Genomic DNA, 144,179 nt, shown 5'->3' on the forward strand with positions numbered 1-144,179 from the left:
GTACTAAATGATCCTGAAATCATATAAGCATACGCTTGCTTTCTCTTGCAGTCTTTCTCACAATAACCTGAAAAATTATAACCATACTAAACAGATTTCCTCCAAAATTCAAGTTAATTCAAAATAAATGAGTCTAAATAATAACTCGATATTAACTCAATATGTTCAACCCAGATGGCTCTACCTGTGCAGCAGTCCAGGAAGTTCAGGAATATGCAAACCCTGCGTTGCTTATGCCGTGAAATATACTTAATGGCCTTGGCTAAATGCTGGAGTTGTGTAGTAGCCTGAGGAAAAGAAGCCTTTTGAATTGTTTTTAATGAGTTAGCTCCACAGATCTGTAGGAGGAGGCCGTGCCACCCTGGACTGAAGAGGCCCGAGTTTCCCTAGTCTTACTAAACGACTGTTTGTTTTCTTTCTAGATTGCAGCCTATGGAGAAGTGCACATAAGAATAGGATAAATATGGCTTTTAAGGGCGAGGACCACTTAGATTCCCTTCCATTACCTGTTCAGCGGTAAGTGGTGCACTTTGTCATCCAGGCTTGAGTGATTAAATGCCTCTAAGGCTGCAGCTGCACTTCCCTTTGAGGATCCAAAGATGCTTAAAAACTCATTTTTAAACTCAGTTTTAGGTAATGTTCATGCAAAATGTTGAGAATTAATGTGGAAATCTGGGGTGCATTTCTCAAGGTATTTGCAAATTTGTATACCTGCAATTTGGTAAATCATTACAGTGAATATGCAGTCATCATTTTAAATGAATGAACATGTTTGCAGTAGAGATGTGACTGTATTTACTGGACCAGTTCTTTGGCATGATGGAAATCACCGGAACACTCTGCACTCTCTGAAGACTGCTGAAAACTATGAATATAAATTTCTTTAACCTGTTTGACTTTCGTCAGTTGTAGCTATGGTAATAATATGAAGGTTGTAGTTTCAAAATAACTAACAAGATTCAAGGATTATTTGTTCTTTATTGTTCCTGTAACCAACCCTAAGTTGTATGCCTCTCTCAGGATTCCAATTCATGCTCCTGCTTTCGTGAAAGGGACTTGAATTAACTTAAAGGCTTGCACTGTTTTGTCCTGTCACAGGGAAAAGATAACACAGATCCAACTGAGGTTAGTCCTGTGTAGCACCACAACCATGCCTTGCTTCATGTTTAAGTCAGAATCTTTCAGAAGTAAAAGCAGATACATGCTGAAGCAATAATATCTGTCTCCACAGGAAAAGTGTACCATACACATAAAAACTGATTCTAAGCGTTTCCACAGCAGCCATTAAAGTCAACAGTTATCTTGGGTGTATAAGGAATTTAGAACTGGGACTTTAAACCAAGTCTCTGTGTTGTGTGAATTGTTGTTTACACTCTTATCTCTCCTCAGATTTTGTGGGAAATCACAGCTTGTATTGAAAAGTCTCTGGAGTACTGAGTCACTATGCTAGTGGTTTTCTAACATACCGTCAGACCTACTTTCTCTAATTGACATCTAGACTGCTATGGGTACAGTATTTAAAACTATACAGTGTTGTGAGAAAAAAAATCAAGTTATTGCTACAGAAACTTTATTTGCTGTTTCAGTGACTTAGGAACTTACAATTAGTGATAGCTTTGTCTCTTAGGAGAGAAAACAATTGGAAATAGATCACTTTTATAAAGAACTGATCTAGCTACTCTCCAAAAACTGTCAGTAGTCCTACGTAAATCACTTTACAGGACCATAAAAAAAAATTATAAAATCTCTTGCCATCAGTGATGGCCAGTTCATTATAGCATGTGAAGTGTGTATATATTCCTTAGAGATGCATATAACCCCATACTTCTGTAGAGTTATGTTAGTATAGCTTTTGAAAAATGTTGTGATCCTTCCCTCACATCTTTCTATTGGTATTGTTTTTCCATATATATTGCTGGTGAGTTTTTGCAGATGGGAAAGCCAATGTAAACGAACCTGCCTTTCTCTTCTGTCCCTGCCCTGCCTCCTGTGTAATGAAAGTTCATTGGCCTTTTTGTTTTCTTTATGTTAAAATGGTAATTTACACAGGTTTGGTTTTTTTTTTTTTTCATTTTAGTCATGGTTTCTTGTACTTTCCATACTGGATAGTAAACCAAACTTATTTGGAGTGCAGAATCTGAAGTTATTCAGCTAAAGAAAGAGTACTCATAATAAAAAGTGAAATAGAACACCATTTTGGCTTCTCGGATTACATGTTCAGTGTTGCAATTGTGAGGAATACAGTATGATTAGCCATATTTTTAAAAAAGGAATAGAGGAAGGTCTTGTATGGAAATTAGATAAAAAACTACCACCACTGCCATCACCAAAAATACTCCCAAACAAAATCAATGAAAACAAACAAACAAACCCCAAAAAACCCAAGCCAAAAAACCAAAACCCCTTCATCTTGCTGAAAGATGTTGAAAGTTGGGCTATATAGCTTGGAGGTACTCTTGAAAATGAAGTGGGGGTGGGGGCAGAGAGAATTTGTCTTCCTGATCTTCAGAAATGCAATATTGCTGGACTGTCTGATAAACATTGTCTGAAGTTCCTTACAGCTTCAAATATGAAAGATAATTCTGGAGATTATGATTTCAATTCACATACAAACAAAGGGCAATGCTGATTATTTAAAGGAGAAACCATTGTTTGTTTATAAAAGATCAATACTTTGAGTATGCGGACCAGGAAGATAAACCTGATAGGTGCCTATATTTAGTTTCTTTTTCCTGGTTTTAATACTATCTTGTTTTCTGGTGGAAGTTTACATCATCATTGGGATATAGATGAGAATTTTTATCACTGCTTCAGGCAAAGGAGGTGAGTCAGAGAAAGTAGACAAGGCTTCCAAATCTCTAGGTACTTGTGGTTAAGTACTTTGTAGCATTTAATCTCTCAAAATCACTTGGTTTGATACCCCAAAGCTGGAGAAGTTTGCCATAAGGGACTTCTGTAGCAGAGCCAAAAATAGAACCCAAGTTTCCTGTCTCCCAGTTCTTAACCGAAAGACAGTCCTTCCTCCTTTTGTTACTTTCTTCCTTTTTTTGTTGAACTAAAGATCTGAGACCTATGAAAGAACAATATGACTGAGGTCATGCCATGCATAACTATAGCCTTGCATTGCTCTTTAAAGTGTGCTATATATTTGCAGGTGTTTTGGTTTCTCTAGAGGATCTGCTTAGGTATCCTGTTATATACATTAAGATTAACATGCCCTCTATCATTAAGAATATCAGTGTTAGAGTATCTATCAGCTCTTAAGAAATGTGAGTTTCTTCCAGTATGCCTTTTAGGGTTTTTTTAGCCTACTTTTCGTTTGTCTTAAGTTTTTTGTTTCTTGCGGTGCTATTTTTGTATGTCTGCATGGTAGGTAACGTGGTAGCTGGAGATCTGTTCCCTGTGCATGCACACTTCCTCTGGTAAAAGGAACTGTACAACCTGTAGTGACTACATCTGATCTGTACGCTATGTAAGATGGAAATTACTGAAGGAAGGAGATTCATAAAAGGACTTAAAAAAAAATCCTGGTATAGGCACAACTTTACAATGGAAACAAGAACGTGGTTAATGTAAGAAAAGTATGCCTTTTAAGTCCAGGTAGAATCGTAATCACCTTGCCCCAAACTCAAGTTTACTGAAATAAATGGAGTAGTTTTAAAAAAAAAAACCCACCAAAATTTGGGAGTAGGTATTTTCCAGTGTCATACACAAAAATCAGTGTGTTCTTTAAGTTCCAATTTGAAACCTTTTCTAAAGTAATAATTTGTGCTGAGAAATGTTCTTCTCTAACATGCAGCAAGAGTAGGGCTTTAGAAGGGTCTGTGTGAGAAGCCTCCACATAGCTGAGACAGCAACAAAGCAACAGACCTATTGCAAGGTCCACAACATGATGGCCCTTGAATTAACAGTAGTTTAAGGTATAGAGAGATAAAGTGGAGGAGACACTGAATTTCATAGTATAAAAATTTGAGGTCAGCTTTTTCTTGTCTATGAGAAAAAATATTGTTCTGCCTCTGTGTTTCCTTGTCTGATTACGTATAAAAGCAGATGAAATTGATATTTGGAGATTTATAATGTGTTTGTCCCCTTAGATCCAGAGGGATGACTTGGGCAAGGGGGAGCAGGGGGCGTTAAAGAGTGAGGACTTGCAGTAAAAGAATAATTTATTGAATAGGTTCAAAATCCAAGGAAAATACTGAAGGATTTAATGAATCCACAGTGAGAGAGAACCCAAAACTTTATTTTCACAGCAGGTGATGTCAACTGGAATACCACCTCATTGCAGACTACAAGGAACTCTGAATGAATTGTCATCCAGAGGGACCTTGACAGGCTAGAGAGATGAGTCCATGTGACCATCATGAATCATGAAGTACAACAAAGTCAAGCGCAAGGTCCTGCACCTGGGTCAGGGCAGTCCCAAACATGGATACAGGCTGGGCGATGAATGGGTTGAGTAGCCCTACAGAGAAGGATTTAGGGGTATTGGTGGATGAAAAACTGAATATGAGCTGGCAAAGTGTGCTCACAGCCCATAAAACCAACAGTATCCTGGGCTGCATCAAAAGAAACGTGTCCAGCAGGTCAAGGGAGGTGATTCTGACCCTCTACTCCACTCTGGTGAGACCCCCCACCTGGAGTGCTGCGTCCAGCTCTGGAGTCCTTAGTACAAGAAAGACATAGACCTATTGGAACAGGTCCAGAGGAGGGCAACAAAGATGATCCCTACCTGCCCTATTGGGACTGAGAGAGCTGGGGTTGTTTAGCCTAAAGATATATAAAAAAATCTTTGTAAATTAAGACGCGTTTCTGCCTGTCCAGGAACTGAATTATTTCAAGGACTATTCACATCATATTGTACACCTAGAGCTTCATGTAGCCTCTGTACAGCTGAGAGAAGGTGTTTTGAGAACATTGGGTTTGAGGTATAAGACATGTTAAGAGCCTTTCAACATGTTTAATATTGTGTTTAGATGTTCTTTATTAAGAAATAGAACCCCAAACAGGGCTGTCAGGAAAAGAATGGAACCACCTATTGGGTTTCTGTCTCTGTCTAAAATTTCACAAATACTGGTTGATTTAGTCCTCAGAGTTGAAGGCAGGGAAATTATGTTATCCAGTCATAAAAAGCGAGTCTTGGACAAAATTGCATAGGTATGTTCCTTTTTATTTAGCTAGGCAATGATCTCTTTCCCATTGTAGGGTGATGTGAATCTGTAGCTATTGATGTCATCTGTTCATCTGGCCTTAGGTTCAGGTTAAGTTCTGGTTTTGAATGAATTTTGGTTGCATGTGAGTTCATTTGGTTGCATGTGAATTCATTGAAACATTTCCTGTTTGGTTGTCTACCTATTTTCTTAGATATGAATCCCTCGAATGATTCCTAAGGATGTGACTTCTGTGAATTAAACTGAATAAAGTTTATTACCTTTTATCTCATTCTGGTCTATTCTTTTTTTTAACCATCTCAGTTCTTGTTACCTTTCTACTTCACATCTGCATAGTTTCTGCACCTTGTTACCACTTCTGTTATTAGTGCCAGTCCTCACAAGATTTGCCTTTTTCATTTTTTTCATAGCACCTTGACTCTTCAAGAATGAGCAATCCATTTGTAAGCATGCACAACTCTGACTGTGCTCAAGTTCAAAATTAATCATAAAATCACATTTAAGTACAACTGCTTTAAATGTTTTGTCCAATCAGTGATTGTGTATGTCCTTACACTTTTTAGACATCCTCTATAAGTGCAGAATTCTTTCTATTTCATGTTTTCTTACAGTGTGTGCTGCTGATAATCAAGGGATTGTTCTGTGTCTCTTGCTTTTCCCACCTATGTCTGCAAATTGAACTTCCTGTCTGACAAGTACTCCATGCAAAGTAGAAAACAACATTTGTATTTCCTGTTTGTATTTTACAGGCTACTTACTGTGCATAGATCTTGCCCTGATAACTTGAATCCTACATTCCCTATAATCAATTTTATTTGGATATTGTCAGGAACCTGTATGTTGTGGCTATTTTAAAGCGTTCTGATAAAAACTGTAAGAAACTCTAAAGAAGAAATGCATGTTTTCTGTAATACTAGAGCCAGAGCTGAAGATTTTCAGAGTTCAAAGTTCAGTGTGCTTATATGGGTCTATGAATTGCTGCTCTATGAATTTTTAAAAACCATTCAAGTATGGAATGCTTGCTGGGGAATTGAAAACGTTTTTTGAAAAACCTCCTTTTTCAGTAATCTGTATGAATAGAATACTACAGAAGAAAAGATGGTGCTGTGCCAATAATGCAATAAAGTTACCTTCTGGTGACAAGGAATAAATTCAGTTATTGCATAGCTCAAGGCACTAATGCTGCCTCATTTAATGACCTTGTATTCTTTTCATTTCAATCGGTTACCCTGTAACAATTCAGCAAAGAATTCTATAGCTTCATAAAGGGAGTTTACCTTACTATGAATTATTTCGGATTTTAGTGATTTATATTCCACCTGTAACCAAACTGAAAGCTGGGTTGTTTGTGGGAGTTTTCATGGTGGCTGTTAAAACAGATTTGTGTATCCCTGTGGTCCTTCTGGGAAGGTTTTTCAGATATGGTAGTTGACTGGATCCAAAGGATGATGTTAGTAAAGTAGCAATTATTGATTTGCCATCATTTGGTGGCATTCATGAGGAATATGAACTCAACAGATTTTTATTTTTTTCTTTGAGTCCCTGGGTAAAATATCTCTGTTCCTATATTCAGGATGTTAAAATGTAGGTCAGCAGTTTAGCTCACAGGCAGTAAAAATAATTGCTGCATTTTTGGGGTGTGCAAGTCTGCCAGAATGCAAGATTTTCTTCCGAACTTTTTCATTCTGATAGTTTTATCACTATATCTTTATATTCAGTTGTATAACATGCTGTAGAAATGTATTATATTACTTCCCAGAGCTATGCTGTAAAATATTTTATGTTGAACTGTGGAAGTCACAAAAGAATTTTGGCTTTTAACCTGAGGGAAATTTGAGTTTGTCCATTATAATGATTATGAAGTTATGGATACTTTAAATTGTGAACAAATTCATAGAATCATAGGGTTGGAAGGGACCTCTGGAGATTATCTAGTCCAACCCCCCTGCCAGAGCAGGGTCACACAGAGCAGGTTACACAGGAACGCGTCCAGGAGTGTTTTGAATGTCTCCAGAGGTGGAGACTCCACCACCTCCTTGGGCAGCCTGTTCCAGTGCTCTGCCACCTTCAAAGTACAGAAGTTCCTCCTCATTGATGAATTTAAAACAGTCTGTTCAACTGTCCTCACTAGACATTTCATTAAAGTTAGTGTTTCAAATTTGTGTCTTGCTGTTAGTTGGGAACTTTTTTAAATGATCAAGCACCTTCTTTCCTCCTTAAAGACAATTAAGAATTTATCCTGAATCCCTCTTGTCAGGGTCAGTAGCATGTTTTGTAGTATGTGGCACATAAGCACTGTAAAGAGGTCAAGCTAGTGCTGGTATAGCCTTTATCATAGAAGAATTTCAGCTGATTATTTTCAGAATGCATATTTTGAAATGTGGGATTCTACAGAAAATACTCTTCTTTTTTTGTGTACTAGAGAAATAGCAGTGCCCATCTGCCCGATGAATATCTTGTGTTTGGGACTTGGTATCCTTTTCAGAAAGGACCCTCAAATTTATGTCTTTGAAATAATAGCGACAGAACTAGCCTGAATGTTAGGTTACCTTATCTGCCAGACATAAATGATGCTTTCTGTCTGTATCTTCACAACTATTGAATTAAATTGTTATTGTGACATTAAATTCTGTCAACTTTACACCCTGTAGCTAGCTCTTCTAGCTATTGTTTTATGGCTTTGACTCCATGGTTTGTGCTTCTCTGCACATTTTCCCTGGTACTAGCAATACCTTTTCACAGAATTCATATGCTGTTTGTGGTCAGTTATGTTTACTTGCATTCAGATCTTCATTATATTTCTTTTTTTTCTGCAGTATATTTTAGATGAGATGCTGATCAGGTTTTACGCATATTCTATGACTCCTGTTGGATGTCTGTGCTTTGTTTTCAGAAGACAGTCTTGCTGTTTATGTCTGTGTTTAAGGTTTTATCTTGCACCTGGGAGTCTTCTTCCTTGTTTGTGAATCTAACATTGTGAAGGATGCATTAATTGACACAAATGCTTTGATTTTTTTTTTATTTTTAGTCTACGGAGTGTTTTTACTGCAGTTTAATAATTGTCTGCTTCGCGTCGTCTTCTAGTAATGTAGATGGATTCTTGGAAGTTTGGCATATATAGCTGTACCATGAGAAGCAGATGAAATTTTTTTAATTGTAAAGTAATTTTATTTATATTGTCATCTTAGTTCTTAAACTCAGAATTTTATTTTGGTATTGTCTGCCTGTTATTATAATGATTGACACTTTATACCTGTTTTAGCATTAACAGTCTTCCCTCTTAGCTCACAGATGGTGCCCCGTATCTCCCACATCCCCCCAGAAAAAGGATAAAAATCAGCCTGCAACTGTTTACTTTTGATAAAATCTTAAGTAAAGCATCCAGACATCTTATTTATTTACCATGTCTTGTTTATTTGCCGCAAAGGCTTAGGAAAAACCTTCTAAAACCTACCGTAAAAGTTAAATAGCTCTTTTGAGTTGTTGTTGTGCAATAATGCTGTGTTGTTGTGTAACAATGTTTCAGCCGTGGGTAGCTGGTAGGAGCCACATTCTTGCCTTCTGTATTGTCTATGTGAGCTTCCTGGCATCAAAGAATACTAAGCCTGAACCACAAGCGCACTCTTTTTGAACCCAGTGTATTAGCTGTGGGGAAGGGATGTGTGGAAGGAACTTCTCCCACCAACTGTATGGCTAAGAATGAAAGAGAAAGAGTAAGAAACAGTAGAGGATGACAGGGTGAGACCATCATGATAATTTGGTAAGTCTTGTGACATGCAAGATAAGGAAGAGTGAAACTTGCACTTAAGAGGGGAGGAACTCAGAGGACTGTGTCTCACAGAACTCAAGCTTGTGCCTTGCGATCGTGTCTCATGTGGTTACAGAGCAGTGCTATGTGCCTGGCAGTGATGCTGTGCTCAAGGGGTTGAGGCTACTCTCAGACACTGTCTACTGGGTGTAAGAAGCAGTGAACAAAAAATGGTAAAGTTGGCATCAGTAGGTCATCCTGAAACTAACTTCATCCTCGTTCCTATTCTGCTCCACAAGAGCACAAGAGTGCCTCAAACCCTGCCTGGGAACTGTACAGACACCTTTTTTTGCTGCACTGTCTGCGGTTTTTGGTGTGAATCTTAGAAAATTTTATTTTGGATTTGTTAGCAAGTTTGGTCATGCATGGAAGAGATTGCAAGTTATAAGGAGTCTTCAGGAAGACAAAGTTAAGTAGAATTTGTTGTAAATGGTACAGCTTACAAGGAAAACATAGAGCCTGCAGTGTCTTATTTTTGACTTGATTACTTTCCAGGTGTTTCTGAACTTTGAGAAATTACAGTAAGGACTGTGTCTTTGTTTTTCCATTTACAATGTAAGGTTAGTAGTAATCTGTTTTGCAAAACTATTGTGAGACCTTGACTTTCTATGCAGTTTTATGTGTATCAAGCAATCTGAATTTAATGTTCTACTGGCAAGAATAAAGATCCATACTTTAGTCTCATTTTAGCAGCTAGCCCGTGTTGTTGTTGTTATCATGTAAGTAATGTAGCTGGAATTATTCTTGTTAGTCCTGGAAGGCAATTAAGGATGAAATCCTGTCTGTGGACTTCAGTATATCCAAAGTATCTTTCCTGTATAAAATGCAAGCGTTGTTGAAGCGTTCCAGGGACATTCACCTTCACTGTGCTAACCAAGAGGGAAAAGACCCAAGTGGTCCTTCTTAACAGGAATACTGCTTCATGCAACTCAAGGTCAAAATAATGAAGGGATCCTAATGCTCAAGAAAGAAGATTCATTTAATTTGTTACTGTCTTATTGTGAAAAAAGGCAGTGTTGCCATCTGTCTTCAAAAGGGCAGTAAGGTTTGTTGAAATTTTAGTTTCGACTTGAGCATTATTCATCATTCCTCCTGATTCTACCCTGGTTTTACTGCTGATTAATCTTACTTTAGGCAAACCACTCTATCTTTGTGTGTCTTTCCTTCCTTCACCTCACCTGGGGAAGCGCAATAGAAGTCCTTATTAGCCTATCTCCACAAGTTGCTATTTTAATGATACTTATATAGTACTCAGTATGTTATGACCTCATATGCCTGATATGTGTGTATCATCATAATGCACTGCTGCATGTTTGTAATGTTGAATTACTACCTAGCAGCTTCTTTTAGTAAATGCAAAGAGTATGTTTCTGTTCACAAAATCTAACTTGTTCCTTCCATGTGTTGTATTTTACTGTCATTTTCACAGTGGTGTTGCCTGGCAAGAGAGTTCACTGAACTCTCTTTACAACCATGGCTATAAGAGAGGATGATGATTAATAACCCATATCTTGTTATTTCTGAGATGTTTTCCCACAATCTGATTTTAAAAAATAAATCACTTCATTAAGGATATTTTAATGATCTTACTATGACTTGTCTTCTCAGATATTTATTAGAAATACTAGTACCATATTGTGTTAAATAGAATATTTGTCACTTCAGTTCACATTTCCTGGGAAGTTCTTCCTTACTTAATTGCCTGGTATCTCTTAATCTGGTTCACTGCTGCCTGGGGATGGTGGGAGGATCTTGTCATCAGTTGTTCAGTAACCTGTAATGAGCAAATTTAAGAAAGCTAGCAGAACAATGCTACAACTTTGTAAATGGTTTTTTGCCTTTTTCCCCTTTTTGACAAATAATATCATGATCTTAAGAAATGTGCTGGCCTGACCCCATTTCTAGTCTCATTAAATTTGCTAGCGTCTGTTAGTGGTTGGATTTCTGAACTCTTATTAACCCTGAGGGATTTGGAGTGATGCAGTGAAATGCATACAGGAGTTTAATATTAAACTGAAATGTGTCTGTTAGCAGTGCTAGTTGATTTTTTTGTTTCTTACGGTATTTTAGAGAATGTGATGAAGTGTGTGTACATATATATATCTCATAGAATCATAGAGCGGTTTAGGTTGGAAAGGGCCTTAAAGATCATCTAGTTCCAACCCCCTTGCTGTTTGCTAGACCAGGCTGCTCAACGCCTCATCCAGCCTGGCTTTGAACATTTCCAGGGATGGGGCATCCACAACTTCTCTGGGCAACCAGTGCCAGTGTCTCACCACCCTCATAGTGAAAAATTTCTTCCTGATATCTAATCTAAATCTACCCTCTTCCAGTTTGAAGCCAATACTCCTCATCCAATCACTACATGCCCTTGTAAAAAGTCCTTCTCTAGCTTTCCTCTAGGCCTCCTTCAGATACTGGAAGGCCACTATAAGGTCTCCCCAGAGCCTTTTCTTCTCCAGGCTGAACAACCCCAACTTTCTCAGCCTGTTCTCATAGCAGAGGTGCTCCAGCCTTCTCATTATCTTCATGGCCCTCCTCTGGACTAGCTCCAACAGGTCCACGTCCTTCTGGTGCTGAGGGCTCCAAAGCAGGACACAGTGCCCTAGGCGGGATCTCACCAGAATGGAGTAGAGGGGCAGAATCTACTTTTATTTTTATATATATGTGTGTATATATATATGTTATTTTATTTAGGCCAATATGCCTAAAGGACTATAGATATGTAATCTTTCACTTGTTTTTAAAGAAAAAACTTTTTATTGTCTTGCAGGTATAGACTATGCTTCAGGTATTTGAATTTTTTATCTTGCCTTTTATGGGTACTTCATTGTTGAAGTTATTCCAGGGGTACAATGGAAATATAGAAAACATCAACATCACAAACATAATATTCTGTCCAGCTAAAGTTAATAGAAATATTTTTCCATTGTCTTAAGCGGCAGCAAGACAGAGCTCAGAATAAAGATTAGACAGGAGTAAAATGGGGAAAAGCTGAAAAAATAAAGGAAAAAGGGAAGAACGAGGAAATGGTATCAAAGTAGACTGAGGTTATTCAATAGATGGCAAGATAGTTGAAAGCAACCTTTTGGGGAGTGCTACAGAGCAAAAATGTCTTGTTCAGTATCAGCTGTGCACACACACATGTTTGATTTTAGAATTTACCTACTTTGCATTTTGAAATTAACTTTGTAGATTCAGTTTGAAATACATGATGCAGGAAGTAAGTTACTTTGCTACAGCAATGAAAAATTATTTTTTATAGTATTTATTCAAGAAGGGTAAATTAATTTGGCTCATCTGTAGTTTTAAATAAATAAATTGAAAAGTAAAGGACATCGCATGATTATGAATCTATGGTTTCTAACTAGCTAGGGAGCAAATATTCACGGTGCGATATTCCATCAAATTTTTCATTTTAAAAAATATTCTGATGAGTTCAGAGCAGAAAGTGTACTACTAACTGAGAGAACTAAATGGTAACTTTTAACCATGTCTGTTGTCTCCCAACACCAAGGTCTGCCAGTGAAGTCACTACACTGGCAATGAACAGGGTGGTCTATGACTTCTTTGAGATTACCACCAGCTGATGGTCAGAGAGAATCAGATATTCTTGTCACAGAAGGTTTCTACCTTCTCTGCCCTTGTAGCATAGTTAAGAAGCTTTGAAAAAGTAGCCATAATGTTACCCTTTTTTTGGTGCAATTTTTTTTTTTTAAATCATGTGAATATCATTAGAAATAGATTTTTATTAGATTGCAATTAGAATTGTATCATCTTCATCGAGGGGAAGCAATTTATATATGAAAAGTGTGATCTTTATTCAGTGTATGAAATTACCGTTACTGTTCACTATTTCACATTTGATTTCCAAGATTTAAATAAATCATAGCATTGAGGAATAATTTGTTTTGGAAAGAATTTAATGAAATATAGTTACATCTGCTTGCACAGGCTACCTCTTTCTCTTTCTTCCTTCTTATTTTTTTTTATGTTGATACTTTTCATATATTTGTAGACTGGTTTTCCAGACTTTGGTCAAATTGACTTTGATGTATTATGTGTTAGCCAATTTGCTTCAGGGATAAATGTGTGTGTGTGTAAATAAAAAGCAAAAGATTACTGGAATCTGGAAGCAGTAAAATCAGCTAATGATGCCTATTCAGATTGTTATTCTTATTTGTCAGGATCCCAAAGTAAGGGAACCATAGTTGTCTGCAGACTGACTTATAGGCCAGGCTTGAATTCTGGGCCAGTGGCTTCAGAATCCAAGATCAGAGATTTCTATGTTTTGTGCCATTGATGCAAAATGTCATTTTTTCCTTTATTTTGTGAACTTTTTTTTTTAAAAAAGCCACTTTCAAAACTAATTCACTTAAGTCCAATTATTAAGGCTAAAATTTTCAGTATAAAATCTGGCATGCTGGCCTGTCTTCAAGGCTTAAAGGATGAGACCTTGGCAGTGACCTAGTGAATCTTACAAGCATCCAGCCTGCAGCAGCCAAGAGTCCTTTATTCACAGGTGTTTAAGTTCAATTCCCAATCTTGAGAATATCATCAAAGTCCTTAGGTTTCCAGATTTCAAGTAATAATATTTGTATGCTACTATTGTAACACTTTCTTATAGTCAAGCACACCCAGTGGGAAGTCAGGATGGAGAAATATGGCAAAGCAATGTCTCTTCATAAATATTTTTTTTTATGTTCTTTTGACAGAAACTTCTCTCAGTAACAGTTCAGGCATAAAGCTAATTTTCCCATCTCATTTAAAAGGAAGCAAACTTTTCTTAAGCCTGTCAGAACTTCCTGTGGCACAGCCCTGATGTGGAGGGGTAAGGGCTGTGTTTATGTTGTGAGAATGAATCAGGAAGTGATTAGATCGGAACACTCCTGGTTTTGCTGGGTAGAGAGTCTAACCCCATATTGCTCTTGGCTGAAGTACCAGGAACAACCTGGAAAGAAATGAGTGTGCTAATGCCAGCAGAAAATCAGATAATTTTTTTTTTTTTTCCTCCCAAGCATTTTGTTCTGTTCCAGAGGGCTGTAATTGCACTGAACGTTCTCTGTGGTTCAACTGCTGGGTGAGAGGTTCACCTCAGTACTTTTGAAAAAGTATCTTTTTCTCAGTAAAGTGTAAAGACAGTTCAACTGAGTAAACTGCTACACAGCTGTCCTGGTGTAGAAGAGGGGAGAATTTCAAAGTGTGCATTGTTCTACTGTAGTTCCAGTTCCTGCAAATGCAAGGCGCTCAGTAAATGCTCAAATTGAGCATTTTTTTTACTATTTAAATGGACACCTCAATATCGATGTACACACCTCTTCAACTGATCCCACAACCAAAAAAACTGAATTTGGATTTTTAATTTAAATGTCTGCTGTGACATGAGAAGCAGGGACCTTGCTCATCATTTGCTCCAGCAACCCATCGTTTGGGTTGCATGAACCAACCCTCCACAGCCCGCCTACTGAACAGCTTCCCACACAAAGGGCCTTTAAGCCAGCAGAACACCAGCCTTGCAGGACTGTAAAGTGCTGCACTGTAGCATCCAAGAGTAGATGTACTAGAAGACCAAGTGTGGAGGACGTTTGCAGGCACACAGCACCACCAGTGCTTTGTGTGTTCTATAAGGACTATGGTGACAGAGGTGAAAGCTAAAGCAAACTGACATTTGCTATGTCTGCGGTAGGGTCAGTGCTATCCTGCAGTTGCATCCACTCTCAGGCTTTTCTAGTGCCAGCTAGGATGAATCAGGCCCCATGTCTTCATGAGGTGAGAAACTGGAGTAATAAAGTTTTATTACTGTCTTTATAACAATAGACAAGAGTTTAAGCCATTTCGCCTGTTATCTCTGTGAACTTCCCAGCACTTAAAAATGATACTTCTCTCTGTTTAAATTAAATTTCAGTGTGTGTATGTGTGTGCTGGTGGGAGAAATAGCAAAGGTCTTTGGACAGTTCTGATGTTCTTTTTCGATTAAAATTTAGGACAGGATTTGGCTTTTTAACTCGACACAACATAGGGATCTGTATGATACGCATTCAGTACACACTCTATTCATAGTACAATGGCACAGAAAACTCGATTTCAGTTTATTCTTCTAACGAATTTGTACAGGATCTCGTGCCTCTACACAGCAGCTTAAACTGCATTTGGAAGAAATGAAAAGGGCTCCATATGTTTCAAAAACTTAATGCAATTCTCTGTCTATCCTCTCTTCTTCTATCTTTTGAGTGCATTTTTTTGAGTGATCCATTCTCTTTGAGAGTTACAGTTTATTTTGTACATATTACTATTTCTCCTGCTGTCCCCCCACTGTGTCTCAAAGAATGCTTTTGCATCGTTGCTCTTTCCATTTTGTTATGCATGATGCTTTTGACAGCAATGCTTGAGCTGACATTTTCTTAAATTGCTTACAAAGACAGGTGACAAGGAAAACCAAAACTGTGCGGGGAGGTTGTCCCTCCATTTGTATTGCCTTTGTACATATTTGGTACTGCGTCATTATCTTTCTCCTCCTATTCAGCATTTCATCTGGACCCTTCAGTTCCTCAATATGTCTTTGTACAGGGACACATGCCCATGTTTTAAAGTATGCTTACACAGAGGCCCATATGAAGAACACGTAAAGCCACCCTTAACACTTTTCATATGCTTCTCCACTGGTTGCCTGTTTCATACTCCAAAGAAACACCTTTAGCAAAAAATTATCACCTAGGAATTAAATCAGGAAAGATAAAACTGATAAGCTGGAACATGTATAATATTTCACAAACATAATACAGGAATCATTACATGCTTTCTGAAGGTATATTAACTTTAGTTTTATTTGAACTTATATATAGCCTCCAACCATTCTTACGCTGGAGTGCAGCATCACTGCTTCCCAAATTAGGTCCTTAAGTCATCTTTAACCAGAAGTGAGCTTAGTTATCTTTTATATCTCAAAGAGCTTTAACAGTGAAAACAGCCCATTATCATTAGAGGTCTGTATACATCCCTGCAGCTTGTTAGGACAAGTTTTCCCTACTTCAAGCAGATAAATGTGGTACAGATTAGCTAATTTATTATGGTTACATAAAAGAAGACTGTTAGGATTTCAGGCATTCTTTTATGTCAGAAATAGTCCAATGTTTTGCTAATAGGCAGCAAAAAGCTGCTGATATTTGCCTTAAGACCATTTTCCAAGCTTTTGTTTCTTGGAGCCTGTGAAGCTGTGGTCCCCAGAATGCTGTAACTATTAGGCACCTGTGGAAGGGGTAGGCAAACGGTAGACCAAGCTGTTTACAGGTGAAGAGGTGGTCAAAAGGTACCCTAACCTAATAGTAGTGTGACCCAGAGATTATTTAGCATGTCCCAGAGAATTCCTTTGAGAACCTCTTTTCTGTAGTTTTCTCAAGAAATATGAAAGTAGAAAGTTGAATGAATCTTGTATGCAGGTGTAAGATGGTTATTTCACAACTGCATATGTCTGTGAATAAAATGAAGGGAAATAAGGTGTTGTAGGATTGTTTATCAAGTCTTTGCATTGTTGTACACCAAATTAACAGGAATTCTGAGTACAGTTAGCTGAGAAATGGTTCTTCTGTTTGAATATTTCAAATGTATTTTTTTTTACCTCTGCATAAAGATAGTGTTTCTTATCTATTCCGCTCAAGTATATTAACCAGCAGAGGAAAATCTTCCCTTCTCCCACACAGCTTCTATTTCCCCCCCCAAAAACCCTTGAAATGGGGACTTGAATCCAAGCTCAATATAAATGCCCTAATATTTTTCTGGATAAACATGTATATATGTACTGATAGGCAAATGGTTCCAGCAGAATCTATTGCATGAGACTAACATTAGAACAGCAAACAGCTAGTGGATGGACTATGAAGTTAAAATGTGTTAAAGGAACCACTTTGTGGCCTGAATCAGGAAATATTTGGCCTGTTATTAACCCACAGGTACTGAGTTTTTGACTAGCAAGGTTTGCATATATGTGCACTGTTCATTGTTACTGCAAGTTTTCTGGTACATAAAAACTGGTCTGACAAAAAAAAAATAAAAAGGGGGGGGAAGGAAACAAAAAAATTGCTCAGAAAATAGTCATCCACTGCCAGGTTTGATGTATTAAAAAGCATTTTGATATTTGGTCTGTAGTCTAATTGATCTAGCAATTACTTTTTTTTTTCATATGAATTGTTATGGTATTTAATTTAAACTGTGTGTGTTTCTACAAGTTGAGCATATGCATACAATATGGACAAAAGTAAGATAATTTGACTGGCATATGCCCTGTCATAGTTTCACTCCTGTTATCGCCAGCCATCATTCCAGGCAGCTGTGAAGTACAGGAAAGACTAGTTCCAGTAAGGTTATGCTCGATGGAAAATCCAATCACATATTTCACAGAATCATAGAATGGTAGGGGTTGGAAGGGACCTCTGGAGATCATCTACTCCAACCCCCCTGCCAGAGCAGGGTCACCTAGAGCAGGTTGCAGAGGAACACATCCAGGTGGGTTTTGAATGTCTCCAGAGTCGGAGACTCCACCACCTCCTTGGGCAGCCTGTTCCAGGGCTCTGCCACCCCCAAAGTAAAGAAGTTCCTTCTCATGTTTAGGTGGAACTTCCTATGCTCAAGTTTGCGCCTGTTACCTCTTGTCCTGTCCCCGGGCACCACTGAAAAGAGCCTGGCCCCATCCTCCTGGCACCCACCCTTGAAGTATTTATAAGTGTTGATAAGATCCCCCCTCAGCCGTCTCTTTTCCAGACTAAACTCAAAGAGAGTGTTCCAGTCCTCTAATAATCTAGTCCTCTAATCTAATAAACCAAGGGTGCAGTGAGACAAAGGTGATATTCCCTGAATACAGGAAGAGGATATTGTCCCATTCCTCCCCAGCCTCAGTAAGACCCATGACACTTCTATCAGTATAGCTCTTCAAACTCTCACTGTCACACTTTAACTGGAGTAGCACAGTCTGGAGTATCTCAAGTCTTCAAAACTTCTGAGTTCAGGTCAGATGTCTGGAGGATTGAGGTGGTGGGAAAAAGGTGGGGAGGGAAGAGAAAAGCAAAGAAATATGCACAAAACCTTTCCTCAAACCAGAACAGTTGTCAGTATGCAACTGGCAAAATATAGACAGAAGATATTTAATGTTGTTTTCACTGATTTAATTACAGGAATAAGTTTGTGCCATGTAGCATTAAGAGATTTTATTTTTTTTTACTACTTCTGTGTAGAGAATTGAATGTAATTTAAAGGAGGGAAATCATGGTAAGCTATTACTGTTTTGTTTGCACCTTCTATATCATGCTGTTTCTAATGCCTGTTTTTTGACCAGTCTTAAGTAGGTTCATTGGCATTTCTTTTCTGCAGTGTACTGGAAATGGGTTATCTTCAGCTTTTGTGCACAGCAGTAGTGAGAAGCAGGAAAGCATGGGCACTTTCTTGTTTAGTTTGTTGTGTGTGTGTGGTTTTTAATGCATGTTTTATTGGTTAACAGAGAACAGAGGTACCTGTCAGTGCCTTTTAAAGAGCAATTTAAATTATTAATTTTTGGAATATATTGAAGAGAAATGCCCTATCTTTCCCAAAATGGGAATTGCATAATTGGTTCTTGTCTCCTGATTTCAGGAGGAGGATTCAGTTACTTTTTATGGTTAATCTCCAGTCTAATAAGGAATTTAGTTAAATGAAACTTTTGGGGGAGAGGGACATGGAGAGAGAAACTCTATCTCTCTTCAAGTTAAAGATGGCCCAAAATCAACAGTTCAAATGCTTTGAATGTTTTCAGATTTAGGATCTGGGTTTGAGGGCGTTGTTTGAGTCCTTCCAGAAACAGGTGTGAGGTGAGAGATGGAATCTGAACTGTGCAGCCTTTTGCTTGCAGTCACTGTGCCATGTTAGAGCTGAGATTCCTGCCTGATTTTTTTTTGTATCAATGGCAGTTATAGAAAAGTACATTCTACTTGAGAACTGATAGACTTTTAGAAACTATTGAGCATGTCCTTTAAAAATTTTATGAAGTGATGAAAATCCTTTAATAAAGCTATATTGATTTATTCTTGCACTCTGTAAAACAGTAGAACATAGAAATCACATAGAAAACTGAATATACTTGCATTTGCTTCTCTGTACGGTGAAGTCAGTTATCTTATTTTCTGGTTATATGATGGCAGCAGGAAAGGATTATTGATCAGACATTTGACAAACACACAGAGAGCTTTTTTCCTTTCGCTGAAGACTTTGCTCTCATAATAGAGACTGACAAAGGGAAAGTAAAAGCGAATATTCCATGAATAAGCCATTTCTTTTTGTGTATCACACACATATTTCCCATTTGTAAGGAAGTTCTGTTACTCCACAGTAATTTATATGAAACAAATTTCTTTAGCTAAGGCTGGCGACTATAACAGACTTTATATTATGGAATATTTCCTTTCTTCCATTTCTGATAACACTTTCACATCCAATTTGCTTGCTCTACTGTGAGGTATCATGAAGCATTACAGCAGGACAAAAACCTAGTTCCACTTATGCTTTAATTGTTTTTTTAATGCAAAATATTGTACTCACATAAAATACGCATTTATTTGTATTTGGTGCCAGAGGCTAATTCATTGAACCTGGGATGTATTATTGCGAAACAATGGTGTTCACTACACTTTTTCTCTCCCGTTAGCTGTTTCCCAGGTTCCTTTCATGGCCAATAAGAGTTTATTAATGCTAAATAAATAATTAAGAAGGGATAATTGACTTATTTTTGTGCAATCATACCGGAATGATGCTTTTTTCTGGAAAACATCATTGTTCTGTTTTTAATGCACTGCAGAATGTGGAGCCTGCATACCCTTATGAATCATGGATAACTCATTTGTGCCAGAGATTCAGTGACAGTGACCCAAACCCTGCTCTCACTAAATGAAGAGGAATAAATAGATATGCTGTTTCATCCTACTCACTAAGAAGGGGGAAAAAGAAGAGATCTTTTTTCTGTCTTCTCTTCTTGTCATCATTTGGAATATTCTCTCAGTCCCTGTAAAAGCCACCTGGTTCTATCCTCCATGGTATGTAATTCTTTTCACCTGCTCCCTTCTGAAGATGTAGATTGACACCTGTGCAAAGGGGCTCTTGTCAGAAGGATTTGCTCTCTCCCTTGCTCCTCTTTTACATCTGAGATTACCAGAGTTGCTGTGAACAGTAGTAAGGTGAAAAGTCCTCGCTAATGAATTATTTCCAAGGAATGAGCAATCTGTGGGACTCCTAACCCACTCATCTTTACTTTCACCAGGCTATGGTTGTTTCCTCACCTCATTCAGCATTTTGAAGAACCCTCCTGAACTCTTGTCTTTTTCAGGTCTTGAAATCCAATTGCTTTGGATTTTCTATTTTAATGAGACTGTTCTAGCTCGGGTATTCTTCACACTTCAGCTGTTGTCCCTCATCCAAAAGCAACTTTATGGTAGTAAAAATAACCCTCATTTCCTTTGTCCTTTTGCTATTTAGCCTTCAGAACTCCTCTCAGGATTGCTTTGAAAAACTTAGATTTTTTGCCTTTCTCCACAACATGTTTTATGGTAGAATTTGGAAACTCCAGTGAAGATCGAACATTGTGCACAATGCTCAGTGTAGAAGCAAGAAAGTGTCACTTTTTCATACACTAAGCAGAGGAGAGAGACATAGTCTAGCAGGAGAGAAGGATGGCAGGAGGTGAAAAAAACCTGTCAGAATATTAGTGAGAAAGCAAAGAGTGGATCCCAATGGTTTGAATTTCTGCTCAAGGAGTCTGTCCTCTAGATCACTCCGCTGCTCTGAGTAAATTTATTGTGTCTGGAGGGCCACACAACCTTTAAGTAATTCAGAAAATACAAGTCTGGTTGCGTACAGCAAATGGAGTGCAAGTATCTCCTGCTTCTGCTTGGCTCAGGGGTCTCTCTCTGGCAACTGAGCAGTGGATACGTAAGTAGAAAGAATAAAATAGTAGTATCAGCAGAAGGAGGGGAAGGGAGGAGAAATCAGAATTTTGAAGTACATTCAAAAGGCAGGAGTGAGACAGGGTTAGACATAATCTGTTTTTTTGGGAGGGACGTAGTGTGTAAAGAAGGGAAATGTCATACGCATATGTCTGCATGTACACACACACACAGAGTAATTGGTGTTACTGTACCCTAATCTGGAGCATAAGGAAGATTCCAGGTGGGGAGACTAACACAGCAGGTCTGTGTTTATTAGATGACCTTTTAATATGTTATTTGACTATCTAGACCTCTAGTCTAGTATATACTATCAGTTACACTTTTTCCAATTATACTTTTTTTCAGGAAAGCAATATAATATATAAATACTATCTGAATTCAATAACTGCAGATTAAAAAACAAGGCAAGAAGTACTTACTTGATGTAATTAGTAAGGAGTAGATATTAAATGACTGAAAAAAGACTTAATTTTTAGTGCAGACAGGAACATTAACCATCGAGTTTAGACTTATCAAGTGTATGGAAAGGGAAAGAAACATATCTGAGAAGAAGCAAAACACAACTCAATCTGCAAAAGGCAGAGAAATGATTATTTAGGCTGCTGAACTCAATAGCAAAATTTTGTAGTGACTCCAAGTGGAAAGTAGCAAAGCATAATGCTTGTATCTAAGGAGTGAGAGAGGATGGAATAAGAGATAACTGGAAAGGAAAAGGAGGACAGGAGAAATTCAGAAAAAAATCTAGTAAAGAGTAGCTAAAGGTTTGGGATTAAATGGGAAATGGGATGCCAAAACATGAACCTGCCAAAGATGCACTGTACCAAATAACCTGCTATCGTTCTCTGAGAAGGTAAATTTATTTTCCTTATTTTCCCTTTTAAAAAAGGAAATTCAGTGGAGATTATACATGTTGTTATTTATTAGTAGATACTGCAAACAATAGCTATTAGACAAAGGGTAATGGCAAGGGTTATTTTTGAAAGCAGAGAATCAGAAGTAGACTTCAAGTATTGAAGAAAAAGAATGAGTGACGGAAATCACAAGGTTATGCATTTAGGGCTGAGAACAAGAAAGTCTGCAACAATTTGGAGTTCATTTGATGGGGAGGAGAGGGAAGAGAAGGACCTATGTATACTAGTTGATAATGAGATGACTGTGACTGTATTTGCCAGTAAGATGTGGTGATGAAGGCAACAAGATCAGTCCTGGACTGTATGAAGTGAGGTATTTCTGAATGGAGACAAGGGTGTGCTAATGTCATTGGGCAAATTACTGTGATATGCTATCAAGTATGATAGCAAGTTTTTACGTAAAAAAAATGAATTATACAGAAGCTACAGATCTACTGGGCTGTTTAGGGCAAGGGGAGTGGAAAGTGATGTAGTTTCATAAAAGGTACCTAAAAAATTTTGCTTGTTAAGTCTTGCAAAACAGAAGCTGAGCGCATGTGTTTGCTTTACAGAAATGCATTGGAAGATAAATTCTTATTTAAAAGGAAAGATGAAACATGGGAATGAACTGGCTCTTAAGAAATTTAGATCAGAAAGAAGAAATTTCTAACCATCAGAGTAGTGCAAGTAGTGCAAGTCCAGCATAGCTAGTTAATAGAACACTTTTGACCCCACAATAAATTACTTTCAGAGTTGATTTTTAAGCCATTTATGAACAAATTATCTGATTCAGTTGCTTCTGATATCAGAAGAGTGGATTTGAAGACATAAGAGTTCATTTTCAGTCCTCTGCCTTCTACAAAAGTATACAAGCAAGTGCTTAAATATTGAATTTGATTAGAAGCTGCTTTCTTATTTGAATGAGACTACCTTAAGGTATTTTTACCGACTCATTCTGATATTTGTGATACTGTGTTGCTAGTTTTCGTCTTTTTAACTTGTCTGTTGAGGGGTTAATGCTCTAATGTGAACCTTAGAAAAGCCAACACCAGGCTGTCCTTTTCTTGCCCCTTTTTTGACAGTTTTAGCTAGACCTGCTATGCAATAAATGTGCCTGAGGGTTCCCACATTTCTGTAGTTTCATGAGTGATACTGATCTCATAACTCCCTGTAAAATGGTTGTTGCTTCCTTCATTAAGTAATCCAGGCTTTACTTAATCAGTAGAGTTAGGACCTTAAATGAGTAAATAGTAAAAGGTGAAAGGCTAATGGTGGTGCTCATAATGCATGTCATAACTCCTTTGAAAAAGGCACAGAGAGATGTACTGTTTGTTATTAAACTACAAATTAAGGCAGATTTGGAGGAAGGAAAAAAAAAACATTCAATGAGGGAGTGGCACTATTTTCATGGACTCTCATTTTAGTTTCTAAATTAGTCCTTGCTTTTGATTGTGTCTGAGCATTTTCACGGTCTATGGCCCCAAATTATTTCCAGTGGTTTTTTTCTCCTTCTCTCTTTCATTCCTATTTCTCCCTCCCTGCTATGTGTTTATAAGGAGTTCTCTCTTACAGCGTATTGTTCTTATAAACCTATGAGGAATATTGCCCTCTGCAATTTCAAGTGTAGCCTGAGCATCAGGAAGCAGTGAGCTGCGATGAACTCTGGTTAATATCTTGTGCACATTCTTTCCTGCTGATGGCCTCATTGACTTTTCTGTTACACAATTCAGGAAACATGCCCAGCTATCTATGGGAGGGAGAACTTTGTGTGTACTCAGTAATTAGCAATTTAAATGTATGCTGATGACCACATCCCTTCAAGATTATCAATTTACCTCAGTCACCAAGTTGGACTTAAAGTCCTGAAAGAAGCTGTAAAAATGTTCTGAGTAGATCTGCCTTGTGATGTTCCATCAAGCTATGCTGTTCTGCTTACATTGGTCTTAATACAGTCCAAAGTCATGGCTTCTGTCATTGTGCACAAAACTAAGACGTCTCAGATCTGGTACCTCATTTTTCAGAAAAACTGTAACTGTTTCGTGTTTTTGCAAGACCCAGGCTGTCATTTGCAAGGAGAACAAGACTGATGGGATCTTGCCTCTTCAGCACTGCTTTTGTTTGTGCATCAGAGAATAGTTTCTTGTTTCAGGACTTAACCTCAGATGGAGGGAATGGCTACTTTTTCTAGCTTATCAAAGAGCAATTTGCCTAAGGAACAATGGGAATCTGCTTATTCACTGCAGAACAAATGATTAAGTTACATGCTGAACAAAGAAACCAGTACCTTTCCCAAAGCTTGGTCAGTGGATTTTATTATTATTATTATTATTATTATTATTATTATTATTATTATTATTATTATTATTATTATTATTATTATTATTATTATTTTAATTTGTGTATAACTCTTCTGTCTATCTCACACTGATATCCTGTAAATATCATTAAAAATGAACAGGAGCTCATCCAAGAGAGAATTAATTGGATGGCCTTATCCTATTTTTTTTTTTTTTTGTGCAGAGCAAAAAATGCCGTATGGTTTTGCAGGTTTAGTTAAGTGAGAACTCTCAGCCCAGAGAACCAGGGCCAGTGGGAGAGCATTTTTTCCCAAATCTACCAGATTGTCTGAATTGTAGAGTGGCTAAAAGTGCCTGCGTCTAAGTCTGGTGGATTTCTCAAGTTGGATCAAAGTCCCTCAAGTCTGATCTGAGTCCATAACAGTTTACTAAGTCTGAATATGCCAATACCACAGGGTTGACCAGGCTAATTGGTTTTGGAAATTTTAGTCAGTTTAGTAGTTTATAATGACACTACAAATGCAATAGTATTCATTGCAAGTATGAATTAATAATATTAAACAAATAAAAATTCAACAGACATATTTTAGTTGGTGATCATTCTGACAATTTTAGCATACTGTTTGTTTAGCTTTGCCTGGAAGCAGACCAATTAGCAGCCTTATACTGTCATTAACTTGCTGATAGCAGGGTTTATCTACGATTTTCCTCCTTTCTGTCAGGAAATTATATTCTTTTTTACTGCTGTCTTTACTTTCTGTGAACCCAGTGGCTTGTTTGCTTGTTGAAACGCCTACTGTTTTAGCAATTTAATGTACCCAGCACAAAGTAAAAATCCACAAAACCAGTCTGAACTAGTCCTTTTGCCTCCTGACTATACCTTCAGTTGACAGAGGCCGGAAAGGACTTGGCCCCACTGAAACTCTAACCATGTAAAGAAAATTAATATATGATAAGTTTATCCTAGAATTTATGCAACCCAGTCGGCAAGCTGAATTGGTCTGTGATTTTATATTGTGTCTTCCTTATGTTCTATAGTGTGCCAGTAATTCTGGGATGGTATAATATTTCAAGACATTTTTAGAGGGACAACTTACAGTGAGGATTTCTCAGAAAAACATAAAGATCTGAGAAGAACATTGGTGCAGCACTTAACACTAAATGATCTATGTGGCCTTTTAAATAGGTGTGATGAAGCTATAGTTAATTTACACATCATACCTTATATATTAAAAATGTTTATAGTGTTTTTACTTTCCTTATAGACATATTGGTGAATGCATTAGATTTCACAAAATGCAGTAGCCAGACCACAAATATTTAGTGTTAAGTTTCACAGGCTGGTCTTCATTTGATCTCCCTGCAGAAGCTTGATGGATGCTTAACAAGGCACAAACTGTTTGTGGTTTGAACATATTTTCTCTGTGGTAGCACTGATTTTGAGGGGGCTGGTGGTTTGAGTAACTCCATTATCCCACAGTGCAGATGATAAACTGAATTTGGTGGTACTGAAGTTTCAGTAGATGGCAAGGAGGGGGACCATTGTTGGTTTCAGGTCAGGCAAAGAGACTCATAGATATCAGTTATTCGAAAAGTAGCAGAGGGTGTTAGTCTCTTCTCCCATGTAACGAGCAGTAGGAGAAGAAATGGCCTTAATTTGCACTGGGGAAGTTTAGATTGGATATTAGGGAAATGTTAACTGAGAGGGTTGTCAAGCACTGCAACAGGCTGCCCAGGGAAGTGTTTAAGTCACTATCCCAGAGGTATTTAAAAGATGTGTAGATGTGGTGCTTAGGGACATGGTTTAGTGGTGGACTTTGGAGTGCTAGGTTAATGGTTGGACTCGATGATCTTACAGGTCTTTTCCAGCCTAAATGATTCTATGATTGAGGTGTCCCTGGTCAATGAAACAGTTAACTTACTACTTCAAGTGTAATACATTTGTATTTTACTTGTGATCTTTGAGTAATTCTGGATTTTTTATGAATATTTGTTTATTCTGCCCATTGCCATGCTTCTTCCCAAAACTAGTGGTAATGCCTCTATTACTGCTGCTGCATTTCTTTGTGGTTTAAACCTACCCCTAAATTAAATGGCAATGTTAAAGCACAGAAGGGTGATCGATGCTGGCTAACAGTTCTGCTTTCCACAATACACTTCAGGATATCTGGCTGACTACGGCTTGCCATTCCTTAAGTTGATTTGTTTTGAGAAATGTTTCAGGGCTGCACTGTCTTCATTTGTTACTGGTTGTACTGTTACTGACTTCATTTGGGGAAATTGTTAGACTTTAGTAACTGTAACAATTGAGTAATCATTGAAGCAAATTAAAATACTATTTTAATATAGCCTGTTAAGTTTTTTGAAAGCTAGGAACTAACTTGCTTTTATCAGTGTCTTCTAAATGTTTAAATAATTCATACTAAACTCATCTTTTATCCTAGTGAAGTAGTAAAGAAGAACACCGTGCAAGTCATCTGGCTAATCTTTTAGCTTGCCACATCAATTACAAACACCAAATATTCATAGACCTCTATTACCTTAGGAATGATCTACAAAGCAAGTGTGTTCACTTAAAAATCAGGAATCTAATCCTCAGCTACCTTAAAGCTGTTCTGTATCTTCTAAGCTAGCTCCCTAACTGCCTTTATAAATTTTTTGTAAAATCAGTGCAAATACAATATCGTAGATCTACAAGGCTCTTTAATGCAATTAATATTGTGTAAAGCACCTTGAGGATAAATAAGAGCCATCTCTATGGCTCTGCACTAAATCTTTCTGCTGAGACTTGAACTCTGCTGTCCATTCTATTGATGTAGAAACTGGCCCTGGGTGTACTGGGTACCTATGAATAATTTTGAAAAGATAAATTAGAAAAAAATTAGAGATGATTTATGTTCAAAGAGTGGGCTAAATCCATTCAAGAAGTTGTTTGTTGCCAATTTCTAATTAGAATAATAAATTTGAGCGCAGTTGGAAGACTTGGCATTGACTTTCACCGTAGGCTTATCTGGAAACTGTATTAAATGCTATCATTAGGATTGGTAATAAATCTATCATAATAGGTGAAAATGGATAAAAAGGCCTCAAAGAAGCCTCAAAAACATAATTCGACTGAGCAGAAATCTTTAGACTTTATAAATATGACCACTGGAATTATTCACGTGAATTGATCAGCTCAGACTTCAACACAATGTTATAAAACATGAGACTTCTGCACTTTGAAACTCAGTGCTAAAATGCAGGTATAACTCTTTTTCATTATAACATTTGCAATTTAAAAAAGAAGCGTATGTGCTGCCAGTAAAATTGTAGTAGAGAGCTCCAAGCTGGAAGTTTTAAACAAATGATCTAGTTATTAATTCTTCACTTTTGTATGCATGTAGCACCAACATGAGATAGAGCAACCCTTTAGATGTCAATCCATCTTGTGTATCCTAAAGATCTTGTGATTCACCAGTTAACAAACTCCTTATTAGATGATAGAAAATAGCAAGAAAGAAGTGCTGCTAATAGAACTCTGAATATGGTACACGTCTTTTTAGAAATTTAAAATGGGATTTTTTTTTCTATGACTTTCTCTAGGATGAAATTTGCCTGCAGTGTGTTATACAATGCAGAAACGTGTATGAAACAAGCCCTGAGTGTCATTTTAAACAATATACTTTTAACATGCTGTTGTTCTAAGTGGGTCTCCTCCAGTGACACCAAATGATTTTGTCAAAATAAAACAATTTTTAAAAGACTCTGGTTTTTGGCAAACACACTAGAGTTCAGACTAATCAAATTGCTAGTTATTAAAGTTCAGTTGAGTGCTCTTGAAAACTTCAAGTATTTTACAACTTCAATTAAAATTGAATGACTTTGAAGAAATGCTGGAGACTTTCTTTTGAATTTTTATTTTGCACTGAATTATTTTTACTGCTATTTTTACATGAAATGCTGCTTTTATAGTGTAGAGTCTAGATAAATTGCTTTTTTGTCAATATGCCATGACATACTAAATTCAGAAATTCTAACTGGTGGGGAACTACTGTCTATATACATCAGATCTCTGCCAGTTACCCAGCTACTGTTGCTCAGTTAAACAGAACTGGGGAAAATCACATCTGTAAGGTCCCTTATGCTTGAATCAATCTTGCTGAATGTATTTAACTACTTTAAAAATAGTTATAATAGCAGGACAACACTTCCTGCTGATGTAAAACTGTTTGGGTCAATTTAAAATGAAGTGCGAACACAAAAAGTCTCATAATACTGAGTCACTGAAATGTAAAATGCCACAAGAAATTATATGTTAACATAAAGTAGTGCATGTGAGGAGGGGCAGGGAACTGAAGAACAATCTCTTTCACCCTACATGTAGAATAGCAAACTCTAAATTATGTGTTATCATGTGTGGAAAAGATCCTGAAATCAAAATAAGTAGGTTTTCTGGAAGGTAAAAATGAAACAGCTCTCTGGAAAGCAGGTAAAGGAGAAATTTAATTTTGGGAATTCTTGGAAAATATTGGCAGTGCAGAAAATTTAATTCATATGTATAAATCCATAATTTACCTGAATCTTGGCTATTGTGTGCTCTTCTTGCTATCACATCTTAGGACATAGGAAAAGTAGAAAAGGCTTTCTGAAAAGGACTAGATAGAGTTTCTCTACCTTGGAAATGAGATAACTGAGAGAAGATAGGGCACAGCAAGTAAAATAATTAATTACATGAAGAGGGTGAATGTGGAACTATCATTTCAGTATCTTTTAGCAAACAAGAACTAAAGAGCTTGTGTTAATATCTCTAGGCAGCAAGTTTAAAACAAACAAACAAGAAACACTTTTTCATACAGAAAATAATCAATGTGAGACGCTGCCCCTAGATGTTGTAAAGGCCAAAAGTTTAACTGAGTTCAAAAAGGGATTAATGGCTACTTTTGTTTCATGAATTGTAAAAACATCCTGTTCAGACACAACTTCTGGCTTAGGAACTTCCTAAACCACTAATTGACAGAAGATGGGAAGGAGGGATTGCTCAGCTCTTGCCATGCCTCTTACAATCTTTCCTTATGCATCTCCTAATGGCCGTGTTGGGAGCAGGATAATGGGCTAGACAGATTTTTTTGGTCTGACCTATTATGACTGATTTTATTTTGTAGGCGTAGAGGTTTTTTTCAGTAATGGGGAGACAAAATGGAAATTTTCAACTTGTTTTTGGAGTTCAGTAAATGCTGTCTGGAATATGATTCTTAATAGCTAATTAGGAATAATCACACTTTTTGCTTTCCTTATTTTAAAAAATTAGTCTACAAATTCATCTGCTGAATGCTTAGGAAGACTTTCTCTAAATACAGGGAGAGGTGGATGGAAGTGAATAATTTACATATTTCACCTGAGTAATCATGATAAATGTGTATTTTTAAAGAATATTGTGTCAGAAAAGCTGACACAGTGAGCAGGGGGAGTTTTCTGTGGGTCTTCTGTCTGAAAGAAGGTGAATGGTGTTATTTTTGCCATTGTTGTGAGTTAAGGAATACTGAGTTTCAATGACAGAACACCCTAAATTCTACAGTTGTACTTCTGACAATTAGTAGGAACAGAGGCAAACAAGGAGAGTTTCCTTAATGTCTTTACCTTTCTTGTACAACTCTATCATCTTTTTTTCTCCTCAGAATGAAGATTGGCTTTTGGGGTTAAAGAAAATATGAACCTTTTTATTTTTTTTCTGACTAACCTTCTATTCTAGGTTTTTTCATGTGAATTTATAATGTAGGAGTTTATTCGTGTTTACTAAACAGAGATTTCATCAATTATCATAATGCACTTTACAAATGAAAAATACATTACTCTGTGTCAAATGAATTTATCCTGTATTGCATGCAAACTATGCACGTTGTTATAAATCATGGTCTCAAACTTCTAAAGTTGTTATTTTTGTTTATTAGGAAACCTTGCTTCAGATCCAAAAAGGCAATAAGGAGACTACACACATAGCATGAAGAAAGTGAGCCACAATCGATCATGAAATGGCAATTACACAATATTCAAAGCTGAGTGAAATAAAGACCTTAAATAGCAGTAGCCTGTAAAGTTTAAAATTAAAAGTAGTTACATTGTATATGGTGAAAAGGGGGACTGGATCAATGAAACTGATCTCTTGTACCTTGTTTGCTGTTGATTTATATGAAATTATTTATGTGAATATACATATCCTTTTCATGTGTATGTTAGAAAATTTTGATCATTTGTGGAATGTTACTTCAGTGGTCTGGAAGGACATTTCTTGAGTTCAGCTGGTGCTCAGTGTATAAATGGAAGCACAAGAATTAAAAAGGTCTTCCACCTGGTCATCCTTAGCTTGGCTAATGTAATTGCAGTTTTCGTTCTAACAGTAAGGCTTTATATAACAGCACAGAGTATTACTGCTGTGATGCTGAGATGCAATAAAGCAGTATCTGGATTAAAAGAATGGGGGCTATAATACAAACTTTCTTTTTGTCCTTTATGGTATAGCATCTTATAAACCTGTAGCATATATCCAGAAGGTAGACAACAACCCACAGTACTGTCAGATTAGCTATAGGACACCACCAGAAGTTTGAAAAAAATAATTAAGCCCAGTTTCTTGTGCTTTCACTTTATTTCATTTTGTCTTTACCCTTCATCTTCACTTCTTCAGAATCCTTTATTATGATTCCATCTTTCACTGGAGGATAGGATACTAAAATACTAAAAAGTATTTTGTGTTAAGAAGACTTGCCAAAAAATTAAGACTGAGTCTTCAGCTGATGAAAGCTGTCAGAAAAATTCTTTTATTCATTGTAGATCTGAAATCTGAAATTCTTGCTGAGTGAAGTGTCCCTTTTGGGGACACTTGGGTGTTTTGTATGTGAATATGACATTTCTTCGTCGTGCTTGTGTCTATAAATTCCGCAGAAACTGTTTTAGACATAAAAATCAAAATCTCCTATGCCATGGAGACTTGCAGTGATTCTTTGAACTCCTGGCCTCCTGCTTTGCTTTATTACCAAGTGAATGGTGTTGTGTTGAGAGGGGATATAATAGGCCTAGTGGGGCACCGATATTGATAAAGTCAGTCTTTACCATTGCAACCATGGTTAATTTCAGCAACTGTCACAGAGAATCTTTTAAACTTTTGCATAAAGATAAGGAAAATTTAAGTAATTTGAAAATACATTATGGCTTTCTTTTTAATAATAATTCTTGTCTTTTCCCCTTAGCTCTGTGTAACTGTCCTTTAGATTTATATATATATATTTATATATATACTTATTATATATCTGCTATCAATATGAGTAATGTTTTTTATGTATGTATTTATGCATATATTTGCCAGAGGAACTGGTCTCTTATGAGGATCGGGGAGGGGAAATGTAAAGTGAAATAATCTGGACCTACTGTTAAGTCCAAAAAAATTTTAGATGGATGATTTCTGGAGGTGGACAGTGTCTGTTTTACCCTTGGTTTGGAAGCAAGGGTCAGATGGGACCCCTTGGCAGAGGCGATGCTCCTTCCTTGGGGAGCTCCCTCCTGCAAAGGGAAACAGAGGTCCAACCTCAGGTGTGGTAGGTAAGAGCCTGAATTTTGTGCAGAGGGTCTGATAGACTGCAGGAGACAGCAATGGGCCAGGGAGGCCTCAGAGAGAGGGAGCAAGTTTCCAGGGACACAAAGGGTCATGTGTACAGTGAAACAATATGGTTGGCGTGACGATTAAGATTTTTTTTTTATTAGGATCTGGGCACCTCACTGTAAGAAAAAATTCTAGGCAACTCTACCTCAAGGCTCTGGGGAACTCGGGATCCTTCACAAAGATGAGCTCAGAACAGCTCAGTATGGCTGCTGTCTCGGGTACCACACTGTACTGCCTTAAAATGCAGGCCCATTGCCCTTGTGTCACAGTATACTCATCAAGGAGCTCCTTTCAGCCTCATTGGTTCACGGCATGCTTGCTATAGTACAAAAATGTGTTTGGGAAGTCAGATGTGCAAATTGTACAGAGAGGAGTGAGAAATAAGGGGGAAGGTAAAGGACTGGTCAGGAAGTAGAATCCATCTGAGGTTTAAGGGACTATGATATGGCAGGAACAGATAATGCTGGTTTGGCTGTATCAGTGAGGGTGGAAGAGCTTTGGATTTATGCTGCAAGGTAAAACTTTTTCTGTTAAGCCTCCAATAGGCAAAGTGTCTATAAAAAGCTGACAGTACAGTCCCATAAACAACAATCAAACACACCCATAAATCTGCTCCTTTATCATATTAAACTCCGAATGTACAAGAAACATTTCCCCAAAAAAGTATAGTCTAAACTTCTCTTTACTTATCTTTAATCTCTGCTGATTTTTCACAAATAATTTTATAGCAGGGTACGTGGTGTAAAGGTGGTTAGAAAACCAAAACCTGTGTTTGAAATGGAAAGCTAAGCATATCACTGTGTTACTACAAGCAAAGTTTGCTCAATTAGTTGCCTTTTGTCAACCAATTGCAATCTGGTAGGTGGATGCAACAGTATGGTATTGCTTGTGGCTTGTTCTAAGGTTGTCTTGCTTTAACCCGTTATTCCCTCTCTTCCTCTGCCTTCTAGGATGCACTTAATTCAGGTGGACTCTGTTCAGCGATGGATGGAAGATTTGAAGTTGATGACAGACTGTGAATGTATGTGTATTCTCCAGTCCAAGCCAATCAGCATTGAGAAGGATGAACAAAATGAACTTATCCTTTCCTCCCAATATAGCACTTGTGATAACTTGCAACTGCTATTAAAAAGAGCTTGGATCATAAGCACAGAGTTGACCAGGATTGCTCAAAAGCTGGAAAAGAATAGATGGCAGAGAGTCCACAGCATGACAGTAAGAGTCAACTGTCATGTGCGTTCAATGATAAATGAATACAATACATTCACCAGGAATTCTTCAGAAGAAATGCACCAGGTAGGATGCCTTACCTCACATCATGTTTGTCTTCCTTAATTTTTTTTTTGTGGTAATAATTAAAACTTACTCTAAACTGTAAAATCTGTAAAAAATCCTTACATACTGGTATTGGCACCTGGTTTAAGATTTTTCTTATCCCTTTTCAGCAATGGAAACATTCTTGACCCATTTTGGATCCTATTTTATCATAGGACTGATTCTGAATGTTAATAATGTTGACAAATTATGTTGAAAAAAGTTTTACTTTTGAGGACTACTGGACTAAAGTAATTAGACGCCCCATCTGTGAGTTCCTTTGCATTTACAGTGTAGAAAATACTCCTTTTTTGTTAACTTGAGTTTTATCTCCACTTGTTTTATTCATAAAAGTAGAAAAAGGGTGCCAATATGAAATATTATGTTTCTGGAGGGTTTTCACCTAATTATCACAAACAAGCATTATTTATTTTTAAAAATTGTGTGTATGGATATTGCTTTAAAACCACTTTATCTTTCTCTCTCCGCAGTTTGAAAAACTTTTAATAGACAAGTGTTCAGAATTTACAGCATTCACTGAAAGGTAATTTAAATTTTCTAGTTGAAATATTCATTTTGCAGTTTCATTAAGTTGTAGAATTTCTAATGAGAAGTACAAATCCACTAACACCCTCAAATGTTTTAACGAGGCCCCCACAGCTCTGAAAGGGTTTCTAAATGTCAGCCTCTGGTGGGTGAAGTGAGTTGCTTTTATCTAAACTGCATCCTAATGATAGATGGGATTTGCTGTTGCTTAAAGAGCCTGGCATAGACACAAAGCTGTGTGCAAGTGGATTTTTCAGGGCTTTTAGACATCAAGGGAGAAAGTCTGGCTCTAATGATATCAATGACAAAGTTCCCTTCAAGTTCTGCAGAGCCCAGATTTCAGCTGGTGTGAAAACTTACATTCCGAGACTGTTGTACTACATGTTCCTGTACGCACGTATCCATCTTAGTATCCATCTGCGTTAGTAAATCAAACCAAAATAAATACACATTCCTTTAAATTGCAGTTGTAGGTTTACTTAGCTCCGTGCACTCCAGAATGCTGAGACTGGAAAATAAGAATGTTTTTATAATTCTTCTCATGGTATTTCCCCTGTCTAACATAAGTTATCCTGTTTCCTCCAACACAGTTCAATTGGTCTTTTTCAATTTACTTTAAACACTGTGCAACAATCTGCTCAGGGGATCATTGGGGAAAAAGACACCATCTAATTATCAGGAAAGAACATTTTTTGAGCACTATTGCTTTTTGCCAAACCCACACAGCTTAGACTTTACTTTTATATTCTACTGTGAGACACGCTGATTTAATGAGAGTTCTGATCTCATAGTGTCTGCCCTAAATCAGCCCTCTCCCTCCTTGTCTGTTTGACAAAAGGTTGATATACGTGGCTGAAAGACAGGTAAAGCTGAAAAGGGGGCCTGCTGTGTAGGTGGAGACACTGATCAACCAAACTCTATCTCCCATTAGAGTGACCTGCCTGGGTGGAATATGTTTTGGCAATTCAAATGAATGCATTTCTGTGAGGAAGTATTAGATGTTTAATTTGGATTGTAGACATTTTTCCATCTTTATCTCATTTCTTTAGTTACAGCCAAATATCACTGGTTATAGAATAGTTATACTAACTCTGCTACTGTATGCAATCTTTCTGCATACAAGGCCAAATACTTTTGAGTACGCTGTTTAAATTTAAATGAACTTTACTCATCTGAACACACGTTCATTTTGGGTCCTTATCCTGCTATTGTTAAACTACGGCAAAGAAGGTAATGAAATGAAAATTACTGAATGCACTTCTTTGGCCATGAAATATGGATGGATATACGCAGCTGCAGTTGAAATGCAGGCATCTTAGTGACTGTAGCTATTAGCATAAGTGGAAAATAGCAGAGTTACACTGGTATAAACACACAGACTTTGCAGCAAAATTTGTTTTGCAGTCTGTGAAGCAAATTGTGAACCCAAAATGATTCATTAATGTCTGCTGTTGTCATTTGATGGTATTACTTACTATGTGTAGACAAAGCTTCGATTGAAGTCTAGTATGATGCTAATGGCACAAAGTCAGCGTCCTCATGTGAACAGTTGAATTTACATTATATCCCCGCTATTAACACAGAGCTTACCTGTGACAACCAGCTTAATAAAACAATAGTTGTCTGTTGCATCTTTTCTCCTTCATCTCTTTCCTTTCTCTGTCTTTCCAGGTGCATACAAACCGAAGATGAACAGATACTGAAATCCATGAAATCTTGTATTAATGAAACACTCACTACCATTGCTCAGTATTTTGGCCAGTTGATAGAGCTGGTTTTAACACACGAGGCACAGGTTAGTTTATAGTTTAAGAAAAAAAAAATGTCTTTCAAAATTATTGAATCTTGAGGGAGAGAATCCATTAAAAGGAGGATTAGAATTACAACTCTCAATTTTCAGCAAACTTACGATCTGTAATTCAAAAATTTTGCAAAAAGATTTAAGTGTTTGTATTCTCAAATTCTCCAGTAACCTCAAATCTCTAATGAAACAATCTTGTGGCTCACTATGTTACTTACTTTTCCTGATGTGCCTCCTTCATTGCAAGGCACCTAATTTTTGGACAATGTCTTGTTAATAAGACCTTCAGACACGTTTTCTCTTCCTTTCATACAGGCACTGCTTTTCTTTTAGAAACCTTGGAAAAAGTCTTTCCTGCTGTCAGTGATTCTCATTAAAAGCTAAACTTTTAAAAAGATGTAAATATAGCAGGTATAGTCTTATAGCACATGTTTTAACTAGTGCATGTCTTAGACTCTAGGAAGTAGTGATGAAATAAAGTGTTGTGTACAGGTTATATGTGTATGTGCGACCTTCTAGAAACATTGCAGGCATGATGTATAGTTTCCAGTGGTGATTAAATGAACACAAATATACTGAGAAATTAGGCTGAGAGTATAAATGCATTACACTTTTTCTATTAGACCATTGTTGAAATAGTAGCAACTTGCAAATCTAACCAATCTCTCTTGATTTACACTAGTTTCTTTATTGAGATCTCATTAGAAATCCCTTTGCACCCTCTAATCTTTCTCAAATAAAAAACCCCAAATGTAATTATGCTCAACTAATTTGTCTGTATTCTAGAGCTGATGTTATGCTGAAATTTTGTGTTGTCCCTGCAGAAAAAGACAAAATGAGAGGCTTAGTGAACAGGAAATAGTTAAATAGTATTTACTATGGTGCTAAAACAAAATTAATGCATGGTATTGGTGAAATTCTAACATATATTGATGCATTAAGATAGCAAAAAAAGTTGTGGCTCTTTCAGAAACATCCCTTATAGTTTTAAAAGATTATTACTAGGAGTTGAGAATCTCCAGACTACATTTGCAGAATTACAGTCAAACTAACAAGCTACTTGCTCCTGCGCATTTTGGTTACGATTTATGAGAACTACACGAAATGCCACATAAGAGTTGTACTGTGTAAACAATTTTGCATATTGCCAATTCAATGAGTAGGTTCTGGTTCTTCTGATGCTTATTCTTTTTAACGTGAAGAGCAGTTCTTCATTGCTAATATTTCTATCTTTGGGCACGTTGACACCTCTTGATACACCTGAAATCCTAGCCCCTTTTTCTTTTAAGGCAGCTGAATTAATTAGTCTGCATCATCTTGTGTGTATCTGTGTGACTGAAGACTCGGATGAGATGTCATTAATAAAAACACACGTAAGAACAGTTTTTTGAGACATTCAGTCAGGCCGTGTGCCCACTTCTGCCATACAACTGGATTGCCTGGGGGTAGTTTGCTACTCTGGAACACGCAGTGTCTGTGTGAAAGGCCATAACTCTCAGCTTAAATTACATACTCAAGAGCTTTCTTTTCTAATCTTCCATGAAATAGTGGAAGAGTTCTTTATTGAACCTTCTCACATACAAAGCTGTTCTCTTACTCTACTCATATTTATTTTGAAATATTACCATTCTTGGTTATGTCTATTCAAATACAATGATAAATATGTTAGTGTTATCAGTCTGACTCCTGACCATATTTTTTTCTGCAAGATGATATGGATTAAACGTACTAGACTTTCCACGCCATCTTATCTTGAAATATAATACTAATGTTTTTCATTGGAAGTAAATGATGTTTATTATCTTACGTCACACAGAACCTGCTGAGACAAATAGAATTGTCGGATAGCGTGTACGTCACTGAGTCAGCGATTAGTAGTTTATTCAGCCTTACCCAGGAAGGTGCTCATCTGTGCCGTATCATAGCTAAGGTAAGGGGATATATGGATTAATCTGAAGTAAACTAGTAATACAAGTGAGTTATTTTACTTAACACAGTAGTAGTTGCAAGTTTTGAAATGTATAATACAAGATGAAACTCTGTATTTCAGGAATTTCTGTATTTACTCTGAGAAAGTATTTTTTTTCTTGTTTTGCTGCTTTTGCAAGCCTTACTCTGCAGAGTTTATTACCACAATTATCCCACCAGATTAAAAAAAAATAAGGCTGCAACCCCTCAGATCTGTAATTTAATAAAGCTCAATACCTGTGCAAGCAACTGCAGTAGGATGGTACGCTCCTGCAGGCTTCTGAGCATTGATTCAACCGCAGTTGTCTTTGTGCCGCCATTCCCTTCATCATCCTGGGCACCTTTTTAGTGTCTCTCCTGACAGTACTTCTTGAGTACCAACCACGTAATTAGAATCGGCCATGCATATGGCTGACTGCAGAGAAACGGCAAGATCTCTTCAGCTATGTATACAGAGGAGATTAGAGATATTATTAAAGATGTAATTTTAGAAATACTTTGCATCCATTATTTTCCTTTTACAGAGGAACGTCATCACAGTTACTTCTGGCAGTCTGTGTTCTGTTTACTGAGTAGTTGTTGCTAACTTTTGGTATAAACGAATCATTCTGCCAAGATCAATGATACTGGCAATCCTTTCAGAGTTTGCACCTTTGACAGACACTTGGATCTTGAAAAAGTGAGAAAGGCAGGGCATTGTGTGACGTTGAGAATAAAATAATCACAATCACAGTGCACATAGAAAGAAGAAAACCTCCTTTCCTAAGCTTCTGCTTATGGAGTAGTGTGCCAATCCCTTGTCCTGCTCAGAGATTAGGTTTAACAGTAGCATTTAAGTAATTTTACTTCTGATCTGCTGTTAGATGGGTGTTTGCACCATAAGAGGTACTGCTGTATTCTGAAGGCTGGGAATGAGGTAGACTCAGAAACGTGTAGTGGATCCTGGCAACAGCTTGAGAGGTTTAATTTTTTCTAAATTGGTATTTGAGCTCCACTCAGTGGTATCCGAAAAACAATGTTAAAATACTGAGCATTGAGGGAAGTGCAGAACTAAAAAATTGAGGAAAATTGGTCTTGTGCTTTTTATCATTGTGTGAATTCCATGACAGTTTGATTTAGCAGAAGTGAAGTTTAACCTTCCCTAAATCACTAAATTAATTTATTGCTAAAAGCTAGGTGTGTCACAGGTTTACAAGTGAGGAAATGCATCCATTTACGAAAAGACCTGTAAGTGGTGTTTGGTTACAGCAGTGATGTATCACCTGTCCTGTGTGTCTGCAAGGTGGCGGAGGAATCATAACCAGATTTTGGTTTCAAACAGTTTGAATCTGAAAAACCAGAATTTTGAATTCAGTCACTTGAGTAGCCAGCTGTGACAATGAAAGGGCAGGGTGACTGTGGAGGGGGGAGTATGGCTGGGGGCGGGGGGTGGTGTGGTGTGGTGTAAAAATTCTGGAACTGCACACACTCATGAAGAGGGTAAGAATGGACTCAATTTTTGCAAAGATCTCAAAGCCTCACAGAGATACAGAAGTTCCCTTGAGAATTGTCATATTATCTTTGGTAAAAACTAGCCAGAGAAGTGGAATATTTGTTTACAGTGAAAGCAAAACTCAACAAATTTTTTCATGTAACCTTGAAGTCTTACTCTCCATGACAATGTGTGATCTTGTGGAACGCTGTTTTTAGCTTTTTTCCTGTCCCAAGCTATAAATTACAACTCTAAAGCACACTGAGATCTCAAACATGCAAACAAAGAACTTTGATAATATTGTAGAGCTGCAATATTATAGGAACTGGCTTCTCACTTTACGTTTTGGTAAGAGTTTCAGTCTTTTCTCTTCCTCCCTCTCCTCCCCTGCCAATATTTTAACAAAATTTAAAAAGGCTTTGAAACGCTAACCCCTCATGCTGAAGTGTCACCTATAATTTTATTCCACCTGGAGGCATTCTTTGACTTTTTTTTTCTTTTTTTTTTTTTTAAGCATGTAACTTTGTAATCTGCTGTGAAAGAGTCATGTTGCTGACTCATCCTGGCAGCCAGTTAGTCATTCTCACTAGCTGTCAGAAGTATAAAGACTCAGATCTCTAACACAAATGAGTAGTAGCAAGGGCAAGATAAGAAACAAGGGAGAAAACCTAAATAATAATAATAAATCCTTGCATTCTGAGCTAATAGAATAACCAACATTAAGCAGGGAGTTTCGAACTGTAATATGTAGTGTTCATCTAGAAGTAACTACGTTGGTGTCAGCGTAATGGAAACTTCACCAGTTTAGATAATTTTAAAAGCAAAAAGAAAATGAGGAAAGGAAGACCCAAACAGAGCATTTGTGGCAACTACTAGGAAAAAATTTTAGTCAAGTTTCTGTCTGCAGATCAGTTTCCTACCTGTGAAACCAAATGTTACTAAAATACTCCTCTGTCAATTCTTATGACACATAAGCATCAAACAATGTGACTAACTTGCTGTATCATTTTCTGGGGTTGCATTGCAGGGATGTATTCTCAAAAGTCTTTTTTATTACATTATATCTATTAGGTTATGACCTTGGAATCTTTCATATCAAAAATTATAAATTAGTCTTAGTTGTTAAAACTCTACCTTCCTGTTCTGAGAGCATAAGGTGACACTAAAACCCAGAAATTATAAATTTTGGGTGGACTTGAGCAACTGTCAAAAATTAGCATCACTTGAAGTATACTGGTTCTAAATTGATTTGGCTTCATATCAACCAGAAGAATTAGTAAAAATCAGTTCTAGAGTTATAATAAACAAATGCTGTGACATAGAGTGATAAAGAAAGTCTTGGTAAATAAATCCATTTCACTGATGATAATTAGAGTCTAATAGCAACTATATTGAACTGGATGCTACTAATAATAGAGAGATGCAAAAATGAAGATAATGAGGATAGCCATACCTGCTTATCATACCCTTCTTTGGAGAATGCTTGACTATTTGAGTTCCATATGGATGTACAGCAGATTACTTGCTCCGAGAAGCTTCTAATAGATCTTGGCCTTACCTTCTTTGTATGTCAGTTCCTTTTCTAGTAAGTATTTACTTTGAAGATTTCTTTGGAGATCATCTTTCAACCTAATTATAAATGTTGTCCTCCATCGTGAATAAAGGCTTGGTGAGAATTCACTGCATTTTGAGTCATTTCAGGCTGAAACTGCAAAATATTACACCTTAGAATTGGATGCTTTTTCTCTCCCCTCTTTATTCACTCAACTCACTACGCACAGTGGGGCTTTTTATACTCATGACCTCCTTCACATACTCTTTGTGATTGTATTTCAGGTGATTTTGTTATCTACTGTTAGCCCTTCTGAACAGCATCTCAGGGATGTCTCCACGAAATTGAATTCCTGTTAATCCAATATAGGAGAGAAGTAGGTCATCAAGCGGTAAAGGAAGTTCTCCTCTCTTTCAGATACTGATTCACAGAGTGAGTGTAGCTTGTCCCAGATGAAACTTAAATTACAGCAAGAGCAGCATTTCATGTGTTATTTGGTCAAAAACTGGAAATGCCAAAAAGTCTGCAAAGGATAAATAAAATCATGCTTAGACATATCGTGATCTTTAGGAAAGGTGCAAGTTAATCTCCAAAGCAAGCAAAGCTCAGTGTTCTTATGTTTCTTTGAATGGTACTGGTTACCCATTTGACCAATTTAGGTGCACCTCTGTCAGATGGGATAGTTTTGTCATCACTGCAAAAGATACAGGGGACAAATCTTGAAAAAGGAGAATAAATCTTGAGGAATGCTGAGATCCTAGTGCAGGGAGTGTTTTTGACAAGCCATAGAATCAGGTTCAGTACTTCCTACCTATGCCATATTTCACTTGCAGCTCTCCAGGTTCATTGCTTGTGATCAATATTTTACAGCTTGGTAATGGCACACAGGGCACAAAATAAACAGTGTAGATCTCCTCCTGACAAATGCAGTGATAAATCACTTCCTGTCCATCAGAGGCAAAAGCAGGCACCAATTTGTCACACAGAAAGCTTGAAGCAAATGTGCCAACATCACTTGAGCCTTAGTAGTGTTGTCCACAAACTTCTGCTTATTATGGCCAAAGCAGAGAATCAGATGATCTCTGATTTCACTGAACTGTGGGGACTTTAAAACTGATAATAATTTATTTTTTTTTTAAATCCCATTTACCTTAGGTTTGGGGACAACACTGTAATAGTTTTTTTTCTATATTTTTCATAGATAATTTAATTATTTCTTGGGTGAAATATCAAAATCCTTTTGTGGAAAGAAAAATATGACTGAAACTTTTTTTTTGTTAGTGTACTGCCTCTTTTTTATTTTAAAGGCTCAGAGATGTTCTTTTGCAGTAGGACAATTGTCAAATAGGCTATATATAGCAGTACTAGATATAAAATAACTCATACAGACACGTGCACACTTCTTACAATTCCAGAAATATATTTTATTCTTAGCAAACCTCAGTAATCCTCCTGTTTTCACTGATCTCACAGAAATTGCATATACATTTACAAAAGACATAATTTAAAACTTCTATCTTGAAAATATATCGAGGTGTTATTTTTGCCTAATTCTAATTTTCTTATAAATCAGTATATATTTTTGTTAGACTGAACAGCTAGCTTTGCTTGTTCTATTACTTTCTATTCTATTCTAGCAGAACTAGGACAAAAACGTAGAATTCTGAAAATGAGTGAAGTCTGAATTGTAGTCCGGAGGTTTTATGTCAGTACAACCTGTTGAGCTTTCAAATAACACAAATGGCTGAGAAGAAAAAGATTATTGCTGTGAATCTGAAAGAAGTTTTTATATAAAGGCTACTGAAACTGGCTTAAAAAGAAAGGTGTATATATTACACTTAGTCCATGATTCCAAATATTTTTAATTTACTACTGTAATCTGACTACTTTAGTCTGAGATCTTTCATCTGTCATTAATATTTTACATGCTTTCCTCTTCATTGTATGTCTGCTCTTACATAATATAAGGCATCTGTAGTCTACCTCATGGCATAACATTTTGAAATGAAGATGAATACAAAAACACACCACCACGTGAAGTGTATATATTATGTCTATTTATACCTTTCCATTTATTATGTGAACTTTGCTAACATGTATGTTTACAAGCTGTGTTGGAAATGACTAAGGATAGCTACTGTAAGGATGTATATATACTCAAATCATTGTCATTATTGCCATACTTAAAGAATGTAGTAATGCAAATTTTATGTATTAGAGGATGAAGATATGGATTGTAACTGTATAGAACTTGACACCTATTTCCACATTATTTTCAGTCAATTTTCAAGCATATGACCTTCTCTTTCATATTTTAGCATTAAGTAAATATTTTATGGAGCTCAGAAATGTAGACGAATGGGAAATATATGCTAACAAAAATCTGTTTTAAACTATCACTTAAATGTCACTCCAATTGCCGCCTATTGATAATTCTTCGTAATTTTCACACGAATGTCAAGTTTAATTTAAATTGTGCTTGTAATTGGTAAAAGTCAATCACTTAAGCACACCTCCCACTGAGGCTATATTACTTTTTCATCACTTAGTGTATAAGCATTAATCAACTTGAGTTCTCTGTGTGAGCTTAACATCTTTGTTGGTGTTGTGATGATAGTTAATTCAGATAAATTACTAAAGGAATTTGCCCCCCCATCACAATGGGAATACTAGGGAAACATTCAGTTCTACTTTTCTGATTTTTCCTTTTCCCCTGCAGGAAGGAGGTGTAGTTGTTCTCTTTAAGATTTGTCGCCAGGATTGTTTCAGGTGCCTTTATCCTCAGACGCTGCGAACTTTGGCATCCATTTGCTGTGTAGAGGAAGGCATGCACCAGCTGGAAAAGGTAGGCACTTCAGCATTATTGACTGTGTCATAAAACAGAGAAATCCTACTTTAATCTCTTCTAGGAATTGATAACTTGGTGATGTTTGATGCTGTGCTCCATACTACGCTCAGTTTTTCTGTGCTGAACACATCTTCAGTTTTTACAAAATTAGTTCCAGCAATAACATTATCCTATCCAGTTGCTTGCATAAATAAGCTTCTTAAGTTGGGATAATTTTAATAAAACAGGTAAACATGTTAGTGACTACATCAAAAAAATAGGGAAATTATAATCTCTGGCCTCTCTGAAGTGTTTATTTAGAAACTCCAATATTTCAAATAACCCTTAAAACACAGAAAGCTTTATACCTCTCTAAATCTTTTTCTGACGCTCAGGTAGGGCACCTATTTGTGGTACTGCAATAACTTATAAGAGTTGTAATTGCACAGAAAGAACTGGGACAGATATAACAGCTAGCCAATAGAAAAATGTGTCTGATAATCAGCAAGAAGTTTCATAAAAGCCAATTTTAACTGAGATGGCAAATATCAAAACATTATCCAGATAAAATTATATCAACTGCTTAGGGTCCATTCCTTTCTCACTCTTACTACATGCTGCTGTGTTTTGGAAAATGAACACTTCTGGTCGCTAAATCATGATCTCATCCTTTGTATTTCATAAAACAGTCATCTTCCACAGCTGAATAATGGCCTCTTCAAGTTAATGATAAATGATTTCACTGCCACTTTACATTGGCGTATCTTGTAATTTACTGTCCAGAATTCAAGCAAACCATGACAGAACATCTGCAGCAAAAAGCAAGTCTCTGAGCTTACAGTAAATGAAGATGACTTAAATTTTTTTTGACATAATGCTGCTTCAGACTGACACCAGAATCAGTCTAAAAGGATCTTTCATTATGTCCACTATAACAGTGGAATTAATAGAGTTAAAAATGGAAAAGATTGATTCAACTCACCTGGTCCAATTCCTGGCAGTGTCAACATGCATTAAACGTGGCCCATATCAAAGCTGATGAAACAGGAGTCCTAGAAAAAGTGATAACTCTCAAGCTCATATGTCTTTGATCTACTTTAATCTTGGCCACAAGTGAAATTGCTCAGGGTAAATTTTGTCACAGTCGGGTTGGAGTAGGGTTTAAAGGATTTTTAACAGAAATCCCTACCGCTGCTTTCAGTAGTTTGTTTTTTCAGCTGTGCCTTCAATTCTTAAATCACATCTTGGCAAAACCTAAGTCTGCAACATGAGGGGCTGGACATTAATTCTACTCACGTGACTGAACAGACAGGTTTATGACAGGAGCATTTGGTTATCACTTCGTCAACTTCTTTACCTAAAATTGTGTTGTCAAGGATCCATACATTTTATCAGCCCAGTACATGCTTGGGTTTCTGGTGGGGGAGAATGGGATATTTCATGTATCAAAAGAAACAAAGAAAGTTTCTCTGTGATGAGATTTATGTCCCTCCAAGTGCTATTGGAGGTCAATCAACACAGGCCAGTACAATGCTATGTCATCTGTAAATAACGTATCAGTTAGTAACAGCCCAGGTTTACTAGTTTGTAGAGCTGAGGAAGGGTAGTAAACAAGAAAGTTTCCCCGCTCTTTGTAGTCTCTTTTCACCCTTCTTGTACACCTATTCAGAAGCAACAAGATATTCTGACCATAGAGAATCAATGGAAAGTGCATGGATCAGATGACCAGTATTTTGAAGTGAACAGTACTCCACACAGGTTTTTTTATATTGTTTTCTTTAAATAAGAATGTTTCTTTCTTTTAAAATTCAAAGTGCTCTCACAAAGAACAAAAAAGAGGGTTAACAATATTAGCATTCCTATCATTACAGAAATTACTATAGGACTTCACATCTGGCAGAAATGGCAGCTTCTCTTATCCAACTAAGTACCTGGGTGGTGGTAAAGCATTTAATTTGCTCTAATGTGAATATCATTATGCCACCTAGTGCATTAAAACATCAGTGCAATTTGAACTTGATTTTTAATGACAGAAACTTCATTCAAACAAATAAAGCTTGGTGTCCAAACAATTCAGATTAGGTAATTCAAGATTAAAAAAAAAATAATTAAAAACCCCCCACAAAACCCAAACAAACCCCACCCCCTCTATTTTTCAATTAGATTTCACAACCATTGAAGTGTTTAAAAGACCACTTGAAAGCAGCAAGAGCTATCATTTCTAATGAAACGTTTGTCTGGGAAGTGAACTAAAAGGGGATGGTATACTTCCTACAGTAATTGCAGTGCTTAATTACTAAAGATATTAGGAATATTGTTTATTTATCCAATGCTTTTTGATCTTGCCAATTCAGTAGCTATGCAAGAAACGTAAGAAGAACGCCTGTGTTAATGCAGATGGTTATTTAGAAAGCAAGCAAGGAAGTCAGTAGTTCACAGGAGGCAATCCAAGCAAGACAGTATGTTAACAATTTTCTTGGGCTTTAAGATACTTGAATACTTTCTTTATATTTAGTGCAAATTTAACATGAACGATGCTATACTGGGTTTAAACCATTTGTCTTTAGTGAGTTTTTGGATTGCAATGTGAAAATACTGTCCTCATTTACCAGTGAAGGAAAGTAACAATTGAGCATTTATTTCTGTAGATGTAGAAAATTGCTATTTTAAGCAAAAGTATTTTCCTCAATTTTTTAAAATATAATTCTTGTTCTTCCCAGTCACGTGTCTTTAAATATATATCTACACTATTATCTTAACGGCATGCTTGAAAAAGCCATTACCTTTTCCTCACCTTGATAAACAAGATGATCTTTGCTGTAATTACAATGAGCAAGTAGTTGTTGCAATGCCTAGCTTTTACTCTTTTTGGTGAATCTAGTTGTCTGTATGTACAATAATGTAAAATCAATTAGTTAAAATGCCAGTTTAGAATAGTTATTATTTCACTGGCAAGTTCTTTACTGACTTTTGATAAGGTACTGTTATTTTCTCGCACATTGAACTACAGAGGTCCAGGAACTCAACAGTAACAAATTAGGCAATTAAAGTAGAAAGACAGTGAAGAAATAGCCTTATTTTGTGAGTGAGGAGTTGTGTGTAAATAAATGTTGTTCTATGTAAACTGTGTTCCACAAGTGGTAATTTTGGTGCTTCAAGCTGCTTATCCGGTTGTTTGGTACACTTTAACTTCATAATCCACTGTGACACCAGCAGGTTTGAGATCATTCTTTGATCTCAGCTGCCCGACCACTCCCACTTCAGAGAGAAGTGGAGAGACCCTGGAAAAGCAATCAGAATTTTCCTCCTTTGCATTATTGCTGTAGCTGCCTGTCCTTGTACCCAAGAGAGCTTTGTCATCTGCGTCTTGTGGCATTTGAGCATGCAAAGTTTTTAGGAGAAAGCTCACTGCATTAGAAAGGATCGTTATTCTTGGTCTAGAATTTATGCAGAGACAAAATAAAATACAGGTAATAGATAATACAGAAAATACCTAAAACTTGTAAAACTAGAAACAAAAAGGAGGCTGGAGGAGGTGAGCATGACTGGAAACTGAAGAACGATGTCAGTGCTGCACATGCAGACCTGGTCTTACATCTAGCCCCGAGGTTTGGGACAGAAATACAGTGATGTAGTGGGAGATTGGTTCTCAACATAGACATTCGGTGAGGGTCCTAGATGAAAGAATATCTGAAACTTCATGAGTGTGCTTTGAAAACTTGATTCACCTCAAGTGTTCCCATGTAGGAAGGACTGTTAAAGGCACAGATTTGGGATAGATTAACACATGCGTTTCATGAAACTTAAGGTAGAAAAAAAATAATAAAAAAAATTGTGATCTTAATTGTCTGGTAATGTACATCCTGCAAATTACATTCAGAATCAGGTATTTCAAATACCATTTTCATTGTCAATCACACATAAAATCTAACAGGTATTGTCTTCAACACAAAGCAAACTTGCCTGGAAAAAGGGTCTGTATTTGAAAACAATTGTACATCTTCAGCACACCGTTTGCCTAAAGCGGTTTTTCAGCCCTTTCCTTCCCTGAGGCTGCATTAGGTCCTTGTTCTGCAGAGTGCTCTGAACAAAGTGTCTCCTATGTATATGCTGACATGCGGCCTCATTAAAGCCTAAAGACTCTGGCAATTTCTCTGCTTCAGGTCTGTCCATACAAGGCGTGTTGTTGACTGGTGCTAGAAGGCATGGCTTTCCAATTTTTGCCCTATGCTGAAGCTCAGTTTTGTGACTTTCACAGAGGTAAACTTCCTGCTGCAATAAAAGAACTGCAGAGTTAGTTCAGAAATAAATAGCAAACAGATAGTGCAGTGTACTGCAATTTTTACTGTGCATGTGAAACATTATTACATTAAAAAGCTGCAACTCAGCTGGGACCAAGATCAAGCCTCAGCTGCCACAATAACATAATGATTTATACAAATAGTCATTCAAGCAGCTGCCTAAATATTAACACTGTGCAGTGTATGTTTACTTACACTATTTAAACTACTGGTGACAACAGTTCTTACTTTCATTAATAAAACCTTCTTTTTAACAAATGACACAGCTTTTATCACTGTGCTTTAAGCAAAATTGCCTAGGTATAGATTATAAATTGCTTTGAATCCTCCATTTAAAGCACATTATTTCAAATTACTTACCTCCAGAAAACGAACATGAAGAAGGGGGAAGCAAGTACAAAGTGTATTTAATGAAGACTTCTTAAACATGAGTGACCTAAAATCTGTTGCTCACTGTGAACCCAGTCTGATTTTTGAGAACAACCATAATCACCTACAGAATAATACTTGCTGCATGATGGGGATGTAGTCTGACAATATATATATGAGAAACAAGGGTTGGTGGGAATTAAGTAAAATGTTTATTACAGAACCTGCAACTACAATTTATTCCCAGCTTTTGGGTCAATGTGAGTTGATTATTTCATTCAGCTCCAACACCTTGAACTTTCAGTTTCAACCATTAACCTCAGTCAAGTCCAGGGAGTAACTTTGTTTTAGATGAAGTATGTGTGTTACGTTAAATCTCAGCTGCTAAAACCATTAAGGTTTTTGTAGCTGTAGGGTGAGACAGAAGTGAGAATTATGGAGAGGGCGTTGATTATAAGGGCTTGGATGAGCTGGTAAGAGGGGTACACTCACCACTTCTAAAATCTGAACACAAGAATTGGCTGGTGGCCCATGGATTTCACTGTCACATCATGTGAATGCTCCACAATCATGAATGTTTTCATTTTTGTAGTACCTGGTATATGAAGAAAATAACTTTGCACCATAAAAAAGATCGCAAATTTGCCTGATCTGAAAGAATGATATAGCTGTCTTCATATTTGAATATTCCAAATGCAAAATGCTAGGGGACGTGAAGCATTAGTAATGGTTTCCTAGAAAAGGTGTGTGACAGAGAGACCCATTGATGGGTCTACATATAGAAGGGTGTCTGCAGGTGGCTTGCTTCTTTTAAGAAGTGCAGAGTAGTGTTCAGCTTGCTGAGAAGTAGTGAAATGTTGATTTTTATTATTGCAAGTAGCAGCTTATTCACAGGACTTCCAGAAATCAGAAGATCTTAGGAAGTGCAGAGGTCTGCCTCAGACTGGTACCCTCCCTTACTCCTCAGAGAACAACTTTGTTAGAATTTCTTTTTTTTTCCTTTCCCACAAAAACAGGTAACACGCAAAGTTATAATCCTTTCCAAGTTTTTCATGGGTCATGTTAACAAACACATTCTCCATAGTGTTTTGTGAAGTGGATTATCATTCTTGTTTTTCCCCAAAATAGTACTTGTGAAGCTTCATGGGTGGGAAGAGACTGGAAACTTTCTATGTGCTTAAAACCACAGAACACTGGCTGGTGTGCTAAGAGCATGCGAAATGATTTGGATGGAAAGAGTTCAAATGATGCGTTCCTTTTACAACCCTTTGGCTGAAGAGTCATCTCTTCTGATTTGCATAATGGCATTTTTTTCCCTCTGAGAACATTGTTTTGGCTCATCTTCCATGGCCGTTTGCAGCCAGGCTTTGAAATCACGCTTGTGAAGTTACAAACAGTAAGCAGGAATGGATAAAAAGATTTCTGTTGTTCTGAATTTTGAGAGAAGGGGATAACTTTCTAAAGACTAATTCAGGCAACTTTTGACATGCAGTGCAAAGCACACTGAAACTTGGTGTCATTGATAGCTGGAGCTGGGAACTATGTCTCACTGTTCTTGCTGGGCAATTGTGTAGGTCAGAGGAGAATGAAGAGCTACAGTGAGACAGAAATATAAGTCAACTTTAAGGAACAGTGTGGGGAACAACATTTTCAAAAGCTGCTTTTCACATAGCCTTTTTGATAACCAGGCAAATCTATTTCAGTAGCTAAGTTTGTGGTACAATTAGATAATGTAAAGTTCTAGGCTTGCAGCTCTTTAATTTACTGGACACTTCTTCTCAGTAAGGCTGTTTAATTAATTGGCAGTGAAAAATGTGCTGGGTTTGGCAAATTACATTTCTGTCAAAGCCCCTGCAAGATTCATTAAATCATATCCGAGAGTGCAGGAACTGCCCTTCCTCAACTGCTGGCTTCGTATATATTAGACGGTGTTTCAAGTTTTACCTCCTGATTACACATCTATGTATACACATTAGTAAAAGCAGCTTCTTTCAGCACAATCCCAGGAGAGTGCAGCAAGACTTTTTAGGTTGTTGCAGAATCTGACCATCTTCAGATGCAACAGGCTGCAGCTCTAGGGCAAAATGCTTTGGAAGTCATGGAAGGGACATGTTTCTGAATACTGAAAACCAATGTGAAAACATGCTTAAAAAAAACCCCCAAAAACCAAAACCCAAGCCCCCATCCTCCCTAAAAAAAACCCCACAAACAAACAACTAAACACAACAGCAACAACAACAACAACAAAACCCCCCAAACCAACTGGCAGCTAATCTCTGCAGTATCATTTGGTCTGTTGGAAACCTTCTGCCAGTTACACAGCAGATTAAAATTTGTTTGCTTTACGGTAGTACCTACTTTAGCATGCAAAGAAAAAAGCAAGGTTTTTTTGATGGATTTATTATTCAAGAGACATGGAATTGAATAAAGACAGACATGTTAGTGCAGGATTATGGGGCATTGCCAGATCTCTGTAGGAAAAAAGTATAGACAAAATGCTTTGGCTGAGGTCACTGCCATTATTCCAATTCTGTTAAAATGACTAATTAAATTATAGTGGTTGTGTTGTTGTAGCCCTGATGGTCTAAGGAGATATGTATCAGTTGCTCTAATAAAAGGTATTACCTCTCCTTACAAACCTTGCTTCACTTTAATCATATTATAGATTTTAGAAGAGGGAGAAAGGAGCCAGCAAACCTAGCACTAAAGATAAACATTCTGATAATACTGGTAAAGTAGGACAATGTGAGACTTAGCTAAGGAGTTGGTGAATAGCCACCATTTGGAGGACACAGATTCTGTTGTTTATCAGTAGATCCTCATTTAGATATCAGGCCTGGCCCAGACTCTGCAAACCTATGCATGTGCACTTAGCCTTAAGCGTGTGAGTAATTTCAAATAAAAAGAAAAGAACCACTACCAGTTAGAAATGTCAACAGAGATGCACATCTGTTGGTCTGTTCATGATTGAGGTTTCAAACTGCAATAAATTTCACAGAGTAAATATTCATTTGGTGATCACTGAACGCATAGTGCTGTAGAACAAAGTAAAACTTTCAGTCAGATCAAACAGGTACAAGACCTCTTTGACAAACCTTGTCTGTCTTTTCAATAAGAGTCACAGCAGGCAGTCTATGAATTGATGTATAAATCTATGTATAAATTGATAACAAAAGCACGAGCTGTCTTCTAAACCAACAATGAACACTTTAAGTCTTTTGCCTTCCATGTCACCCACAGATTTAAGCTTTGCTTCTCTTTGCCCTGTGCTTAAAGTGGCATATTGCTTAAGCATGGCTCTGTGATAACATGTCCACATGCAAAAATTTCGTAACAGTCAAAGCAGCCCTAGTTTATTCAGGTTTTGCCATGTTTCAGTAAGACCTGGTCAGAGCAGGCATTGCTGTTGCATTCAGGTATTACCAATGATGCATCAAGAGTAATTGCCACTGCTGTGTTGTATTTTTTTCCTGGCTCCAAAGCAGTGTTCATGCAGAGTGAGAGCTGACAGAATTAAGTGTACTTTGGCATTTGGTTCCCCTATATGATGCAGTCACTGTAGGACTGCATCACTCTCTTCCCATCTACCCCTTAGCTCTGTTTTTTTATACACCTCTATTTTTTTTAGCTGAGGTGCAGAAGAGAGAGTGTCTTCAGATTTTTTCTTCTTGTTTTAAAAAGATAAGTTTCATTGAAATAGATTTAGAAAGCTGAAAAGGAAGTCCTCAGCCTATGCCAGGTTACTGGGGTTTACACTTCAATGTGCAAAATGGAATTGGAGTACTGCCTGCAGATTGCTATTCCCTCCAACTTCATTTTGAAAATTTGAGCTGGTGCCAGCTTACCACTCTGCACTTGTTTGGCTCCCATATAATTTACACATGGTTTTTGCAGTCAGTTATGTTGGTATTTTATGCTATCTATTGATTTTATACTTCACTAAGTATTTTATTTAAAGCACTCCAAATAGCTCTAGATTTATGTTTCAAAAGTCAGGATGTTAAAAGAATTTTGTAAATGAAAAATAATTTGGAAATCACCAGATGATGATTTTTCTGTAACGATTTAAAATATTGCTTAAAGCAATGACAATGATCAGGGCAGCAAATGATCCACGAATGACGTCTGAAGGAAGAGAAGCCAACACATCAAATGACAGGTGGGTTTTCCCTACCTAATAATAATAATAATAATCTATCAAGCAAATTTAATTTTAAGATGAAAGAAGCAGCTTACTCAGCTCCTAAACTGAAGGCAGAGATTAATGAGAATCAATTGAAGCATTTAAAAAGAGTGCAGGGAAAGAGCTATTTTGGACCTCAGATATTCCTCCTGTCCCTGATGGAGGCAGAAAAGAAACTGGAAAGACATGGCCTTACAGAAAGACACATCAGATGAGTAGCTTTCATAATTCTTCTTTTCTTCTCACTCAGCGGGAAACCGTTGCATCACATATCTGCACTTGTAGCTCTATGTAAACACGCATACTGAATGTGCTTACGTTGTATGTATTAAATAGCTGTAGCCACAATAAAGTGTGAAGAGAGATAGGGGTGAAAATACTTATTAAATGAGACAGACACATTAGCTCCCCTCTCACAAAATCTCTGTTGAAATTAGATACATTAGTCTGACTGACCCATCCTGCTGCTGACTTCATGACTCAGTATTGATGATTTTTGTGACTCATTAGAAAAGTCCAAAGAGTTTACTGCTCAGAGGCTCCATTTCTTATTTGGCTGACCTTTGAGCTTGCCTAAAACCCCACTGATTTCAGAGACCTCTGCAGGAAGAAAAGCGTACCTACATAGACTTGGTTACACAACAGGGATTTAAATGCCTTTGGAGCCTGAGAATTCAGTGCTAACATTATTTTCCCTTTTAAGCTTCTGCCACATTTATTTTCCTGCCTGAATTAACTGTGACTCTCAGAGTTTTCTAGTGCTCTATGTGGTTTCTTGTACATCTATTCTTGCTTGTATAACATTGACTTTCAAAATTTTTAAACAAACTTATTTTTGAAGGACTGAACTCTCACAGATGCATGTTACTAAAAAGCAAAAGGAGAAAATCATTCATCTAACTGCAGCTATGGAATTCTTCACTAGTATAAAACTACACTTAGAGAAGTACTGAATGACCAAACCTCTCAAAAATAAAAAATAATTTCCCCTGGTTCCAGGTGATTTATATTTTTTTTTTTTTCCTTTGGGGCATGCCAGTTGGAAACAGATAGTTCTGCATGTTCCATCTGCTGGAGCTTTTAAACTCATCCATAAATGAGCTGATCTCAGTCATACCTGAGGATAACATGATGGAGGCTGCTAGACAAGTGATGGCTTACTTTGATCTGGTAATGAATATTGGTTGTCTGTTGGGGTGAGAGTCAGGACTTGAGAGCACTGCAGAAAATTGTTTTCCCTCAAAAGAGCATCCGTACTCTGAGTAGGCTTCTCAGCTTGACCACTTCCTTTGGGTTGTTTTTTAGTAGTAGTTCAAACTAGCAAAATACATAAACCTCAGCTTACGCTCAGCTTAGACCTTGGCTCTTTTCCAAAACCACTTTTGTGATTCTTGTACTCCCATGAGTGTTACTGCCCTTCCATGGTTCAACATGGCGGTTAACAAGCTTCTCGCATCACAGCACTTATCAGTGTTCATAACTTGCTTAGGCAGTGAGGCTGTAACGGTCCTGCTGTGACACAGGGTTCAGTGCAGGTGTAAGCTAGGAACCTTTACAAATCAGGTCCCAGCAGTGCTCTCAAAACACGCAAGCTCTAGATATTGTTACTGAGAGAGAAATTCACCAGTTTGTATTTTGCAAAATAATCTAATTTTATACATAGTTTCTTATGTTTTTGTTTGTTTTCACCCAATGTTTGCCAAACTTGTGTTCAAAACACATAGTCCAAAACCTCTTCTCTCTTTTATCTTTCCTCCTCTCCAGTAGCTGCAACAAAGTGAGAAAATGCTTTTCAAAACAGGGAAAACATATATGAAACGTTTTTTTATGATAACAGCTTCAACTAGTTCTAGCACTGGCCACTATTGCTTAAACTTTCTACCAGCTTGCTTGGTTTAAGTGAGTGCTTAGCAGTTTAACTTTCTCACCCAAACAGCATTATATAAACACAAAACTAGCTCAGGGTTTCCTGTCAGTATTGGTATATTCTGACTCTGGCGCGTGGGCCAAATGCTAACTCTTGCTGCAGCTGAGGTTTTTTCCCCCAGAGCTAGTTGTAACAAAGGAACAGGGGAAATCAAACCCACTGTGAGCTAATTGACCGATCAGCTGAAACTTAGTGTCCTCTCCTTGTGACATGCATTTTAAATCAGGGCTGGAAGTATTGAATTACTCAGGTAAATTATCCTGCGTGTGCTTCTAGCAAAACCAAAGGAAGTTAATTGTATAAGTTTCTTCTTATCTCACATTTGTAACAAGCTAAGAGCTGCCATGTGGCTTAGCTGAAGCTCACCCATGATAGGTATGAGTCTCCCCGTATTTCTTTAAAAAGTGAAGGTTAAATAATAATTAATGGCAGGTGATGTAGAAGCATGTTTGTGCATCAGTATAATTATTTTTTTGCTTAGGCTTGTTTGCAGGAAACCACTTAGATCTGGCACTCTGCCTGATTTATACTAAAACTTTCATGTTTCATAAAGCATCTTTGAAAACACTTAAAAGAGCTGTTGGAAAAACAATCTCATCTGTTTAAGATAATAATCCTGCTTTTGAAAAACTAAACGTCTAACAGCTTTGCTCATATATTTACTGTATCTTATTATCTTGCCTATTATTAAGGTCCCGGACAATACCTCTTTCACTGACTGTTCCTTCTCTTGCCAGTACTCTCTAGAGCTCTTCCTTTTCAGAGGGCTTTCAGTTTGTTCATTTGCCACCCCTGGGAATGGACAAGCAAGCTTTTGTATGGATCAGGACATACTGATATGTAAAATCAGTCTCAATTTTCAGAGATGCTTTGCTGCATGTCATAGAATGGCAGGCTTCCCCTCCAGCTTGTGTTTTGATTCATAGGTGAAGTCCACAGAATAATCAGGGCTGACATAAACCTCAGTTGGAAACTTACGCTGGGTGTTTAGTGTTATTCTTTAATTTGGAAGTAATCCAGAGACCTGAAGATTGTCTTAGGCCTCGTTGTGCATAGATGGTTTTAACTCCAATAGCTTTTAGACTATAAGTAAAAGTTTGATCTGACAAGGATCTTCAGCTGAGATAAGGTCTTGCAGAAGGAATTCCCATCGGACCAGCATGTGGAATTAAGAAGGCAGAAGTTCTTCCAGTTTTATAAGAGCTCATCTTTGTCATTTTGTTCTCACAAAGAAGGTGTGGGAAAGGTTCCCCAATAGCTTGGCTTCGCCAAGGGCATATCTTGCCTGACGAACCTAGTGGCTTTCTATGATGGACTGACTACCTTAGTGGACAAGGGAAGAGCTACAGATGTCATCTGTCTGGACTTCTGTGACGCCTTGAACACAATCTCCTAATACTGAAAATCCTGCCATATTGGGCATGTATGTGTGCCCCCTTTATACTCTGTTTATAGTCTCCAGATGACCTTATTTTCCTGTCACCGACTACAAGATTTTTTATTTGAAATAAACTGTTAGTTTCAAGAAAAGAATGTTATGCTTTTAAGATATTATCAAAATTAACAAAATTCCATTATTTCTCTTTTTTTTTATACAGGTTTTACAGTAACCCACTGTAAGAGGTTTGTTTCCTATAGACTTTGTCTCTTAGGAAAACTCCCTGTGTGATTTGCTAATTCTTGTGCAGGGTCAGTTACCCAGTATTATCGCTTAAAACACGGGCAATTATTAGCAACGATTTGTTTTTCTAAATGCCCTGTTTAGTTGTAGTAATGACATCACAGAATTCAATGGCACATTTAATAGAAAAGGTCAACTGTTTCATTTATAGACATTTTAGATCCCCCTTTGAATGTGAACATAGGATACACATAAGAGCAAAATTTGGCCTCCCTTCCAAATCCACTTTCCAAAGTAATCCTGCCAATATTGCCCAATTTTTGAGATCTGGGTAAGCCCACTTTTAAACAAAGACAGACCAGAAGACATTAGGATTTTTGTAGCGACACACAAATGTGGCATTATGCAGACAGCAGAAGTTAGAAAGGAACTTTCAGTTACACCAACAGGCTTTAGATTAGGCCCTAAATAGAAATAAATGGGTAAAAATGTCATCATGAAGAACATAAATCAAGCTGTTTAGGAGAGAAAAAAATGGTATGGGCAGAGTTTTTCCCAATATAGTGCAACGTAAGCAGTGACCATCACAGTTTATCAATGAATACCGAAATCCATTACTTGCCCGAAGTGATGCCAAAGAGCGTGGTGAATTCACCAGCAAGAAACCACCCTACTGTCACTCCCCAGCACAAGCTACGGCCTTGCCTGCACGCTGGAGTTCCTCCACATCTGGGACCGGAGCTTGTCTGTGCTTTTGTTTGGTTTTCTGTAACTGCTCTCCTTGGATCGGATGTTCCTTTTTCTGGCCTTCGGCCTCAATGTAGTGCAAGTACAATTGACAAAAATGTTATCTTCTCACATGCAATGCAAACACATGAAAAGTTCAAATAACTTAAAAGAGCCACAGGTCCCATTTTTTGCCTTCAGGAGGAGCTCTTTCTTCAGTATTAGGAGAGCTGTATCTTAAAGGCTCCGGTTCTGCAGTTATTTCACTAAGCTTCCATGCACGTCTTTGCAGCAGTGTCCTCTGACTGGTGACAAGCACCCAGGGTGGGAAACAGCACACGGGGAACCACGTGAACTGTTACACAGCAGGGTGACCGTGAGCATGTAATAATTGCATTGCTTAGTGATAAACCCAACCGTAATAAACCTGGTGTGGGTGTTTTTCTTACATGGTGCCTGCTTGCGTGAATGCTAAGAGGGGCTCTCATCCTCCAGATCCAGGCAGATATCAAGGAAGAAGAAAAAGAGAAAGGAAGATTACTGTCTGAGAAACAAGCACATCTCTGATGGGCACTGTAAAAGTAAACCTAGTTATACTGGCATCATTTACACCATGCTCCTCGCATCAAGCTCTGCCATGCTAGTAAAGCAGTTGCTTTCGGCATACAGCCCCCAGATCCCTGGCATCCTCAAAATCCAAAGAAGAAAGCGCACTGTTATTGGGAAGCTTAAATTCATCGTACAGGTGTCAATGAATCAGAGAGGGATGAAAACCCTCCTGTCTATGATAATTCCAATTGCTTCAAGCGCAAACAGGACACAATCCTTGTAGATTACCCTGACCTTAGCCAGCCCTCTGCAGAAGAGCTGGCAGAAAGAATGGAGGACATGGAAGATGAGGACCATCTGTGCAATGAAACCCTGCTAACTGAGCTCACCACGGGAAGGGGCGGTAATGCTTTAATGCAGAAAAAGGATGAGGTCCAGTGAAGAGGAGAGGGGCCTTCATCGCAGCCAAAGCATTGAGGAGTGCTGCTGCTGTTACGACGACGATGATCATAGCCGAGATGTCATAGCGGAGAACGCTGGATTCCACACTGACAGCTGCAGTGAGCAGAAGAGTCAACCCATGAGGATCTGTCTGTGGAATCAGAAAATGAAAATGCAGCACTGAAAAAGCAAAACGCCTGTGATTCAGATGAAACAGGCACACTGAGAAAGCGCAACATGAAAGGACTTGAATAAGAGGGACAATACTGGATGTTATCTAGATGGTGAAGGTAGAGGTCATAAACTGTCATTTGTGTGGTTTTTGTTCCCAATGAAGACTTCTCTGTGTTCATCTCTTTCTACAAATTTCATTCCTGTGGTAGCAATCAGTCATATCATCAACCTGAACTGGAAGCCAATGCCCTCTTTCATGTAGTCTTGCCATGGCTTACTACTGCCTTGTCGACCATGCTTTGTCTGTGCTTTTTGGAGACTGGTATCTTGGAGCACATTATTCCATTCAGATTTTTGATTCTTTCAGATTCTGAACAAACAGTCCTTATCTTTCCTGTTGTCATCCCAGAGTTAAACAAACATCTCTTCTGACTTTCTCAAAAATATCTTTTTGTGTGCTATCGGTTATGAAAACCAATCAAATGGATATATATTTATGAGATTACCAGGAAGCTGGAGGAGAAAGTATGCCTTTGTTCTCTTACCGGAATGTTAACTGATCAGCAGAACAGACTAGAGTTGCACACATGACTCTTTCTCAACTGTGTCATTGCTGCTGTACACCTGAGAAACTGCCATCACTACAATCCACAAAATTCATATGCTACCCCAACCCACAGCTCATTTCCCAGCTTATTCCGTGCCACAGGACCAGAAGCCTAATCTGTGTTGGGTTCCAGGAAAAGCATGAGCAAGACTGGGAAGAGGAGGTGGCTTCAGACAGGGGGCACCATCAGCCACATGTACAACCTTGTCACATGAGGATGTGCAACTAGAGCTGTGCAAGAACTGCATTTGATGACACCATCACATTCATGTGATGAAATCATTCCCTAGTCAGTCTATTGTCTACAAATCTTCATTTATACTGAGTAATGCAGTAGTCTGCTATGTCTAGCTGAAATAAAATTCATTTAGCGTCCTTTCATTTCTGACCAGAGTTTCTGATTAACTGAAGTTTATAAAATAAGGGAAAGAATTGAAAACTAAAAGAAAAGAAAAAAAACCCCACAAGTAAGTAAAACAAGACAGCAATGCTGAGGTTGAAGTCTTCTGGTAGCCTGACTATTGCTCTGAAGAACTCTGAAGGCAGAACAAGATCCCTTTGGAAAGTGTTTCTGGTGGCTGTGAACAGGCAGTTTCCATAGTCTTCGGTGAGGTAAGAAAGAATATACATGTTCTAGATTCCTGGAAGTAGGACTGGGACTTTCTCCTACCGAGAAATTTTCAGTTCAGCTGTTAGTGGAAAGACAGGGATTTTCCAGTTTTGTGATAGCACAAATTGATTTATAAACCTGATCTTCCCATCTGTGACATTTTCTTTACGTCCACGCACGTATGTCTAATAGCCACATATCAATTTGTGGCTATGAGCAGGTAGATAGTTGTTTTATCTTGTTGCTGTTTTTAATATGATTCAATAAGTAGGCATAACAGGAGGAACTACGCAGGCGATAGTCATTCCTGCAGAGTTTGTCATGTCTGACGAACAACAGCCTGCATGCTGAGAAAAGAGCCCTCGCGGGGCTGTAGTAGTAAAGTGAAATGCTGCCTCTGTCTCGATCTTCTTCTGCAGTACTTCTGTTTCCTGCCCTCAGTGAATTTCTTGAACCTAGAAGTTTATCTTACCAAATGAATTGCTGTTTCTCCTTAGCCACCAACAGCCACTTGTGAGTTTCTCAGCAATGCAGCAATGGCCAGGCTTCAGGGCATTGGCCTTGCTGTTGCCTCCAGACCTGCACCACGTTATTTTGCTGGATGGCACCAGTGAGTTAGCTGGCTGTGAAAAAACTGTGTGTCAGATTAAGGTTCAGTCTACTTGCTGTTTTCTTCTGTTGATTTCCCTGGTTTGGCATATAGTCTCTGTCTTTCTTCCTACTATATCTTTTTTGCCCTAGAGGAGCCTCTACTGCCAGACAACTACTTACGCGTTCTCTTTTTTTGCCCATCTCTGTGATAACACAACCAATGTTCGAAGAGTCACATAAGCCTCTGTTTGCAGGAAAATCTGTGCCAGAATATGGCAGAATTTCAAGAAAGTATTTTGGTTTTCTGCTAGAAAAAGGCTGAGATAATTTCAAAGATCAATGGCTATAGAAATTTCTGTACTTATCAATGACACCAACTGCTTACCAGACAAGAGCGTTGAGAAGAATGAGAGGAAAGACCAGAAGTTATAAAGATAGGCTTCATAAATGCTGAGACACTGCTTCCCCTGTCTTCAGCAACTTTAAACGATTGTGGTTATGTCAGTTCTCTCAAATGACTAGTATGACAAATGATTCCAGTATGGAAGGATAGCATGAAATCTGCTGGCAACAGTCTTTTGCCTGTAAGGATTTTTCATGTTTAGTGTAAGCTCTAAAAAATCTTCCATTGGGTATGACTGATTAAATCTTGATTTCCTTCCTTCTGTCCTTCCGTCCGTCCTGCCTTGGAAAAGGAAGTAAAGCAAAATCCGAGAGCACAGATGCTATGAAATAGACAGACTAAAGGTAACTATGTTGTTTGTCAAGAATTTTTGAAGGTGATTCATAACAATAGACTTCACTACTTCTGGATTGTGGCTAAAGTCACCAGAATGAAATTTGGTATCTAGTAAGTTGTGGATACCCACCGACCATCAAATGGAAATTACATCAATTCCATAAAACTAAAACTTAATTGCCATTAAATTAAAACGTAGGCTGACAACGTATTTTCAGCGTCACTGCCATCCTTCTGATGTGCGCACAGTTTAATAACACTCACTGTGGGTTGTTAAGGTCATCTACGGGTTTGTGGTAAGGTTTTACCCTTGTGGCAGTGAAGCTGTCAGCAAAGCACTTAAGATGGAGACATGTGGTTATTGTCTCTTCAGAGGCTAAAAAAGATAGGTCAAAATAGGGTGCTAAGTTGATTATCAGTCAACATGGAGGAGCAGATCCACTCATGGGCTAAAAAGCTTATTCAAGTACGAAATCAGGAAAGAATCTGAGCACTTCTGCATTTGAGCCTTTTAGCTGTAGTGATCTAGGAGGAAGTAAATCCTTCTTGTATTTCTGTCTCTAAAAGGATTATCATATGGCGTTTTAAGGACATAAAAAATAAGTGATAACTCTCTGAATATGGTTTGAAAACTTCATGAGAGTGAAGTGCAAGTTGAAAAACGTTTTCGCCAATTTGTTGACTCATGCAGTGTAATCCGTACGTTGCGTTATGCAATAGTGGCACCCAGTGGAGGCTGGAATTACAGCAAAGCTTCTGTTGCTGCTGGGTAAGGCTTGCCCAAATCTACCCCGAGTTTAGGACTGCAAATGCTGATTCAGGAAGGTAGGTCTATGAGGATCAAAGCTATGCACTATTTAAGTGTTCTCCTAAACCAAGAACTTTTACCTGTCAACCAGGCTTTTAATTTGAAAAGTTTAGGCTATCCGAGTGTTTATCTATTTATTCACATCAGACTCTAGATGGGGCGAGGGCCTTTTTCCTGCAGGATAGACTCTCTGCTTTAGCTGCATTAGTTCAAAAACCATAAAAAACACCTAATGCAAGAGTATCCTGGGGAGTGGAGGAAAAATGCTCTCTACACCTACTGCCCTGAAAGTACTGCTTGAACAGCGACAGTATCGGCATCAAAAGCTTGGAAAGAAAGTGAAGAGCAGCGTGTGTGCATGGTAGCAAGGGGGAACAGAAGGAAAGCATGGCTCCTGATTCAGTTCCAGTCTGGGCTTAGATGCAATCGTCTCAATAGGCTATAAGGAGTATGAGGAGCAGGAATGACAGATGTGTCACACAGGTGGGAAGGAAGTCTCTAGAATATTTTAATGTTTTAAATTCAGGCAATGCTAACAGTAGCACCACCAAAATAAATGGACGTTAACTATAAGCTCTAAGTGGATCAATTTCCACCCCCCTCCCTGCCTCGTAACATGGAGTCCTCAATATGTTACAATGTGCATGGGATATCAGATTTCTCTAAAATATATGTTATTTCTTGTGAGCATGGTCAACGCACTGCTCTATGGGGAATGAGGCTATATGTGTCGTCTTCTATTTATTGTTTTCTCAGCAGTCACGTATTGTAAACAGTTGTCATGAACAGGAATTTGGGAGTAACTGACTTGTAGTGCCAAAGAGAGTTGAATGAATTAGAATAACATTCCTGTGTACCTAGTGTTACTGAGTTCAGATTTCAGTTCCAGCTTGCGTGCCTACTTAATGTCTGGTATTATCAGCAAAATGTGATTAATGAGGATGAAAATCTGAGTTCCTAGAAAATTTTCATCTTTAACTGTTTTAGTGCCCTCTTCTCCCTTTTTCCCCATTTATTTTAACATTTTATTGCAAGCACTGGGTGCTTTGGCATTTTGGCCATGCTGGAATTATTTTAGATCTGCAAGGAGACGCTGGATGCAGGAAAACATGTTTGAGTAACTATTGTTTTGCAGTCAAGAAAGAGTTTAAGAAAGGGAAAATGACAAGTTGGACCTGTTTAATTACACGCTTTGGATTTGTTTTCACAGGTGCAAAAGTCATTAGGCAAAAGAGGCTGCTTATTAAGTGCATGCTCTGTCACTGTTGCAGTACTATATTTTGCAAGCAATCCCATTAAGTCACTAGGACTTTCTGTTGATTAGATTACTCTTCAGTGTAAGATATACTCTCATAATTTCTGGAGAAATGACTGCTTATTTTAATGATAACAGGTAGCATCATTACAATGGCATTTATCCAAGCATTATGTGGTGGTAGGAAGTAGATTTTCATCTTTGTTTTACAGCACAGGGTGTGAGAGCAAAATCAAATCACTCAAGAATAAGAAGCTGCCTCAAAGGTGTGAAGTGAACATCATGGCTGATCCAAACATGATGTTGTACTACTGTCTAGGTTGAGGAAGGAATTATAATGGAAGAGAAGGCAAATCAGAGCTATTAGAATACGTTTACAATTTATTTTTGAACTAGATACTTGATTTGTTCTGAGCAAAAATATTAAAAGCCATAAGACACTTTTTTTGTTACTCACTAAAGATTCCCATCTTATGCTGTATCCTGGAAGAAGAACAGATCACAGGATCTCACCTAAGAAATACTTATAGAGGAAGCCATTTGTCTCCTGATGTCCTGCTCCTGTTAGAGGAATTAATTTTGTGTGTTTAAAGGCTGTAACAACTTGATGTTCCCTTCTCAGAAGAGGATTTTTGAGGAATTGTGCCCCAGGGAATTGGCAGTGTTTGAATTCCCCAGCCCACAGCACTTCTGTGCTGCCCTGTCAGATTACGTTGAGAAGAACACCCTACACCTTTACTGTAATACTGGCTTTGCCATCTAAGTTGTATTGCAAGTGATAGTGATGTTACTCTGAGTTAAAATGCTGTGCGCTGTTCCCCTTCAGTTTGTCTTCCCTTCAAGCTCCTTAAAACACGAAATAACACACTTGCCTCTAATTTTTGGCACAGTTTTACCGCTTCTCTGCTAGAAGGATTTCTGTCTTGTATGAACTAGTCAAAATGAAAGACTTGCCACAAAATGTATGAAGAAGGTAAGGCGCCTAGGACCTAGAGCATTGGAGATGGCATTAGGACAGAGAAGTCCAATTAATCAGATGAAGACTTTCATCCCGAAAAAGGACAGGTAATTGAGACATACTCATGTAATTACAATTGATTTTTCTCACAGAAAAAAAAAGGCACAAAGTATGGCAATTGCTGAAAGTGGTAATGGAAAAGGAAGTAATTTTAAGTACAGATGATGCTGGCTTTTTTCTTTTCTTTTGCGTCTTAGTTTTTAAAGAAAACTATGAGTCCTGACTTCTAATCCTAAAAAGAAGCCAATCAGGGAAAGCCTATACCAATAAATGGTATTTCAGATTTGCAGGAAAGAGAAAATAACATATATAGAGAGATAGGAAACGATATAACAATCAAAGACCTTTTCAAGAACATCGATTAAGATTTACAATTGAATTAAGAAAGATCAGTTGTTCAAGCTCATTAAAAGACGACTGATTAGACTTTTTTCCATATTTTATTTTTTTTTAACGCAGAATGGTTTGTGGCTAGCTATTCTGAACAGAAACCGTACTGTCTTGCATTTACCTTGCCCATTCATCTTGGTTTGCAATTACTTCTGTATTTTACCTCTGGTTAATGGTGCTCTTCAGTAAGACAACCAAGGATCTAAGCCATAAGCATCAATAAAAGCTCAGCCAATATCTCTGTTGCAGCTGGGCAACTAGCCCATGATGGCTAGCAATGGAGATGACAAAGAGACACCCTGCAGGCTTTGTGCAGGAGTGGGAAGTCTCAGCTTTCTGCCGTGGCAAGGACCATCTAGAAGGTAGTTTGGATCTACTTTGCTATAAAGGTACCTTAGCTCAGTGATGTCACTAATGAATCTCCAGAGTTCACGGTGAATGGATTTTTGGACCTGAGAAGATCTGAGTGGAAATGAACAATTAATTAGAAGTAAATGTGTTGTTTCTAAAATTCCCTGGAAGCATGATAAAAGATGCTTTACAAAGGAGTTTAAAAAGTGTTTTAGAAAAAGACTTAAAAAACCCCACCCTCTACATTGCTCTGCTGAAATTTGAGTGCTGTTATAAACATATGTGCTCTCTTTGGGGTCTGAATGTTAAATGTAAAAGTTGTACTCTTTGTCAACTAGCCATTGTAACTTTGAAGAATGACATAACAGTGCCAGGAAAGCAAAGCAAGGTGGAAACTCATCTAAGATATATAATGTATATATTCAAGGGCAATATCATGTACATATGAATGGCAACTTAGCTGTTTTGAGATGGTGACGACACACCTAGTAAACATAATGATATTTAATAGATCCCACAGTTAACAAAATTTCACATTATTGTGACAAACTTTTGTCCATAGGCTTTTGGGAAGAACCACTAGAAGGCAGTGAGTGAAAGCATTTAATTCGACTGCTCCAACAGTGTTGCTGTTATCTTGGCTATTCGCAATATGGAAACTGTTTTGATGTGGAAAAATATGGAAATAAATGCTATTGGTATTCGATTTATGTATTAGGAAAAAGTATAGTCACAGACCAAAACCCTATGATGGTGACAATTGTACATACACGCACACACGCACACACATACACACACAAAGTCTCTTCAAGAACTGACAATTCTATAAATATTTGTAAAAAAAAGACCACTTGTTCAATGTAACAGCTGTTGTTTAGGTTTTTAAACAGAACTTTAGAGCAGACACTGTGAACAGAACATCTGGGTGTCTAGGCAGTCTGAAAGTATTCATAACTGTAACGACCTACAGTGAAATTTGGGACAATATGGGATGTGGAACAGTTCTTAGCTCAACTAGGCCTTGATTCTGTGGAAAGACTTTTATTGATAGCTCCTAACTTCTCTGGGGAATGATAAGACTTCTATTTGTCATATGATTAATGTACCTGAATTGCAAGGCACATTTCACACATTTTTTGTGAATCTGAGCCTGTAGCGTGCTCTTTGTTCATGGAAAGTGAGAGAGACAGTGGTTCTTAGCACACCAGAGACTCAGTCCAACACAAAGTTTTGAATGATCATCTCTTCTAAGTATGTAAACATATGTAGAGAGCAAAAGAAAATGTGTAGGAGATATTGGCTGAATTTTTGTTTGGAAGCTACTAAGCTAGTGATAAGCGAGAACAAAATGTCTGGGTTATTTTTAAAAATTATTTGCACTGTTCATTCTTTTTGCCCCCAGGGTCCTTGTTGTGTTTGAATTAGGCATAATTCCTTTATATTGAGTCTTGTTTTGTATAGCTTACCCTCTTCATCAGACATGAGTCAAAGTAAATTTCAAAAATACACTGAATTCATCTCTGGTAAAAAATAGTGGGAGTGATATAACACAGACTTTGCACTGGCTTTTCCCTAGCAGTTGCTCTCATTCCTTAGAGCGCTAGCTCAGTCTTGCTGCAACACTCTCCCAAGGGTGAGAATAATGTGACCAGGGCTCTACCTGCTGCCCAGTGAAGCTGCACACAGCTGTACTGTGAGAGATGCCTGAAAGAGCTTCCATTCCTAATATAAAAAGAAACATGTTCACAATTATTTCTTTCTTTTGTTCTTTGTCAGCTGTAGAGCTGAAATAGTTAAAATAGTTCCGTTTTAATATTTTATTTGCAATCTGAATTATTCTAAAATAGATTCCCAAGCAAATGACAATTATTGTCTTTGTTAGTGCTGTTGGAAAGGGAGAGTGCACTGCAAGCAAGTTGCATGAGAGAATTCAGCAATCCACTATTTCACTCAAGTCTAGTAAGGCACCACCCTTCAAAACAGCATTTTCTTTCTCCTAGACCTTTCAATCTTTAACATAATTTGAACTTTTTCTAGAAGTTTGGTATACATTGATCTAAAGTTGCGTTCTTTGGCTGCAAGGGTTCGTTAGTTCTGTTTTCAGAGTGACATGTTTATACCCCTGTTTTCTTGTCACACTTTTCTAGTATCTCTTCCAGATATCCCATGATGTTATCCATGTTTCCCTCTGAAACAGAATAGAACAGGTCCTAATCCTGGGAGCCTGTCCTGGAGCCAGGGGAAGCCCCTTACCATTCTGTGGGGAGCTGCAGTGGCTCTTATTGTGTTATTTATGGACTAGCAGGTGGCAGAATGAAGGCTGATCATGTGAAATTTCTGGCTCAGACTTGGGCTTTACAGATCTGGAGGATTAGCTTAGTTTGGAATACGGAATGAGAGTTTTTACTGCTTATGTGGAATGATCTTTGAGTGGAGAATTCTAATATTTAGTACTTGCTAGTAGTTAAGTTCCTTCTGTCATAACATCTCTTGTGAGTATTAATCTAAGAGTGAACAAACTGGCTCACAGAGTAGGGACACCATTAGAAAAACAGACAGTGACTGGATGACAGAATCAGAACAGTATTTGGGACTTTCCTCAACAACATGCTTATTTTCCCAGATCTACGCAGCTTCTTAAGCTAAAATATGGCAAGTTGAGGTTTTGTCTTTGCCACAATGTAATGCTTGAACATTTTTCCATCTAAAATAACCAGAGAAGATCCAAGGCTATTGAAGCTGGAATCTGCTCAGTAGGTAAATTCAGTTTCAGTGAGTTCTGATATGGTTTTCTGATGTGAGATCAGTTTATGAAAATAAGCCTGACTTGCAATATGGTTCTGAATGCAGATTGGAACTGCTGCTGTATCAAAGTGCTATGTTGAAGCTATCTTTGCTTACTGAAAAAAGAATCTCTATTGAAAGCGTAGCCAAATATGTGGGTTTGTTCCTCTTTCAATGCAGCGTTCAAACACTGGCTTATAAATATATGTTTGTTATCCCTGATAAGGATGCTTATATATGTTGAAACCTGGTAAAGCAGCAAACAATATTGAGTAGAAGAAAAATTAAAATCCATCTTGTAAAAATATTCCATTTTATCAGCCTCTTAAGCATTGTCCTTATTTCTTCTAATACAGAATCAATATAGCAACTATATTTGACCAAAGACCAGTACTGGGAGGTGCTAATGGAGAGATAAACCTCTGAGATCGTTTTACCTGATGGCTCATAGCAGACCTCTGACTGCTCATAAAGATTCCATGCAAACAGCTGATCTTGAACTTGAATTTCTTATGCTTAAAGCAATTCTGAAATTATTTTATTGCCACTGCAGTCATAGAAATAAATCGATGTTTCTAGGAGACCCAAGGAGATTTTCTTAACTGTCAGGAGAGGAATTTTAGGACCAAATAGCTTGAGTCTGCTGCAGCCAGTAAAGTTCCATCAATTTTCACCAGATGAAAACTTCTATTTTTTTACTTTTTTAAAATTCTTGTTTGAATAAGGGTAGCAATTTCCTCTGTTGTTATTACAACATGAATGGACTCTTATTGAGTTGCTCACTAAAAGTTTTATAGCTAAAGTGCTGTGAGTGTTTTCATTATAAATGGCTATCATAAAGCTCTATAACTTGCTTGTAAAAATTCCCTGCTAATAAAACTCTGGCACATACAAGGTCGGTTCTGGATCTAATTTATTTAAATTAATTTATTAAAATAATTGAATAGACATTGTGAAGTAATGAATGTAGCAAATAATTATATTAACGCTTGGTGCTTTTCTTAAAAGCAACAAAAATTTTTAGAAAGAACAACACGGGTCAGTTTTGGCAATTATGTGAATTTAGACATAAAACCATTTTTCTGAATAAGTTGCTGTATATATTTAATACATTCTATAAGAGAAACGTTCTACTGTTGTGGTGTGTTTAATTAGTGTACACGTGATTCAAATACTGTAGAGGCCTTGCGTTCCAGAGACTCTGGGTATTTTTTAGGCTAAACTGACTGACACCGCTGAAATGAGAAATATTTGCAGGAAAATTGTTTGCATAAGGATCTGTTTCTGAATGCATATGCAGAAGCTCATGTTTAAAGTAACAGTAAAAAAAGCAACGCCCTGCGCTCTCTCCAGTACTCGTTTACTCTCTCTGCCTTTCTAATGTAACTCTCTGCTTTCTGCTGTGGTGTTTTCACTGTCATACTTTGAGCATAGGGTAGGGTTATGTTTCTTTCTAACTTCATGGTTTAACGATCTGTTCAAGAATTTTAATCTGATGAGAGGAGAAGTTGTATGTGAAATTACACTAATAATTAATAATGATAAGCCCTTTTTTTGTAACTCTTTAGCATAATCATGTTAATAGTTGGAAGTATTGACTTAAACACATACAAAATTCTAGCAGGAAGGTTATCAGATACTTTTCCTGAGAGAAGAAAGACACCATGAAGAGTTAGATTAGCTGATAATGACGGATTCTCTGACTGTGACCTCCATGCTGCTCTTTTTGGATAGAGGCACTTCCTCATTATTGTAATAGATGAAGAGGGTCCTCTAAAATTGTGGCATGCATGGGATATTTTTTTCCTCATGAAGAGGTACACTAACAGATGCTTCTTGAAAATAAAATCCATGGTGTCACACCAAAACCTAAATGTTACAAAGTAATCAAACTTGTTGAAAGAGTGTTCTTGTTTTTAAATGCCAGACACCAGGTGTTTGAGAATATGCCCTCATGCAATGAAGTGTCTCTGTCATTATTTATTTAAAACTAGATGATCGGAGCATGTTTTTTTCAGCGAGCACATCTCATTTTCTGGAGTGCCCTGCTATGCATAACCCTGGAGCCCCTGTTTGTTTATAGGAATAGTAGAGGTGTTTCTTTTTTTCCTTTTTCTCAGACTATGATCCCTCAGGGTAAATAAAAATGAGGGCTATGTGAAAACTACTAATGTATGGTCTTTTCCTAATTCTGACTTCAGGTCCCAGTATCTTGTTCAGCATTCTTATATAACACATGACAGTTGCTCTCATCTTGTTGCCAAGTCCTTTTTGTGTCTGTGTGGCTTCATTTTAATGAAATTCAGACCCCAAAGTATAATATATAAAGCCTTATCCATTATTTAAAAGAAACAAGCATATACTTTCTGGAATTTGTAATGCAGATATCAAGAAAATCCTACAAATAGGAATAGATTCCTGCACCTTAAAAACAAGACAGTACAGCCAGCCCTCAAGAATGTAGGGCAAAAGAAACTGAGAAACCTTTGGCTTCTGTCATGTGTCACACAACTTGAAGAATTTCATCTCTAATTTTATCATATATGAACACAAATAGCTCTCCCCTACTCTTGTATGTTGCTGAGACTACAGATAACACAGTCATTATTGTGATTGTCTTTTAGCTATGACAGAATAGGAGAAAGAGAATGTAACAAATGCTGAGTACAAAGGCCATTGCAAATGGTTGGGGTTTTTCCAAGCCACCGTACTCATTTGTGCTCAGTAGTTTTCATTCTGTTTTGTCAATGTATCCCAATGCTATAAACACCTACATTGGTTGAGTAGAAGGATCTGTACTACAGATGGCTTTTACACAACTGCAAGCGAATTCCTTTGCAGTTTCTTCTCCTTCTGCCTTTTGTAGCCACTCAGCAACTATCCTGTAGAATTGGAGGTATGTGAGAGCTAAATCAGGAAAGTTGGCTGGTTCACCTATGTTTGTAGAGGGTAGTTTGTAGCAACGTAAGCTGTGATTTATGGGAGTGGGAATATGTGAAGTCCTTGGCTAATAGCAGTGCAGTTTCTGGTTTGTTTTATCAACTACAGATATAATACTTTAAAAGTCTTACCCTTCATAACAGTCCTCAAAATTGACAGAGTTCAAAGCCAGCTTTTCCCTTATTCTTGAAGCAAATACCAGAAAGAAGTCTGGATGTCAATCTTAATGATTTTGTCCAACGTTTCTGTAAAATTACTTACTCTCTCTTACCTCTTTGACAAACAGTTGTACTTTTTAGCTGCAACAAGTTTAGAGCATCTGTGAGTGCCAAAGAACATGCACTGTGAAGTGACTGCTTGACTGCTTTCCCTAGGTTTTGTAGGGAGGAAAGTTTTACATACTATTTATCCTTTCACTCCTTTAGTCAGCCCAGAATAAGGAACTTGTTATTTCGTCTTGCTCTGCAGATTATTTCTTCCTGGAGTATGGCTGTAAGGTTGCTACTTAGGTACTGCCATATTTAATGCATCTTTCAAGCTGATATAGAATCATAAAATCATAGAATTGTTGAGGTTGGAAGGGACCTTTAAGATCATCGAGTCCAACCTTTAGCCTACCCTGACAAGAGCCACTTCTAAACCATGTCCCTAAGTGCCCCGTCTACCCTTTTTTTAAACACCTCCAGGGATGGTGAATCCACCACCTCCCTGGGCAGCCTATTCCAATGTTTAATAACCCTTTCAGTGAAGAAATGTTTCCTAATATCTAATCTAAACCTCCCCTGACGTAACTTGAACCCGTTTCCCCTCATCCTATCACTTGTCACCAGGGAGAAGAGGTCAGCCCCCACCTCTCTACAACCTCCTTTCAGGTAGTTGTAGAGGGTGATAAGGTCTCCCCTCAGCCTCCTCTTCTCCAGGCTAAACAACCCCAGCTCCCTCAGTTGTTCTTCATAAGGTTTGTCCTCCAGACCCCTCACCAGCTTTGTAGCCCTTCTCTGGACACGCTCCAACACCTCAATGTCCCTCCTGTAGCGAGGGGCCCAAAACTGAACGCAGTACTCGAGGTGGGGCCTCACCAGTGCCGAGTACAGGGGGATGATCACGTCCCTAGTCTGGCTCACCACACTATTCCTGATACAAGCCAGGATGCTGTTGGCCTTCTTGGCCACCTGGGCACACTGCTGGCTCATATTCAGCCGGCTATCAACCAACACTCCCACGTCCTTTTCTGTCAAGCTGCTTTCGAGCCACTCTGCCCCAATCCTGTAGCGCTGCATGGGGTTGTTGTGACCCAAGTGCAGGACCCGGCATTTGGCTTTGTTGAACCTCATACCATTGGCCTCAGCCCATCGGTCCAGCCTGTCCAGATCCCTCTGCAGAGCCAACCTACCCTCAAGCAGATCAACACGCCCGCCCAGTTTAGTGACATCTGCGAACTTACTGAGGGTGCATTCGATCCCTTCGTCCAGATCATTGATAAAGATATTAAAGAGAAGCGGCCCCAGCACCGAGCCCTGGGGGACACCACTTGTGACTGGACACCAACTGGATTTAACTCCATTTACCACCACTCTCTGGGCACGGCCATCCAGCCAGTTTTTTACCCAGCGAAGAGTACACCTGTCCAACTGCCTCTTTTATTTATTTATTTTTGAGAGAGAAGGTTGAGATATTTTCTTTTCACACCATATAACAATACTCCTCATATAGATCAGATCACCTTCACACCTCCCCTTGATGGCTAAACACAAGGAAGAACAAACACCTCTTCATTAGCTTGGCCACGTTCTAAAGGAGGAAAGTTTAACAGGGAAGCTTTAGTTGAAATTGCACAGAATCATAAAATCAGAATTGTCTAGGTTGGAAGGGACCTTTTAGATCGAGTCCAACCATCAACCTAACACTGACAAAACCCATCACTAAACCATATTGCTAAGCACTACTTCTGCCCATCTTTTAAATACCTCTAGTGATGATGATTCCACCACTTCCCTGGGCAGCCTGTTCCAATGCTTAATAACCCTTTCAGTGTAAAAATTTTTCCTAATATCCAGTCTAAACCTCCCCTGGTGCAACTTGAGGCTGTTTCCTCTTGTGCTATCACTTGTTACCTGGGAGAAGGGACCAACCCCCACCTCTCTACAACCTCCTTTCAGGCAGTTGTAGAGAGCAAGAAGGTCTCCCCTCAGCCTCCTTTTCTCTAGGCAAAACAATCCCAGTTCCCTCAGCCGCTCCTCATAAGACTTGTTCTCCAGAGCCCTCACCAGGTTTGTTGCCTTTCTCTGGACTAGCTCCAGAATCTCAATGTCTTTTCTGTAATGAGGGGTCCAAAACTGGACACAGCACTCAAGGTGGAACCAAAGCACCCACTCACAGTCAATTTAGATACAAAGCTAAGGTTATTGCCAGCATTTTTAAAGCTACTGAGATGGGAACCATTCAACCTTTATTCAGTCCCACACTATTCTGTAGAGTATTCAATATGGCTTATAAATTAGGCCATGGCCAGTAATGTACAGCAGTAGTTATTAAAATCATTGCGGTTTTGTTCCCTGGTCACTGCTGCTGCTATGGAATTGCTGCAGTAGCTTTGATTACTTGGAATAGTATTTGTGGACATTTTAATGGCATCGCTCCATTAATATATCATCTCACTTTAAAAATAGCTGACCAAATCTTGATCTGGTATAAATCAGCACAGTTCTTAGTGGAGCTAAGGCAGTTTTTATCTGCAGAGCACTTGGCAGGGCAACTGTTCAAATAGAAAAGATCATCGTGTGCAAGCTAGAATACTTTGTCCTTTTCCCTTCCTCTCTTTCAGCATAGAAATCAAACAAGACTTGTAGGCCTTCTACAGGTGCAGAATATGTTACAGAAGTTGACATCGGATATAACTCAGTCTTGATGATCAGGAACTCATTTCATGAGTAACAAGTCATCAAAATAACAGTATATCGATTCTGTTGAATGACATTTTCAATGGAGTTGCAAAATAGCGAAGTGACTTCATGGTTCATGCAATGGTCTCAGGAGTGAAGTAGATTGTGTTCAAAGAATGCTGAGCATGGGAGTAAAACATTTTCTGAATATGATAATTTTTCCTTCCTTCTCTGTCTCCCTCTTCCTCATCCCATGAATTTTAATGTGTTTGTGTTTTTATCCAGCTATGCAGTTTCTATTTACTCTGATAATGTTCATGTCTTCACCTATATAGTTAACCTGTCCTAGCTTCAAGTTGGAGGTGCTAATACACAGCATGTGTGAAAGGATAAAAACAAACTCTGATCTGTCACTTCTTGAATGTTTGATGCAGCTTCTGCTTTTGAAATTCTCCTCTACCCTCCGGGGAAGGTTGAGACAATGTTTAAGAGGTGATCCCTTTGTGATTTTATTTCCACATTTGCGGTCTTATATCTGGATCTCAGCATTTCCCTTCCAGTCTTCCTTCAAAAGTGCTTTGGAACCTGCTGGTGGTGCTTACCAGAAGCACCCAGTTGTAGGCTGATAGTGTTATCCATGATTTGACAGTGGGAAATGAGCCGATAGCCCATAAGGCTATCCAATCTCAGCAAGGTGACTTGGAAGATCTATTTAGGGAATGCAAAAAAAAACTTTGAGAAAGCTTACCAATATGTATAGATAATCTGAGTGTTAAGAGTGGGCAAACAAGAATGTTAGAGAAAGTCATAGTATGAGAAAAGGCCTTCAGCAGCATTTTATACAACTGAAGACACGTTATTAAAAAGGAAGCAATGGGTCTTGGTTCCCCGAGTGGCATGGAAAGCCTGCCTTGAACCTCCTAATGGAAAGGAGAGTTAGGACTGTTGTTATATATAGTATTTCAAATCATGAAGTCATTAACACAATTCATCCCAAGTTCTGTACTGGTGTCTTTAACAGATGCCTAGTTTTATTTAGTATTTTTCAGAGGAAGAACAGGTATACTGAAGAAAGAAGAGGGCTTCCCCAGAACTCATTCATTCCTGTTGCAGAGAAAAGGAATTATTTCCTTTCAGAAGACTTCATCGATGCAGTAAAGCAGTCACGTATTTATTTTGTCACTTGGATTAAGTTTCCATAACAGGGCTACGCTCATAAGTATCTAAGTTCCTGGCATTTTTCCAGTTATCAATATTGAAATATTAGTGATCAAGCATTTACTGAATGCCATTCCTCAAATGCAGGGTCTCCACAGCAACTTGTTGCATTCATGGAATTCATTTGTTTGCATTATCTGGCTAACTGGTTCTTTTGTATTGCCAAGGTGATGAAGAGATTTGACATTTAGCTGATTACTTCACCAAAATTAAACAGAAAACAGGGCAGCCATCCAAAGTTCCTTTCAGTGTGAAAGCTAATTATAAAAATGCTTTGAGCAGCAATTTCTTTTTGGATGTTAAAGTGCTTTTATTAGATTGTTCCCCTGTCATTTTAAAATTTATTGCTAGACACTTATAAATGGGGTTGCCTGCTGGAGTAGAATTATTTTATTTTATTTTCTATATTTAAGATGTAAGACAAAAGTGTATAGAGCAAATTTTAGGCTGAATTTGTTAGTATTTTACATGATTCTGAATAGAAAGGAAAAAAACTAACTAGTGCTGGCTTTCATGGATCCAAAATATGTATTTTATCTTTAGGCGGAATAAAAATATATATCCACTTCTGTTTACAATTCAGCAGCTCCCAATTTCCAAAAACAATTACTTAGCAAATAAAAAAAGTCAAATATGTAATTTAAAAGTTGAGTACAGCCCTTGTATTGTTAGAAGCTTGTATTTTATAGTGTAGATATAAACAATCAGTGGTGATAGAAAAATCTAACCATGTGCTTGTACCTGTCTTTCATAAGCCATTAGTTGTTCTGAAATAGCATAAAACTACTATAAAGTCATTTTGTCGAGGTCATTGAATAAGAGTTGGCCAAGTGAATTTTAACCAGTAAATTTAGAGCTGAAGAGCGCTGTATCCTGTTACCAGATCTTAGAAGAAGTTTCTTGTGAAGTAGTGGAATATATTTATTGGAATATATTTAACTTTTTATACTGACTGTTGTTATTAGCATCCTTTGGACCCTAGACAAGGTGTGATCTGCGGAGGCTTCAAGGTGACAAAGTTGTGGGGTTCTGCATATGATATTGTCTAGCACACTTTGGCTATTAAATCATCTTGTGAGGACATATATTAATTCTTGACACTGGGATCTATTAATATACCTTGAAGCCGAGTGAATTATGTGAATCTGCTCTTTCAAGCTGTAGACTTCTGCCATAACTAGGAGGAAATATTTTGCTGTAGGTAGATTAATGTTGAAAGCTTGTCAAGAAAAAGTTTAATGTTGAAAATTTATTCTTCCTCTCCTTGCCAGTACTTGAGCTTCTTCTATACTAAGTCCCATTTGTAATCTGAGGAAAAATAGACATATAATTTCTTTTGTATTTATCTATGTTATTAGAGTTCCAATGATATAGTCTATTGCCTATTAAAAAGTGCGTCCCAATGAATGATCTTCCAGAGGGTAATTTTTGCTCCCATCAATCTGAGAGCTTTTCTTGTAAAATATAGTAACTGTCAGTGCATATCAAATAATTTAATTCATGCCCATTGCAGGGTAAGTAATTAAGATAACTCAAGATTCTGTATTAATAAATAACAAAAATGTGAATAAGAGATTTGCTAAATACCCTTTGTGAAGATAATGGATAGGTCTTAATGTGCATGTTCTGAGGAAGCTTTGAATAGACAGAGAACGCAATCAGAACAACAGACCTAAGAAAGAGTCTTGTTGAGTGTACAACACAAATGTGGGTTTGTTTTTGTTTGACTGTTAAAGTACACTTCAGTGCTAAGCCTTCATAACTCCTCTTTGTATCTATAAAGCATCCAAGAAACATGAAAGGCAATTGACCCCATACTTTTTCAGAACTTCAAATAAATAAAAAAGTTTTTGTTTTTAAGTTACTCAGTGAAATTTCTAAAGCTCTGATCATCTGTAAACTGTCCCTATATTTACATTATTTTCATTTATATAAAGATTTTAATTAGTGAATTTATGTGGATTTGACATAAACATGTCATAATCAATAACATAAATCTTCATGCTCTGTCCCCTCTAAGCCCATCTACCTACTTGCTTGACAACATGATGAATTATTCAGGTATATGTTGAACAGGGGGAGAAACGTAGTTCTGTTAGTTTGAAAGTTCACACATTGTTCAAGACTGTAGACAGTCCTTGTCTACAGAGAACCTTCCTTTCCTGGGTTGGGTTGTTAACAGATGATACGTTTCCCATTGGCTATGCTGTGTTGCAGTCTTTCATTGTCCACGGTCTCCTACAAACCACAGCAAGGTGTGCATATACGATGTACCTGCTTAATTTGTGCAAGGAATGAATTTAGAACACTCCAGATACTCTAAAAGCATAAACCTATGTACATTTTACTCATTTTTCTGTTTCTCTTCCAAGTAAGCAAGGGATATACGGATGTAGCTTTAATATGAGAGCTGTGCAAGCTCATCAAGTGCATTTTGGCCAGGGTCTCTCCTCAATATTTTTTTTGATCCTGCATTAGCTTTGTGACAAATTCAGAAAAAAGTGGCAAAAAACTAGTCTCTGAAGAACTTACTGCACACTCAGGCTTGAGTCTCGCACTGGGACACACTCACAAGAGCTTAAATGCGGCTGTGGCACAGTAGCAGTTAGCATTTGCTTGTCGGAGCTTATTTTTGAATTAATGTTTAACTTGAGACGTCTGTCAGAAAAGACTTGTTTGTTTGACCAGAATCAATTCAGCAGAAACATTAAGGGAGAAGGAAATGCAAGACTTTTTGCTGCTCAACAACTTTTATGCTGAACTCATTTGTATTTGCTAAATTGAAACAACTTATGTCCTAAATACCACCAAGTTTCAGTCATTTTTGAAAACAGACTGAGTAGTTTAGCCACAGCCAAGAAGAGAGAACTGTAAACCCATCTTTGCTTGCAAACGTATTTCCTGGAGTATTTCCAAACTATACCTATTGTTTTTCCACAGGTTGATGGGATACTGTGCCTGGCTGACATTCTTACGGATAACACCCATTCTGAAGCTACTCATGCAGAAGCAGCAGCAGTAATCGCACAGATCACTTCTCCACATCTCACATTCACTCAGCATCTCAGCAGCTTTCTGGAAAATATGGAAGAAATTGTAACAGCACTTGTCAGTAAGTTCTTTATGGGATTTATGAGTCTTCCCAGTTAAAATGACAGCTTGGGGTAGGACTCTCTTTCATTAGAAATATTCCCTAAATAATGCTTGCCATTCTTTCCTTGACAGATAAAAGAACTCAGTCATTTTTAATTCAGAATTAGGGCATTCTGCAATTACATAGTATTTTCTACTGCAATCCATATTTGAATAGAATTTATGCATATTTTTCAAAATAATATCCGTGTGAAATTCTACCATTAGAGCCGCAGAAAAAACTCAGTGAAGTGTCCTCTTGTCCCATGTTTGTCTGTAAAAGATCAGTTTCTAATAGCTGCTAACCTTTATGCCTGTTGTATTTTCTAAACTTCCTAGAACTCAAACTCACCACTGCATCTACATTTGTATGATACTTCAGAGGAAAAGAACAATATCTTATAATCTATGGGCATTGTTAGAAGAAAAAAAAAAATCTTTCTGTCTTGTCTAGGCCTCTGATCCATGGTAAAATGAGGCAAAGGTAACAGCAAGATTTCCTTAACCTGGGTCAGTGAGGACACTTCAGAAAAATAAGATGATATTTCTCATGACTTTCTAAAAAGAGGAATCCCTTATTTCTGGCACTGTGCTCCATCCCTCACAAATACCCGAAGCTTTCATTCAAGCATTCTCTTCCTCTCTCTGATCTGGAAACTCAGTTTCCCAGAGCTTCATGTCAGAAAGTACAGTTTGAGTCATCTAGTTTGATTTCTCATGTATCAATACATCTGGGTATTTCTCTAGTGAGCCTAATGGTTACAGTTAAAATACAGTGCTTCAATTTTCATGCATGGGTTTGGTTTGGTTTGGTTTAATACAAGAGAATAGTATAGTAGTGCCAATGCTTGAGGATTCTGCAGTGGCTGGGAATTAGCTAGGCATTCTTTGATATGCCCAAACAGAACTAGTACTGCAGAAATCAAGGAAAAAATTTAGTCCTGATGACCAGACTATCCAGCAACAAATACTGAAGGTTCTGCCCAGAACCTGCCCTGGGTACAGCAGGTGCAATTAACCTATGCTGAGCTTGGTTCTGCTGTAGCTAAACTGCTAGAGGCATCTGACTTGAGTTATTTAAGATGTTTTTCCAGGTTGTTACAGTGTACCAGAGTCAAGGGAAAATCTGAACAGCTGATCCAGAAGATATTAGCAGGTGGAGCATATCCCCAGTTGTCACTGTTTAAGTTCCACAGGAATTTTAGTAGTATATACTCTGACCAAGAAATGCGAGCATTAAAAATAGAACATGCATAACTTTGGAAGAGCCCTTTCACTAATCACACACCAGTTTCCTTGTAATATTTATAACTCAGTAATTGAATTACTGTAATACGTTTAATTTTTAAACCATGCTGAAATCCACTTGCCAGGTGATTCAGATCTTAGTTAAAATACATGTGTGCAAGGAATTAAAAGGGAGCTGTGTCTTCAGCACTTCTTATTGAAGCTGGAAAATATGCAAGATGATCTTTGACTACAGAGAAATAGGTTTATAGGTAGGCAACACGTATACGTATCTTGTTCTAAATAATAGGATATATAGCAGAATTATTCTCTTATGGATCGGTTACTGTTAGTCTTCTGACTCCTGTATTTCATTTTATTTAGTTATATCAAGCTTTATGTTGAACAACATTCAGTGGAATATTCCCTGTAGAATGGCATACTTGGTAGACCATCTCATTAATTAGATGCGTGTTAGAAACACTTGGTGTCTACGTTCATATTTACCATCTTTCCCTGCTTTTGTGGTTCAAATGAAGGTGCCTAACATTAATATCGCTTATAAAGCACCCTAACAATGTGACATATTATATAAATGACTAAATTAAGATTATTGTCTTTGTTTTGTTTTGGTTTTTTATCTGAACTTGGTCTCAGATACTAAGATTACTAATGCAAGTTGCAGATGCTTAAATATTGCTTTGAAACACCTAACCATGTTTTTTGCAATGAAGGAATTATTTTTATTCAACTTACTTTCTGCATTCCTAGAACTGTGCCAAGAAGCCTCATCTGGGGAAGTTTTCCTGCTGGCTTCAGCAGCTCTTGCCAATATTACTTTCTTTGATACTATGGCTTGTGAAATACTGCTCCAGTTAAATGCAATGAAGATTCTTCTAGCAGCATGTTCAGACAAACACATAGTGGATACTCCATATTCCCGAGATCAGGTGAGTGGTGTCTCAGTAAGATGCTGTCTGAGCACATTTGTGTAAAAGCCAACAGGTTTCAGCTCTATGTTTGTTTTGACATAGTCAATTCTAAGTTGCTTTCATGTCTTCCATTTTTGGTTCTTTTCAATATATGGCTCTTTCTTTATCTGCTTCTGTTCCTTTTTATTATGAGCATTATGAAATATGACAGCTTTTAACGTGATTTGGGAAAAAAAAAAAGGTGAAGTTCCATATTTCTAAGATACTAGAAATTTTTTTTGTCATGAAGTTGGCCAAACAGTGACACAGAGGCCCACAGAGTCTGTGGAATCTCCATCTTTGGAGGCATTAAAAACTTGACTGGACAGAGCTTTGAGGCAAATAAGATATATACGGAGACTGCAGCCTAAATATACGATTGTCAGTTCAAAGATGAATTAGCTCCAAAAGCTGACTAAGAATCTGATCCTCATCCCATTGACGTCGGTGGGCTTTGGATCAAATCCGAACTGTGTGGTAGATGGTGTGCAAATTGTACTGGCAAATACCATTGATGTACTTTTGGATTTCCCTTTCTTTTTCACCATTTTTTTTAGTAAAGAGACACAGAAAATTCAAGGTTTGTGCTTATACACAGGTGAAGTCAGATGGAATTCTCTTGTTCCTCTCAGGTACTGCCATGCAATGGAAACGTTGCAGAGGCACTGCTTATTTGGCATCTCAGTGATGAATTTCACCTCAGCAGAGTAACAAGTATGAGGCTTGAGGGTTTCAGTAGCTATTACTAAGGGATGGAGGTTGCTAGTCAACTCTATTAACTTCTGTTTATGAGACATTGTGAATACAACTAAAAGTCCGTAACTAAAAGTCCATAATTCAGACCTCACGAACCCATTCCCTTCCCACCTCTAAAGCAGCCAAAAGATGATTTATGGTAGACTTGGGATCTGCACTGCCACAGAAAACTCTGTGTACCCTTCAACAGGAGACAGGCCGTGATAATCAAGGCACAAGGGGTGTTAGAAACTGATTATTTGTGATCTAGAGGGGTTACTAGAGCTTCTTTAACTTCTATTAAGAGCACACAGTAGGTTTCCAGCTCAGCAGTGTTTCTGAAAAGATGGATTTAAGCCATAATTACTATATTGCTCTTTAGGCAAAGTCAAGGACATCAGCTGTGGTGTTTGTATACTATTATTACATACGTACAATTCTTTATGTTCTTTTTTTTATTCCTCCTATACGCTCTCATAGTTTTGATTTCCGTATTTATTTATGCCCTCATCTTAATTCTGCTGTCAGTTGTGGATTTGCAGTTTGCTCTGTGGGTAGCATAGCAAACCCCTTCTTTGTATGAGGAAGGCAGGCATTTAAAGAAATATGTATGACTTTATTAGGTAACAGGCTAGTTCCAGGCCTTTTGCAGCTTGCAGGACATCTCATTAGCTAGAGGAATAGAGAACTGAATGGCTTCTTTCCAAGAACTGAGATTTCATCCCCAATAACCCCTTACATTCCTTCTTGGAATGAAAAGTCAGATCAGAACTGTGTGATGTTTTCTGTGGTGTGCTGCATTAAGTTTCTGAGCTGCCTCCTTGTTATCTCTGCAGCAATGGGGACTATGAAATCCTGCCTTGTGTTGCTCTGTTACTGAGCACCTGATGCTCAGGTGGAAGCTGAGTGCTGCTCATCTTGCCTTTAGGAGCTGTCAGTGTTGCTAGTCAAGCAGTTCTGGTAATGCAACAGCCTGAAGATAAGTCTTCCTTTGACTTCCTGAGCAAGTGTGTGTTTGAGTAGATTACTTACCTTTCAAAAGGGTACTTGTTTCAGTGTTTTGGGGGGAGGGGGAGAAGGTGTCTGCCAATTATGACAGTTTTATGGAATATTTTGCTTTTTAATTTGCTCTGTGGCTGGTTGTTGCAATGAGGAAAACACACTCAGATAAAGAGAAAAACAACACTACAATACTGTATGTTATAAGGGTATTCTAAATTGCCATTTGGGGTTTTGAATATATACTTTTAATTCCTTTTAGGTACATAATATAGTTACTATCTTTTCCCATTATATATTTCATTATGTCCCAGCCAGAAGTCATTTGCCTAAGGACACGTAGATTAAAGTTGAGTAGGTTTGGAAATTTTTTTGATTCAATATTTTATTTTGGAATATGCAACCACTGTGGAATACATTTTTATGGACTAATGTCCATTCTGATGATCAAGTCATCCTGGCCTGTAAAATAGATGAATTAGAATTAAGCTATACTAAATGTTGAAACAATTATAGTAAGAATAAGATTCATAGTAAATACAACAAAATATGGTCTAATTATCATAAAATGTTATAAAAGAGCCCCTCAAACTTAAATGCCCTCTTTTTCATACAGAGCTTTAATTTAAGTAACACAGTTATCCTATAGAAAACTGTGCAGTATTTGTAAATGCATTACCACTTTAGCATTACTGCTGATTTAAGAAAATTGTAATTTGCTAAAATAGACTGAAGCATGCTCACTGTAAGCCAAAAATAGGAGAAAGATGGCTGACGTGCAAGGAAGGAACAGTGAGTTTTGTTTTCATTTGTGCCATTTTATCTCATCTTAAAGTGACGGTATGTCCTTCTTTACAACCTTTTTCTAAGGACACCTAGCATTGATTAATTATCACCCTCCATGACAGTATAAATATGTAACATTCCGCCCAGGAGCTGGATGTCGGATGCATTGTTTGTTGCCTGCAGAAAGTATTTTTCTGCTCAAGCACCTCTAAAAGCGTTCTGTCTTTTGACTTCTGAAAAGCTTTTGTGTGCAAATGGTAACAATCTTTTCCTGCCTTCACTATCTGAAAACCAGTCTCCTTCCTCTTTCATTTCCCAGGCAGCGTTAGATTAGGTCAAGTAAGAAATCCAGAACTGAGTGCTGGACTTAGTGATGAACAAGATAATTACTATCCATTTTATAGAAGCATGTATTGCTTCTGTAACCAGCACTATTACATGGGGATTGCTTAGTTTTATAACAAAATACTTTGTACAAGAGTCATCAGGTAAAGTGATAATTTCCAGATGCCTTAGCCTCTAGTTTTGGGTCAAAATGGATATGAATGTGCCACGTTCTTTTTCTTGCTGCAGATACTTATTTTCTGGATAGCAGGATTTTTACTTCAAAGGAGGATCAGAATATTCTTTCAGATGGGTTCATGCCTAAATTCTGCAGTGTAATGTATACAGTCAGATGTCTTAATGGAGTTTAAGCACTGTCAGACGGGTTTAGCCAAAACCCTTATCATTCAGAGCCATCTTTACTTTAACCATCATCTTAGACTCTACACAGAAAAATATGAAATATGTATGTTTGTGCACAGTGTTTATGTATAATAAAATTTTTCTCTCTGCATTCCCACTTGTCTCTTCTGTGTTGCTAGTATTCTCACCTTACCTGTGAAGTTGCGGAGGTACAGTCTAACAGCTTCTGATCTTCTGTTATTTAGGCAGACAAAGAATGAATGTGCAGTGAACACATCGATTTTAAAGTTGTTATTTCTAGGTCTAAAATCAGCGAATTATGTTTCGAAAAAGTTTGAGGTGGAAAAAGGCTTTTAAGTTGGAAGGAGAAAATGGAAATAGTTGCTGCTGTTTTTCTGCTAAATTATTTCCTATTTTCTTGGTGTTTGGGAGATGCTGCAGGCTCTGAAGCTAAGACCTGTCTCATTTAAGATTTGAAACTTAATACCATTTATTCTTCTTCGTGGTTCCAGATCCTTTTCTCTGCTTTTCCTTTTTTTTCAGGGTATTTGCATTTTCCTTTTGTTGCCTTCCCCCCCCTCTTTTTCTCCCACATGGGATATTGTAGGGTCAAAAGGAGAGCAGAGACAGATATTATTTTAACATAAAGAAGTTTTGATTTTTAAATGTTGCCTAACAGCTATTGAAAGACTCTGAGAGCAGTGTTTTTAAGGAGAAGAACATTAACAGGTCTTTTAGACTTCTTTTGAAAATCCCTGCCTGGATGAATGGAATTTGCAGTACTACTTTCCAATCTGAGTTTCTGAGGAATTTGTTACTCCTCGCCAACTGCTTTTTTTTCCTGCTGCTTGTCATGAAGACTGTGGGATTCCTGACTCCATTTTGTTAAACCGCTGACCAAATTTTCACATATGTATGGAAGCCAGTATGGGCTAACAAGAACTGGGACCGTGAAGCAGAGTTTGGGCAGTGCAGCCCATGCTAGGTGCCCATCTTCCTTGCATCTGACAACAAGTATTAGACAAAATCGTTACTGGTCAGGGGGAAGGCAGTTGATGAGAGACCTTTTTAAAGTTGTCTTCTTGGAGCAAAATAAGTATGGAAGAGGGACCTCCCTCTCCTGGTTGGATTAGAAGAGGAACAGCCCTTCCACTGCTGAGCCATCGGCTGGTCTCTCCCAGAGCAGAAATGCATGTGGTACCCTGGGACTCAATCACCTATGGTATGTTACACAAGCAGCCAGTGACAGGGCTAGGAACAAAGCTCGGTGGTCTGCCTCTGTCAGGTCTGACTTCAGTAGGCCTAACCTTCCTGTCTAGTTCTTGAAAATTGTTTTCAAGATCTGCTGCAAATAATATTTAACAGTCCCGAATGGTTCGACTGCATGCTCACACATCCTTTCTGCAGTTCAACACGCTTTTGTAGAACTACATATTGTGGGTAAAAATGCAACACAAAGCCTTTATATAAGGACAACTAGGTCATAAAAGGCTATCTGCACAGTCTTCTTGCACACGTCTCCATTAATATCTAGCTCTGAGGTTAGTATAATGATGACTAGATGTGCAGTTGGAATTGCTTTCCCTCGTAGTTTTCTGGCAGTGAACTGTGGTTGGCAAACTATATACTAAAATTGTGTGATCCTTTCCAGTATTGACTAGATCCCACTGAGAAGACATGTTTTCAACTAATATGGCTAGAAAGAGAGGTGATAAATTGCATAATTAAGTTATTTAAAAAACCTTAAGAAATGAAACAAGAAACAGGACAGCCAGTAACAGATGCAAAAATGAAAATTAGGCCAGAAGTCACAGGATTGTATCTGAATGTTAACCATGCCATTGTATCATTGATATCCTAATTAGTTTTCTGTGTAAGAGTGTAACTGCTTCCCTGATGTCCTTTCTTTATTTTTAACTGGTTATCTCTGTCTTTACACATACATTTGAACAATATAAAAATATAACTAACAGTATTATAGACTGGCATTATGTGGTCAATGTTACAGATTGTTACATTTCAGGGGTCCAATGCTGACTCTCCCTCTTAAACACTAAATCTTTTTGAGACAAAATGCCTGTTTAGTCACAGTTCTGCATTTCACATTTAGATTTGATGCAGGATAAGACAAAGTGCTCCAACTTGCAAAGCAAGAGGTTCAGTTGGAAGAGTAAAAGCTCAGTTGAAGTTCTCTGCTATTCTTTGCTAGCTTAGTGTGGTGAGGTTTTTATTCCTGGGATCAATTCCTAAGATTGCTGCTGCTCTGATTTTGAAGAACAAATTTAACTTCTCTGCATTTTTGTTTAATCATCTGTAAAGTTGGGCAGACACTGCACTTACTCAGTGTAAAGTCTCTCTAGAGGAAACATGCTATGTCAGCACAATTCATTGCACTTTTTATTTTCTGACCTTGCTGCCAGGTTCACAGTACAATCAGGCTGGTGCTGGGCTGTTTACTGCAGAAACTATAAACAAGAGACTTTGCCTCAGGCTGTACCAATCATAAAGCTGTAAGCCAGAGATATGCATTTTGCTGCCTTTTGTCTGCATTTTGTCATCTTTTTGTCTTCAGTCCTTCAGGAAATGAGATAGCACATTTCGAACAGCCTCTGAGTTTTGCCACTGATCTTGTTTTCCAAAACAGAATCACTGCGTAGGTGATAGTTGTGATTTCAGTCTTGGTTCTGAACAGGTGAGCTCATAAACAGTGTTTCTACAGATTACAGTTTCTTATTTCTTTTTCCTCCTCAAGTAGAAAACTGTTACCTTCTAGGATAGGCACCAGCAATTACCTCCTGACCACTCTGCTTGAATTAGTGGCAGTTGAAATACTTCTCTGTGCTTTCTGCCTCCTCTAAAATGGGAGTAAGTAAGTTTCCTCCCACATACTCAAATGCTGATTCCAATTAGACAAGCAAAGTTTTTTTCCTGTAACTGTCCGTTGGCTCAGGCAAAATTGTGCGCTGCTCTAGGGAGACCAGACGTCTTGGGTGTCTTTGGTTGATCCAGTCAGTTTCAAAATCTAAGAAGCTTTCTAATACTATGATGGAAGTCTGAGGGATGATTCCCCCACCCCATCCAGGGATTTTCACATGAAAGACAGAAAATGTGGCCTTAGAAGTGAGGGAGGAGACACACTCTAGCTCCATCACTATTTTAGAGTCATATGACCTGGTTTATGGGACATGCCCATTCACCATGTGACCCATGCAGGATACATTTCCTATGCCCTTCTTGAAAACAAAAAAATATGAGAATCTGGTTATTCTGACTATTCCTTAGCTAGATTAGCCAGCAATATGAAGTAAAGTAAATAAAAATGTAGTAAAGATATACTTCATTCCAAAGGATAAGATTCCTTTAGTTTTAGTCTCGCTCTGCTTCAGCATTCCAAGATTATAGTTCCCTGACACAGTCTCAGAGAACACCTAGACTTTGCAAGCAGATCCTGTCTCTAATTGCTGTGATTTTATGGGATGTTTGCCTCTTCCAATCAGGTGACAGAAAGGCCTATTGATCTACTTATCTAGGTGTATTTCTCTGTTTTCAGGGAGAAAACTGAATTCCCAACCACAAAAATGACTATCAGAAGCAATGGGAATTCAGTTTTCTATTTTAAGCAATATAATGTACCAGAGAAAATTTCTAGAGATTTCTTAGCAAAGTTTTTTCTCCCAATAAATAGTATCCTGAAAGGTTTTTCTACCTAGACTTGATGTAATGCCTGTTCTGATTCCCTGCTGTATGTACTCTTCTGCTATCTCCTTGTGGATTGATCTTGAGCTATGAAGTTTAGATGTTTTTAATTTACATTCAGAAACAAAGACTCCATCTTGCTTCTGATTAGTTGTCGGATGCCCCTTTGTTTCTGAAGATAGTATCTGGAACTTTGCAGACACACTCTGATATATTCTTATGTCATTTATTTGAACAAATTACAAAACACTCATAATATGTAGAAAAATTAATTTTACTTAGCAATGAATCAGCCTTAAAGGAGTAAATAACTAAAAGAATTAGCAATTCTATATTGATCTACTTTGCCACTCAATTAAATTACTTGCTAATTCTCATTTTGAGCTTGTGTCTTTCTATTTATGTTGGGACTGCCAATAAAAGCTTGCTGAACAGTGTGCCTTTATTAAGGCACACTTAATAAAGATATATTAGCATCAGAGCTTCCACCTTTGTAGACACCTCCCCTTACCCCAAGTGAGGTAAGTGACCCTCAAATGTGAAAGATATTGCCTCTTTAACAGGCTAAAACGTGTGCTTTAATCTTCCAAATCTGATTGCATCTTTCTTCCCAAGTAGCTTGTTTCACAATAATGAGAATCCCTTTTAGATCATCTTAAATCTCCCATTAAGGGAAAGTTATCAGAGCAGCCTTCTGTTTCTTACGTGCTCTTTAGGTTTAAACCTCTTTGTTACCTAAAGCATTTAAGATTTATGCTCTCAGTGCATGTATCTTAGTTTATAACAAAGCATTTTCACCTAGCTTTCACTTTTGCAACAAACGTTCATTACCTTTGTGCACTGGTTAATAAGCGTTAGTCACCATTAGTTGTTTAGAAGAAAAAAGTGTTATTACAGCATTAGTGATTACATTTTTTTAGCTAGAGAATTTCCGAGCTGACTGTTGTTCTTCAAAAGGTTTTGAGCAAAACTATTTTAAAGGCTCTTAATTAACCATGGTTTCTCAAATTTAAATCACTCTTGACAATTGAAATTCCTACGGTTCAGTGGAACGCAGACTACAGAACTGGAATGGAAAGTTCATCATTCATAAATTCAGTAGGTGTGAAAGGTTGGGTGAGTGGAAGTGAACTATGTAGAACTAAAACCACTTTTCGAATTATAAAAACATACTTTGTTTACTAGAGTAACCAAAAGGATCAACACTGCTAATTATATAATAATGGCTGGTATTGTCACTACAGAGACGTATCTGCATTTATTATCTGTTTACTTATTTTACCTATAGAAATAGAGATTTTTAGTTAGGTTTTAGATTAATTTCCAGGGCAACTGCAAGACTAGCAATATGATGCTACACTGACATTTGAAAAGCATGAAATATCTCTATTATTTTTAAGTTTATTTATTAAATAGGGAAATTTTCCATGGACCTAAAGGGGACCCCCTTCCCTGCAAATATCCCTGCATACTTAATTCACCAACAAATCATTTAAATGCGAGCGTTCAAAGCTTTTGTTTTTGGGTATGTTTTTTTAAGCTCTGAAAGTTAACTCCTTAGTCTTTTAGTCTTTTGAAAAATCTTACTAGTCCTAGTGGAACTATCTGCATGTTAATATTTTGATCAGTTGTTGCCTTTTCAGAAGGTGCTAGAACATGAGCTGGTCTGAGAGTTCTCTTCATGGTATTTTGTGTTTCACAGTGTCTCACTGCTATGTGGTTTAGGTGTGTAGAGCATAGCACGTATTAACAGGTAGGTGGCGAACGCAGGGATAAACCTGCATTTATCCTGTTCCTCTGGTTATTTTTAGGAGTGTAAATCACGTCACACTGACTTGAATAATTCAGCTTTCATCTGGTGGCAAACAAATGTATTAGTTCATTATTTTTTGATCAAGTCTATTTTTCTGTCATGTTCATTACTACAGTGCTTTTAGGTGTGCCAGTTCCCACAGAGAAAGCTGCAGACGCCAGGTTTATCACAGCCCTGCCATAGAGAAGCACCTGCAATTTTTGATGGATCTGGATAACAGAGTGTGGACTAGCCTGGGTTAGTCTATTGAAGAGTTCTGCTAGCATACAGATATTGGAGATGCATGGATCAAGATCTAGCTCCAGAATGCGTCTGCCTAGCAGACATACAGATGCTGAGGCAGGGAGTGGGATCAGTTCTTGCAGAACATGGTTTCTAAGGGAGTCCACTATAATCCTACATTAGATTTGGCAATAGAATGTGACATCAGATGGTTCATTAAAAAATTCCACGTACGATGAAGCAACATATTTTTTTTTCTCTGGAAAATCTCTGACTGTCTTTGCTTAATAGCACACCTGCAGGTCCCACATATCAAGGTGTCACTAAGGTACTGGAATTTGTGGGTGGCTCCAGCACAGACGTTCTGCATGGTATGCTACTGCTGGCCAATGATCAGAGCTCACGTCTCCTGTCTTCAGGATATCTTCTTTTTATACTTCAAGCTGACTACAAGTTCATTGTATGGCTTAGGAATCCAGAAAAATTACAAGAATCATAAATTGTCTCAGGTGCCAGTCCTTTATAGTCTTGGAGTGTAATCTTTTACAAGATATTTCTTGAACAATTAATGAAATAGATACTAAATATTTCAGTTGAACAGTAGAGTTTCTATGTTAAATATTTTCAGTTCTTTCAAAATTATTTCAATTCTGAAAGAGGTTTTGTTATCTATTTTTTTCCAGTAATTTTCATCTATTTTCCTGGTGGAAATGAGGCTTAGCCAGTCACTTTTATCTATATCTGTTTGTGCACTCCATGTCTCACAATAAAATCTGAACTGGTTTGCTCATTCAACAGAACTTCGCAGTTATTTTTGAGAGACTGCCTAAGGCTTTACAAAATTTGGAGCCAGATAATGGGCAAAGAGAGGCTAAGATAAAGACTGCAGCATGAGCCTATGTATCATACCAAAAAAAATCTACAGTGGGCGAAAAGTTCTGTTTATGGTTTTTGATCAACTCTTTTCTCAAAAGAAATGAGACTTCATTAATACCAGTGCTCACGGAGGTGTTGCTTTTCAAAGCAAATTGAGTCTACATTTAAGTTTGTGTTTTCCTCTAGAGACTTCATCTTTAGTTTTAAGCTTCCTTGAACTTTGGTCTGTATTGCAGAGGAAATTTTTGTGTAAGCTGCATGTATACTGAATTTTAAAATGGCAAGTATAGAAGAAATACAGCATTTGAAGTCAACTCTTTATTCAGCTTGCCTATGATGTGTTTACATTATGCTATTTCATGTTACATTGTTTATATCACAGGAAAATGTGACTTTTGGGGGGAAAGAAAAATCTTTCCATATGGAGTGAGCTAATCTATAGTTTAACTGCCTTTCAAGTCCTACTAAGATTTTAAAAGATAATATAGGTAGAACTTGATGGTTATTGATGATAAGGGTCCTTGATAAACCCTCTGGAGAAGGTTACATATAAACCCAACAGGCTTGTTCATAAAATACATTGCAAAACATAGGGGGCCACATAATCAACACAAAGGAAGTATAGATATAACCTCAAATAATTTCTGGTGTCAAAAGATACACACAAAATATTTTTATGTATGAAAATACTTGTTAGACAAAATAACTTGAAGCAGTGGAATAATTGTCACGTATTCAAATTGTGGTTAATTGAATTCTTCATCTGTGGCTTAGAGAGCCACATGGGGTACAGATTCTGCATAGAGGAAGCAATTTTCATTAACAGGATATAATTTAGAATGAGAAAACATATACACTCTGCCTGAAACACAGTTAATAATTAATATGGAATAAATACATAGACATATACTGAGTTACCATATTTCTACCTGTCACTCTCTAGAGTTTCAGCAACTCATTTGCATCCTAAGTAAGTATATTTATTCAGAGAGATGACACTGTAACACTACCTTCGAAAGTGGAAGACCTTTATGTCACAGCATCGAAAATGAGTCATCCTTGTTATTAAAATGGCAAAGTGAGATCAGAATGGTGATTTGATCTCATGCCTACTTACATCTAAGAAGTTTGCTTGTTTGTGAACTGACACTGTACTGCTAAAAAGCTGATAACCAGTTCTCAAACTGATTGTTATTTTTGAGGCTGATCAGTTTTTCTTAACTAGAGTAGAGAAAATTAGAACTTCTTAAGAAAGACTATTATTTCTATTTTGTATTCTAATGATCTGTAACATTTATTATTTGGGCTTTCACCTATGCTGTTAATATTGAGATTTGTTTGCAAGTAGGAAGCAAGTTATTTGAAGGATAAAGTAAAAAAGAACATCTTGCAGGATGTATGAGAGAAAGTATATGATATCAATGAAGGGAATGGGTGATTGAAAGCCAACAGCTCCACATGACCCAGTCTCTGTCAATGGCTTGCTGCATCACTTTAAGCAAGCTGAGTTACACCTAATCTTGAAAACAGTTAGTGCTATTTGGATAAGAAATTCTGTAAATGAGTATCTCAAAATGTGCTTCTGTTGGTCCAAAACCTAATCTTAGCCTTAGCTCAAGAAAGGTATAAACGGATTTTTAAATCCAGCTCATTTTGGGACAATGCTTTGACATGCACACAACTTGTGGCTTCAATAAAATTGAAAAGTATTCCTTAATACTCCCTTGAATTAAGTCTCAAAACTCCAAATCTGTTGTGAGGATTTCTCAACATTTCAGCTGAACCCTGAAGAAGAAAGGTAGCAATAACTTAGCACTACTGAACGTACACCACGTGCTGGTTCTTAGCCTTCACTGTGAGCTCTGCCTGAGCTGGACTGTGACTACAGGATTGGTTCCTGGGGGTGGGCAGCTCCCGGCTGAATTCTTTGTAGGACTCCAGGTTTTTTTTAATTTGGTTGGTTTTGATAAATTTTTATCTTCCTCTTTCTACCAATTTGGCCACTGAGAAAATCTGCTGCGTAGATCCCCATATGACAGACTTTCCTACATGAGTATAGGGGCGTGAGAAAAAGAGGTTTTAGTTTTCTTGTTGTCTGGGTTTCAGTTAGTGGCCATATGTAAGATAAAGAGCCACAAGAAGTCACAAGGGTGCAAATAGACAAGAATGCTTTTTCATTTTACTGAGTGTGCCATATTTCTGCAATACTAACTTTATAAACCACAGTGCTATTTAATATTACTGAATTGTAGGGCTATACTTCATATTTCCTTCTCTTTTTAATAATAGGTGGTAACAATATTGGCAAACATGTCTGTCTTGGACCAGTGTGCTTCAGAAATCATTCAAGGAAATGGTATGTATTTTAGCTGAATTAAATTCTGTATTTGTTTGTTGATAATGTGGGTAGGTAGGAAAGGAGTGGTTACAAGGTAAAGGAGAAAGACTTCACTAATAATACTTCATTTTGTGTCTGTCTCTGCTGGGTATGCTGCACGGTGCAAAATGAGATGGTTCATTGGGATGGTTCTACTGAAACAAATTATTACTCCTTTAGAAAACTTTGCACGTATGACCACCTTGCTGATGTTCTGTGACTTATTCATAGATACAAAGCAAGGTAGTACAAAGTGTTTCAACAACCTTTACTCTGGTAATTACGTTGTATAAGTGGCAGTTCTTACATATTGAAAGACGTCATCTGATACTGAGCCCTGCATACCTGTATTTTGTGTCCCTTTCTTCACAGGTATTCAGACGTATTATAAATTTTGAAGCATTATGTTTTTATTACTATAGAGCAGTTGCCAGTTTTTTTCCACACTACTTTAAATCTCATATTATGAGAAATTCATTATGCTGAAAAAACTCTAGGTGTTATAGGCCCACCAGAAATCTGAGAAGTTAGGTTAATAATTCTGTGGATAAGGATACGGGAAGACGTAACTGCCTTGTTAATACACCTACCAGCAAATTCAGTAAGACAGCTTCTTTGGGGGTTTTGTTTTGGTTTGGGATTTTTGTTTGTTTGTTTGTTTGTTTTTGGTTTGGTTAGTTTGGTTTTATTTGTGGGAGATATTAAATTACAGTGAAGCTTCACAATTATTGCTTTTTCTGTCCTAGGAATATCCCTTCCACACTTTTTAAATTAAGGTTTGGATAGGAATGGTTTGAGTTTGCATTCATTTGAATCTCAGACATGGCTGATTGGAGGTGGGAGAAAGGGTTTCAGAAAGCATCTACATAGAAGTAGGTCTTGAAATAGAATTGGCCAATCCTTATGTGATATTGGGCTTAGACGTTTCTTGCATTTCATTGGAAAATTTGAGCTCTCTGCACACAAATGTGACTGGCAAGGATCAGGCACAACTGATTTGCTTGATGGGATCCATGTGTGCACAGAGGTAGCGTGTGTTTGATGTCCTTGCTAAGGTGGATAGGTGTTGCAGTTTAAGACCGAATGACAATGTGGAGGTTGAATGGATCTGGATACTGAAGCAATTTAATCACAGATATACGCAGTTTTACAAATTACCCATCCCATGCAGTAGACAGTGCAGGGAGCGGGAGGAGCAAGGTAGGTTAGCATAGTGGTTTCTTATATGACCTCCTTGTTCCATGAGAGGGATGGGGCAGTCACAGAGAGAAGTTGGTCAGGTCCTCGTGGTGATTCCTGCCATGCTTCTGGTCTAAGATCCCTGTGTTCTGAGAAGTGTGCCCCCCCTGCAGGCACTTGGGGCTTCCCTACCCAGAGTCTTTTTTAGAAACTCTTGGTAAGACCCTGACATTTCCCAGGGCCCTAGGTGTCTGTAATTGTAGGATTGAGTAGAGAATACCCTGTCAGTGATTTGTCTGTTTGACTCGTGCTGTTGTTTCCTGATTTGCTGTTGTTAGCACTCACAATCTGGATATGCCCTGGAAGATTTTGCACTCCTTTATGATTAGCAGATTGGTTACGTAGTTTGGCTATCTATATCCTTGAGCTCACAAAAACTTGTTTTGTTTTTTGGGACAGGTGTTCGATTACATTTCATTTACTTCTACTAAAGCAGAAACTTGATTGACGTTCATGAAATTACACTAACAGCTATGCCAAGTAGGCCTAAGTGATGGTAGATACTACAGTAGGTTGAGATGTACATGTGGATTGTCAAGCACAATGTGATGAAGTAAAGTCTGAGTATACACTCCGTAATGGAAGTTTACTCTGAAGCATTTGCCCCCAGGGAAGGGTTGACACTCATCTTGTGTACAAAGACTTTTTGTGTCTGCCTAATGTTGTAATAATCAGATGCTGGTCAGAAGCCAGATTCACAAACTGAGAAGGGTCTTCGCATCCTGAAAAGTTTAGATACATTTTCTTATCAACTGTGACTTTTTTGTATGTTGATTGATTATTATCTAGCTGCATGATTCTGGATGCTAATTCTCTTAATTATTTATGCAAATGTTCTAACAGTTAAAATCTTCTGATGCTACCTGAAGTAATCTGAATGCTTAATAGCATATGGAGTCTAATAGCACATAATTGTCCTTACATTTAAAATAGTCTAGAAAATAGAAGTCAGTACAGTCTCATCTGTTTTTGTGCTGCTACAATAAGAATATCAACTCCTACAGGCAACAATAAGTTAATGAAACCATTTCAACATGGATGACATCGTCTCTTCTGCAGTGAAGAGTTAGTCACACAGTAACCTTCAAGAGGCAGAATTTTCCTCATTAAAGTATTCCCCATTCTAAAATACCCTTAAACAGTTTAAGAAGGAATTTTTAAAGGCTTGCTCAAAAATACATAAACTGAAAAAAAAATAGTTTTACTTTCCTGTAATTCAAAGCTAAACTTCATTTAGAGACCTGAAATACGTCACTACAGGTTTTTAGGTTAGTTTAGAAGCAAATAAAGAATTGCATTTAGTTTGACTGAAATAAATTTGTGAAATCTAAAATACAAACTTGTAGATGAGTCAAGAAGTTGGAGGAGGGAAAAGTTAGTGCATTTTCTAGTTCCAGAAGTTCTGTAGCTTCACAGTAAAGATAAACTTATGCACAGATCAGATGTGCCTGAATGCTGATGGCCAAATTCCAGTCCACATTTATACATTCTTCATGCCCTGTTTGGGCAGTGATTGGTCTGTATTTACCTAGCTTGCTTTTTCCCTTTACTTTTTTGGACTAAGTTTTTTGTTGGAGAGAGGATAACAATGGCTCTTACATCCTTCTAGGTGTGCAACTTTTAATGGAAATGCTCTTTGAAAGATCATCTTCAGGAAATTCATCAGAAGTTGCTGCTTGTGAGAGAGTCCAACAGAAATCTGCGGTTACTCTGGCACGACTCAGCCGAGATCCTGAAGTGGCAGATGCAGCCGTAAAACTCAGCTGTAAGGATGTATCACTAGCTTAACGGCAGACTGAAAAAGGGAGGAACTGCCAGTCATAGAGAAGCTCTTTTTAATTTTTAGCCTCACTTGGTACACTTCATGGAATAGGTTCCCTATATAGTCTGTCCAGAGAGTGACTGGAGGCTGTGCTGAATAAACCTCTGGCTTATTTCCCAGAGGAACCTGAGGTGCAGCATCCACTCAACACATAGCTGTGGCCGACTGTGCCAACTGACACTGCTGCCTCCTCCATTCCCTTATTTAAACCTTTGTGCAGGATCTGTCAGTGGACAGAAAACTTGGACCCTTGCAGGTTCAGATGTGATGAATCTAATGAGAAGCAACATGTCCTTTTGGCTGGAGTTTTTTAAGGGCGTGTGGGAGGATTGGTAGGGAAGAAATTTCCACCCTGAAAGAGCAATAGCGGATAAAACCAATGCATTTGTTTGTTTATGCTTTACAACTATTAATTATGTCTGCTCTGAACTGCATATCTCCATGGACAGTCCCTTAAGTATTTGCATATCATCTTTGCATTAGAGATCACATCTACTAAGGAAGATAAATATGAAACATCTAAAAAAAAAAGACCTCATCTCAAAATAAGGATTTTTTTTTCTAAATTATTTCTTCTGATACTCTTTTGTGCACTCAGGTATTCCTCGCCTAATTAAACTTTGCAGATCACCAACTGAAAGAAATAACAGTGATTCCGTTTTAGTGGCATGTCTGGTAGGTACATTTTAATCTTTCTTTCATGCTTATCCTGAAAAATGCAGAAAAACCCACCCCTTTAGATTTCAAAATACAGAAGTATTGCAGGAATGTTTTAAATTCATGCCAGGGTCTCCTGCTTTTCCCCTTAAGCATAATCCTGTACAGTGTCAATTATTTATCCTCTGACTGAAGATTTAAGCACATAAAGAAAAATGGCTTCATCTCCGCATTACTGAGCTCTAAAAAATTGCAGTGGAACACTTCAGAATTTAAGGTTTCAGTAATTCTTAAATTCCTTTATCTGATGATGCTACGTTTGCTGAAATGAGCCTTGAATCACAGGGGTAGCAGCCCTTTATCTGCACGCACATATGTACAGAAATATTTATGTAAAGTGCCCAAAGAGAGGAAAGGAGATTCCTTGCTTTCACTACAGTCCATTTTTTTTCTATTTGAGTCTCCAAGACAATATAGTGTCCAGCCAAGGAGTGGCCAACAGAAGGTTAACACTTTCTCTGCTGAGGAGAAAGATCCCAGCTGCTGGCCCTGCGCTGCATGGACTGTGAGCCCCAGCCAACAATCAGAGTTGAGTCATTTCACCCAGCATTCCCTGAGAGGAAAGTGCTCTGGGGACATGGGTGACCTAGGGTTAGAAAATAGATTTTGATGAATGAAGACTGAAGAATATGGTTTGACAGTGCTTTTTAGTATTTATGTTATTTTAAATGTAAAACTTGGTTATCGCAGCTTCAATTAACAGCAGAATGAAGACAGTATGTACGTGAGCATAAGAAATGTTGTGTTATTCGTCATGCATGCCAAAAACGCTTGTTAATCTTGTATGGCTAGAGCTGAGGCCACAGAGTGATGGCAGCAAACCCGACTGATTTTTCTGTCTCACTGAAATTGTTGCTGTACATTCCTTGAATTCATGCCCATTACTTGAGATGTTACCTGTCTGTCTCAGCAATTCTGCTTCTCCTGATATTTTAGTAGCTACCTGATGACACTTTCTGATAAACGTATGGCAAAAATATTGTCCTTGAGACATAAGCTGCTTCAGGCTCTGATAGGTATTGTCACTAAAGTCTGAGGACTTGTACTGTTTGGTATTTTTATCTTGGTTGTTTACTTTTTGTATATTTGGAAGCAGATGATTAACTCTTGTGTTAGTGCTGCATTGACAAACAGCACAGAGATAAGCTGATCGCAACTACGAGACCTTAGTAATAGAACACAATTTTTGTTCTTGAGGAAAGCCAGCCTGCTTTCCAGTTGCATCTGTTGTGTCAGGTTGCTAGAAGGTGTGTAATCATTGTATATTTTTCTCCAGTGAGAAAAACTAGTAACTCCTGAGAAAGGAAGAGTTTATGAAGATAATAGTAACATCAATACAATTTGTATTGTGCAGTGCCATAATCAGAACAACTGACAGTTTTATTTGTTCCCAAATGGCTTGAACTGTATAGCTTCTTTCTACACCACTAGCATCTAAAGTATTTCTGTTATGGGCATTGCATAAAACTTCAGTAGCAAACGTTTTCTGAATCAGATGGCTTATAGTTCTCATAAACAAGACAAAAGCTAAGAGGAGAGTTGAGATACAAAGAGGCAGCGTGAGACGTGCAGCCGGTCAGAGATAGGTTTATAATCAAAGCACTCTGACTCTCACCTCTGTGTTCTTTGACCCACACTATCCCTGCTGCTCAGGTCTCATGTGCCCAAAAAGGATTGTCATTTAATAGCTGCATTTGAGGGGAGATTCGTCCAACAGAAGGCGGCAGTAATGAGAGATTAGCCAGGTGGATGAGTCCATAAACCTGCACAGTTCAGTTTTGAGTCTTGGCTATTATTTAGAGATAGTTACACTGGATTCCTGCAACGAAGACTTTGTCAGACCTTAGCAGTATTACAATTGTGTTGTTTTGTTTTTCTAGGCAGCCTTACGGAGACTAGCAGTTATGAGTCCTGATGGACTTGAAGATTCAGATTTTCAGCAGCTAGTAAAGCCCAGACTTGTGGATTCCTTTCTGCTATGCACAAATATGGAAGAGAGCTTTGTATAAATGTGAGCCAAAAACCTTTGAAAAATAATCAAGATATGTATACAATAAGATAATACATATACAATTTTATTGAGTTTTAGTCCTATTGTTATTTATGACTTATTTATTTTAAAACCATGAACAGGTGGTTTGTAGGAGCAAAGAAGCAGAATGAGCAAACTCATTTCAGTGGTTTGCAAAGGTAATTTTTTATTTTCCCGCCAAGACACGTCAACAGACTTATCACTGCAATCTAACAAAATGCTGTCGTCTTGTTTAATATAGTTGAATCAAGGTAAAAAAGCCAAGAATTTGGTGCTCTGATGTTAAACGCTTCTAATAATGTGTTATCACTGATATTTTTCTACAGTTAGAACATTTTGCAGTTTTTAAAGAAATGTTTTAGTCTCATGCATTTGCTGCATTAGAAGAAAAACAATTGTTAAATCTGCAAGCATACACTTAGAAATGAAAGGGCTGTTATAGTCTGAGTCCAGTTCTTAACTGTTGTTAGTTTTTAATAGAACTATGAAAAAATGTAACTGATTAGCTGGGAAAATTTTTCAGAAGTTTCAAATACTGGCTTGGAATGATGTCAGAAGACATTTTTATGCCGTACAAAGATGTGCTCCATTAGAGGAAACACACTTGCAGACAAATATTTTATTCACATGTACTGAAAGTTCCTAAAGAAATTGAGAGAATTCTAGAAAATTCTTTATGAAATCAAACACATGTCATCAACGTGAAGGTATCCACATAAAATTTAAAATCATCACACAATGATAATTTTCCCTCTTTTCCAAGCCCTACAAGAACTGGAAGAGAGCACGTACAGACACGTTTCAAGTATTCAAGCTACTACTTTTGTGAAAGGTTGTGCATGCATACCTAAATAATCAGAACAGATAAATTAATTGTAACTTATATTTCCATATATTTCTATATATATCCAACCTGTATTTCTAAAACTGTGAAAGGGGACTTCCGGGAGCTCTTGGAGTTGAAAAAAGGAGACTTTACCAGTGGATAACAACATAAAGAATAGAGCTGATTTAAAAATAGATTTATTTTTTCATGAACATTTCTCTTAAAATTTGCCTTTTTCTTTTAATCAAGAAACATTAGAAATTTAAAATTACTCAACCAGAAATATCTTGAGAGTGTTTCAACCCCCCAGCTTCTCACAAAGCACTCTGTAGATTATGAAAGCATATGTATTTTTTTCTTGATGGCTTGCAACTATTGCTCTGGATCATTTTATGATCAGCAACTTCAGGGTACTAGGACATCTGCCAAAAAAGTAAGTACATTTCCTCTTTACTGTACTTACTTTGTAGATATGTTAAACAGCTTAATTCATTAATGTTTATTTAGTATTACTTGGTGTTTAGATGAAAGACACTAGGAAATTGCTAAACTGTCATTGTCTTCCGCATTTTCTATGTCTGAAAAATCTGTCCTGCTTCAAGCAGTCAGAAGTGGTGGGTACATTTTTATCCCCTTGAGTACATGGGTTAAGAAGTCTCTGCCTTAACATTTCTTCCTTATGATCTCTTCATTTAACTATGAAGTCTATCCTGAATGAAGTTTTAAAACTTTAGAAAACATACAATGAACTCTGTCATAAGCAACTACTCAAAGATAAGCGTTGAATCGGATGTTTCACAGATGTGATTTTCTAGTAAGAGCAGAGATGAATTCTGCTTTGTTTGCTTACTTTGAGACAGCTCCTTAAACTTCCAGTATTGCTAAGATGTATGGTACTGTACAGCTTTAAAAATATTATACCAGTAATGGACTTTAACACTTTCCTCACGGAGCCAAAATACATGTATGAACCATGGATGCTTTAAATGGTAAAATCAACATTCTTGGTATAAACAATGAGCTCATAAATCTCATAAAAAAGTGAACTCTAAGGTCCCATTGCTATCATGCTGACAGTGTGATAATCCCTAATAGAATACAACACATCAAATTCTGTTGCGAATGTGCTGTACCAAACCTTGTTCTGTCAGCTGCAACTAACACTAGACATAGTAGTTTGTAAATGGGGTAGGCTTTATTCCATAATAGGTAAAGTTAACATCTCATTTTCAAAAAATGTCCACACATGTAAAGTGAACTGAAGTAGCTATTAAGAAAATCCCATTATGACCCATAATGTTTTAAAGCCATTTCTAACAGGTCAATCAAATGTTCAGTGAGCAGGCCTGTAGCAAGGAATGAGTCAAATTTGCTCTCAGGTACAATAATGTAAATCCACATCCTTTTACTACAGATACTCTCAATCTGTAAATACGAGGCCATAGTTCTAGGTCCATATTGTCCATTTACATGTGTTCATATTATGAATGTAGCTGTTTACGTTACAGAAACAAAATACATTTAGGTGGATCTCATATTTGTAGTAGAAAAATATATCTTGAAAGAGCCAGTTCAGACCTTTATCACCTAAGTGTCATCAAAACTGTTTTTGCTAGGTCTGAATTTTTCACCTAAAGTATTGCACTTTATTTTTGTATATGCTAAATTTTGTAAGAAAATAAACATACCTCTTCCTTTCCTCTTAGTTAAATTGGAAATAAAAAGTCATTAAAAATACTGAAATATTATTTTCTTATTATATCTGAATGAATTCTGGATTGAAGATGTTTGCTTTGAAAGTGACTTTTCAGTTTTTAAACCAAAAAAAAGGGGAATGGTTTAAGCCAGAATAAACATGTTTAATTTCAATGTAGTATGATATAAAATATTTCGTATCAAAAGATTTTCACTAAAACATGTCTTTCGGTGGATCAGTCATTGGACTCCCTGTGTATATACATATACAGTTAGCAGAGTGAGGTAGAGAGTATGTGTAATACATTTACATACTAATTCATATATGTGGACTCATTGACTTATAGAGACTGCATGTAGATTAGATATTAGCTTAATCATTCCAGAAACTGAATGTTATGCTTGTCATAAAAGTTGTAGTTTCATTTAAGTTTTTCTGAACATTTTAGGTTTTAAATGATATTAGAAATGTTAGACAAACATGCGGTGAACTGCAGGATTCTTTGTAACTTTGATTTACATTCCAGTGATTTGTGTTCAAATTTCAGCGTTAGTTTGAACTGGTTACAGATATTCAGGGCCCAGATGTTTCATTCATAGAATAAAATTTTTTTCTCAGTTTATTGTGTGTTTGGTACATGAATCATTTATGTGGAATGTTACTTGTCTAACCTGTTCTTTTTAAAATCATATTTGTATGTACAAGGCATAAGATGATGTCTTGGTAAATTGGATGTCTTACCTATTTTTAGGATTGCCCGTTAGCATCCAAATGATCAGACTTGGTCTGTAGAGCGTCGTGTTTCCTTAGTACAAGACTGATTCTGGTGTCCAGGATCTTGTCCATGGCTTGTTCCAAATATGTATGTTGACCATCTCCTTTCAAATAACAGCAATGAACAGTCAAAATAACATTAGCTTTTGTATTTTGAGAAATGTCCTTTGATTTTCAGTTTAAATTTATATTAAATTTAATGTGTTTAAAGTAACACTCTAGACACTGTAAATTATTCACTAGTGTGAATTTTTAAGGGGAGGGAGGGAGGGAAGATGGCATTGAACATTGAAAGATAGGTCTAGAGTGAATTTGTTCATTTGAGTTGGAAGTGCTTAGCTGGTGGGGAGGTGGGTGAATAGTTTCAGCCCTTGACAGGCTGAAGAACCAGAAACAAGGAAAGCACAGGGTTATCTCTTTTAGGTACTTACATGCTTTGCAGAAATCCTTATCTCTACTTTCTAGTTTGCTCTTGGGTCTGAGTTTCTCTAGCTATAACAAATCTCTGCCTCTTAGAAGTGTTATTTGTACAATTGCTATCTGAATAGAAGAGAGTTAAATTCCAAGGTCTGGTCCTGCTAATTATTATGTCGATGAGGTTTCTGCTGAGAAACTAAGTATAAAAAATTGCTTGTTAAAGAAATGTCCTCTAGATCACCTAGAACAAAAAGAAACGTTTATTGTTCCCACAACAGAGGGAAGAACCAGCATATTCTTCAGAAAACTTGAGAGAAAACATGTATAATAGTACTATTCCAGGTATTGGTAATTTTACAAGCAGACTTGCTAACTAAGTTTATGAATTGATCATGCCCCTGTGAAATAATTACTGAATCAAAGTAATAAAGGAAAACCACTAGACTTGTAGAAAAAACACTGGGAAATAAAAGATTTTTCTCTTTCCTTTTCAACAGCCAATCAGTGACTTTAATAACTCAAGTGTGCCTAGAACCTAATGGAACCTACGGGAAACCAGTGCAAAAGTGTAGTAGGTAATACTGCTAATTTGCTTTAGAGAGAAATTAAAAAGGATCAAAAGGCTTAAACAGTGTGAAGAAGGAGGTGTGTCTGACATGGTACCTTTTCTATCACTGTTGTGATCACCTGTGTCACAAATGTCTAACTGAAAAGTACACTGCTTGTACTCTTTTATTCAAGCTTTCTGTGTATTACTACTGTCTTCTAACTAGCTTTTGTCCATGTCCTCCACTACCTTTAGAATGTGACCTACCAGTGCGCACACGTATTCAAAGTAACTTACAGATTTCAGTGTATATAAAAATTGAGTCTGAATTATTTTTTTTATACCGCATAATGTAAAAATCTTTTTGAGTAGTTCTGGAAGGATATACCTAACAAAATATGTCCGTTATGTATGCTCATCACGTAAGGCAAAGTTTATGATAAATTAAGAAGATATATCTAAAAAGGTCTCGAAACAGCCATGTGTGTTTTCATTTGCATCAAAAGAATAATTATGGAATGGGCCCGAATCATCTAGGGAAGCCTTCTTTGGAGCTATGGTAAGTCAGTGTGCCTGCACTGCAGGAAAGAAGAGCCAGAGCTAACCCCCAGGTTTCAAGATTCTTACTAGAATTAGAACTGTAGAGATCTAACACATAAAATGAAAGAAACATAAATAAAATCTCACAATATGAAGCTAAGGATAAACAACTTGTAAAATTTTGTGATAAACATGAACATTTAAGGAATATGCTTTGTACATTAAGTAACAAGCCTGTTTACACATACTTGCTTCCACTTCCAGAACAAGATACAATGCCCTTTGTCACGGCTCTTTACTTTTGTACTGCTTTATTATTATTATTATTATTATTATTATTATTTATTATTTAAAAGGCCACACTTTTTTTCAGAGCTGCAATTGCTACAAATTAATGATTTCAAAAGTGTAGCCCATCTTTAGGGATGGATAAACAGGAAAGTGACTAAATACCATGAAGCAAAGCTGATCATTTGCATGAGTGTGTCATCCTTAAAAGGACACAAACTTTGTAGAATGAGATAGGCTAGTTAATGGTTTAGAATATCTGGAATAGAAGAAATCTATCATGTGCTTTACTCTAGGGAGGAATTCTCATCTGTTTTGAAGTTCAATTCTGTAAGTATAGTCCAGACCAGTAATTTAGGTACTTTCTGTAGACCACAGAAAGAAGTGGGCAATTCTTTCTCTCTGAGGATGACTGCCCAAGACAGAGAGTATACATAATGCCATGGAACTGCCTTCTTTTTCCAGCAGCTATGGAAAAAAGTGCTGATGATTTGTTTGGAGGAGATGTCTAAACACCTCGACATCTAACTATTAGTTCAGATCATGTGAGATGAATACCAGACTCAGTCTGGAGACAAAAGGAAGGCACTTTTTCAGCTGGGGTTTCACATGCTGTTTATGTATCAAATACAATTCCCATCAAACCAGAAATTTCTGCAACATCGGATTCCCCCTTTGAAATTACTAACTGAGACATTATTTTCTTGTTTGGTATGCACTAGATGGTGACTCCTGTTTGCCACTGTTGTAAGCCAAGGAATAGCTGGACCAACTTATCAAGCTCAGAATATTGTATCAGATTTTACACTTCTTATTAGAGAAAAATCTCTTATATTTAAAAAGAGGGAGAGAGAAAACAGGTCACAGGACACTAACTCAGAAGTGAGCTATCCTGGACAATATGTGAAATACCATTGAGCTAATAAATAGCATTGCATATGTCAGGAAAGCTACTACTCACCAGAAAACAAACAAACTCCCCCTCAAACCCACCATCCCTTCTTTCCCAAAAAGAAATAAGCAGAGCTCTAAGAAGAAAAAATTCCTCTTACATTTCTGACTGGTTTAGAATGGTCTTGTACTGTTATTATCTTGTCTTTACCTGTCAAGTTTTCTTCTTTGGCTTCACTTGTATTAAAGATCTCATGATAATTACTGTTATATTAATAATTCTTTTTTTCCTTGAACTCAAAATGTTTACCTCAAAATGTGGTATTAGATAAATAAGAGATGAAAAAATGAAAAATGGCTGCTGAACAAATACAAAGCTGAAACTTGAAAAACTTGAAGAGATTTCTCTTTAGAAATGCATTCCTGCATAAAAAACATATTAAAACAAGGGTTTGATTAAACAGCTTCTTAATGAAATAGATAACTGAAAAATTGTGTGAAGATGTTCCTCTTTGAAGTCAGGAAAAACCGTGTTATGGTTACAGACAAATCTGATATTTCCAGCTCTTAAAGACTCAAGAGAACTTCAGAAATTGTGTGGTTTGGAGTTTTTCACTTAGCTGCTTGAGATCATAAGGTGAAGCTTTTATAAGTTAATACCATAAGATAAATATAGGTGCATCTTAAAACCAATATCCATTAATGTGCCATTTCACAGACATCATCACCATACGGTAGGCCAGAGATACAGAAGCTCTTTGATAGGCTCTTTTTGCTGGACTGTAATAAATTTATTTACCCTCTTCTTCCCCCATGATTAGGGGAAAGAATAGAGGCAACAGCATTTCAATAGCTATAGAGGATTTTATCAACATTTGTATTCTGAATTTTTGCATTTTGCCAGACAGCTACCAGGCTTGGAGCACAGGATAACAGTAAGAAAGGACCCTTCATTACAAGGCAAGCCTGGGACCTAGCAGCATCATGGGTAACACACTGATCAATGAGGACTATTTTCAGATGGTTCAGGCCGTCATATTGGAAGCTGTGCTGGCATGTTATAAGCAAAGTGGAAGTTGCTTACTATCAAGGCTATTGCCAGCTCCTTGCATGGAAGTCTCTGCTGCTGTGCTTACCGTGGCTTAAGCACTGAGCTAGCAAACCTTAGCAATCCTTTCTTGAATCAAGAATATGCTTTCCATCAACGCTGCAGATGACGATGTAGTGGTTCACAACTGTGTTCCTTTCTAATTTCATAGAATCACAGAATGGTTTGGGTTGGAAGGGACCTTAAAGATCCTCTAGTTCCAACCCCCCTGCCATGGGCAAGGACATCTCCCACTAGATCAGGCTGCTCAAAGCCCCATCCAGCCTGGCCTTAAAAACTTCCAGGGATGGGGCTTCCACCACCTCTCTGGGCAACCTATTCCAGCGTCTCACCACCCTTATGGTGAAGAACTTCTTCCTAACGTCCAGTCTGAATCATCCCATCCCTAGTTTTAATCCATTCCCTCTAGTCCTACCATTACCCGACATCCTAAAAAGTCCCTTGCCAACTTTCTTGTAGGCCCCTTTAAGATACTGGTAGGCCACTCTAAGGTCTCCTCGAAGCCTTCTTTTCTCCAGACTGAACAACCCCAACTCTCTCAGTCTGTCCTCATAGGAGAGGTTTTTTCTCTATGCTTTTCCACCTGATGTCAATTGATTAACGCTTGCCTTTAGAGTGAATCACAGCTTAAGAATTTGCACGATCCAATATAAGGGAAAGCAACTGAAAGATCAAATCCAACATCTTGCGAGCTCCAAGACAGTGACATGTTTTACAGTGTGTTTGCTGGTGCTGTCTCATGGCTCTGTTACATCTGCATCAAGGTAATCTTTTGGTGTAGCACCTTGGCTAAAAGGTTGTTTTCTCATTTGCACCATCTGACAAATATTTCTCCTCAGATACTAAAATCTTATTTATTTTTCCCTTTTGAAAGCATTTTACTTAGAATAGTTACCAAACGCTGGACAGCACAACCAGATGGAATTTCTGGATTCTGCTGCAAAGATCAGATGAATGTGCATGAATTGTTTGTACTCTTATTTTTTGTCTCTCTAAAAACTATAGGGGTGGAGCGTTCCTTTCCATCTTTTTGTATGGTACAAAGTTCTCTAAAGTCCCCAATTTCATTGGAGGGCACTTAAAGATAATATATTAAAAAACATTAACACAAAGACCAGCTCCTTTGGCAGTACCAACATGTTCTTTGTGTTTGTGACCCTATGATATTCTGTGTGTGGAAATGTCGTTGTAGCTTGTTCTGAAGTTAATAATCTGATACGGCTTTAACTGAGATGGTTGCCTTTTGTGTCCAAGCACATTTTCAGCTGCAGCATTCATTCAAAAAGAAAAGCTGAATTCAAACATTTTTTCCATTGATGCATCTATTGTTTGCAAGCTCATCTGAGTGCCCCTTTCATGCGGCAATACTTTTTTTACTTCTCATACTCAACTGAAGTTTGGTCTTCTTCCTTTACCCATTGATCACATTCATAATTTGTTCACTTTTCTCATTATGCGTATCAATAAGAAAATGTCCCAGATCTGAGAGATTTTTCTGATGGCACAGTTTTGATTTTTATTCACGACAAAGGATGTATTTAAGGTCTTATTTGTTGCTAATGACGTAAAAGATCTTTCTTTGTATGCTGAAGTCCACCTATCAATTTCAGGTCCAGGTTCCACATAAGTCCCACTAAAGCCTTCAGAGGAAAATTCACGTGCCAGTACTGCAGTTGTAGCCTTTTAAATTAGAAATTTTGGATTTTCTCTGTAGTGTTTGTTACATGTCTAATGTCTTTCTAAATGGACTAGTTCTCTTTTTTACTTCATCACTCTGCTACCTAGAGCAGATACATTCATCTAGTTTGAGTTGAACAGTCAAAAAGATATTGAACCCTTTTTTCCCCCTTTGTCAGTTTAGCTCACCTATTTGTTCTTGCAGTTGTTAATGATTAATTATGAATGATCTGTGAAGCGTTAAACAGACTGTACACTAATGATACGTTAACTATGCATTATCCTATTAACCACAAAAGCAGAACACGTGTAGTGTAATCATCGTGAACAGAAGAAAGATATTAATGCACCACAAATTTATTCATAGCGGAGAGGAGGAGAATTACTTTGGCAGGCAAGGCAAAACATTGCTGGTGAAAGAAGAGTAAGTCTCTTTCTAGGATCTTGAGGGGAGGTGGAGAAGCCAGACAAAATTTACATAACTGAAATACTGGATGTGGAATTGCATAAATCAATATAACCTCTAATTTTATTTGGAGAATGGCACCTATTAGATAACTTTTCCTCCAACCTAGTTTCACAAAATAAAAAAAAAGAAAAAAGAGGGAGGGGGCGGATGTTGTAGCTGCTTTAATTCTGATCCAAAGGTTTTAAATTGGTGGAGGCAGCGGCAATAATTAAAAAGGCTGCTGAAAATTAAATCATTAAAACATAGTTTTGGTACAGAGGTGTTATCGACACCAGGATCTCAGACTTCAAGTATTTTGAATTAGTTATCAGATACTTTTGAGGTAAAACATCTTTCACTAAAGAAGTATGGATACATTTTTATTCAGAAAATTTATTTCTTAAATAGGTTATATTTTTAATTTAAAATGTTTTTATTGAAATAAACACAAATGGACCCTCTCTGCTCTTTTAAAAAGCTAACTAGAAAATAAAAACTATTTAGTTTAAAGAAGAGCCACAATACAAATCAGTTAAAAATTCTTTAACCATTACTTTGTTTTCTAGGGTCTTGCTGCATATGAATAAATACACCAGGCCATTCTCTGGTGAGTGTCAATAGACAAACTATATATTTTATGAAGATTCTGAGGATACTTTTTCTAATATAAAACTACTTCCAGGTCTTAGCTGTAATCAGTATAATAAAATATGGCTGCTGGTAAGTAAAAATTTTAGAAGTATGAAGTATTCCTTCTAATAAATTTCAGTTTAGCAGTTCTTCTAAGGCCCAGTGGCTGCACTAGTGGAATAAACATCTCAGTTACAAACTGTCCTGAGGTCCTGAAACAACTCTTCACCACCCGGTGACTCTCAGCAGTTCTAGATACTCTATTTGCCTTTGCATAAGATTTTGTCAAACAAGTTCTCATGTTTTCTTTCTTTTAGGACATTTCACAGAGGTGGTATATCCATTTTTACCTTGAGTCCAGACACTCCAGTGTCAACAGACCAAAGAAAACTTAGTTTCACCCAGGGGCTGCTTTTTCAGCCAGAGGCAAGTGAACAAACATCATATGGTTTTACTTTCAGCAGTTTTGTAGTCCTACCCTGCAAACTGAAGGTCTGTTTCACACAGGAGGCCAAGAGCCAGGAAATGTATGAATTACATGCAAGAGTGAAGGTCTTGCTGAAGGTGCTTTCTCCTGTTGAAGATTCAACCAAGTCTTCTTCATTTGGAGAATGCTCCATGGCCCCTAATGAGTTCAGGTGTCTGTTGCCTTTATTCAGTATCCTTTGGACTTGTTTACTTTTTCAAAAAATCTCTTGAGCATTAACGCCTCTCTGTTCACATCAGGACAGCTGAGAACTGCAGCCCTGTGGATAATTCTGATTTTGTCTGCATACCTCTTTTTTTCCGCTTTATTTGTAAGTCTTGCTCACTGAAGAACCATCTTCGTTACTATTTGTTTCCTCATGGCAGGCTTTTCTGAAATCTAGAAAACTGCAATCAAAACTCACCATATAACTAATATATTTCTTCTGTGTACAGACAGCATTATTTTAGTAATACTGAAGTATTATCTGGAACACTAAATGTTAAAGATCAGCCAATTTTGCCAGGGACCGTTGCTCGTACTATTCTCCTCCAGTCACATACTTTTAGTCAAGTCAATAAACTGTGTTTAACAGCTCAAGTGAAGTCTTTTTTCAATTTTAACTTATTTTTAAACAAGGAAGCAATTTTAAAAGCTTAACGTGAAGATTTGATTTTTAAAAAATAGAAAGCAATCAGAAGAATCTTGTAAAAGGAGTCAATTCTCATGCAGCTGCCCCAGGTTTTACCATAGGCTGCATTTTTCTTTTTTCTTGAGAAGTACAATGTTGCTATTGTTCAGTTTCATGTTAGTTCTGGCTGCTTTTCTACAAATCCCATTGACAATACAGTAATCTAGAGGCCCCTTTACAGCTGGGTGGGAAAGGAATTGAAACAATAACATTTGAAATATTCTTAAAAAGTGCTTGATGGTTTTTTAACTTGTTCAAGTGACCCAGTCACATGAGTAAGGACATTTTAAAAAGTCTTAGTGATGCATTTGAATCTTATCTCACTTCCTAAAATATTTAAAAGCCAATTTTCCTTACATGTGTAATGTCTCTAGTCAGTTTGGCGGTTTTAATCTGGGTGAAATCTGAATAAGATTAAGTAATCTACAGACCTACAAATGAACCTTTCTGAAGTCTTTAAAATACTGTTGAACTCAGCAGAAATATATGATCATTATGCACTGCTATGCATCCAAATTCTCTTCCAAGTCTTAAGGGATGAATGTAGCCAGAAAGCCAGCTTCTTTTGGGGCCACCTGGTCACATGAAAAAAAATCGCACAAAACATTTTCTTGGCCTGGGAACTGTTTAGGATTAATTTTGTCTTCCAATATTCTTTAAAAAAATGCAAAATATGTCTCTAAAGAAAAAGAATATTAAATTCCTCAGAAAATGACATTTAGACTACAGAATTTTTTGTAGCAGGAAAAGGGAGTTTTTAGGTTGGTTTTATGTATTATCATGTTCTGTGGATTTGTGTTTCTTTTAGAAGAGTCAAGTTTTTTAAAATAGCAATATCTTGTTTTATTCCATGATGCAGATAAATATAAAGTGATGAAAAGTTATTAGTTTTACAGAAAACAATGAAAGATGCTACAGCTGTCAGATGAAAGGAGTCAAGGTCAGTATAAGCAAATGAATATCCATTGATTTTGTGTCTCTTTAATCAAAGATCCAAATTTTAGCTGGCCTTGAGTATAATCTGATATTTATTTAAAAATATATGGTCCCATGGAGACCTAGTGTGCAAATGGGAAGGGAAAGTACCAGGAATCTCTGTCTGGATGTAGCTGGCCAGGAGTATGAGCCCTCTTCCATAATGTGGGAACTCTAGGCCTCGTGGACCTCTTGTTCCCGATGGAAGTGGATAAAAATGTAGTCATGAAAACCAGGTGAACTGAAGCATGAGGTCTCATTTTTCATGAGAGGGGTATATAACTGCAAGTGAAAGTTGAAAAGAATTGAACCCAAGTGTTTAGGAAGGAGCCACTACTGGGGCTTGTGTAAACTTGGGAAACTAAAGCAAACGAAATGTCGCAGGGACTGGATATGAACACTATAGCTGGAAAACCAACTGTAGTCAGGGCTATAGTTATAATCAAAGTTTCTTTGAAAACGTTGATATTTATGAAGTATCAAATGACATAGGAAAAATTAATACAACGCTAGATACTGTTTTGTATTAGCAACGACATCACAATTGACAGTGAATCTGCACATGGTTTGGTTTACAGTAGTGGCGTGAGTTCTATAAGCTCATTAATTCATTGACACAGATTAGAAAAATGGATGTATTCTTTTTCTGTCAGAACACATAGATGTAACCCAAAGCAAAATGAGTCTCTCTGCTTTCTCAACTCATGATGTAGTGCAAACTGAGTTTTCAAAAGCTTCTTTGAGATGTACTTAAGGACTTGCTGGGGGAGAAGTGGTGACATCTACTGGAATTTTTAAACACTTCATCATATGTTTCCAAGGCTGCTAGCAAGATATATTTGGTTTAGGTCTAAAGTTGGATGAATAATGCAGAAACAATTTCTACTTATATTTGTGCAAATTTGGAAGAAAATCTTCAGCCATCTTGGGGTTGCATTTTGTGTCATTTCCTGCACACACTCATAGAGTTATTAAACTTTAATCATATAACTGTTGGCAGAAAATAAATGTTAATCTCACACAGGAATACTATGAAAAGTGAATTTCTAATGTGCTTTCTATAAGCCTGTGTACCACAAAGCTGATTCCATGAGTTATGTTCATTAGACTAGAGGATGGAAACAATATTAAGTGATTTATGGGACCAACTGCAACAGTGAGTTTATGCTTGGAGTGGCAACCCCTTACGTTAAAAGAAATTAAAAAAAAAATCAACGAGAAAGGAATATGTGAAGCAAATTTCAACCCACTCCCCACATTTCATGGTAAGAAGGAAGGAAACTCATCCATCATTAAATGCATTCATTAAAAATTATTCACTCAGATCCACTTAAACCGTGTTCTAACTTTAATCTCTTGATTTCTTGGGGCTAGATTGTGATGTGTACTGCATGCCCAATAAGCATGTGAAGGCTCTTCTTGCATCCTGATGTAGGTTACTTGGACCTTGGGACTGGGCCTGCAGGAGCAGCAGGGTTATAGTCTGCTTCCTCACTCCCCTCAGAGGGAGTGTGCAGAGGGGAGGGAAAGGGGGATGGGACTGCAGAAGATGAAGAAATCACTCTTGGCACAAAAAAAACCCCTCTGACTGGCTTGCTGGGATTGGCTCGTGGTCAGGGTTTCCACGAATTTTACTACTATGAACCAGTGATAAATAATTCCCTCTGGGACAAGGAAGATGTAGGCAATAAATTGGCCTTTGAGATGTACCCTTGAGGCGTGTTATGCAGTGTTATCTGCGTGCTATTGCAATTTACCTATCCCATTCCCTTCACTCTATGCCTAATCTTTAATCCTTACAATCCAAAGAGTTTATGACTTTACAAAGTTTATGACTTGATTGTATGACACAATTGTGTCAAACAACTAAAAATCACAGAAAGTGAGGAATAGGAGTTTTCTTGCTCACCTTAAACTAAAAGCCAAATTACCAATGTCTGATGTAGTTCCGCAGGCTCTCAGCTGTTATCTTTTACCTGGCACTTTGCATTTTCAGCCTTTGCATACAATGGATGAAATAAACTGTGTGATTTCTGATGGGTAATGTTAAATGATTTTGTTCAGTATCTGATTCAAAATTGTCTTGTGGAGTTAAACTCGGTAGCAGAAAAGCTAATCGTTGGTAGACCCTGCAGCACTGAGACTTTTCCTGCAATATTTAGAGTAACAGGCACAAGAAATACCCAGAGGAAATGGAGAATGATGGTCCTTGAAGTCCTACCACCATTTTTCATTCTTACTAAGAACTGTTTCAAATATTACAGGTAGCTCGTTCACATTATAGTGCCTGCGTTTTTTTCCTCGATTATATCCTTTTTGTTAAAAATTTTCTAATCTGTGAGAAACTTTCTGTAAGGCTTTCCACCAAGCTGTCCTTGAGGATTTTCTACTGTTAAGGAGATTTATTATTCTGGTACGACAAAAGGAAACCATCTGCTGTCATTCATCAAAATGCAAGTCTACCACCAGTCTTACCTCTAATTCTGAAAGCTGCAGATGTGTGGAGATTTTATGTTGATTTTTGCACCTATGAGCATATGACCTGTTGTAGCATCCTGTTCCTGCAGCCTTCAGTTGAGTCCTGTGACTCAAAGCAGATTCCCAGTCACAACAGCTTTTCTTGTAATGGCAGTTGTCTCACTTCAGCAGTGTGCTCTAGTTATGAGATTGCCTGGCTAAAGAGATTATAGGTGTGATAGTCTAACTTACCTACCACAAAATTGGAACTATTTGGCTGTCAGTTAGTATTATGGTGAGAACTCTGACATGATGGTTTTATGACTTTATTAATAAGTGTTAATCCTCCAAACAAGTTTTTTTAGTACATGTTGACTGTCCTGCATCGTGTCTCTGATTTGCTAGACTGACAAGTTTCTATCAATCCGTCAATCTTACTTAGCTGGCCTGCTGCTCACAAGTTTCTCTAGATTTATCATGACACAAATAACACGTTTTTAATTGAACTGAGATTCTCTGAGTCTGTATGCATACCCACATCCATTTCTAACCATTTTCATGGCTAAAACCTACTCTTACTGCAGACCTTTGAATATCCAAGATCTGCACACAAAGTTGTTGTGTATTTTCAGTTAGCACTTTTCATATTCACGCTTTGCTGAATCAGGTCAGGGTGCTCAGTCTGGTGGGGAAACACACCTGTACGTAAGAAATGCAAAAAGTTGCCTGTACAAGGGAGCTTCCATACCATCTGGCACAAGTTGATAGCATTTTAATACTACATCAACTTATTCAAGCTGAAGGCCTGGCTGAAGACGTTATAGCTACAATACTCTATGTTAAGCTAGTAAGACTTAGTAATGACTGAGGGTGCAAGCACTAAAATCTTCCCCAGAGAGTAGCACATGATATCCAATGAATAGTTACAGTAAATCTGTCTGAAATGCATTTCATATAATTCGTGGCAAAATTTGCTTTCAGAGATTACAGACAACATTTAAATTAGCAATGAGAACTACCCTGAATAACAAGCTCATTATTTACTATATTTGCCTTTTGTTGAGTTCATTCACAGCACTGCTTGGTTAGATTTTGTGGATCCTTTTCAATCCTTTCTGCATGAAAGCCCAACTATGGAACATTTCTGAATGCAACAATTGTGATTTTATAATGAACCACAAGAGGGGGGAGAATGAACATAAATGAAAGAACTTGATTTTAATGAACCACTGTTACATTTAGGACAATGTCGTATCGATGCTGAATTTAAGAATCTTGGCCAGGTGTTGTCTGCGAAATGAAGAGTTTGAACTAATGGTGAGATGCTGTTCCTAAGATTCATTTTTTCAGGTCTGCTGATTTGTTACTGAGCTTCACTTACAGCTGTGGACAAACCACATTTTCAAAGTTGCAAAATACCATGCTGAGTACTCATCCCTTTCTTTATTGCCTCAATCAAACAGAAACAAATGCTAATGAAATGATAAAAATAGAGATCTCTGTGATCTGAATAATCAGTTTTAAAGCCTCCTACCCTGCCTTATAATTTTTTTCCCCCAATTATATAAAGGAATTCTCTAACTCAGATAATCAAGGAATTTCTCCCTGGTGCACAGATGAGTATTTCGTGTCAATATGAAAACTAAATCATCTCACTGTTGTGGTCATGGACTGACACGGGAAATTCCAAGAGTATTGTCAAGCTACTTTTTAAAGAAGGCTCATAGTCCCCTGCTCCTCATGTGCAGAAGCAGCTATAGTGACGACAAAGCTGGGGACTCCTAGAGATGGTACTCTGGGACTCCTGAGAGCACATGCCCCTACAGCTGGATCAACTCTTGGAGAGCATGCACAGGCAGCTTTGGCAAGCAATCAGCTTCCTAACCCCAGGACTCTGTGGGCTTGCTGGTAGTTCCTATGGCCAGCTGGAGGGCAAGGGAGGAAAACAGATTTCAAGAAGCCACCCACTCCCCCCTCCGCTTTCTATTATTTCAAAGTGGATACAAGGGGCAGGCAAGTTTCCCAATTTTCAGTCCTCTGTATCTCATGTTCCGTGTCCCTCCTGGCCTAGGTTGTCAGTCTCCTGGGAGAGGGATAAGAAAGGAAATGAGTCTTACTGCCCTCCAGACTAAGAAAGGAGCAAAGCAACAATTATAACAGTAATATGAGGATGGTATTGCAGCAGGTGGTTGCAGCAGGACAAAAAATAGTAGCGTAGACAGCAAACCTTCTCAGCTTTTCTCTGCAAGAAAATTGCAAGTAGCCCAGTAGAGTATAACTCTAAGAGAACACCATGTAATGTTATTAGGAAAAATTAAAATGTCCTTAATTTCATGTTCAAAACCTGAACGGTGCTGAAGGAAGCTTGCAGAAAGAAATTAAGACAGTAATACTAGAAGAAGACAGAATGCTGATTACCAGCAGCGAGGTATCCAGATTTGACTAATAGCACAGTTATTGTATGCATAAGCCCTAATGGTGTTTAAGTGGTTGCTAGAATGAATGCAATTAATGTAATTTATTTGTCAGCATCCAAACACTATAATACTGGGAATAGGATGGGAGGTCCCTTGTCTAGCATATCACACTATGAATACTTTTCAGTGTCTCTTTTCACAAGTACACAAAACCAGTGACTCTGTTTATTATTTTTTTTTATTCACCTCATTTTCACAGGGCATCATCTACATAGCTGCACTGATTTAAACTGATTTTTTCTTGGTTTGTGGCATGGATTTTGCAGGGGTACTTTGGGCTGATCTAGTCTGGCTTGCCACTTGAAGGCAATAAGTGGCCTTGCACCTATCCTATAGCTCCCGAGTGAGTATATGTTTTTTAGAGAGATCCTCCTAGTTTGACTGAACTACTGTAGAGTTAATAGTAAGTTGATTCCTTTCTTAAATTGCTCCAGTGCTTAGCAGATTCATTACTCTTGACAAATGAAAACTGATGAATATGCTAGGGTTAATAGCAAAACTTTATCAACATGCATTTTCAAGTAAGTTATTCAAAAATATTAATAGCCTCTTTAAATTACTGCTCCACTCTGCACTGAGGACTGACATTGTAGGACTGTGATGAGACACGGTTGCCTTTCAGTCTGGATCCAGATCAATTACCTTATTGTGAAGCCACCAACAAGAAAGCTGTGACTGGGCTGTATATCAAAGTTCAACACAAAAAGCAGCTGTCATAACCATCAGATTATTGTTCATTAATCATTTCTTGTTCAAGATGGAGAACCCTTCCAAATCAAGGCACAGAAAACTTGGAACTGCTGTTTATAGGACTAGACAGGTATTTTCATGAGGGTTTATGGATTTCTCAAATGTTTATTATTTACATGCTAAATAATATTTTACTGGAAGTCTCTCCCTCCATACTCAGCAACACAGTTAAGTTTAAAAATCCCAGAAGAGATGAATCAATGCATTTCCATTGTAAATAGTGGAGCTATACAAATTTATATGACTGCTTCCTCTTTATTCCTCCTGACTTACATGACTAGCTTATTTAGTTGTTAGCTTGTACCCATGACACTTCATGGGTAGCTTAAAACAGCATAGAAGTATTTCTCTTAAGACACATAACTGCAAATAGAAGGCTTTCCTTTTCTTCGTTGGCAGAGTTTGGCTAGCAGACTGCACACTGTAAAAAGCATAATTAATAGGGAAGCTCCTTGTAATGGAACAAATAAACAGTTAACAGTACCAGTCTTGTGAAACAACGAAAGACTAAAATTTAGGTCCAGTTCAGAAAGCAGTACATTACTAATGCTTTTTAACAATCAGCTATATTGAAAAAATGTATCCTAGTGCCTATGTGCTTCTGAGTTCCTCACTGCATCTCAGAATCTTTGAATTGCTTCTTGTAGCTACCTTAATCTTTGGAAAACCTGTAAGTAAGAAGCTTGACTTAACATAGTGGTTGAATTCTACTGTGCGTTATTTCCCATGCATACAATCTATACAATGATAAACCTGAGGTGCTTGAGTTTTTACCTCCAATAATCACAACTAGAAAACCACAAATGGACTTTTCATTTTTCCCTTGCAAGAGCTATAAAACCTAAGGTAAACCCTCCTGCCAAATCGCTTTTATGGGAACCTCACTTTCCTGTTCACTAGTTTTACTCCAATTAATTAAAAGCAACACTCCTGCCCTTCGCTGTGGTTTCCAAGGTATTCACGGCGGTCACGTGCCCCGTCCAAAGTTCTGAGTGAGACTGAATTGCAGGTCCTCGATGGGTTCATACTTGCAGATTTGAATTTCAGTGTCCATAAAGTCCCCTTCTCCAACAGATGGAAGCCTTACAATGATGAAATGAGCAAGCCACTTAAAATTGAATACAGAAATGAAGACGACCTTACTCAGTCCTGATTCTTTTGTTTGTTTGTTTGTTTTCAAACAGGATTGATTATTTTGATGCCTCTAAAAGGAAAAGGTGAGCTGAATATTTAAATTCATGAGGGTTTTTTTGGTTTTGGGGGTATTTTTTTTTTTTTTTTTTTGAGAACATATTCCTGTCTGTAAAAGGTCTTTAAGCATTCTGCGTTCCCCTTGCTTTCCAATTAATTTTCTATGCTTTCTAATGTGGTCCTCTGAGTGCTGGAAAGTAACAGAAACAAGAATGCATTTAATACCTGGCCTGGCGTCTTGGCAGCAAAGCTTAGCACTCCAGTGTGGGGAGTAGCAGGTTCAGGACCAACCCCAGGAGTCTTACTACTTGGACTGGCAGAAGGCTAGCGTAATGCACAGACAGTGAGCTCATTCTGCAGGTGGAGTGTTCAGCTGCATTGATCTTATGGCAAACCCAGCTTGCTAAGGTTGTGGAGAAACATTGGCTCTGATCTAAAAGGAAATTGTGCTGCCTTTCCCTGTCTTTCCACTAGTTTAGCTTGCAAGCTCTAATAACATTAAAACATATTTTAAGCAAGAGGGCTGACACAGCTACAGAGACACAAAGTAATTTCCTAGAAATAGTAAATACAATAAGCAAAACTCTCTAATCTCTCATTAGGTAATTGTATTTTCATGGGGTCAGCCAGCCTCCCTGGCCAGGCTGAGGTCAATTCTAAAATATGTGTATTATATACACTAGGCATCTGTTAATGAAGCATAAATTTCATCAGCAATCTGGGTGCCAAAATCAACTCATTTGGGTACATGGTTTGCATCTACAGTGGTGTCTTATGGATTTGTTCCATAGCTGAAACAGCAAGTTTGTGTAGATGCCATGAATGGCATATAATAAGGAAAAAAAAGCAACACGACAAGCGTCTTAGAGGAACATAAATCCTCTGAATTTTTACTAGATGAAATTCAGAGGGTTGTAAGACAACAGTAAATAAAGGGTAAGGAAGAGAACACGTTACCAGAGCCAAGAATATCGGTTCAGTGTTAATAATTATTTTCTTTGACAAAAGACAAAATAAAACTAGATAAATATGAAGCAAAAGCTTCATTTTAGAGTACCCTTTCTTTCCTAAAAGGGAATGAGTGGGGCTTCACTTTAAAAAGTCACCAGTATTTTGTTCAGATCCATCACAGGGATCCTGGTAGAACATCAGCAAGATGCCACTCCATCAGCAATCAAGCAACAAGCCCTCATGCTTCTTGTTTCTCCTGTCAGCTGAGGGTGCTAAAAGTAGGACTTTTTACCAACAATGGCGAGTCTAGAAATGAGAACAGGTTCAATAACCCTAACGCCAAACCTTACGATGATGGTATGACAACACTCTTCCTTTGCAAGCATATAAGCAAAAGCTCTTGTCTGCTTTGGAAGTGGAGTGAGGCTAAGCATTCCCTTTCAACATGTAGCCTGGAATATTGCTTTGTTTTATTTAACTACCACAGGGCCTAAGGACAGCAATGATTTTTGGCCATTTTTTACTGCCCGTTAAAGTGGAAGAAGTGTTTCAGGGTAATAGCCAATGTAAAAAAGAATATGAAATAAAATAAATTCTTCGTAGTTCAGAAATGGCCCCCTTTCATTCATTAAGTTTCCATAGCTGAGCACAGGATTGGTGTGTGCTTTGGCAGTGAAAAATAACATAACATTTCAGAAAGAGCAAACTTTACCAGTAGCACATGTCGGAGCAACACTATAGGCTCCAAGTTGTGTTAAGCCAACTGTAAGTTTGACAGCAGAAATATATCAGTCTCTTTGAACAAATAATCTGACAAATATATGTAGATCCATCTGAGCTGTTCACTTAGTTTCAATCCAGTAATTTTCATGCAAAGTAAAGGTGAGATTTTAGTAGGCAATAGCATGAACAAATTATTGGGAAAAAGAATACACCATGCCAAGAATTGTCCCACAAGACAATTGAATCTCAATGAGAACTGATGACCAGCGAGTATGTGAGGGGAAAAGCCGATCTCCTTATTCTTCATTCCTCTTCCTTTTCCAGTTCAGGAGAGGATGGGTAAGTAAAGGCAAGTCAGTCCTTCTCTACTCCTCTGTATCCAAACTTCAGGGGGCAAGGAACTGAATAAACAGGAATATGGAGAAGGGGAGGATTTATCTCTGTGTTTGTATGTGAATAAGAGAAGGTAGATACAGACTCCTATTGAATTCAAGCCACAGTCTGACACTAGATATCTGTATATATATATATGTTAAAGCTCAGGTTTATGCTGCTTAATAAATAAACCTTAGATTTGAAAATAGATAGATGTAAATGCAGCATATGCTCCCTGATAGCAAGAGTAAATTTTATGTTCTTTCTTCCTCACAAAAAATATTTTTCTTCTTGCAAATAAAGGAAAGTCTTTCTGTTTTCCTAACCTATGAATAGAAGACCTGACTTCAAGGGACAGATGTCAAGGATCCTGTTAATTGAAATAATGAGATATATCTTGACGTTGATTTTTAAAACGTCACATAGGCATCTAGTTACAGAACTCCATGTAGATTTTGTTTCTCACTTGAAAAAGACATCCTTTTCTTGCTCTCTCAGAAAATATTTATCAACCTTATAAAGAGCTTGATAAGCTCATTTCTTGGTGAAATCCACCTCTCTCACGGGCAGGGACCACTAAATATCCATTTTCTTCAGAGCTTCAATTGTGCCACCTGCTGCCATTAATTATACCATTCTGTTCACACAGTTTTGTGGCTCAAATGATTAGAAGATGCTATGATGAATGTTGCCATGCAGTAAGTGAAATGTACCCATAAATACTGAAGACAACTTGGAACACTTTTGGTAGATTATATGTGTATATGGTATAGTGCTAAGTATCTAGCAGCTGGATACTCCGTTGTGCCTTTGTAAATTATGAGCTATTGCTAATTCTGTAACCTCTGAGGTTCTGTATAGTTCAAGTGCAATTAGTCTGAGCTTAGCCTGCCTGAGCACCTCTCTTGAACATCTAAGGGGAGGCTGACTGCAGGATGAAATACTGAGAGACAGTAGCCAGTAACAGAGAACAAAGTTTTGGTAAAGAATAACCAGTGGATGAATAGGTTACATGGTTTGAGTATAAAACAGGACATTTTTGAGATGGAACAATATGTATCAGAAAAGGCATACGAAGGCATGACCCTTAAAAGTAGTTAGCATGCGTGTAAACTGAGAGTTCTTCGTTACAGGAAATGAAAAATGCATAGTCCTTTCTATGTGCATCCTCACCTGGCTGTAAAATATAGCGAGACCCGCAGAAGCCCTTCCATCTACTTCAGTGGGCTGTGGGACAGACCAGTAATTGCCCTATTGGAATGACGTTACAAGGTACCTTCAGAGAGGCTGACTGTTTCCATTCTGCTGCAGCTAATGGCGTTACAGTGTAATGGTTAAGAAGCTTTTTATGTGTACAAGTTGAAAAGAAGCAGATCCTGATTACCTCTGCAAAAGAAAGCAATGAGTGAGACACCATAGGTTTTTAATACTGTTAGCTTCCACGTTAAACAGGACTGATTCTCTCTTTGAAAATCTCTGTAGTTTTGAAATTAGTGCAAACACTATCATGAATTTCTTGGGGGGAAAAAAATCAATGACATACTTCCCCCTTTATCCATCTAGCTCTGGGGAATGTAATGCTGCTGAATACGCTGGCTTTTGTAAGAGATGTAAAACAGAGTCTGTGATCATTTGTGGTCATTAAGGATCACTTTTTTTTTTCTTTTTTCATGAATAGAGGTGTTAGTGAAGGTGTTCTGGACTAATTCCAGCTCCGGTAATTGGATTTTTTTTATTTTTTTTTACCTACACACATTCCTTCAGCAGTTTCATTTGGCTATGTATGTTGCGCTCAATTCAGTGTTGCCCCATTGGCCCCCCTTGTGTCAGCCAGACTGGTGCAAACAGACAGTAAGACAACTGTAAGCGCTCCTTTCCCTCCCATAGAGCCCTTTGTCCCAGGAATATAATGCTTGACACAGCTTTACCAGATGTGTTTTCAGTGTTATATCTGGTAGGGGACCATTTCTAGATGGTGGTATTCAGTAGAGACCCAAAAAGTGAATGGGTCAGCGATTAGAAAGAGACTGGTCATTGGAGGCTGAGTCATTCTTCTAACACAATGAATTTTAGCACTGTAGTGGCACACAGGAACACCCTCAAGTCAGCCTGTGGCAGAAGATATAACCTGCTATGTGCTGCACAGATGAATTTGTAGTGATAGATGGTATCGGCAAGAGATAAGATAATTCTGTCTCTCTGTGTAACCTAGTAAAATGCTTCCAAAATTTGTCAGAGAGGGGATAAGTACACCGAAGTGCAGTATTCGATGGGAGAAAGGAAGAGACACGTGAGGCTGGGGCGAAGAGCCGAATCAAAATAAGACATCCTTTGCTCTGACAGATACAAGGACATAATGGAAAACAAGGCTGCTGTCTTTCTGCTGCTGTGCCTAACTGAAGTCACAAAGGATGATGAAAGGTCAGATGCAGTGCAAACCTCTCATTTTTCATCTAGACTTTGAATAGTTTCCAATGTGCTATACACTACCAATTCTAGCCCTTCTACCCTATGTTATTTAGGGGCTCTTCAGCCAGGCATGAGATACCCTAGAATGCTTAAAAAGCCTGGGGGTGGCTGAGGTTTGATGGTCTACTAGAAAACTGTTTTTTTGGTCTCTCCACAGAGATCAGCAGAGTTAATATGGGGCCAAGCATCCAAGCTCAGAGTTTTCCTCTCAGATGTTCTTTGTCCTATGTAACTCCATGCATGTCACAGTTTTAAATCCACAGGTAAACCCTTACCTCTACACCAGGCAAAGTCCTTTCACTCATGAAAGAGTGATTACGGATCACCATGTGTTTAACTAGACTGGAAATTCCCCCAGTCCTCCTTGGAGGTTACTTTTAAATAAGGTTCCAAATTAGAGCACGGTTCAAAACCCAGGGTTAAAAGCCTGCAATGCAAATGTTATCTCAGGTGACAGACGATGCCTCTGTCCCCAAGCAGTGACCATCGGCTGAACTGGAGATCACAGGTATGCAGTATAGAGAGGACAGGTATCCAGGACAGACAAAAGCACTGTACTTACACAAACATGCATGTATAGTGCTAAGGCATATTACTCTTTTCAGGAATACGTGTGTTTGCTCCTAGAAAACTTCGACATAGGCTATCAAGGGTTAAAAAAGCATTTCAAAATCAGCTTCTATTGGACTATTTTGTTTGGCCAATATCTGACATGGGTTGTACTGAGCACGTTTTGCCACCTGGCCAATTTTTTTTCCTGCCAAGCTATTCACTCAGGCTTGTGGTGTGAAAAATAGATGTTTAATAGTCAATGAAGTACTATAGTGGGTAATAGTTTATAAATTTCCATGACTTATTATGCTCAGCCTAAGTGACTGTTTATTAAGTGTATTTAAAGCCCCCCATCTCATTAACTTACAGTACTGGTGATTCCCTCCTCCCACCACTACTATTTTTAATGGAAAATATTCACCCATATCTTTTGCCTGTGAAACATTTTTTTTGCATGTGAAACAACTCAGTGGAAATCAGACTGCCTGGATAAGAACAGGACATCATCCTTGGCAAAGTACAATGTGTTTATCATTTTCAGAAGTAAAGTGAATCCAAAATATGATATATATATATTGTGGACCAAAAAACCTATAAATGTCCTTTGTATAAAATACAGATGTCAACATCCTACCCTTTTCTGCTTTGGGTTTACAGTGAATGACACGGTCAGTTTTATCAGTAAAGCAAGTCTCATGTAAAAAAATATTAAACCAGCAACTTAATTATGAAAAACTGCCTTTATTTTCTTAATGAAATTCCATAGTACTTCAGGGAAATATTACATACGAAGGTTAAATAAATTCTCTGTTAACAAAAAACAGGCCCAGTCTTAACTTTAGGGATCTACTGTTAGCCATGCAATGGGAAGGTGAGTTTCTATAGCTGGGAAAGGCTGCTAATTATAAAAGAGCGTATTTTGTTCCCCTATATTAACCTCTAGAATGAAAAAGGTTGTTCGTTGCTTTTGATAAGTTCTGTGAAATCTATCAAAAGAATCCTACTGACATCAGTGAGATAAGCGTCCTTTTGTCGTATATAATATTTTAGTAATGCTATGCAAGTAAAACTCCAGATTAATCCCTGAGGTAATTCCACTGAAGCTACTAGGAACATAATACAGTTAAGTTTAGTCCTCTAACACTTGGCTTACTGCTTTGTGCTCTTTATATCCATTTCCTGAAGTTCTCTTGGAAGCTGAAGATAAAAATAAGATAATGACAATATGAAAACAGAAAAGTTGGTAAGTATTACGAAAATGTGAAGACATGGCTCTAATAAAGGTAAAGGAAGTCATGCATAAAATCCCCTCTGGTAAAGAGCATCTGAGAATACAGTTTTTCCAAACTGGGATGTTAAACTGACACAGATGTTACAGAGCAGCCCCTTCTGTATAATCTCAGATGCCACGTACGGAAACAACCACAAACATCACCTCGACCTGCGACGGCAACAAGCAGAGCAAGAGCAGGGCCACCTGTGCGGCCGAGAGCGAAAGGCTCTCTTTTGGCCTGCTCCCAGGTACTTCTACACAGCAGATATAAAAATACGTACCCGCAGTGTTGAAGGAGTTAATGTGACATTGCAAAATGAGCTTTGCTATTTGCTGTTTTGTTTGGCCAATAGCTGACACAAGCACATTTTGCCACCTGGCTAATTTTGTGCTGCCAAGTTATTCATTCAGGCCAGTGGTGTGAAAAAGGAGACATTTAATAGTCAACAGAGCACTATATAGGGTAATAGTTTATGATTTTCCATGACTACTTAGATGCTGTTCAAATTATTCTTGATTGAGCAAATTATTCTTTTTTAAAATCATCCCATTCATTTATTTACTAATGATTCTATCCCTTCCCTCCCATACACCATTTTTTTAAATGGGAACGATCAGCCATTTCCATGTTTGAGGGGATTTAACCAAATGAAAACTAAGAGCATATTATAGCTTAGATTACAACTGTGAAAGACCTTTCGTCAGGGCATTAGAGGCAGAGCAAAATCCCTTTCTGAGCTTTCCAGGGAGCCCTGCACAGAGGTGAGGCGGGCTGTATAAAAACACTGACATGAGGACAGGCTGAGAGACCTGGGTCTGTTCAGCCTGGAGAAGACTGAGAGGGGATCTCATCAATGCTTATAAATACCTAAAGGGTGGGTGTCAAGAGGATGGAGTCAAACTCTTCTCAGTGGTGCCTGGTGACAGGACAAGGGGCAACGGACACAAGCTGGAACACGGGAAATTCCATCTCAACATGAGGAGGAACTTCTTTACGTTGGGGGTGACCGAGCCCTGGAACAGGCTGCCCAGGGAGGTGGTGGAGTCTCCAACTCTGGAGACATTCAAAACCCTCCTGGACGCGTTCCTGTCCAGCCTGCTCTAGGTGACCCTGCTTTGGCAGCAGGGTTGGACCAGATGATCTCCCAAGGTCCCTTCCAATCCCTACCATGCTGTGATTCTGTGATCTTGGTTTTGCAGATGAAAATTTTAACCCTCCCTCCTGCCCAGATATTGCCTTTATTTCACCAGAAATGAGTTGGTCGGTTAGTTTTTAGGCTGAACCACCTCCTGACGGGAGGTGGCTGGTTAGGTGTCAGAGACCTTCCATGACAGGACTAAAGGGGAGGCGACGCTGCCCCCCAGCTACCCCTCTCCCGGGGGCGAGCTGGGTGCCTGGGGGCTGCCCCGCCGACGAGAGCGGCCTCGCAGACTCCGGCAGGGGCGGGCGGGCCGCGGCGCTGGCCAGGACCAGGCGGGTCTGTGGGGATGAGGCAGGTGGGAGGCGGGCGCGGAAACGCGCCTCAGCCAGGGCGGGCCCGGGCCCAAAGGCCGCCCCCCCGCCGGGGGAGGCCTCCAGCGGCTTTCCGGTCGCTCCTTGGCCAGCAGGGCTACCGGCTGCGCGGCGGGGCAGCCGAAGGCTTGGGGCAGGGCGGTGAAGGGAGCGGGGCCTCAGGGCCCTCTGCTCCGGGCCGGGCCTCCTCCCACCGGCCAGGGAAAGCACAACGTCCCCGTGTGCCACAGTCCTGCAGTGTAGCTGTGTTGCTCCCTCTCTCTGCAGTCCCTCTCCCTGTTTTTGTTTTAGTTACCTCGTTGAAAACCCTCTAAACCTTTGCTGACAGGAAGTTCTTGGCAAGACCACCCAAGATTAATGTTGAAAGAGCAAACTTCCTCAGGATAGCCTACCTGTTAATAGATGATTCATCCATCCTGCAGGGTACTGGTACAGGTGCTTACATGCATGCCAGAGGCAGCATTCTTTGGCAGATCTCTTTCATACTTGTATGTTTTTATAGGTACTTCCTAAGGTGGTGGAAGCACACAGGAAAGGCAATCTATTGCCTTTCATAGCAAACACACTAACACTGTATGTAAACTGGATTTCCAGACTTTGCTTACCTGTTTTAAACCAAAGGGAGGAGGGCAGATCAAGCCATCTTGCTTTACAGATGCTCGTTTATTAAGCTGTAACACCAGAAGTTGTCGAAGCAAAATTATGCTCACTTTTGTGAGTTTATCTTATGTCATATAGTTTAGAAATACACTGGTGTTAATATTCATTGTATGGCTTAATTGGTTTGATACAGCGTAGCAACACGAGTATGGTGAGATGCTTGTTATGTAGGTCTTCATGTTGTTTCAAAGTCTTTATTATTATGACAGCAAAGTCTTGTTCATTAAAGTTTCACAATCCATTTTCATTAGGATGAAACTGATTCTGTAAATGAACAGTTGCTCTGAAAAATCAAACCCTTGCAGCTATCACAGGGGAGGTACAAAGTCTGTATTAATTATCAGGAATATGGTGTCGATCGAAGATGTTAATTGCCCTGATGGTTAGTTATTTGGGGAATTGCCATGCATTTCATGCAGGGATAATAAAAATGAATTTTTAAACAAAGAGATCTTAAAATAATATATAATCTGTAGAGAATACCAACATCAAAGGCTTATCTCAGAGCTTTGAATTTTATCTTTGTGGTCCAAAATGTTAAAGATGAACTGAGCAATATTTCAGCTGGATCAAGTTTGTGAGAGGAAAACAAAACAAGAGTTAATTAACTGTTATTACAAACCTTTTCAACTTTAATTTGACTTTCAAATATTAGCATTTATCTATGAACTATGCTTCTGGGTTTGACAAATTAGCTTTCACGGAACAAGTTTAATTAGGCTTCATTGTGCTTTTATGTCACTTTGCACAGTTCCAGACAATGAATGGATTAACTTACTAAAAGTCATATGTTTAAAAGAATTTGTTGAATGCTAAAAAGGTTGACAAAGTTGCAAAGCTTTACCAGCCTAATGCAGAAAAGACGCATCCTGTTTAGCATGATAACACGCATTCTTTGCAGAGAACAGCTGGTGCTGACATACACAACCCTGCGTGGCTGCTGTCAGTACCCACAGGCTGTGTCAGCTCCGTACCACTCTGAGAAAGTGTGGGGGGTGTGTTTACTACCAAAGCCTGATACCTGTGAAAGACAGGAAGGAGGGAGAGCTACAGGTGCATATCACATGACTAGGTGTGCTGGTTCTCTAGCTGGAATAAAATTATCTCAGTGTGAACTTGTGTTTCTGTTTTATTTTTAGATACTTTTTTTACCAGTGGCGTTAGGGATGCTCCATATTTATGCTTGAGAGATCAAAAAAAAGGAAGAAAAGTAACTATGAGACTGAAGCAATATAGCAAGCTGATTTGACTCAACATAGTCCCAAGTGAGAGCGGTGAGTGGTGTAGAAAAGTATAAATAGATCCTGAAGTTTGAGAAACGTGTTTTTGCGCTCCCTCACAAAGGGATATGTCACTTTAGGAGTCAATAAATACAGATCTGGCAATACAGTAGGTCCTATTTGTGTATGGGAGAGCTTGTTTTGTGGCTGGGTATTAGACCTTTTCTGGTTCTTTCTGACTTTTGTTCCTTCTCTCTAGCCGCACGTGTGCTTCTCTGCCCTGCCAGGGACATTGTAGTGTTAAACCTCTTTTGTCTAGACAAGCTAGCTCGTGCTCAGCTGAGTCAGGAGACCTTGAAGAGGCCTAAGAGGTGATTTAATGGAAATTGTACTTGATAACAGAATGGTGTGGCAGCTTGTGCCGTGGAGAGGAGGAACAGAATTTTTCTAGGGAGCAGAGCAATGAAGCTGACCAAAGAACACATTGGTGATGGCTACATGTAGGGAGGCAGAAGGAAATGCTTTTAGAAATTGAAAATGCTGAAGCAGCAGGTTTGGGCATGCTTACCCATTCCGAATCCCATAGCCATTTCTTGGTGGCCGTAATTTAGGTTAACATCAGGACTATGCTAGCTCATGGTTGGTTGACTGCCTGCAGAGCTGTTCCAGGAGCTGATGCTGCACCAGGATTGTCCAGTCAGGCCATTTATACTCCAAACATATCTTGTATTCCTTGGGTAAGAAAAGCCCATGCCATATATGTTGATTTAGTAGCTCAATGCTAGTTAAGGATTTTCTCCATGCAGGAGCATTGCCTGGGGGCCTGCTGGTTTCCTGGCTAAATGCTGAGGATGTGTCCTGTTATCTTTTGGATAAGAGTGCTGTTGAACACTGTGGGCTAGCTGAGGAAGCACACTGTTTTTGATAGACAAGAAGAAAGTCAGGTGTGAGAAAGCAACAAAAAAGGTTAGGAGGATAAGGAAAACAAAGTAGTGAAGGCGTGTGATGGACAGAGCCAAAGGCAACAAGGAAGCCATTATTAAGCCCCACTGAGAAATAAACAAAACTAGAGATGTTACAGAGGGGGGGAAAAGAAGTGAGCCGAAAAATACATTGCAGTGCAGTGATAGCAAGCTCAAACGAAACCAAAGAAACAAGCAACAAGCATCAGGCTGTCGCTTCAACGAGGCAGCCAAGATCAAATATCTCTTAAAGATACCTTTGCTGTAGTGACCATTTTGTAAAGGGTCCTTTAAAACTAGGAGAGTGAGGCAGCACCTTTTTCTCCCTTCTGGCTGGCAAGTGCCAGTTACTCTGTTTTTCTGTGTGGTCATGATTGGAATTTCCCAGTAAGTTTGCAAAATTTATACAGATACCTACAACAGAAATCTAGATGAAACCAAGCGAGGAAGAAATTGGAGGTAATATACAATATGCTTTTATACTTTAAACTCCCGTTCCCCTTATCAGGAGTAATGAGTGCTGAAGAAGGATGGGCCCACATTAAACGCCTTTAACATTATTTTATATTTTCCTAAAATTCTGCTCAAAAATATATAAAATCTAAAAGGTTCTGTGTATAAGAACTGGCCGGAAAATGGAAAAAATATTTATGGACTACTTCAAAATATTTGACATAATTTCTATTTTATAAAGTTGAAAAATCAGTAGTGCTTGAAAACACATTCACTATTTTAGAAATAAAGGTTTTTTCTTGCCTGTCTTATTTTTCCCCTTTGGTACTGAATCAGTTAAAATCCATAATGTCTACACGTGCTTACTTCCAACTTTCTTCCTGTTGTCACTCTTCTCTGCTTTATCTACACTGGGAAAGTTATAATAAAAAAAATTGAAAAAAGAGCCCCTTCTTTCCTAAGCCCAAGAAATAAAAAAGATTTCAGTTCTGGAATACAAATTTACATGAAACTAAACACCTTATTTTGCTAAAGAGCATTTCTCAACAGCTTTGACAGGCAAGACTCTCATATGTAGTATTGGTCTGAAAACACCTTTCAGTGCTCTGTTCATTACTTACCCTGATTGATTCCAATGAGAGATTTCTGAATAAGAGTAGTGTAAAATATTAAGTAAGGACTTCAGGATTTGGTGTGCTTACATTGAAGTCCCCAGTGTTGGAAAGGTTTATACATTTGCTTTAAATGTGTGCACTGTAAGTAGGTCCTTTGAAGTCAGTGGGACAAATCCTCAGTTGATATCGATTGCTATTCCTCGCTGATTTCAGTGAAGTGATAACATTTATGGTAGCTGAAGACCTATCCGTGAGGGACTAAATGCTATTGTAAAGTTGGATGCTGAGAAGCTTTTTCTGCACTTACACCAAATCTATTTCTTCTCTGTTTCTAGAACTTTCAAGCAGGCTTTTATAGTATTTCATTTCACTGCAGTGATGATAAGAGTTTCATTTCAATGATGGAAGAGAATCCTATACTTCTGTGGAGCATAAAATGTTATAAACAAAAGGCAAGTGATAAATCAGACCCACATACTACGCTTTACTTACATACTTTCAATGTATATAGTTTGCTGCTTGTACTGGTATAGAATTCTTTTAGGTATGGTTTTGATCTGTGAAAAGATTGTACTCCCTCGTGCCACTTTTTCACTCTCCTGCATTATATATGGATTCTGTTAAAATGTAGTCATTGAGTTTTGGGTTTTTTCCTGTTCAAAGATGAAATCAAGTAGGATTTTTCGTCCATGTTGTCACATCTGACAAAGGGCTTACAAGACAATTTATACACTGAATTTTTGCATGTGCAGCCCCTTCTTTTCTTTCAAGTGTTAGGCTGATTTTAGAGTATGCTGATCAGAAGCCGCCCTCTGAGACTCCCCTGTGTTTTCTCTTGTAACTTCTTGTATGCTTATGCAATGCCAAGTGGAGCTTGGCTGTGTGTTAGGCCACAATGTACAATAGTCTGTTTTTCATGGCTTATCCTTTAACTTTCCTATTTGTCCTCTGGTTTCAGTGCCTATGGTAGCATCAAAATGAATGCTTAGGTTGATTTTCATAGACGCAGAAATACTTTGGGAGGGAAACTAAAATGAGCTCTTTCAGAAGATAAGATGAAGCATAAAGGTTGGTACCAGGGAGAACTGTTGAGTTTTTTTTAAAAAAAACAGGCATTCACATTCATAAAGATACAAAAATCTGAACTTAGATTCTTACGCACTAGAAATCCTGACAGATGAACTTTGGGGCAACAAACTTCAGCTGTGTGTGAGACAATTGGGAAAAGATACGACCATCAGACTTAGCCAAATCATTTTGACATGGCAGTCCTTCCATAAGCAGAACACAAATGTAAGGCTCAGGCTAAGTCTTTTACTGCTGAATCAGGGACTATAAGTATTTTCACACTTCTTTTCTGCAAAACAGCAAAACGGTCTTGGGTAATTAGAAACAGTAGCCTTACTTGTAGACTCAGCAATATATAAACTCTATAGCTACCTTTTTATCCAAAGCATGGTTCCCAGACCCCAGAAGACATGGCCCAAGGCCAAAATCCCTAACCCACCCTTACTCAGGGGAGGGATTATGGTCTCTTGCTGAGGGAAGAATGTATGCCTGTTGCTTCTGAGGTAGCAGGAACTGTGAATGTATTTAACCCTCAGGGAGGGACATTCTCTTGTGTTCTTTTTCTGGTGACTTCCGTCAGCTTCAAATGCTACGTGAAGTTCTCTCCAGCTATCTTCAGCCAGAAACCAATCCGTTGGATGAAAATGAGGGTGATAAAAAGGAGGTAAAACACAGATCCTCACATTTTAGGGGGAGGAGGATGAATTATTCCCCCATCTTGTGTGAAAATGTAAAGAATGAAAAGATGTCTTCTTTGGAGGTATTAATCCTTAACAAATGTGTCACTGCAAGAACTTTGGGATGTATTTGCTTTATGGAGACAATCTGTCACTAGCAACTATGCACTTTGCTCACCAGTAACCTATTGTTACTGCAGATTTTGCAGGTAGATTGTCACCCATTTGCTGAGTCGTTTTGTGCAATCTCTAAATCATTGCAGGCCATCTATTTGAAAAGCGTTAGTGGAGGAAGCATAATGTGCTTTCATGGTAATGTAAAATGCATTAGAAATGAATTGCACGATGCTTACCTCTCAAATTACAGAAAAGACAATGACAACCATATGTGCAAATGCAAATTATATATAAAAATATCACAGATGAATCCCTGAACTGTAACACTTGTTGTTCATTTCTATAAATATTAACATATCAGGATTTATTTTGACATACCACTAAGATAAGTGCTAGAACTGACAATAATAATGTATAATTTATGTCCTTCATATTACCTTAACATCACTGTGCTTACATTATTGCATAAATTAATTTAATGTTTCTGACATGCAGCAGATTATTCAAGCATTTGTTCTTTTGTCTTCTACTGGTTTCTGTTGCTGTTTTCCAAATTACAGAATATTATTATACTCTAATGTTTATTTTATGGTACATACAATTCATAAAGTCACTTTAAAGTTCTGAAAGCTTTTATTTAGCACTCAGATGAACATGTGTTGTTATATAATGTGGAAGGAGCATTAAAGCTTTTGTATATTAAATAACCTTATGCTTGTGATGCAAATTGACAATAGCTGAGAAATGCAAAGCTCAGGGTAAGTTGAATCTGCAGCCTGTACTGTTAGGGTACTTAGGAAATGTATGGTTGGTACTCTGTGTGTGTATGTGTGAGAATCTCTCCCAAATGCATGTAAAAAGTCCTAGCTTTAGCAAAATATCTGTTGGAATTTTTCGGTTTGAACCACAGTCCCATCATTAACTGGCCCATACCATAAGTTGTACGTAAGCAAGTGTGCATTTTCCTGTGGCCACCAAATGCAAAGTTATGTGCTTATTGCATCCCACTGATTACACTAGAGTTTTGTTTTGCACTTGAGGCAAGAATTCAACTTTTTATTTCATAAAAAAAAAATCCCCCCATTCTCTGGGGATTCAGTATCTCTTCTTTGAGTTAGGAATAAATTTCGAAGAATTGACAATTAAACCCCTTCACTTCCTTGCATTTAATAGAAACGAAAAACTAGTTCCCTTTGGAAAAAAAGCACAAACCAGCAGCATCTCTGTCATTTCCTCTGTCTCAAATTGTTACAACAATGCATAATTGGAGGCATTTAAACACTCTGTAACTGCTAGTTAATAGCAGTTGTGCCTCTTCACTGAATCTGGAGAAAAGAGTGTAATAAAGGCAAGCTGTTCGCAGCTCAGCCCAGGCCAGTAGCCTGGAGAACTCCAGGTGGAGGATTCCCAAATTAAACCTTTGACTCTTGCAATGTCCCAGGCAAGTGCCACCCTTTTCCTGGGGCTTAAGGGAACACAGGTCCAGCTTTGGCTGTAACAGCTCCGGGGTATGAAGGACAGAATACACATAGCAAGAGTTTTCACTGGTAGATTATTTAGACTACTTCCCTTGGTCTTCAAAGTCTTCATGGCAACATATTAGCTACCTGTTAGTGTTTTTAAGTTTTTAAAAAATAATTAAAGAAATTCAAGTATGGATACTGGCCTTGTCCTGACTCCATTTTCCATGTTCTTAGAAAAAAATCAACACTTGAGCAAAATATTTTTAGGCCAGATTCACCTGTACAGTGTGGTACTCTTATGTGCTTGCCCCAAAATCCAAAACCACTGTAAGCCTCATTTACAGAATCTATTGGTATGTTTATTAAATTTTTGAATGTCCTCTAAAATGAATAAAAACTATTCGATACAAATACTAAGTAACAAATCACTAGAAGTGTCACAGGCTTGCTTCTCGTGCTTGTTTACTACTTTTATTTGGATATTAAATAACTGTGGATCTTCTCTGACAACATGATACAGGAAGGAAGAACTAAGGTCAAGATTACGTGTCAGTAATTTGGGAGAGGCAGATATAAAATTACAAATATTGTAATAAACCCAAATCAAACAATTCAAACATTGGAAAGATCCACTAAAGATCTGGATACTTGAAATTTCATTTCAGCAACCAGTTTGTAGACACCTGATCTTCAAGGTAGAATCTATAACCCTACGTTATGTCTCTGTCTTTTCTGGAGAGCGACTGGGGAAAGGTAGCCTCCTTAAAAAAAACAATCATCTTCAAAATAATTGTCGTCTGTGCAGGGAACTACTAGACCCTGGACAGCAAGGAAATACCAAGCAAGGGTGTTTTCTAACAGCCTGCAGCTCTCCCATTGTAAGGTCCCCAGGGATGGGTAGAGGCTTCCATCCATAAGGGACCCCCATTACAGGATGGTACATCCAGCTGCCTTTCTAAGTATAGCTTTACTGAAGGGCTTGCACTCCCACCAGTTCGCTCCCAGTTGATGTGTCCATACATTGCTCCTCTCCTGGGAGATTATCCTAGTCATGATGATAAAAATTGCATGGTCAGGGTAAGCACTACCCCTTTATCTGTATGTCCCTCTGTCAAAAAGGACGCAAGATGCCTTGTGTCAGAGCTGCATTCTGCGTCTTGTGATGGGAGATTTCTGGGACTTAATTTTATCTCTTAAGGAATGCTTTTGTAATTTACCTGCAACGATGTATCTGGGAAAGGAGGAAATCTTCTTTTTCTGAATTGCCTTTTATTAATTAGTTGATACACATCATCTGTTTCTCAAAGAAGTCTCACTCAAGCCTTTTATTCTTTCTCAAGAGATGTGGTAGCAACTTGTTGCATTTGTTTGGTTGAAGGCATTAGTAATAAAGGCACTAGTTTTCTGTGCTGAAAGATTATTAGCAAAGCAAGCCCTTGTGCATATTTGCGGACTACCACTGATGCTGCTGGGTACTGAGCCTCATTGGAGGTGCTGGCTATGCCACGCTTGGTGGTGGCTGACACAGAACAAAGTGGCCTGTTGGAATTTAATTGCTACCTGTGTATTTGTATATGAAACCAAACTCAAAAGCAGACATCCTCACAGGATGCTGGGAATTATAATTTTGCAGTAATCTGATCACTAAAAATTCAACTTAAATGAAGATTTAGATGTTTCAGTTTAAATCCCAAGAAAGATCACAACACTCTCTTAAAAGGTAGTGTGTTTTGTGGTTGTTTAAATCGGCTATTAAAGGAGCATTAAAAACAATCTTGCAAGGAAAAACATTCAATATTTTAACAGAGTTGTTGTTTTCCCCCTGCCAAATGGTTGAGATGCTGAAATCTTATCTGTTTAAGACAGTTTCCCATTTTCAGGGGAGTCTGCCCTCAGCAGTGGTAGAAAATGGCATATTCCTACTCTTGTGACTTATTTTGATGTAAATTAATCCCTTACTTTATGATGGGACTTTCTCCCTTACTAGCAGGAATAGTAGCATGTTTTGGGGTTTTTTTACTGTAGGTTAAGGGCAGAAGAGTTATTAAAAAAATCAAAACACTGCTCTGCAGCCCCTGACGTGGAGCAACATCTGCAGAATTTTACTGATGAAGAGGTATGGAGGAGGCAATTGTATTATGTAGCGTCTAACTGCAAAAGTTGCACCCTGACCAGAGTGGAATAGCTGCTTAAATGCACAAGGGGAGCAGTCCTGTCTGATAATCTGGTGCAGCAGCAGAAATTCCTTCCCACAGAAAAAGTAGAGATCTCAGTTTGAAAGAGAACTAGAGGCAGGAGGCAGGAGGCACTAATGCTTGAGAAAGAGAAAAAAAAATGATAAGGGGGTGTAGGTCGTAGTAGATCAACACTTTAAAGCGCAACTTCAGCAGCATATCAGAAATGGCATGCTCCAGAAGTCATTTAGGATGAGAAATGAGCAGCTGGAGAAAGACCATAACCAGGTGATGGAACAGCAGCTGATAGCAATTATTAGCATAGGTATCAGCTGCAAACTAGAGCTGAGCCCAGAAGCATAAAGGTTTTGTGGAGAGTGGAGAGAAGGTAGCATACCTGAAATCACTAGGGAGGTAGTGGGACAATCTAACTTTCCTCCTAATTTTGGCTTAGTGTTGTGCGATACCTCTACAGCGAGCAGTTGGGACAAGAAGGAAAAGCAAGAAAAGGAGCAAATATGTTGAATGTAGCCTTCTGGAAAAAGGATAGAAGAGTGAGATGGCTGGAAGCAGTCAAAAAGAGAATAAAGCAGGAAGAAAGGAAGCATCTGTAGTATCTTTAATGTTTTAGGGAGAAGCTTTGCTATGATGCACTGATATATATGCCTCTGCTTCAATAAACAATTAGTAGTGATGGGAGTAAAAAATGTGTGAGGTATGCAAAGGACTGGATTAAGAAGAGCCTTACTATGAACTTCGGGACACTGGAAACAGTACTGCATGAGCGAGGTAACATTTTTGTTATGATTGCAGTCTCAGAGAGACCTACAGGCACACACACAATGGGGAACTACGCATTGGGGAACTACAGGCTGGTCAGAGCGGGTCCAGAGGAGGGCCATGAAGATGATGAGAGGGCTGGAGCACCTCTCCTGTGAAGACAGGCTGAGAGAGTTGGGGTTGTTCAGCCTGGGGAAGAGAAGGCTCCAGGGAGACCTTATAGGAACCTTCCAGTACTTAAAAGGGGCCTACAGGAAAGATGGGGAAGGACTCTTTATCAGGGAACGTAGTGATAGGACAAGGGTAATGGTTTTAAACTGCAAGAGGGTAGATTAGGAATATAGATAAATATCAGGAAGAAATTCTTTACTGTGAGGGTGGTGAGACACTGGAACGGGTTCTCCAGGGAAGTTGTGAGTGCGCCATCCCTGGACGTGTTCAAGACCAGGCTGGATGGGCCTTTGAGCAGCCTGGTCTAGTGGGAGGTGTCCCTGCCCATGGCAGGGGGGTTGGAGCTGGATGATCTTTAAGGTCCCTTCCAACCCAAACCATTCTATGATTCTATGAAACTGCTGTTAGGTTGAGACCAAAAGCGTGCCTACACTTGAAAGTCAGTGACGGTAGAGCTGTAAAAGTCTAACACACACCAGTGATCCCTAGTCTGGACGCAGCTGTACTGGCAAAACTAACTCCCAAGAGAGAAATTAGCTATGCTGGCAAAAGCTCAATTTTGCCGGTAAACCCACATCTACACTAGGGCCTTTTGCCAGCACAGCTGTGTTGGTTGCAAATCCCATGTCCTCGCACCCCTGACTTTCTGCTAGCAAAAGTTTAGTGTAAGATTTGCTTCAGAAAGAAAATAATAGGGAGATTCACTTGTATTTATTCAAAGCTACTTGTTTTAATATAGAAAGTAAGGCAAAATCTCCATAACGTTATATTTTATTCAGTCTCTATTTAGAGCTTTTCTTACTTGCATTTCTTAAATGATGATTTTTATTTTGTGTTGAGCACTTTAATACCAAATCATCAAAAACGCAATCTGGTAACCTGAGCCACATTACAACTTCAATACAGCACTGCCTCATTCTGTGCTAAACCACAGTTCTTTGATAAAAAAACATGATAAAGAGCTACATTGTACAAAACATAGCACAGCCAGCTGCAAATATTCCAGGGCTATCCAGTAGTAAATAGCATAAAGTACAGAATGTGTGGAGGCTAATGCTCTCATTCATTCCTGGATATATATTTTTTTTTTAAAAGTAAAAATCAGATAAAGAACACCATGTAAAATCTGCCTACCATCAGCTGAAACCATCAAAAAAACTGAGCGATTTTATCGCTTATCTACCAAATGAGAACACAGTGCAAATATAGATGTACTTTCAGAGCTCTAAACTAGATTTAAGAGTGAACTAAAGCTTTAGACTTTTTTCTTCTCTGTGCTTCAAAAAATCGGGGTTGGACTTTGCTTTTGTGGGTAAAATCACACTGATCTTACCACCTTGATTGAGAAAGAAAATGTAGAAGGGTTCAGACTCTTAGTGTCACTGAAATATGTTATATACAAATAAATCTTCACAAAATGTGTATGCAGAAATGAACTGAAGATATAGGCTCTTTCCAAGAGGCCTGTGTAATGAATGAGGTTGATGTATGGGACCTGTCTGCCCAGCTTGTTTGTTGGTGAATCCGATGCAGATTCTCTTTCCAAATGGGAATAAAAAAAGCAATGAAGTAGCTTTGAAAGTGTACAGACATGCACAAGTGTAAGGCGAACAGAATATTTCTGAGCCGTAATGTTGCTGAGCTACATGAATGCTAACAGCAAAATGAAAGGTAAAAGCAAGTGATTCCAGGAGCACAAGAACGGGTTTTCTATGGAACTGCATATAATGCTTGATGGTGAAATGTGACGCTTTCCCATGGCTTGGAAGGATCTTCTGTCTTTACTGTAGGGTTATCATTCTGGTTTTTAAAAAGCAGAAAATTATTTTGGTCTCCCCAGTGTAAACTTTTCTGAGGACCAGTAAGTGCACAAGCCCATCTTGCAGCTTTTCCTTCTATTGACAGCCTATTTTTACTCAACATAATATCTTTGATACTAGTTCTACTTGCAAATGTAGCTGATGTGGGAAGCTTTGGGAAAAAACAGATAAACAAATGTGATTGCATCAGCCTTGTTTTCTGAGGAAACCAGGTTTAAAAACCTATTTCCACATTTATAGATAGAGGAGAGCTTTGGGTGACCCCTTCTTGAAAAAGATTGCTCAGTAGGTAGAATATCCTTTTCCAAAATGCTACCTGAGTCTAATGTGACAGTTGTAGGAAAACTCTCTCTTGCCAGGAGTATCCTGAAGTGGTGCCAGAGGCTTCCTGGCTTTGAGACATGTTAGGAGTTATTCATAACTCAGTGTGGGTACCTACTAGCACTGGAATGTGCAAAGTGATTTTTCAAAACCCACACAGAATCTTCTGAAGATGGTCATATTTGATGTAGGCTTTTTCATGCTATAGAGGCTGTGCATAAGAAATCATAGCATGCATAAATAGTGCCAAGACTTGAAATCCCAGCCTTTTCCCAAAGAGACAGTTCCCACATCTTTTTTTCTTTTTCCTTCTTTTTCTTTTTTTCATCATGCTGTGGCCAGGAGAGGACATACCATATTCATTGTATTTTTGATACAGTGAAAATTACGCCTGTTTTGCTGTAGTTCTGAGTGAATACCTGTGATAGTTAGTTATGGCAGTCGCACCAAAGCATTTAAAAGAATCTCTGCTCAGTCACAACTTGTCAGGAAGAAAGCTTAAACTCAGATAGATTCGTTTCAGTGGTTTCTGTTTTGTTTTCCTAGAGCTGTTAACACAGGCTAGGCCTAAGTCTGTCTCTGCTGAAAACCAGCACTTCTCCTGAAGCTCCATGAAAGATAGGGTACTGTGGTTGTTGCAAGGAATTTTAATGATGACTTGTTTCTCATTAAAAATGAGCGGCTTTGTGTATGTGAGTAGATGCAAAACTAGAATCTGATCTCTAATTCTTTTTATTCTTCGTTGTCATATACTAAAGTTTCTTAGGCTAACAAAGGGAACAGCCTTAAAAACAAATACCAAATAATAGGGTGAATGGGATGACTAAAATCTATGCAGCATATTCAGGCACACTACAAGAGACTGGAAGTGATTCTAACTGACAAATTATGCAGCAGAATACGTAGATGCGACACACCATACAGTATGGACTATCATCATGATACCTGTTTGAGATCAGGAAAGAATTTCCCATGGAGGCACATGACAGGTCACTATTGATTACTGGAAAAGGATGGTTGCTCTTAGGGTGAAGGTCTCTGATGTGCCATAGGCATGGCATAAAAATGTTGGCAGAGCAAAAATGAGAAAGAGCATGCTGTCAAATACTCCTGCCACAGAACCTTGAACTACTTGTTAGAGAAACATGTATTTCTTTAAATTGAAGTCTGTGTGCTCTTTTTCTTCTAAAAATCTTAAAGTAGTGAAATTTATTCTGAAAAAGTTGAACTTTTGAATCTCTTCTAAAAGCATAAGTTCCTTTTGTTTTTATTCTAACTTCCTGAAGATGGTTGTAACCAGATACTTTTCATAAGTCTCAGGTCAACAGATCTCTAAATATATTTCTTTCCATAGTGATAAAATAATCTCTTCACGAAAGCCTGAGTTTGTAGGGGACCTTCTAAGTCATAGAGTACTTCCAGCCTCTGATAACATTAAATAAATTAAGAATTTGTCTGCTCTTCTCACTACAGAGATCCATCCCATATGTTTGTTGTGCTTATTGTCAGTAGAAGGAGAGGTCAAACAGCTATTCCTTCCTGTGCTGTTTTGTGTCAATGTACAGGAGATATGCCAAAGAAGTTTGGGGTCTCGCATTCCAGCAGCAAGGAACTTGCCTGCTCTGTGACAGAGAATGGGTTGCTTGCTGGGTTTTTCTTTTACTTGTGGAAGGTCCATTGAACCAGCCTCTATGTTAGGAAGTAGTGTTTTGGCAGACTTTTCAGATTACACAGAAAATGTGAAGTTTACAGGAGAACATTGGGATAAATAACTTCCTTTCTGCAAGTGGTTGAGTGCATGGCTGTAGAAGTGATGGAACAATTTGAGTTGGCGTCTATTAAAGGTCAAACAGATGGTTATCCCCTTCCTTGCCTTGGATCAGATGAGCTTTTTCATATTGTGTTTTTTTGTATTTTTTTTAATTGAACTTCCAAGATACACCAATAGGTGATGTAAGGAATTCCCCTGCCTTCCCCTTGTTTTTCTTACCTGAAAAAGTATGGTTCTGACCCACAGAAATTCCCCAGTATCAGACCAGGCTAAATTACAACTCTTAATGCTTCACAGACATATTGCTATGGAGATAGCCTGTAGTTTCTGGCTGCTGAATAACTGAATGGTGGGCAGGGGAGAGGGAAGCTTGTTCCTTGTGGTGCAGTGAGCCGTGATCCCCGTGAGTGACCAATTCTCTGAGGTCGGGAAGAAGGGAAGTAAGTACATCGCTGTCTGCATTTTCTGACCAGTTTTGCAGTAAAATGATTTTTCTGATGTACTCGGAGTGTGGGCATTTGGGCTGCCTCTGATCTTTTTGATGCTTTTTCCCTTTAACCAGGGTAGGCCTCTGTCCTGGCCACTGACCATCCCTTTGCTTCTCTCTGCTAGGCTGCAACACGAGCTGGGGCTGCACAGTTGACAAGGCCCCTGTCTGCAGTCTCCCACCACTTTGTCAGAGCATGAGTGCAAATATAATGGCTGTGAAAAGCAAACACAAGTGGAACACACTCAGCAGATCAATTCTGAACTGCTGAGTGAATGCTTTCAAACAACATTTTCTTTGTTTGCCAATTTTCCTTCCTTTTTTTCTTTTTTTTTCTTTTTTTTTTAACTTTTTCTATGCTGTGGCTTCCAACCCTTCCGGCTTGAAAGGCAAAGGCATTATTTCAAAACTTTTAGGGTTCTGAAATCAATAAATGGGGAAGATTCTCTGCTTTGTTTTCAAGCAGCACAAAAGGACAAAAAAAAACCCTTCTGGATGCAGACACACAGAGAGAGCGTAGATGGGTTTTATTTTTTTTAAAGCTCTAGTAGAGAGTGAGTCTCTTGGTGAGAAGAGGGAGTATGAGAAGAGGAATTGTTGAATGGCAAAGGAGTCGTAATCTGCGTTTGGTCAATGATCTCTGGGAGCTTCAAACCAGATTACCTGAGCCTGAATGCTGTTTTGACTTCAGTGGGAGCAGAGTTTTGGGATCAATGGTTAGGTGTCAGTTTCTCCTTCTCCTCTTCTCTTTCTTGGGCTATCCTACATGGAAAAGTCCTAGTTTTTAATACATGCAGTCCAAAACTCCTGCTAAGCAGGGCAATTTGGGAAACCCCTACTTGGGCTGTAAGACCCCTGGTTAAAGAATGCAACCGGGTGTATTCCTGGCTCCCTGTCTAGGAAATCTGTGGTGAATCAAAATAGCAGTGACATACTTGCACTCCCTCCTGGTAGAGAAGGACCTGGCCCGCAGGAGCAAAGGGCTTGCTGTTTGCCTTCAGAAAGCATAGGACATCCCAGTGCTGTGCATATCCAGAGTCCTGATGTAGGGGGGAGCAGACTGCAATCCAGAGTGGTGCTTGCCGCTGTGTGTCATCCATGCATGAGATAAAAGGTCGTTATCCAGCAAGAAGCCCTCCAGGACTTAGTAGGAATGAGAAGCTCCTGGAAGGAGGACTCAGTTACGTGGGAGTCGCTCTAAGAGGAAGATAAAGTGCAAAAAGTGAGGTGGATCCCCAGTGACACGGGGTGCAGCAAGGAGGAAGGTGGACAATACAGAGAGTTAGGAGAACAGTAGTACATGGTAAGTCAGGAAGGTGAACAGAGGGAAAAATGGGGGGGCGGGGGGGGAGGAAGAAAAAGCAGCTTAGCTGTAATGGGCTGTGAAATGCAAAGGGAAAGAGAAATGAAGTCAGTCTCAAAATGCAACATACATGTTTTATGTATCATATGGAGCTGCCAGATGAACTCCTTTTCTCCAAGTCACCAGGATAATCTCTTTATTCTACTGCAGCCCATCCACTGGTCTAGCTGGCATGAGTTATAGCCCTTTACAAAATAGGCACGTATCGCAAGCAAAGCTGACCTGTAAAATAAAAGCTTTCTTAAATTGGGTACAAGGAAATGATTTGGCTCCACAGACAAGATTACAGTCTCCTTTAATGAAAGTTTTGTATTAGACTTTCCAAAAGAGATAGAGGGAGGCCTTGTAGCAATTGCATAATTTTAAATATTAAGGGTGCAATTTTGATAAAGCCTCAAACCATGCACGAGGCTTAATTTTTCCATATTTTCAAGATGGATTGTGCATTGGCTTATGAAGTTCCACTTTGTTTCTGATGTTTTAAAATCGAGTTTACTTTCTAGTACTTCTTTGATTTCCTACCAGCTAGTTTCCTGGATTATAAACAGGGAACACAATAGAGAGATGGTCACATCCTGTTATATACGCTTCTTTGGAACTTTGACCCTTTATGGATGTCCTTGTTTCCTTGCACTGATTTTTCAGTGTTTACTTTTACTTGAGAGAGAAGAATGTATAATCAGTCTCTGCTAATTTTATTAAGAGTAGTTCTCAAAATGAAGGATGGTGTGGGACTGACACTTATGGCAGGAATTTGTTCACAAACCTGAGCATTGGGCCAGTATTACAACTCAGTTGTAAGAACTGCTAGCACGACACATGCTAGGGCAAATGTATGGTGTGTTTAGTCCAGTGTGTTTTCTTTGACAATTGCCAGAAGCGGAGACATTTCAGAGGAAAAAAATAAAAATATCTTGCTTCTGTGACTCCACTGTGGTAGGAAATGTCCTGCAGAACCACTTTGAAAACTGACTTTGCTGTAAATAGAACTAAGTACCAAAACATGAAGTCTCTGTTTTCACTCGTGTCATGTTGAGCTGTTTCGTAATTCAGTTACTAGTAACAATTGTGTGTGTTATATGTACACACCTTCAACAGGATTCTTAAATAAATTATTTGCATAATTGTGCAAAATGGAAACGAATAATTTGCTGTCAAGTACGTCCTTGCAAACAGTAATTTACCCAAGAAACTCTTAAGGACAGCATGGGGGACAAGAAGGAAAGAAGGGGTAGGGAGGAAAATTGAACAACAGAGGAAGCAGACTATATAGAGGAAGTGGAGATACAAGAACACTGAACACTGGGGAACAAACGGTATGAGTTGCCATGAGTAGGTTCAGGTTGAAAATCAGGAGCAAACCTGACTGTCAGAGCAGTGAGAGACTAGAACTGCCTTCCATTAGCCCTATGGACCAAAATTACTGTTTCCAAGGTGGAGGTTTAACTGCTTAGGAAAGGCCTTTTACGAAGTGTGCGGCTATGAGGCCAGGAGCTGATAGTCCAAGTAGCGCTTTCATCTTCTGTAGTTCTGCAGGAGGCTGGTGCATACAGCTGTCCTGTGTAGTTTGGAAGTTAACATAAAGTCACCATAACACAGTGTTTATTTTCCCATGTTAAACCATAATCTTGTATATGGATGGTAGACGGTTAAGGGTCAGACTATATGTTGCACAACAAAACTTGCCATGTTCTTTTTCTTTCCAAGTAAATACAGTCAATAATAAATGTCACGGTAATCATTATGAGGCTACAGCTCATCTTGCATTCAGAAAGTGGAAATCTCCTTTACTAAGTATTTCTGTGGTTTTGTCATTAGCAGTTACTATTTAATATGCAGTCACATAATAACACTAGACAGTAAATGGTAGTAGTCAAGTAGACTTAATTTGTTTTTTTAAAAAAATTTCATGTGATGCCCAGTCCTTACCTCTATTGAGAACAGGCAGAGAGGCATGGGCAGAATTTATGGTTAGGCTATTACAGTTCAGCCTACAAAATTGGTGACATTCCATTTTTAGTCTTTGTGTAGATCCACACATGAAAATTATACTGGTTTGGTTTTTTTTAATAACAGAAGAGAGTTTGTGCATAAGCCAACTGATTCCTAAATCCATCTGTTCAGACCAGTATGTTATGTGCTATAAATCAGGAAACTCATGAAAAATGAAAAGTAGTGTTATCATATTAGAGATTTTTGCTCTCTTTGGCAATACATATATAATGCCAGTTCCTATAATCGACTAGACTTTTCCCTGTACTTTCAGAAGCCTGCAGGCTAAATGGAAGTGAATGCCGTGGGCATTATTGTCTTGATTATATGGTATATCCATTTTTGTATCCTGGATGTCTGACCATAGCCTCTGGGCATCTGTAACAGAGGAGCAGGTCTCCTAACTCATGCATTTGTTACTTATATCTACAGCTGCACTTTATAATGGTTTGGAGTGCTTCTGCTGTTAAAACTGCTGTAAGAACTATTTTCAGTAAGTCACCCTGAATGGCTAATTTTGTTCTGGCTATTAGGTTTCACAGGTACAGCTCCTCATTAGATCCCAGCTATTCTTCCCTGAGACTGCCATGCTTTCCAGGTTCTATTTTCATTACTTTTTTAACTCCTGTTCCTCTAATAATCAGTGTCCCCATGGGCACCTAAAAGGTTACACAAGCTTGAGTCACTCAGAACGATATTTCAGTATTAGGTTTCTATGATGAGAATGTGGAGTGTCATGCAGAAAAGAGTAAAATATGTTTCTATAGAAGAGGGTACGGGACAAGGAGGAGCTATAGGGAATTTGTATTTTACTCTGTCAGTCTTCTGCAAAATGGTATCTTTTCATTCTGAACTCAAGGTTTCTTTTGTTGGAAGGAAAAAAAGGAAAAAGTAAAAGTACAACTAAATATATTTTTTTTTCCATTAAATGCACTAGCTTCAGTTTCTGGAGTTTTGAGTTCTTGCTCAATTTCTTGTTTCAATCTATTCATATGAATAAACATTTATCAAAGTGCAAGAGGAGACATTTTTCCTCTACTTTCTGGAGGAAAATCTTGATAGTGCTAATAGGAGCTAACCAGAGAAGTCACAGAAACTCAAAGTAAGGAAGCTGAGCAGTCTTTTTAATTTTTGTGAGGGGGTTCACTTTCCTATCTTAAAACTCCTCCTTACCGTCTTCTCCTGCACTTTGCCCCTGAAGTAATTCTGATGCTTCTCAGTAAATGTTTTCCTTCAAAGCATTTTGGAGCCCGGCTATTGATAGTCTCCTCAGTGTATATATAGCAAAATGCTCTCTTGGGTCATGACTGGTTGAAATTTTCATTGAGGATCCTGTTCCCAAAAGTCTGTGCCTTGAGCCTATGGGTACAAATATATACTTAAACAACAACTTTTGGGGGCTGGGGTATTAGTGTGGAGGGTTTTTGTTTTCAAATTGTGGGATATTTTTTAAGAGAGATTCAGCCTAAGTAGTAATAATTTTAAATAAATGCGTTTCTGTGTGGTGACTTGAGGCTATTTGGCCTGCCTGGCTTGCTTTATCTAGTTTGGTGTGCTGTTCTCCTGCATGGAAGCAGGATCTGGTAACTACATTTGCACAAATTGAAGGTCCAGTCCTCTTGGCTGGCTGTGCAGAAGAGTAACTTCCTCTATCTGTGCTTTCGCAATGGTGGTGCCATTTGGTGTGTGCATCCCCAGGCAATTTGATTCCTCTTAAAAAGACTTTCTGTTGGTCTGAAACTTGTGTTCCTGACAGTCCTGGTTAGTATCATGCAACTCGCCTAGCCTGTTCCAGTGGGGAACCAGACTACTGCAAAGGATGAGGCACAAGGTGTGCTTTTGCTAGCCTCGGAGAAAATGATTGTCTGTGTGACTAACCTACCTACCTGATTTTCCTACAAGACTATGAAGGTTTGGGAGACTCATGAAAAATCACAAGTGAAAAGGCTGAGAATAGGTTGATTGGGTAAGGATGACAGATGTAAAGTTGTTGTGGTGAAAGCCCTACAAGCGTCCCATGCCAATACCTGAAATTTTGTGTGTGTATGAGTTGAAGCAGTTACGCTGGACATGATGCATACACAGAAAAGGCAGCTTTTGCATTAAAGCATTCATGGTTTCAAAAGGCAGAAAAAAAAGAAAATATTTCTGGTATTCCCATTTTACAGAAAGGAGCAAGAGAGAGGTGAAATGTTTAGCTTGAAAATGCCCAGGAAGCATATGATAAAGTAGGAAAGAGAGCTTGAAGCTTTTGTGTCCCAGTCAGCGTTCTAAAGAAGGACGAGCTTTTAAGAGGCACATGTCC

The 144,179-nt window shown here is 38.1% G+C and overlaps 1 protein-coding gene across 1 annotated transcript; it reads left to right on the plus strand.

Annotated features, from left to right (window-relative positions):
- The first annotated feature begins 430 nt into the window (after nucleotides 1-430).
- On the plus strand, nucleotides 431-100,445 carry INSC (INSC spindle orientation adaptor protein). The gene is made up of 12 exons (XM_063332361.1): nucleotides 431-516; nucleotides 32,713-33,058; nucleotides 33,568-33,620; nucleotides 35,294-35,417; nucleotides 37,240-37,353; nucleotides 43,134-43,259; nucleotides 76,666-76,837; nucleotides 78,856-79,034; nucleotides 91,159-91,225; nucleotides 94,095-94,250; nucleotides 94,906-94,982; nucleotides 96,905-100,445. Exons 1-12 carry the CDS (start codon nucleotides 464-466, stop codon nucleotides 97,031-97,033), a joined length of 1,596 nt encoding a protein of 531 aa, XP_063188431.1. The 5' UTR covers nucleotides 431-463; the 3' UTR covers nucleotides 97,034-100,445.
- Nucleotides 100,446-144,179: the final 43,734 nt, after the last annotated feature.

Source organism: Chroicocephalus ridibundus, chromosome 4, assembly GCF_963924245.1.
Source record: "Chroicocephalus ridibundus chromosome 4, bChrRid1.1, whole genome shotgun sequence".
NCBI classification, from domain to species: domain Eukaryota; kingdom Metazoa; phylum Chordata; class Aves; order Charadriiformes; family Laridae; genus Chroicocephalus; species Chroicocephalus ridibundus.

Excerpts from the sequence above, each read along its gene's own strand:
- INSC (XM_063332361.1), top strand. The coding sequence starts at position 464 with ATGGCTTTTAAGGGCGAGGACCACTTAGATTCCCTTCCATTACCTGTT. Across the intron at positions 33,621-35,293 it reads TTTACAGCATTCACTGAAAG|GTGCATACAAACCGAAGATG; the intron begins GTAATTTAAATT and ends CTGTCTTTCCAG. Across the intron at positions 91,226-94,094 it reads AGAAATCATTCAAGGAAATG|GTGTGCAACTTTTAATGGAA; the intron begins GTATGTATTTTA and ends ACATCCTTCTAG.